At 44.3% G+C, this 144,179-nt stretch overlaps 1 pseudogene across 1 annotated transcript; it reads left to right on the forward strand.

The window, feature by feature from the left end:
- The first annotated feature begins 15,852 nt into the window (after positions 1-15,852).
- LOC144107635 (uncharacterized) lies at positions 15,853-95,702 on the forward strand (annotated as a pseudogene). The gene is made up of 6 exons (XR_013309335.1): positions 15,853-16,147; positions 51,210-51,263; positions 58,639-58,700; positions 69,454-69,567; positions 93,117-93,224; positions 94,607-95,702. The product of XR_013309335.1 is annotated as an uncharacterized LOC144107635 (transcript).
- Positions 95,703-144,179: the final 48,477 nt, after the last annotated feature.

The raw sequence follows: 144,179 nt of genomic DNA on the forward strand, positions 1-144,179 counted from the left end.
TGAACCGCGCCGTAAGGGAAGAGATAAAGGAGGGAGTGAAAGAAAGGAAGAATAGGTGCCGTAGTGGAGGGCTCCGGATTAATTTCGACCACCTGGGGATCTTTAACGTGCACTGACATCGCACAGCACACGGGCGCCTTAGCGTTTTTCCTCCATAAAAACGCAGCCCCCGCGGTCGGGTTCGAACCTGGGAACTCCGGATAAGTAGTCGAGCGCCCTAACCACTGAGCCACCGCGGTGGGGAGAAATACTGGGGAGCAAAAAAAGAGAAGTTGAAGGAAAAGGGGAAAATTAGGGTAAGTTTAGAGAAAGCGCAAAAGAAAGCGGAGGGGGGGGGAATGTGGAAGCCAAGAGTCCCTGAGAAATTGTAGCCAGAGGTGTTGGTAATAGGTAAAAGTAGAAAGATAAATTGAACAAAGAGGGAAGAAAAAAGTAGAGGAAAAGAAAAAGGTGATTGAGGGGGGAAGGACGGGTCGGGTTGGAAGGGTAGAACGAAAGAAATAATAAAGCAGTGTTATGAAGAACTGGGAACTGCTCTCACCATGTGCGCGACCTTCTTAAAGAATTACGCCAGTGCCAGAATGTGCTTGAGAGATATAAGTTTGCTCGGCATATGTTGATATCTGCTGGCTGCAAGGTTTTAAATTTGTGGATTAGCAATGCCTCTGTGTTTCTATTACTTGCATATTTGAAGCCTTACTAAGGAATGAGCAGCTTAAGTTCATCGAAGTTCTGACCACGCTCATTAAAATGATCCAGCACTGCGTTCTGTATCTTTCATGCTGTGTCAGCTCAATGACCATTTAGTCCGGCGCTCACTGGTTATATATATTGTGTCTGACAAGAGGAGCATTGAAGCATGTAGTTAGCGTTAGATGACATAATATTAGACGATGTAGCTGCAGGACATCTACCTGCTTCAGCGCTCCTGTTGTAACAATGTATCGGAGAAACAAGGCAATCAGTGACCACTAGACTAAATGGACATCGAGTTGACACAGCAAGGGTAAAGAAGGCAGTGTGGGAACATTTTAATAAACGTGCTCACTTCGGTGAACTTCAGCTTCTTATTCAAAATTAAGGCTTCAATTTTTCAAGGGGCGGAAAATAGAGAGTGGCATTCCTAATCCACAAATTAAATCCTTACAGCCAAGAGGTAACAACATATCCAGAGGAAACTTGGAACCTCTCAGGTACATTCCGGTACTATTGTAATTCTTTAAAAAGGTCTTGCACATAGTTAGAACATTTCCCAGTGCTTCACAACGCAACTTTATGATTTTTTTCAACCTACCCTCCACCCCAACCCGTCCTTTCCCTGCTCAAGAACCTTTGTTTTTCTTTTCCCCTACTTTTTTCTACTTTATTTGTTCAATTTATCCCTCTAGTTTTAGCTGCCCTTCGCTTCCGCATTCCTCCCCCTTCCTTTCTTGCTTTCTCAGAACTCATGCCCATTTTCTCTCTTTCCTTCAATTTCTTTTGTTTTGCCCCGGAGTATTTCGTTCCGCCATGCTGCTTAATTTCCTTATCTCAGTTTTTTAGGTCAATGCAGCCAGTCATACCAAGCCACCTGTTGTAGCTGAACACACAGCCTTTCAAACCCACGCTTGCTATATCTCCATGCTCCACACCCCCAAAATCATTTCTGCTGCTCTGCCCTATTTCTTTTCCCAGTTTTGCAGGTCATCCGGTTAATTCCCTTTAACAGCCATCATGCCTGGACAAGAATGACCTTCCCGATCCTAACACCGTTCCCATTTCAAGCCTTAGTTCACCTCTTAGTTCTTTAGGCCTCAATGTTCGAAGCAAAGGGAAAGGACGAAACTGTTTGAAGGCGAAGGAAACGAACGAAACCCCGCTGGTCTTTTCCGACCCTTGACTGTAAGGTTACAATCCCTCATGTGAGCGCAAAGCGCCGCACTCCTTTGATAGCAACGCGTTCGCTCGTATTTGAACATTTGGAAACAGAGTATGCCCGCCAGCTTAAAATTTTCAAGGATGGTTTCGTGGACAAGGTCAAACAAGCTATCGCAGCAGCTTGTTACATTCCTTCTTTGATCTGCAAGTGGTATATATGCTTTACTGCTGTCGTATCCTCCACAACGGCCGAAAGTGTTGCTATTGAGGCGGCTTTATGGAAGTTAGGGTCTTGTCCGGCTCAACCTGTTGTCATCCTAATTGATTCAAAATCTGCCCCTCAGAGGTTAGAGCGCGGTTTTCCTACTAATGCCTTGTCTATAAGCTCTCAACGCTTGGTGCAGAATCTGCACAGCAGAGGCTTTACTCTATATTTCCAGTGGGTGCCCTCTCACTTAGTAGTCAGAGGCAATGAGGTGGCAGACAGTCTCGCCCATAAAGCTCTGTCAAGAAGTTCATCAAAAAAGTACCTCGAGATGAAAAAAGACTCTTGAGAGGAACGTTGCTCGTGGAGTGCACCCCACAAGCCATGTGTGACCAAGGGACTGAGAAGATCCCAGGCCACTCTACTACATAGAATTCGCACGGGCTCTGCTCGTACTCCTGCCTGTATGCATGAGACGGGCATGACATCATCTCCGCTATGATCTTTATGTGGTGTGTGCGGGGGTATAGAACATTGCATTATGTACTGCCCAGAGTATAACATGGAAAGTTATGTGATATTCGCTTCCTTCAAGAAGACAGGAGCCCTTCGCAGTACAGTTCAGGACATTGTCTACCTTAGTGGAGACCAGACATGCAGAAGGGAGGCTGAACGCCTTTTTTAATATTTCTGCACGACACTAATCTTGTCTCTAAATAGTGACAGCAGGAACTGACTATGCTCTACTGTGATTGAATGTGTGCCTGGATGGTGACTTCTGGAGGTTACTATGTTCTGCTGTGAGTGAATGTGTGCATAGATGGTGACTGCGGGAGTGGAATATGTACTATTATAAGTTGCTCTGCGCATCGCGGGGCAGATCCGACAGGCTTTAGATCATTACTAACATATAAGTGACGCTATGATGGATCAATTGCGAGCAGAATAAGCAAGGCTAGTCCCTCCTGTAGCATACAACTCAACTCAACGGCTGCTGTTTCATATAACACAACTTATAACATCAGCTAAAGAAAATTCTTAGCCGAGCTGGCATAGATGTTATTTTCTTGGAACCTGCAGAAGGCACTAGGTTATACAATAAACCATCAGGATTGCTTCATGGAATGTACGGAGGGCATTGTTTACTCAGTTCCCCCGGCATGTGGCACTGTTTACATCGGCTAATCTGGGAAATGGTCCAAGGAGAGGTTTAAGCAGAGCTATTATGATGTGTACAGAGCTGTCAGAAGCAACTTGATGCTTCATTGTCGAAAATTCCGCTTCTGTTGCACTCACAATGAAAGATGTTTTGAGAAAATTGATAACATGGGCTCAAGGGTGCTGCGTGCATATCTTCAAGTCACGTGCTCTATTTTTGCACCAATTTTGAATCGACCAATGACAGTCTGAGCATAATGGATGATATTGTGAATTCATTTATGCTGTTTTGAATGGGACTTGTACTGAGAGTCATTATGCAGTGCTCTGGGCATGTACTTATTTTGATATGTCATTTGTGTTGGTCTAGTGTAGGTCTATCGTTACATACCGCTGGGGCTAGCGTGTGCATGAATAATCACTGTGAGATGAGCTTTGCTGTCTTTTTTATATCCTGTGTTAAGGTTCTGCAAAAATGGTGAAGCGCCTAAAATGGATGCTCGAGAGCATTGCCTGTCCAGAGCCCACATCTGTGTTGGCAGCAAAAAGAGTAAGGATTTTTGGCCTATTTTGCAATTCGAACTTCAGATTGACTGCTTTGTAATGCAGCAGTGCAAAACTAAAAATGAAAGTATGACGATGGTTAAATTCCTTCATGTAAATAAAGCATAAGAAAAGCACTTAAAATTACACGTGTGAACCAAATATGCCTGCTTCTCTCGAGTTGCGAGTTCTCTTGTGGAATGTTGTCCACATTTTTGGTACATTGCTTCATTTGTCACTAACACAATAAAGCACCACCACTAAAACAAATGGAGAAGTTTTGCTGGCTGTTAATGGATGTTTTGATTGTTTTCATTCTTGTTGGCCTTGCGCCTGAAACAGGTGCTGTATTAAACACGTGAAGTGTTGCATTAATGTCGATTTGAAGATTACCATGAGCGCTGGATGCTACTCACCTTGAGTGCAGTATGATTTTTCAGCAATTTACATGACATCGCTTTCTATGCTGGTCATACTGATGGGTGCTTTAACTTTCGCAATTTTTTTTGACAGGGAGAGAGTCATGCCCATCGACAGGTGGTGTCAGTGGACATCATAGCTCCTGTGCCAATTGTCTCTACCTTGTCCTGTGTTTGCATTGTTCCCCTTTTTGTCATATCACACCAACTAGGCCGCATCATTACCCTTGCAAATTTTGTACATCTAACTGCTTCCTTTTAGCTTGCTGCTTAAGCAGACCATATGCATATTTCCAGAGGTTTTCTTCATGATGTTCAGATATAAATTATTACGCGGTATGCAACCTGCTATAGAAGACTTCTCATTTTTGTTTCACTGAAGTTACTGAGTCATTTATTTCTATTTTGAGTAGACAGGGTAGGGTGGCTCACTTGACATTTTAAAAAAAAAACATCTAATGAGAACATCACATTTGTATATTTTTTTGCTCTTTTCTTTCATAGGTTGACATTTGTGAGGGTGTGGAAGTCGATGAAGGCACGTTGGCCAGGATTAAGGCTTACGCGAGGCGCACTGGATCAAAATTTGCCAGATGTTTATTGCGTGCACTGCTTACTCAAGTAGAATATACCGGGAAATCTCTGTTCGCAAGAAAGTCGAACGCCCACAAAAACATGGAGTTGAAAGAGGCACTTGACCCGGTGAGGGTCAGTGCCATCATAGGTATGCATTCAGGTTTCTCTTCGCTGTTCTCTATAGACGCGTATGTGGTGCCAGTATGAAAGGAACATATTCCCATATTCAAGAAATTGTTACTTCATAAATGTTGCTACAAAGACCACTTTTTCTTAGTTTTAAATAGTTTATTTTTTGTGGGGATAATGCTCATGCGAGATTATCACATTGAGTGCACAGGCAACAACCCTGACTTCGTTCTTGTGTTTAAACTGATCATCCTCTTTACCATTGCAGCTGCCTGTGCCTAGCATATAAAGGATGCTAGAAGTACACGAAGATATTACTTTGGGGCAAAAGCTTATAGTGCCGACTTTCAAGAAAAGTTTTTATTTATTGGACTGTGGAAATAAATAGGTATGGTTTCAAACAACAAAAAGAAAGCATCGTGGATCACATTTGAGCACACGTGCAAATAATCTGATGATGACAGCAGCAGTGTCTAAAAATCCCAGTTCCTTGGCTGACATTTCCAAAGTAGGGTTGCTAATGCATGCATCCTTTAGCCATGCGATTTATGTGGTTTCAGTGATTTCCGGCATTACTTTATTGCTGTTTGTTTCTTTTAATTTTTGTTTGTGTGAAGCATGCATTGGAAGATTAACTGTCCCACTCTGTGCAGTGCATACTGATGTGCCCTTTCACCATGTGCATATTGTGGTGTTCATTCAAATGTTTTTTTAAGCATCTTCTTCTGTGGCACACATATTGCTTGCTGCAAGATAGCACGGTGATGTGCACAGCATCTTGTTGAGATGTCGCAAAATGATTGTCATGGTTTATGGTACCCTCTTGTACAGTGTGCTGAGCATTTTTTTGCAGATCTTGTCTACCATTTTGGGGCAGAGAATAGTACTTTAATTTGTATTCAATTGCGTATTTATTTGTGTCTATGTACAAGGGGTTAATATAAGGAACTGCAATTAACTTTTCCTTTTTGTCTTCATCGAAATGGCCAATATCTTGTTGTTTTGGATTGTTCTCTGCAACTTTAATCTATAGAATGCTTGATTCTACAGACAAGCAGCTGCTTGGGCTATCCTACCTTCAAAAGGTGTTTGATTTGGTGGCTGCAACCATCTTGCATGGAGTGAATACAGGATTTTTTAGTGTGCTGTTGCAGCACGTCCAAGCAGCGGCAGGTTTAACCAGTATAGAATGCGATGACACAAACAGAAGCAATAGCTTAATGCTTCATGGCTCATAATCCCAACAAGTATGATTTAACATTAATCTGCGATTCAAGTCCACAAATCTGATCACGTCATTCTGAGGCATTTCACAAGCCAATTTAGCAGATTTAGATAATTATCAAAATGATCTTGGTTCTGTGGCATGATTTATTTTAAATTGAGAACATTGGCATGCTACAAATAGTCATCAATGAATTGAAAGCATTTTAGTGCATTTTAGCCTGCTAATTGACTATTAAAAATTAATGCTGTCCTTTTGTGATATCAGATCGCGAAGCATGGGTGCTATGCATGACAGAGTGCAGACCCTTTTTTTTGCAAGCAACTGCATAACACCAATAATTAATAACTTGTTAGCAGTGCAAAAGAATACAAGGCTCAGTAGTCAATTAAAATGGCCAAGGTACTACAATTATTTTAATCTGTTGATGATTTCCTTGTCCTTTTAGATACCAATATTCATAATTTCGATGCACCCACAGCAGATATAATTGCTTTCATTTGTTCATATTAACTAATGAAGTGCCTTAGAGGGACACAACGTATTCTAGATCTCAATCACAGAATAATGTCAAAGTGTGCAGTCAGCTGTTAAAAATAAGCATGCAGCTGGGATGCCTGTCAAAGGCAAAAATCGATGTCCAGCCACGTTAAGCTTATCACATCCGGTCTGTGCTTCTAAGCAGCTTTCACCTTCCTCTTCAAGTTTTCGCTTCAAACATGCGTTATAGCAGGACATTCACATCTTCCATTTCATCAATGGGTTATTTGGCCGCCTGGACTGTTCTAGACTCTTTGCCTTGTCAGGAAGTTAAAAAGAATCTGGTTTGATTGGCTTTTTATCCAACCGTACCACACAGTGTGTGCCAGTGCAGATAAAATGTTTCTTTTAAAGGTTTGGTATGTGGCTCATGGACACTTCGTACTACAAAAGAAAAGAGTTCTGGGTTGCACAGGAAAGGTGCATATTTATATACATCTATATAACATAAATTTTAAATTCATATGAAAAAGCCAAGTACATCTCCAATAATGCCAACTGGCAATGACGTTTCCTCCTAAAGCTGCATGAGGGCTTTGCATAAATCATATAAAATTTCTAAAAAGTTTCGGTGTGTAATTAAATATTATTTTCTTCTAGGGTACACCATCAGAAATTTCGAAGTAAGGGCCTTACACGTCAAAAACACACTGTCATCTCTGCTAGCAAGAGGGTATTGAGGAGCAGGGGCTCTGGCTTGCAGACTGTCAACTTCCACCATGCCCTGCGTGACCTCACTCCACTCGACGTGCTTGGTATAGCCGTCTCCTCGAACCCCTGGGAGTCGCACTACGCCGCAGCCAGAAGTGTTTCGTTTTTTTTTCTAGTTTCCTTTTGTGCTGTCCCGAAGGCAGTATTCATTTTAGGCACCATGCATATACAACGTCAAAAATTTTGATGCGAGTGTGAAGAACTATTCATTTTAAGGTACCAATTAAGAGCTTGCAATAAATATATGTACTGAATTACATCTTGCTTCCATCATTTTTTAAACTAGTATGTGGTACACGTTTCACAACATGATTTTGAAGCGTTAAAAAAAGTTGATAAAAATATACAATGTTGATTTATGGTAGGAATATATAAACACTGTCTTGAACATCAGTGTTTTGAATATTGGTGGCCAATTGTCGGAAGACTGTTAATAGGTTGTTGATAGATCATCATTACGTCGTCGGTTGGAAGTATATAGAAATGGTTGGTAAGGAGATAATAGTGGTTATAAAGACATTTTACTTACTTGAGTCTTGAATATCTGTGGCCAATTGTCGGAAGACTGTTGATAGACATTGTTGGTAAGTGGTCGATACGAAGTATGTAGGAACTGTCGATAAGTGGATGATAGGAAGTATATAGACTTTCTATGTACTTGAGTCTTGAATAACGGTGGCCAATTGTCGAAAGACTTTTGATAGATTGTTGATAGAGATTGTTGGTAAGTGGTCGATAGGAAGTATGTATAAATTGTCGATAAGGGGATGATAGGAAGTATAAAGACTTTTTACGTTCTTTAGTCTTTTGGATATCGGTGGTCACTAGTCGGAAGACGGTTTATAGCTTGTCGCTACAAAGTATAAAGACATTCGAAAGTCTTTCTATTCGATGTTGATAGGTTCTATTAACATTTGTCTTAAGACTTTCAAAAGGGCGTTACTAAAAATTTTTGAAAGGGACCAGAAACCGGCACTAGCACTAACTGCTTCCGCGTGCTTGTCGTCGTCGTCTGCCCAGCAACAGAATAACGTCCTCTTCGCTTGGCGACTGTGTACCATAACAATATTTTTCTCTGCTATTAAGTTAGCTCTGAAAGAATTAAAGACCAAAATTCCTAAATCCATGGTGATGTAGTTTTTACTCTAAGATTGAATAATTAACAGTGTAAAATGCTCTCTTTAAGTCTACCAACAGAACTACAGCTACTTCATCATTGTTCTAGGATGAACTTAACTCTTGAAAGAGCGTCATTACTGCAGTAGATGTAGACCTGTTGTTGCCCTAATCATGTTGATATGCAGATACGATTTTAGTTCTTTCCATGTGGTCACTTAGTTATTCTGCATGTTTTTCAAATACAGTATTTTTGATTCTGAAGACCGAAATTAGAGGATAACTATCTCGGTCATTACAATCAGTCATTGGATCACTGTAGAGGTTTTCAAAATATCTCGACCAATATCTTCATAAATACCGTCATTCATTATTGCTGTGAGGACTAGTGCAAGATGGCAAATGTTCTCAGTGCTCTTACAGTTATCCCGTCGTGCCCTGTTGCCTTTTTTGTGGCGAGAATATTCACGACTGCTGTGATTGTACAATCGGAAACCACCCGCAATAAGAAAGCCTTAGGAGCACGTGGGCCAGAAGTAGCGCACATTAGATTTAATATACTGGCCGCTAGTTCAGGGGCCTATGTTAATGTAGTAATTGTAAAATCTGTCAGCTTTATTGAAGTCAATGTGTGCTGGAACTATTGCTGTTTTGTTGGCTTTGCGATTGGATTATTTTCCACCTCCTATTTTACGCCTGTTTAATTGTGCTTTTTGTATTATCATAGTTTTGTATGCTTTCTTCTACGAATTAAAAGCACTACATAAAATTTAGATGATCTAAACTCTTAAATAATAAACGTTTTCTTTATACTTTTTGCACCTCAGGAGCCGTTTCTTTAGCTGTTGAATAGCCGCAAGTATATGACAGATATCAACGAACATACCCATACGTCAAAAGATACGCAACGATTACTTTGGTAGATGCACTATCGGACGTACGAGATGCCTCCGCCTTCTCCGGCCCATCTGCAGGATATTCACCTAACCAGGATAGCTAAGCCACATTCGACATCAACGAAGCCCAGCCCCGAAACAGACAAGTTCATACACGCGACTTTAGTCAAAGTTACTACGAGTGCTCCTTGTCGTCGCTAAAGTCCGACAAACGCCGAACGCCAAACATTGCATTGTAACTGACGAACATGTCCGACCTCTTTGCCAAAGCCTCCATCAAGTGTCGGTGGGAGAACGCCAAGCCATTCGAGACCAAGTTGAAGGAATGCTTCGCGACATCATGAAGGCACCGAAGAGTCCTCGGGCAGCACCAATTGGTCAGGCCGGAAAGAAGAGCGGCACATTACGGTTCTGCCTCCATTACCGCTGCTTCAACAAGATAACAAAGAATGACGTCAACCCACTCCCTCGTATCGATGACATACTCGACCGGGTCTGTAACAGCGCGTACTTCTCTTAGATGGACCTCAGGAGCGGCTACTGGCAAATAGAAGTTGACGAAAAAGACTGATAGAAGACCGCACTAATCACAGCGGATGGCCTCTTCGGGCTCAAGCTTATACCAATTGGACTCTGTTCCGCGCCAGCAACTTTGAACAGATATTGGATACACTACTGGTACTTTGAAGTGGAAGATTCGTCTAGTATAATAAAACTGCGTCGTCGTCTACAGGCCCCTCTGATCTCGCCCACTTAGATGAAAACGCTTAGATTAAAATAATACCCCAGGAAGCAGCTTGGGCATTGGCGCCGTCCTCGTTCAGAAAGCGATGGACTGGAGAAAGTATTTAAGTGCACTATCCGTTCTCTTTCGAAGGTGGAGGCTTACTTTTCGACCAAAAACAAAGAGTGCATCATTATTATCTTGGAAACGTCCTAAATTTCGTGGCTACCTGCACGGGCGATATTAAAGGTAGTCAGCGATCACTACGCTTGCCAGTTTGAAGGACCTGTCCGGCCGCTTCGCGTCTACAACTCCGGACGCAATTACACCAACGCCGACTGATTATAGTTAGATTAAGCCAGTGGTACGAAAATGGAGGAGGCAGGGGCTAATATTTTTCATTCTTTTAGGTTGTCCCACCCTACTGAATGTCTATCTCGAGCAGCCGGCTGTGCTAACTAGTGGGACGGGCAGAGAATTTTTTCTTCTTTCTGTTTCTCGCCCTTTATTTTATATTTCTCAAGCCCCAGCTGAAACGCCGCCGGAATAGGACTAGGAGGAGGCCTTTTTGGGACCGATAAGAACCAACGACTTCGCGCAAAACCAATTCTCAGATCCCTATCTACAGCGTCTCTTCCTGTTTCTGGGATGTAAGGCTTCCTCACCGCCAGCAGCGTTCAAGCGTGTGTTTTGTCCTCTGAAAAATGCGATCATCATGCCGAAGAAATTCGCACCTAAAATGGCCACGTACGTCCTCGTCGTTCGGAACAGTTTATAAAAAGAAATTCTGCAGTCTTAGCTCGACGAACCAACAGCTGGTCACTACGAGCTTACCCGCACCCTACGCCGCATTCAAGATAGATGCTACCAGCCACGACTCTGTGCTAACGCTGCACGTTGCTTCAAAAAATTCCGTGGATGTGAACGACAAATGTCACTGATGAGACCGGCTGGAGTACTGAAGCTGATAAGACCACCGAGAAAGCGCTTTCAACAGATTGGAATTTATGCCCGCGGCGCCTTCCCAACGTCAACATCGCCCAAGAAGTGGATCATCTCGGCGACCTAATTTTTCAGCAATTACGCCGAAGCAAAAGTGCTGCCGAGTAGTGCTTCTGTGGAAGTCGAAAAATGATTCGCCGAGTAGATCCTTCTGCGCCACGGCCCCTGAAGGTCTCATCACAGATAGAAGAAGAATATTAACGGCCGAGCTCACCTAAGCCATTTTGTACTACAGCTACGTAGACCACCGGCTAACAGCTGCACACCATCTGCACATCAATGGTATTACGGAGTGTATGAACAAAACTATATCTGATATGATCGTCAAGTATGTGGACGCCGAACATAAGACCTGAGATGCTATCCTTCTCTACATCGTCTTTGCTTATGACACCATTCTGCAGAAAAGCACCCATATCACACAGTTTGGGCTCGTCCTTGGCAGGGAGGAAACTACCATGCTCTACACCATGCTCCCCAACCTCACAAATGAACACCACAACAACGTCTCCGCCTGCCTTCAGTGCTCCGAATTAACCCAACGGCTTACCCGACTTCGGGTCAAAGACCAGTAGTGGACCGAAACCAGGTACTACAAACTACCAAGGCGCGACGCGAAATAAAAACCACGAAACCAAGTTGCTTTTGGACGCTAATTCACCGCCACAGGTCAGGTGAAAAGATTGTCGCCGCTATTTCATCCCATACAAGGTTCTTCGTCGCCAAAGTGAACTGGACTATGATGTCATCCATGAGGAAATTACAGCAACCTAGCAACACTGCGCACGGCCTTTTCTTTTCCATGTCGTCTTTATAAAGCCTTCTTTTTCGTGTGAAAGGACACTATTTTCATCTTCATTGTTTATTTTGTGCTCTTCGTTTTCGTTTTTCCTGCACACCTTGCTTGTTTGTTTTAAAGCATCGGTTACATGCTTCCTCAAAAGGGGAGTGATCCCAAGTATCTTTGTACTGCGTGTTTGTTCACGTTCAAAGCAGCCGGCATGTGGTTTTATCAATTTGCTTGTGGTGTAGGATGCAACAAAATTTACCTGGACTGGTAGCCACCACACGCAACTGTTTACCGTTTTCCCAAATATTTGTAATTGTTTTGGTCCCATTTCTGAAAGGTCCCTACTGGCTTTATATTTACTTCGGCCAATAATTGTAAGCATACTGTTCCACGACCGCGGACCAAGGTTGTAGATATTGCCACCGCCGCCTCGTTCACTTCTTTGAGGGCGCAAGTCAGCCCAATAAACTTCTTTTGGGAGCCCTTTACGCTGTCTTCCAAACCGATGGATGGCCGACACTGCTACATCAAGGTATGTTCGTCATATCCGTTACCTTATTTCTTATAAGCACTGCCCCTTGATGGGTTGGTCCCGGGTTCGATCTCAGCAGCAAGAATTTTTCTTAAACGTTTACGTGGAAGCTGTATTGCTTTCCTTTGTATGCATATTGCTGCGCTTCGGTCGATGCCAATGAGTAATACTCTCTTGTTAAAAATTTACTTGATCTTTGGGTTATCTCCCAAACACTGGACAGTGGAGCAAATTGCATGTGGGTTTTGGGGCGAGAGATAGGTGCTTGCCTCTAGCTTCCGATACTGGACAGCTTCTAATCTCAATAGTGTGTGGTGTGTGTGTGTGTGTTTGAAAACTTAAAGGGCAAACGCTGGAAGACCTCAAGAGAGATACCAACATCGTGTTCCTCCCAGCCGACAATGGAAACAACAGAGTCCTCCTGTCCAGGCGAGACTACGAAGAGAACGTATGCACTTTACTCGGCTGTCAAGAATATGAAAAATTGAAGAAGGACCCCACAAGAACTATCCGATCAAGATTAAACAAATTTTTAAAAGAAATCTTCAAAAAGCACCCAAACTTCTGAAACCTCTACCCGCAGTCATTAAGCATCATCGGAGCGGCTCCATATTTCTACGTTTTACCCAAACTCCATAAACTGGGGATTCTTCTGCGTGCGATTGAAGGCTTCCGGTGGTCCCCCCTTCACCTGTTGTCGGACTATCTCCAGAAGCTCATATCTCCAGTCACAGGAAAAACAGCAATCCATATGCGTCATTTCAGGCACTTCATCGGACTGGTATCCCAAGCCATCCTTGAGGCCGACGAATGCCTTGTCTCCTTTGATGTGGTGTCCCTCTTGAAAAAAATCTCCGTATAACTTGCAGTGACTGCTACCTGAGACGCCCTACAACGCGGCAACCTACTCAGCGAACGAACCTCGCTGAGTGTAGATGATGTGGGCCACCTCCTGGAACTATGCATATCAAAGATATTTTTTTCGCAAAAGCAGAATTTTAATGAAGAATGAAAGGAACGACAACGGCAGCCTCCACCTCTGTAGCCATGGCGAATCTAACCACAGAACACATCGATGAACGAGCCCTCACTTCATTGCACACATAACCAAAGATTCTCCTAAGGTACGTCTACGACTGCTTCGCAATAATCAAGACATCTGTGATCCAATTTTTTTTCTCTGATATAAACTTCATAGAACCAAATATTGAATTCACAATTGGGGTGAAACAACAACACTCTCCCGTTTTTGGACGTCCTCTACCTCGAAAACACGGCCCTTTCCAGTTCTCCATATACCGTAGACCAACTCACTCAGGCCGGTATTTCCACTTCGCTGTGACCACTCAACAGTGCACAAAGCATCAGTGGTAAAGACATTGTTCAGAAGAGTTGAGGCACACTGCAGGACAGAACTCAACAGAAGAAAAGAAAAGCGCACCATATACAAAGCACTATGAACGGCTACCCTAAAAACTTAATTCGAAAAAAAAACAGACGCCTCCAAAAAGAGAACAATATGTCCTGACATATCAACGAAAAACAACCAACGCCACCACAAAATTACGTTACTCTACTTTACGTTACTCCGATGTGACAGACAAACCATCGTGCGAATCCTGAAAAAGGGGTCTCAAGGTTCCGCACAATCCTACAAAGTCTGTCACGCTTTGCCCAACTATTTCCGAAGGCCGGCTATGGAAAGAAATTGCCCAAGGCATTATCTACAAAATACTTTGCGCCTACTGCGACGCAAACTATACCGGCAAAACTAAAAATCTTAAGGAAATTCTTCGGCGGCACAAAATCCTCGCCCGCAACTTCGCAAGCGAGCGAAATGGTTTAGCGGAACGTACTGAATAGTTAGCACACAAAATCAACTTCGACGAAACCAGCATCCTGAGAACAGACACAAATTACCAAAAAAGGTTTTTTGTCGAATCCTGGAACAATCCGACTACCGCGAGAACATTAACCGCACAAAAAGAAACCTTTAGGCAGTATATGCACAGCGACTTCGCTCCGCAGCTCAAAGAAGAAAAGTCGCCGTTCATTTGACCGCCTCCGTACAGTCTGACAACGTGACTCGCAGCCTTAAGCTCTCCACCCTTGACTCCCTCACTCTTCTAACACGCCTTCCGCGTCATCACCTTCCTTCTTTCAACTTCCTGCTCCCCTCCATGGGTAATTAAAGACGCTAGCTACTGCCCCCCGTCACCTCTGAAGAAGGAGCCGCGCCGGCTCCGTAACGTTGGGTTTAAAATTAAATTAAAATATTTGGTTGGCTATCCGTCGGAGCTTATTGTATGCTGTGAAACCCAAGAAGAGAGGCAATTATGTCAAAATGTTTAGTTTTCAGCCTCATTGTAAAGGGTACATGCCCCGGTCCTCAAGGTACTTCCGTAATAGTCGGCTTAAGAAATGTCCCACTGACATCAATTTCAGCGTTTTCAAGACCTCATTTACACGGGTTTACAGCATATTGTTTACAAGACTGAATTTTCAAACATGCATAAGCTGGTAGGTTTTCTATAGAGAAAATCAAGCAGATTTTCGTCTTATATCCCTCATCAGATGCATCCTAGGGTGTGCATAGCCGATTTGGCGTAATTTCTTTGTATACAATAAATAAAGTTGGGTGAAATGAAACCATCTCGTAAAAAACAAATTTTTAATTTTTATTTTCTTACGAACATAACAAAAAGAAGTATACATAGCGAGTTAAGGCTCATTAAAACACATCTACGTAATTGTCTTAGCGTCTCCGGAACATGTTGGAATCTGTTCGAAAAGGGAGGGAATCTCGCGATGGAGCCGAACCGGGAACTACCTGAAAGTCGTGAACCCGAAATGAAGAAGAAAAAATTCCGGTTGGAAGTCTTGGTTTTAACACTAAGAATGAGTTGCGTGCCGCAGAGGCTTTTAGACTACTTTAAGTACTTTACTGAGACGCTCGTGTTGCATTTGGCAAGCAAAAACGCCTACTATAAGGAATAGCATTTTGTTCCGCCCCTCTGGCTATAATCATAGCTTGCCTGACAGTATTGCGTGCCTTGTAGAAAATAGCCGAGGGCAACAAAAAGCCGCTTCATTCAACCTGACGAAGCTCCAGAGGGGACGTATTGCTAGCGGCACAGCTCCAGTTGCGCCCATTTGTATAGCCGCAATACTAAGCATCTGTGATCGGCATCGAATACATCCAGGTTTCAACCTGGCGTCGTCTCTCTTCCTGTCACGCAAGTGTGTCGTCCCACAAAACGCTGCTACAGTCGAAATCACAGCTGGATTGTCGTGACAATATTTACTCGGGGCTACGAGCGCACTTTTCTTACTGGAAACGACACAGCACTAGCGACGTGCGTAGCTCCTATGACAGAAGCGAGTCGTAGTTCATCTCAGCCTCTTACGACCAACATTTTGTACTTTCTCTCACTTTATTGCACGCATTTGAGCCGGAGTGCCATTCGCAAGTGCGTGTGGGACCCTAAAGAACGCCTGAGGCAGGAGGCGCCAATATCCAGCTGTGCGCGCTGGCGACAGCCTCCATTTGTTTGAATCAGTTGCGGCGGCCAACTGCACGTGCCCGCACATACGAATACAGCTGACGCGGCGGCAGCGATCAGCGCCTAGTGCTTGCAATGCGGTCGAGTGCTTTTGCAGTGCTCCAGGCTTCCTGCTCGCTCATTATACTGTCGTTCTCGCCCACTAGTATCTACGGCACCGGGTGAGTTCCTCCTTCTTCAAGCAGCGAGAATGCTGGGCGCGGGTGGTTCCATAAAGCTAGACGATAGTGGCTAGGCTCTAATCATGAGCAAAATTATGCCCCAACCAGAAACAGGAAACAGGTTAATTTTGGTTTTACCTAATTCAGCGCCCCTGGTGACAGGAGGTGACCTTAGAAATAAAATTAAAAGATTCTTTTCCACGCACACAGCGCCATAAGGTTGAGGCCGTGGCCGCCTTGTCTGAGTAACCGGAATACGAAACAGCTCTTTTTTCGTCGGTGGTGGTTCAAATCCCACTCGGGGATGAAGCTTTCTTCTGCAGGATACCGTTGTCATAACGACAATACGGCGGTCTAGTCGGCTTCCCTAAGGCCGCTGTTGGAGGAATAGGCTCTGATGCCTGTATTTGCTGGACAGGGGTGTGTATGGAAGTTTCCTATCCCCGGCTTGCCAAGAAGCGCATATATGGGTCGATAATGCGTGTTTAGAAGCGCCGGGGTTCTTCTCGCAGTTTGGGATTCCGCTCATTGATGCTTTGGCGCCATTGTATGCCACATCGCCCTAACTACACCCACTGCAGGGCAAAGCCTCTATGATATCTTATATTAAAACTGTCCTGTACCAGCTGCGGCCCCCTATCCCAGCAAACTTCCTAATGTTGTCCTCCCAGCTGACTCTCTTCTGTTCCTTGCTAAGCTTGCTTTTTCTTGGAATGCATTTTGTCCCCTTTAACCAGCATCAGTTACCTCAACCTCACATCACATGCGCTGGTGATGCCCACAGCATCTTACTGATTTCTATTAGGATCTCCATAACTCCCGCTGGGACCCTCACCGACCATGCCCTCTTCATGTGTCTTAACGTTCCACCTATCACATTCTTTTCCAGAGCGAGTTGTATGGAGAACCAGTGGTTTACTCGGCAGTTTATATAGGTCGAAAATAAGAAGATATTAAAACCGCGCACAGTATACTTGCCATTTGTTTTCGTCTATTGATGTATAGTATAAATAACGCATGCGCATTATTGCGCCGGCATTTGACTAAAAGATAAAGCTCAAAATTTACTTTATCAAACAGTGCGCATTAGGCGTTCAACACGATAGCAATACGGGCGAGTTAGTGATACATACTTAAGCAAATACATACATACTTAGCCCTGGTCCTATTGCTTTCTTTCCTTGTCCGCGTGTTTTGCGCTATTTTCGCTTACGCATCAGGCGTATTTTATATGATAGTTTACCCATTGTGTTGAACTCAGGTAGGTCAATAATGATAATGAATTTTGCCAGAAAATATTCGTCCTTTATCTCAGCACCAATAACTGGTTTCAGACATGAGTTCCACTGAATGGCTGACATTATTAGATCAGGCTGGCGTAACCTACCTTAAAGGTCACCAGTTAACATTTCTGCAGACACCTTATATATGTCCAGAGTGGCAAAAAAGTCACAGAAAAAGATCGACAACTATAAATGTAACGTCCTGATGTAGAGGGGTTTTATAGCACAAACACCAAGGACGAGGGATGCGAGAGACACATATAGACACATACACACACGCACACACGCGCGCACAATCAAGCGCGCTCTCTTGTGGACACAGACATGGGTGCACACGCGCTCTGGCTAAATTGTTGGAAGGCAACATATTATAAAGGCCGAAGGAGTGGAGAGACATGATGACCATCCAAACAAACAAAAACAAAAAACAAGTGTTGTAAAAGAACCAGCAAAGCAGAATCCTTCCGCTGATAGGCATGTCGCTTATCTCGCCACTGAATCCACAGGTAGCTGTTGATTCGCTAAATCAGAAAGACCGGTTTGAACTGCAGCTGTGCTTTACGGCTCCAACAGCCTTACCACTGAGGTATTAAGCGAGCATTCGTTAATAGCAGTAGCACAACCGATTATATAGGTTTACCTTACATTCATTGCTAATGTGTCATCTTCCCAGTTAAATTTCTTTGTGCAGCTTCGCTTTCTAAGTCACCTTTATCTCGATTAAAGGAGTAGAGCTCTCCGTCTGGCTTTAAGGCGCAGTGATTACTTCCTAAGTGGAATTTTTCTCTTTCGATGCAGGTCGATAGTTTGCCATTTTCTCACTGTATTCTTCCAGTTCTAATCCTGTGCCTTTTTACCTATCTTAAAGTTATTTGTTTCTGTTTCCTGGTTTTTGAATAATTAATAGTTATTTTCCATGCTTCTTTCCAAGGCTACGGGTCAGGAATCTTTATGACGAAGTATTTAAACACCTTATCTGCTAGCCTGTTATCGTCCAAATACAACAAAGGTTCATAATATAGAATATTCCTCTGAACTTCGCCTGCTTGACATGATGCCAGCCGATGTCTCCCTCTACTGCCTCAATTGATGTTTCGTTGTCGGCCACCAGTGCTAACACTCCAACAGATATCGGATCTATTTCTAGTCTCCTTTTAACTGCTACTATCAAGCAAGAAACCACAATCCCGACAGTAACGAATGCCCAAATTAACACACACAAACATATATATGTTTATTTCAACATCAGGGATCTTAGGGTGCACCCTAGAAGCCTATAGATGGCTTGACAGAGGGGCACACCCCCGTACATAAAAAGCGGCAGCAACAGAGCACGAACAGAACAATAAAAAAGAGTAGAGTGCATAGGTAAGCATCATATTCAATAAAACATTTAGTGAACATCCTCTTGGAATAATAAATAAGAGAAGTCGGCAGAATTAAAACGAAACGCTCAGGAACACTGAATGATGAAAAACAAAGATTAACAATAAGAAAAGAAAATGGAAGAAAGGAGGAGAAAACTCGCAGGAGGAAAAAAACCGCATCATAAGGTTCTCAGGGCTCATTGCCTCGATTAAGAAGAGTTGGCATTATATGTCGGAGCATTTGACGACCGTAATTAGTACGAAAAGAAGGCACGTACCAGACGTCGTTGTTACGTATTGAATAGTAATCAGCTTTGGGCCGTAAGTTAGCAGTGCCATCAAAGAATGCGTCATGATTTTCTGTTTTGTATCATATCTTTTACTTAGTAATAAATTATAAAGGTCATTAATTGGAGTTGTATTGATGCGTAAACAGGTTGAGTGTGAGCAGTAAACGGGGCATTTGCAATGATACGAATGACCTTTTTCTGTATTTTCTGTAACGTATTTTCTGTAACGTCTTTTTGTACCCCACATCAAATGACAATATGAAAGGTTAGATAGAAATAGTGCATTATAAACTAAAAGTCTGACACTCAGAGGTAGTGAACAGTGGAATTTGTATAGCATGCCTGTGCATTTTGCAAGTTCTGCAACAAGATTGTCGATGTATATGTCCCATGAAAGAACGCACTTCAGTGTCACACTTAGACAGTTACTGATGCCGCTATTTCAATGCTTTGAAAACCAAGCGTTATTAAAGGTAAATGTTGTAGTGGGTTTTTTTAGGTCTAAAAAGCACAGCTTTAGTTTTGGCAGCGTTAATTTTTAATAAATATTCAGTATTCTATTCGACCAACTTGCGCAGAGTTTCATTAGCGTTTAATGTCAAGTCACTAAGTGTTGTAGCCATAAAAATATGCTGACGTCACTTGCATACATTATACATTTAGCGCTGTTGTAAACGTTCACAATGTCGTTAATATAGTTCTTAAACACTGCAGGTTCAACAATACTGCATTGCGGCACGCCAGAATGAATGGATCTAAAGTGCAATGAAGTATTGTTTATTACAACCCGCTGCTGACGGTTCTCTAAATATTATTATGAAAAACCTAGCACTCCCAAGAAAAGGACGAACAGGAGATTAAAAACAAATGAGGTTTCTGGACCATCACGGGTCCGTTGTTTACATATAAAAATGAAAAACGGTACGGCCGTGTTTATAGGAGTAAAGGTCGCAGTAATGTGCTGCGTATGCTGAAGGCATACGCCCACGTGTTCGATTAAGTGTGTGCGGAGTTGATTCGATATGGATTGACTCTAGGAGTAGGCGGGAAGATAATTATTTCACAGTGTAAATGATACTGGCTGTGTCCCAGGCGATAATGTGACTGGTGCACTTCTGGTGATCTGCCAAGCCGTTTTCCTCAGCGCGCCCCTTAGCAACGTCATTTTATGCTCCCTGAGCCGTCTCCTGTAGTCCCCAGTTTCGCCGATGTAGGCTGCGTCACAATCCTGAGAAGGAATCTTGTAAACAACCCCGGGGTATCTAGTGCTTTCAAGCTTGTCTTTCACTCGCACAAGTTGCTGTGTAAGCTTGTTTTAGGCACGTGGCAGATTTGAACTTGACAGTCACTGAAGATTCTTGCCAGTGTTTCGCTCACACCAACCGCGTAAGTAATGGCGGCTCGCTTCCGCTCTGTTTTCTTGGCTGCTGTGGGTGGATTTGAAGATCAGCGTTGCTGCGAGGTAAGAATTTGCCTTGGGTAACCATTTGTAAAGGGCTCTTCTTTTATCCTTTTTTTCTTCTTTCCTACGCGCTTGTGTGGATGAACATAGGCATTGCGCGCGTGTGAAGAGCGCTGATGCCACGGAGCGCTTGTGCCCAACCGGATTCTCAGAGGCAAAATTCAGGTTGGTGAGAGCGAAACACTGGCAAGAATCTTCAGTGACTATGACGTTCAAATCTGCCACGTGCACACAAACAAGCTGAGACAGCAACTTGTGCGAGTGAAAGAGCAGCTTGAAAGCACTAGATACCACGGGGTTGTTTGCAAAAGATTCCTTGTCAGGACTGCGACACAGCCTACATCGGCAAAACTGGGGACTACAGGAGACGGCTCAGGGATCATAAAAACGACGTTGCCAAGGGGCGGACCGAGAAAAACGCCTTGGCAGATTACCAGAAGTGCACCAGTCACATTATTGCCTGGGACGCAGCCAGTATCATTTCCACCGCGAAATAATTATTTTCCCGACCACTCCTAGGGTTATTCCATATTCTATCAACTCCGCACACAATCAGACACGTGGGCCCATGCCTGCAGCATACGCATTCTCATTACTGCGACCTTCACTCGTATAAACACGGCCGTTACGTTTTTCGTTTTCATATGTGAACAAGGGACCCGTGTTGGTCCCGAAACGTCATTTGTTTTTAACCTCTTGCTCTTCCTTTTCTTGGCGAAAGTTAGGTTTTTCATAATGGCATCATTTCCTCGCCAGACGAGTTTTCGTCTAACTCTGGATTACGTGCTCTAAATATGTTAAAGCTAAAGGAATGTGCCGCGAAATCCATAGTGCTCAAGTTTAAGGAAGAATATTTTGTGATTTATGTATTCGAATGCTTTGGAAAAATCCATGAAAACCCCGAGAGTTGGTTCTTGTTCTTCAAATGACTCTAATGACTCTAACATAATTTTCTTTATGATAAATAACGCTATTTCTGTTCATTTTCCAGCGACAAAACCGAACAGAGAAGCTGATATGAATTTGTGTTCGTTAATCAACTTTGTAATGCGCAGTTTTAAATGTTTTTCAAAACATCAAAAAAACTGGCAAGATCGATATAGGTCAGTATTTGAAGAAATTATTTTCGTCTCCTCCTTTAAAAATATGATAATCTTGGCAATCTAGCTTTTTCGAGAAAGTTCCTGAGGAAAATGCCAAGTTTAATATGTATTTTAATACTGGTGCAAGTATGTGGGATGTGTACTTAGCTGGAAATATTTGGAGCTCGTCAATGTCCTTATTTTACTATTTTTCAGCGACTGCAGCACCGAACGAAGTTAGTTGTAACTTGGGTTGAAAATGCGGTTTCGCTAACCTTTTGACTCATGCTGTTGAGGTATTGGTTGAAGGATCATTTCCAATACCTCGCAAAAGTTGATCCTTGCTTGACTTCTACAATGTTCGATGCTTCTTTATCGCTGCATCTGTCTGTGTGCCATTTCGCCCTTGTGGACTTTTCGTTCTTCTGTATGTATGTTTCCTTCGTTCACCAACACCACGAGATATTTGTATTCTGTCTGTCTCGGTATTTCATGGCCTTGTACTGTAAGCACCTCATCAGTGGAATCGTTGAATATCATCAAGCATGAATTAATTGGGCTAAAACTAAAGCCCAGGACGCCTCTTTCGTCTCTATGCATATTAACCACGGACTGAAAGTCTGCTGGCTATGAGCTAATAGTACAATGTACAATGTTAAACCAGGCGCCTAAGCAGCACAGACAATCGGCCCAATATTGGGAATATACTGGCAATGACCGGTCCGACAATAGGCCAGCCTTTGAAAACACAATTCCAATATTGGGCCGATGTTCTGTGCTGCTAGGGCGCCCGCTGTTGTACGAACGTCTCATTTATACGAGATATTACAACTTAAATTACTTTTTGTAGCTTTCTTTCATCAATTATCATACATAACATCAACGCGAGTCGCGATAAAAGACAATCTCGCCTCGATGTTTCATGTGCCGGGACTCTTGTGCATCATATCCCTTATAATGCATTTTCGAAAGTGCTGTCTTAAATTATTTCCCTTGCCAATTTTATTACCTGACGACTGATACTACCAGCCTTGAATATGTTCAACTGGTGTTTACCATTTACGTTCTCATACTCACCACTTATATCCGTAAATGCTAAATGCTCTCTACTCTAGATACGCTGGACTGTTTTCTGATTTAGTTATTTCTATGCATTGTGTAAGGATGAACAGCATAACGTCGTTCAATGTTTATTTTACCAACAACGTGCAAATCAAAAAGGGTGGTGGAAAAAGTTGCTTCTTCAAAGCGTGACACCTCCGTACTTCCCAGGGAACAGTCAAATTTAAATGAAGAAAGGCGACATCGATACACAGAATTCGATAACGATTCCACTCCTATTCGTCGACAATAAAAGCACAAAATATAAGCAGAAACGACAGTAAAATAGCAAGTAATCGTCAAAAAAATGTAAACAATGAGTGGATGTAGCTTCATGTACTAAATAAAATACATTTATGGCACAAAAACAAGGTGGTCTTGATGAGTGAATAACTTGCGCTCTTTAGTTAAGTAAAACGCTCTGTATAATGATCACAAGAAAAGTTCACTCAGGCGTCGATCATATAGCAACAATACATTGACAGCTTGTTGATCTAAGTAGTTAATTAATGGATGTAGGCTGCAGCTTGCCTGTTCCCGACCGTACTCTTTGCGCGAAAAAGGTATTTTCCATAGAGGCTGGTGTCGATATGGGTACGTGGTTTGTGTCCTTCTAAAGTTAACAAGCAAAAAAATCCAGTTTTCTTTGAATTGCATTTTTATGATACATTAATAATTTGTGGCTATCTTCATCTTCAACTTCAAGTGTTTTAAATGCCTTAAAAATTATTCGGTACGTTCTTGAAAATGGGAGCTCTAGATTGCTTTCACGGCTTTTTTTTTAAACCTTCAATTTCTCCAGGTTTTTTGCTGCGGTGCTTGCCCACGCTGACGCGGTCTAATTAAGGTGAAAATGGAGAAGTGTGCATGAGTTTTTTTTTTATGGTGACAGGAAGTGTGTGCCATTGTCTGCTAAACATGCTCACTGCTTTTCTTATTTTTGCACACGTTTAATGAATGTATTCGTTTGATGACATGTTTTTCGAAAAAAAATGCTCCTGACGTTTTAACATGCATTTCGACTTTGATCGTGTAGAGAACTCATGTAATGTTTTCGGGATATTTTGCTAAAGTCTTGCTGCGCAGGAGAAAACACACTTGTTTCTGGTCCATTTAGTGCTAGGTGATTGTTTGCAGACCAATCGTGAAGGCTGCAAAATACAGAGCTCGCCCGTCCTAAAATACTTTCCGGATGTTTTTCTTCCCCGCTTATGGTGCAATTGTCTGCGTAATCAACATGCAACCATTACTAGTTGTCACATTATCATTTTTATAACATAGAAAAAGGAGCGAACCAGTAAGTCTGTCTTGTGGCCAAGCAGATTTCGTCGAACGGATGCGGGATATTTCTATCAATTTCAATAAACTGATTGCGTCTGCCTATACAGGACCTAGATAATTTTAATGATATTCAACGAAAACCATAGGATTCCAGTTTGCAAAGGAGCTTATGTTTAACAAAATGAAAAGGCTTACTAAAATAAAGATTATTGCCAGTGTTAGGAGCCTTTTTGAAATTTATCTAAGATCATATCTTTCTGCAACAAGAGAGCCGATTCAGTTCAACATTTTTTCTAAACTCATATGTACAATTTCTAATGAGGTTATATTTTACTAAAACATTATCACTTCGGATAATATTTTTCTAGACCTTTCGAAAATATGGGTAATATGGACACTGGATGAGAGCTCGTAAGATTATTTTTCTCGTTTCCTTTGTGTATAACGACAACCTTCGTTATCTCCATTTGTTCGAGAAAAACACCAGCGGAAAGGGATGCAATGAAATGGTGAGTTAACAGAGGCGCGATTAAATAAAATAGGTATTTCACTGGACTAATTTATATGTCATCCGCGTCTTCGGAATGGCTGTTTTTAGACTATTGAATATTGAGCCGACTTCATCGATGAAAGTGGGCGCAAAGGCCTGCGACTGTCACACAACTGGTATGAATGCAACTGCAGCCAAGTCGACACCCCTGTTTTCCATCTTAACAAAAAAGACATCAAATCTCTCTGCCAGTTTTATTAAATTGTTTCGCCACCAAAAATCAGACTGTCAGTTTGTCTACCGCAAGATTTTATAACTCAGCTTTTCGCTTTACTAAGAACTAAGCATCTAAGCGTCTACCGCTTCTGAACCCGTTCTCACGTCTCAGTCTCTAACTATTTTCAATCGATGAGTGCGATTCTAAGTTTACTGCCTGCATTTCCAGCCTGTATGCAGCGCAGTATATTATACTCGGTGTGAACAATTCCATGTTCGTCTTATCACCTATTTGTAGATATAATTCATTCTACTTTGTAGACCCCTGTCTACACTTTGCGTGTTCCATATGACTGCTTCCAATGCTTTTAGCGATGTTCACTTTCGGCGGGGATCAAGTCGATTAATTAACCTTGCTTGGAAACTGGATTATTCTTTGTTAAGGAAAAGTTTCCATCGTCTTTTTCCAGCGAACATTGGTTATTTCTAAACTCCTTTGCCTTGTGCTATCCCTTGCTTCTTCTGCATTCACGCACATGATTCTACCGTCGCTCCTAAAACAAAACTCATGCATAATGGCGGTAATGTGTTTCACAGCGTCGTCTCACTATAAACTGTTTCCCTCAGCGTCTTGAAACAGTTCCTGCTGCGTTTGATACTGTTATCCTGTACGGCTTATATATCGTTTAACTTTTTTTTTTGGCACACTTTCACTTTAGGTTCTATAGTGAAATTCAGCATTTCAGCTATGAGTGCACTGCTTTAATTTACTCTGGAAAAGACTATTTTCAGGTTGTTTCTGGAAAAGAATAACATTTTTTGCCTATTCCTTCTGGAAATAACTGCGCCTTCTTTGCCTCTCTGTGTTCCCTTGAAGCCAACAGTCGTTGTACGACGGCCTCCTAAATTTCCTTATACCAGCAGCTTTGTGGTGTCCCCATTCCTTTCCAGCCACTTGCCACTTTCTATTTGTTTCATTTTCGTAACGACGAATAGTTCCGATTATAATTCAACTTTTTATAATATGTTTCTCTATTGATCCCTGTACGCCTGCTGCTCTAAGAGCTAGTTGTTTGCCGCACAAATTAACTTCTCTTTATTATTTCTTGCATTTCTATACTCTTGAGGTGTTCCATCTACAGACCAATACGTTTAAGATAACTTCCCAAACTTTCTTTACAGTCCTGGCCTATTTGCTTTTTTTGTGAATTTGCTATAGATGCCCTGCGACATTGGGCTCTAAAGAATGGTCGACTCCCTGTTCCGGAATTCCCGTGTGAGTTATTCGCCTTCACATCCAGGCTTTCTATTTATAATAATTCGGTTGCGTTATTCACAGAGTTCTAGCATTAACTTCACGTTACAGTACTTGCAAATTTTTTACGCATCATGGGTTCAAAGGACGAATCCCACACAGAAATAGGAAAATGTCTGCGGAAACACATTATATAGTCTTCTAAAATGAGTAACCCGGATAACAGAATAAATTTAGTGGCGAGAAACAGTTGAAGCAGTCGCACCTCCAAAGATCGAGAGACCATGGGGGACAAAACTCAGAGCACAGCGCCGATTGTACATTGCGTTTATAGGCACTGAAGAGACGCCAAGGTACCTGGGCGGCGCACGTGTCTGTACCATACCCCGGCATACTCAGCAGGTTTCGGCGCCCCCATACTAAGCCAGAGACCACAACTCTTAGAACGGCTAATCCGAGCTACTGACACTGCACCTTAGTCTTCCGTTAAACGGATAGTCTCATCGATGCTTGGCTTACAGCATAAAAAACGAGGTCATCTGCACGAGCTAATGCCTTAAGCTCGTGTTCCATAATACGAGAATCACTGACGGCTCCACTGCTCATAACACTTGAGCAAAATAGCTCTAGGCATAGTGCAAACAGGAGCGGCGACAATGAACAATCCTATTTCACAGAGGACTGAATGTGGACTAGTTCAGAAAGAAAGTCGTTTGCAATCAAGCAGATCGAACACCTTTCATTTTTACTGAGCTAGGAGAAGAATAAATTGTTTTCCCGGCGTTTAATATGCAAAGGTTATAACATAGTATGAAATTATGAAAAAGTTCAGTAGTGTCGGTTCTGTCACTAGCCCAAAATCTGCAGAGTGTGTTAAATCTCCAACCACCAAGGACAACTATAGTAGGTGTTGTACAAAGTCGTATAATTCGTGAATGCTTACTCGACGATGCGGCTCTAGGTATACCCTGAACACTGCAATTGTTTTATCTGTAAGAACATTCACTGCGGCAGCTGCGATTTTATTTTTCAGTGCAAGCTCACGAGCTGAGACGTCATTTTTTGCAATGATGGAAACGTGAGCCGACAGACGTCTTGCCTGCTTTCTGTCCCGTCAAAAGGTTATATTTCATGAGTACATTTTTATGCTGGCGACCCAAGTACGTTTATTGTAAACACAAGGCAACAGGTAATAGTGTAGCTAGCATGTGTTTTATGTTACTTATATTATTTAGGAAGCCTCTGCAACTCCAGTGTCTTCCGTATGTCATCTTATCTTATATGTGTATATAGAAAAAAAAAGGTTGGTTTTGTACCCGTGACTTGGGTTCTTTTTTTTACCATGCAATAAGTTCGAAATTGCCGCACCTCCGATGTCGACACCAGAAACTACCTTGACTATCAGTGTCCATCGCCTCCTGAGTAGAGCTGGAAGATCGTACAGGACGCAGTGGTTACATGCGTGTTCGACTTTGCCTTGTCCGCCGGGGGCTACACAGCTTGCTTTGCGGGTGGCGCCGCAGCGCCACCTGCTACCACAGGGGTTCGCGAAAAGACCTGTCCCATCCTCGCTGTGTGCGGCCTGGGCAGCCACCGCAAACCGCTTTGATGCCGCGCTCTTCTGCACCACAAACTGCGTAACTCGAATTTCGTGCCAAAGAAAGGCGCTTCCGCAATTCTCTAAAAATCGTTTTCCTCGGATTTGTGTGTTCTAACGCCCTTTTCTTTTTAATGTACTAGGCATCCTCGTGAGTACGCAGGATTGCTGTCCTCATAATTTACAAACCGCTGAGGTTCAACTTCAAGTCTCTCACACTAATATTTGTGGGAAGTACATTTGGTGCATATCATTTGGCCCCGGTAGCTCTGAGAATTGTGGCCGTACCATTCACACCTAATAAAAATAATAATAATAATAACTTTATTTCACTCATGAAGTGAGAGACTGGGGGAAAAAAAGCTGGAAATTAAGCATGACTAGATCTCAGCTCCCGAGAGTATAGAAATTAAGCAGCAAGGAAAAAAAAAACCTCATCAGGACAAGGCCAGATAACAACAGCACAAAAGCAATATTGACATTACAGAAATACCTGGTTCATACAAAGTGACATCGGCCGATAAAAGCAGAACAACAAAATAACTCTAATTGAACATCTTGAGACACTGATGAAAAGTGCCTGTAGTACGCACCTGAGAAAGCTTGAAAATGAAAAAAAAATCATTACATATGTAAACGAAATGCCGAAGAAAAAGAAAGTAGCGGCAAAGTACTAACACAATGTTGCAAAGTGGTGGATTTGGGATGTATGTTCTAAGTTAGATCTTCGTGTAGCCTACCTTCGTAGAGACGTGCGGCATCCACGATGCGAAGGTCAGAAATATGTGTTTGGTTGGTGTTTAATTATAATCCCTCCTCAATTTTATCCTCTTGACATTTGTTATATTTTGTTGATTCAGTCCGTCTAGGAGTCTTCCCGTAGGTACTTCTGGCTACAGCTAGAGATTGCTCTCTGGACTGTATTCAATGAATTGTGTTGGCTGATTATCACTGAGATTTCTCCGAAACACATTACTCCTGACTTCTCATACTCATGACTAAAAGATTTCCAATAGGAGGTCGAATATTTTTTCTTGGTTTTGTATTCTTCTGCAGGGCTTTCGGTTATGGTTCTTGTTTCTGGGGAAGGAAACACCAGCAGTTCAATTGTGTCAGAGAGCCACTGTGGACCACGTGGCACCGAAGAAAGTTGTTCGCATTTTGGTTGAAGAAATTTGCAGTCACTTAGGTGCGTCCTCGTTTCGGATGACCATCGTTTGAGAAAACGGAAGTAGCCACACAAAGTTTTCTATGAATTTACGGCGGCCGCCGCCCATCGCGAAGCCTAATCAGGAGACGATATACTGGAACTTGCTAGCAAGTCCTGCCCACGCCACCTGTACACCACAGCTATAAACAAATATGGCGTACTTCAAGATGGTTCGCCACACAGCACCAACCCTAGCAGCCAGTAAAAAAGGAAAAGCCAAGAAGGGAGGAATATAGATCAGAGTTGAGAGAATCCTGTAAAAATCTATAAAGCGCTCCAAGGACAACGGACAAGGAAGACCAAACAACACAAGCGCTTCTCGCAACAGTGCGTTTATTCAAAAACACGCAAAAAGAGAGAAAAACTACAAAAAAACAAAAGCCTTCACTCAGGCGCATAAGAATAAGTGTACATGCAGGCGGGTCAAGATAAGAAAACTGTTTTTTATGCAGAACCACCATGGGGTCGGCAACACATGTCTGCTGAATCTTACGGATGTGAAAGTCCTCTGAATCCTCTCGGTTAGCTGATCAGGGTGTTGAAACAAGATTTTGGTTTGATCAAGCAAAGGCTTGCAACCGCTGCATTTCAAACAGTCCTTAGAGAGATTAGATAAAGGCGACTTTTTCAAGGACGAAAAATGCTCTTGAATGCCTACATTAAGGAAGCGGCCCATTTGACCAATATAGGTCCGGCCACAAGAGAAGAGAATATGATACACCACTCCTTTCGCACATCTGACATAGCGGTTCCATTGGTTGGTCTTCCTTCACCCGTTAGTCCTGATTGCGCTCTGTATATTTTTACAAGATGCAATCCGAACTAGCTCAAATTTCGATACTTTTGAGTTGTGAGAAAACAGATAGAAAATTGAGAAAGGGGGTGGGGGCAAGAAAGGGCGACTGCCAATTTCCACCGGTTGGGCCAGGCCGCAGGTGTCTTCTAAGGAAGCTTGCACCAAAGGGGCAGCTTTAAAGGAGCCTTAAAGGCCCAATTCCTCGACATCGGCTCAACTACCAGTATCCTTTGTCCCCCGATGCGGCGGTGCCATGCACGGCTAAGCGTGGGTGCTCGAGTTCGTGGTGGCGCACTGCTCACCAACATCTCCCTGCTGGGATGTCCCTGCGGATACTCAGGAACCAGTGATGTCGCAACTCACCACTAGCTTCACCTTCCAGATGGCCCTGAAGGGGCGCCGAAATGGAGGGGACCATAGCGAGTTTGGAAGACGCTGGGTTCGCTCATGTAGAGGCTGGCAGATTTAAGACCGACCTGACAGAAGTTAAGACTGACCTGTGGACGGGTGCATGTCTTTGACTTCAAACCCTAATTTGACAGAGGGGACGAGAGGCCTGTGGAGAGAGCTCCCCCCCCCCCCCCCCGCCAGCCAGCAGCCGCACCGAGAGGCAATGCTCGACAAACGACCACAGCGTTTCGTTACAACTTGCTTCCGTAGCAGAAGCAACTCTAGCCAAGAGCCGGGATAATCTCGCCTGCTAAATATGTATTGAACGCACCTCCGATATTTCGCACCATGCCGTCCAGAGCAAGCACGCGCTTTCTCTTCGGCAAACTCCGAGTGGGGATAAATTTGAAAAAAAAATGAAAAATTGGGGGTAACAGAAAGTGTAGTTAGAACCAAAACATCCAACTGATAGCTGCATGCCAGCTTTTGCAGCGAGACCGGAGGAGAGCCGGCGGACGCCCAGACGACCTTTGCTGCTACAAAATTCGGAAACTTGGTTGTTCGTGCATCGTCCGCATTGCAGAATCCAGAGCCCACTAGCGCTTTCTTTAGGGTAGGGTGGGGTAAAATGAGACATGGGGCTAAAATAAGACATGTCTCGTCTAGCGATATCTCGCGTAAAACCTTTTAGATGAAGTAGATTTCTTAAACCACCACTAGGTGCCGCCTAGTGTTCTATATGTTCGCGATGCAACTAAGGGGGGCGATGAAAATTCTGGAGCCATATAAGGTGCCTGGGCAAAGCGAATCACAGAAAGCAGGAACAGATTCACGATGCCGAGGGAAAGTGTTTAGAGGGAGATGACGCTGTGAACTGCATTTCAGCAGTTATAGCTCAGTCATTTCCCAGGCAGCACATGGCATCGGCCCGATATTGTGAACGCGTTGGCGATCGGTGGTCCTATGGTGGCCCGTTCTTGCCAATGCGTGACCAATAATGGCGATTCGATACGAAAACATGTCCATTAAGTGCCCGGAAATGATCTCTATTTCCCAACATTGGCATAACCTGGCGAACAACGATCTACGATAGCCATCTAGAAGCACTGGCCTGCCAACATCGCTTGCAACCTGTCATTGAATGGCGAATATTGTTCCGGCAGTTGCGGTGGCTAGCCAGAGCTGCATACATCATGGTATTCGTTGGTGGATGTTGTCATGCAAATTTTTATGGCTCGTGAGCATCAGACATATTTAGGTATAATCTGGTCAATATTGCCCTGTAAGTTGGGGTGGCCTCTCAACAATGTGAACAAACTGGGCTTGGTTGAAAAATATTGCCTTATCAGTTGCGATGGGTAGCCAGTGAAGCACACATCTTGGGATTCGACGGTCAATCTTGTCCCACCAGTTACGATCACTTATAAGAAGTATGCAAATCCTGGCATATGTTGTTCAACATCGTCTTGCGTGGTGCGATTGGCCGCCGAAATTGCATACATCCTCGCATTCCTTGTTCAATATTCTGCCAGCAATTTTAATGGCTCGTCGACATTGTTCACAACACTACTTGGCCTTTAAGTGTGATGTCGCCAGAGCCAAGTATTGTATTATTGTACTTCATAAACCAAGCAAACTAGATTCTGCTTAGGCCGCAGTGCCCCCCCCCCCTCAAAAAAAAAGAGGAAATAACAGCTGGGAATGCACCTTTTAGATTTGTCGAAATAGAGGTGAGAGTCATGCGGATGGGCGAGCACTCCAAGTAAACAGCGCCGAGCGCGGCCGAGCGCATTGACAGGTGTGTATGAGCAAGTCGCGTTATGCGTATGTGCTTGGGCCTTTGATCAGGAACTTTTTTTGAGCGTGCGCTCTTTGTTCCTGAATCCCTCACTGTTGCGTCATTGCCGTCTGCGGCGGCCGCACCGCCATCCACAGGACAGAATCTTCCATTCTGTCTCTCTCGATCGCCGTACGCTGGGTTAATTGAGTTTGGTTGAGCTACCCCCAAGCTCAGGCAATACGAGCGCTGTGTGCGCGCGGCGCGTGCGCTTGCACACTTTCCAATCACTCTACAGGACGCAGTGCGACCCCTGGTCCCCCACTGTCCTGAAACGCGGCCCGATGGATTGCGGAGTGAACTCGGCGCAAGACCCGCGAGTTTCCTGGACGTTGCGGGCCGTTGCCTCACCTGTGCGAAGTAGGCACCTGCGGGAGTGGCGAATTGTCTGGTGGGTGAGGGAATCCCCAGGAGAGAGTACCCAACAAGGAGACGCCCTTGACGCATGTATGCCGGAAGGCAGAGAACGAATCCACTGGCGCCCGTGTTCAGAAAGAGCACTTTCCGCTTGAAGATTCATTCGAATGCGCTGCCACTTAAATTCTGTGGTTTGGGCGGCCAGCATCTTGTGCCCTCAGAAGCGGCGTTCTGCTTGCGACGAGTTAGTGCAGCGTATTCTGTAATCTATACAGTCTCCTAGCCAACGAACTTAATTTTATCGCAAGAATTTCAACTCGAGTGTGTTTGTGATTCTTCGCCCGCTGAAGAATTATGAGCATGCGCTTGAGCTCAGAGTGCACGATCGATATATTTCGTCTTAGGCAGTCTGACACACACACACACACACACACGCACATACATACATACATACATACATACATACATACATACATACATACATACATACATACATACATACATACATACATACATACATACATACATACATACATATATACATACATACATATATACATACATACATACATACATATATACATACATACATACATACATACATACATACATGCATGCATGCATACATGCATACATACATGCATACATACATGCCGCCGGTGGGATCCGAACCCACGACATCCGAATATCGCGTCCGGTGCTCTTACCAACTGAGCTACGGCGACGGCTGTCCAATCTGCTGCTTTCGTGGGTATTTATGATTTTTCGTGTAAGCGAACATTGAGAGTCTTCACCAGCGCCACCCTCGTCCATAGCGGTGGACGTAGCACATCCTGTAATACCGCAAGTGTGACGTACAACGTCATCTAATTGAGAGGGCAGAAACTGTGTGAGAGCCCTCTTATGCTACCTATGGCATCAAGACTGCCAGAACCGAGACCCCTGTTAAGCTATTAGCAGAGAAACAAATGAAATGAGGGGCTCGTTTGACAAACATATTGAGGAAACCAACAATCACCGAAAACCCAGGTGCATAGGGGAATTTTTTCTATTTTTTTATTTCTAGTGCCAATCAATTGCCTTTAAAAAAATAATTTATAAACCAGCAGAAAAACAACCATGCCGCCGGTGGGATCCGAACCCACGACCTCCAATTATCGCGTCCGGTGCTCTTGCCAACTGAGCTACGGCGACGGCTGTCCAATCTGCTGCTTTCGTAGATATTTATGTTTTTGCGTGTAAGCCAACCTTGAGAGTGTTCACCAGCGCCACCCTCGTCCATAGCGGTGGACGTGGCACGTCCTGTAATACCGCAAGTGTGACGTAGAACGTCATCTTATGGACAGAGCCCTCTTATGCTACCTACGGCATCAAGACTGCCAGAACCGAGACCCCCGTTAAGCTATTAGCAGACAAACAAATCAAATGAGGGGCTCGTTTGACAAACATTAAGGAAACCAACAGGCACCGAAAAGCTAGGTGCATAGGGGAATTTTTTCCATTTTTTTCAATTTCATGTGCCAATCAGTTGCCTTTAATGAAAATTGTTTATAAACCAGCTGAAAAAACAACCATGCCGCCGGTGGGATCCGAACCCACGACCTCCGAAAAATTCCCCCATGCACCTGGGTTTTCGTTGACTGTTGGTTTCCTTAATATGTTTGTCAAACGAGCCCCTCATTTCATTTGTTTGTCTGCTACTAGCTTAACGGGGGTCTCGGCTCTGGCAGTCTTGATGCCATAGGTAGCATAAGAGGGCTTTCGCACAGTTTCTGCCCTCGCCATTAGATGACGTTCTACGTCACACTTGCGGTATTACAGGACGTGCTACGTCCACAGCTATGGACGACGGTGGCGCTGGTGAACACTCTCAAGGTTCGCTCACAGGCAAAAACATAAATACCCACGAAAGCAGCAGATTGGACAGCCGTCGCCGTGGCTCAGTTGGTAAGAGCACAGGACGCGATCGACGGAGGTCGTGAGTTCGGATCCCATCGGCGGCATGGTTGTTTTTTCTCCTGGTTTATATATAATTTTCGTTAAAGGCAATTGATTGGCACTAGAAATAAAAAGATTGAAAAAATTTCCCTATGCACCTGGGTTTTCGGTGACTGTTGGTTTCCTTAATATGTTTGTCAAACGAGCCCCTCATTTCATTTGTTTGTCTGCAAATATATATATATATATATATAAGATCCATTATATTTAGCACTCAACAACTCACTTAGCGATCACAAGGCCGTCATCGCTACATTAAAAAAAAGGAACTCTAAAAATAGATGAAGCCTGAAAAATTGTTTGCTCGCACTGCAGCTAATACAACTTTCGATAAGTTTGCACACGCGAAGCTGGGCTGAAAGCTTTTATTTACTCCATGCAAACTTTTCACGCTACTGTATGGTGCTGAAGTCATTTTGCTTCACCTCGTCAAACGCCATACAGACATGATTTCATTGGATACGGCCACTGGCGCAATTTTTGCTCCTCTTCTTCAGTGATCGCTTACATAAAAGCTCATCCGTTTAAGTACGCAAGCCATCTACGCGTGCACCCAGCATTGTTCATGATCGAGGCGCCTTTTAACCATCTTATTACAACATGACACTTACTGCGCCTTTAAGTGGATGAACAATATGTATTCCATTACTCCTCACCTACCAGAATTTTATTACGTATAGAAATTTTAAAAGCAGTGGCCAAATATTACGAAAGTGTCTCAGCTAAACCATTGTTGCACTGTTCGGAATCGTGGGGCATAGAGCCATAGTTTGATCGTTCTGGAAAATTACTTTGAATGATAAGCCTCAGTTGTTAGATACTGGCGCGGGGAGAAGAATGAAATTTTCAAGCAGACTTGAAATGTTTTCATTAAGATGGCATTTACGCAGCGTTTTTTTACCCTGCTATAGGAACTAGCCAACGGATGGGTTAGAAGATTGCTGGCCCATATTTTGCGGCCGCTGCAAGAGCAAAGCCGATCGAGTCGGGTCAAGACAGCTCTCTGGAAATGAGCGGATTTTTTTGTCAGAGAGCGTGCGTCTTGAGGCGCTGGCATCTGCAATCACGCGATTTTTTTTAGGCGAATATCTGAAATAATAGCCAATTACCCTAAACACTTAAAACCTTTTCAGGATGTAAAAATGCTGCAGACAGGGCCACACACCTCATATCAGCAACCAACTATTCGGTTTCACACACTTTGCTAGGGCCCTGCTTTCTGATATCTTGGTTATAGGCTCCAGGTTCCAATTAAATCTTACCTGGCACATCGTGAAGAAATAGAAAGGATGCTGCTCTCATTTATGCACAAGCGCAATAACTGAATTTGCTTCTATAAATGGAAAAATCCGGTAATATTCACTTCCATACACATCATTAAGTTTGGCTACTGAAGCGTGGTCCATTCTATTATGTCCGCAACTGTACGATTCACGTAAGCCCACGGTCTCTGTTCTGTCTCCAAGTGCTAAGATCCATTTCTTTTTTTCTGACTATCTCAATCAATCTGTCGCTTTACCTCTGGATCTGTGATCATGACCTTAATGTTATGACTTTTAAATTGCATTCACTTTTGCGCATATCCTTGTTCTTAACATATATATATATATATTACTGCAAACAGTCTTGCTTATTGTTTATTTATATATTGTCTTTATAGCTTATTTATTCATTAATGTGATTATGTTGACTGATTTCAAGTTATTCTTATTCATTCACTGTGTGTATGCATTTATGGCGTGTCCATTTGTTGTCTTGTGTGCTAATTGCTAGTCGCAGCTCCCGTTGCGAAAACAAGTAGCCCGTTACATTAGCGGGTACCAAAACCTCTTTTTCATGCGCATGTGAAGCTTTAAAATTCAGAAATATCCCACAAAACAAAGTTATTTTCTAGCCCTCATGGCGAAGCTGCGCGCTGCAGTGCACAGCGCTTAGAGAGAATCCTGTGGCAGTACCGCGGACACGTGTTGTTCTGCGAACATTTTCAATGGGCTATCCGTGGCTGCCGCCGCTTGCAGCCCTTTTTTCTTGACGACCTCCCTAACTTGCATTGCAACCTCCTTCTCCCGGCACCCGGCGAGGAAACGCACGCGTGTTCACCTCGTGCCCTTTTCCCCTCCTTCCTGGCACACGAGGTGCCCTTCACATTACTATCCTTTCAATCCTTCCCCCCTCCCCCCTCTCAACGCTGCGCCTCGTCACAGAGAGGTTAATGCCCGCGCCGCATACCACCTTTACCCCATCGTCCGAAAGAACGAAATTTTTTTCTCTTGATACTGCGAGCTTCTTGAGGCTTCTGTGTTCTGTCCACCCTCTGCCCGTTTCTCACGGCTTGCCGTGCCCCACTGCAACCTCTACTTCGGTTGAATGCTGGAGCACACAGCCCTTCGAACCCGCCTTTTCCCTTCTCCAGTTGATATTTTTTTAATATATATCGCCAACCATTTGGGGACACCTGGTTGATACGTGAGTACGTTTCTTGTATATTTATATTAATTTTTGTAGGTATTGCTTCGTACGTACATAAACTCGAGACCCGCAATCTGCAGAATACACACCGTTATAAGTTAGCTCACATAACACTTTCAGCAATTTTTAAAATTGGCTTCTTGAGCAACAGTAAAACTTTTTATGGCATAGCATTCTCAGTGCTGTAGCATATTAGAACAAAGCTAAGATGTGCTAACTGACAGGTTGGTTAAAAAATATAGCATAATTACCTTTTTCCCTATTACTTCTAGGCTCCTTAATTATTGAGAGGCGGTATACTCGCCTTCAGTAATATTCAAAATAGTTTTTAAAGTATCAAAATGTGCTTACCCTCGGCGCTTCGGCCAAAAACTTTTGGCTGTTTTTTTTGTTATTTTTTCTGGAGAAATTGCTTTGCCTATGAGCTTTTCGAATGCGCACGTAATTTGGCGCGATGTAGGCAAATATATCTTGGGACAGAGCGCCCAGGGTAAGCGCGTTTTCGAAATTCAATATCTGATATGGAAGCTACTTACGGTGGGCTACACGCCTCTCAGTAATTACGAACCTTAACAGTAGTGGTTAAAAGCTTAACTGATCAATAATAATTAAGCGGCCTACCAATTAGCTGCATTTAACATTGATTTAATGCATTAAACCACTGTCAAAATTTTGCCGAAAACGCGCTCTTCTAATTCGTAAAGCCTACTTTAAAAATTGCATAAATTCAGGTGAAGCACACCCTGTAGGTGAATTTTTATGCCTATATTCTATCGCTGACTGCTCATGATTTTATTCAATTGCAGAAACCGATTGGCCTTTGCGCACATGTGGACGTTACATATCATTCAAGAAATTCTTGCTCGGGTGTGGCATTTCTCTTTAGATGGGATGCAGCTGTCATGGGCCGCTTCACTTTTGCTCCTTTTCCTATTCACATCTTGAATGACAGCAAACCGATGGGTCATTGTGCACCGGCGGACGTTGCATATAATTTTTGAGCTGTACATCTTCGGCGAAGTTCTCTCGAAGCAGAGATTTTGTGCAATAGTCGTACGGTTGAAGTAGACTTTTGAAAGGAAACGGAAGTTTGAAAAATATTGACACAACAAATAATTTATTTTCAGCTGAACATTCAGAGACCAACTTGGCCCCCTCTTGAACGGTGACTGAAAAACGAGCCAGTAGCAGAAAGGAAATGACTTTGCTTTCATTCTGTTAATACATGGCGAAGTATATCATACCGGCGTATGTAATCCCTCTCTAAGTGACGGCGGCTACGTTCACGTCGCGCCTTCTAGCGTGCTCGCGGCGACGCAGCTTCCGGTTTTCGTCCGGCGGCCGCCGGCGACCGAGGAAGGCACCATTCCTTTGGCCGGTATGTTCAGTCCCTGCCTCCTCGAGAGATGGAATGCGTGGGCTACAGCCCGCTGCCATCTGTTTTTTTTTTACTGTTGCCCCTTTGTATTTTTTCTCTTATCTTCCTTTCTTTGGGGCATCTATTCTGTTTTCCCTTACGTCCTTTTTTTCGCGTCTAGTGTCCAGACACCAGCTTAATCTGGTAAGGGGTATTTTTTGGCCCCTTCCTTCTTTTCTGATGCTTCCCCTCTGCCTCTAAAGCCCGGCTGCTTCGCTGGTCCCTTAGGTGGTGGTAGAAAGCGGCTGCACGTTGAAACACGCTTGAGACACGCAGATATGTTTTCCCAAAAAATGAGAAGGATCGTAGTGAAAAACAGCGCACAAGCAAACACAGACAGAAAGAAGGGGACAAGCGCTGACTAGCAACTGAGGTTTTATTGAGAAGCATGGCGATATATATACAGCACAGCATACAGCATTAAAAAAACATATAAAAAGCACATAAAAGGCGGATAAGGAGCCAGCATCCAAACTCATCGCTTAACGTCGCATATCCAAGAATTCCATCTCTTTTGTTGAAAGAAGGATAGACGGGGTGCTGACACATGAGTCCTCCGCTTTTGCTATCGCCCTAGCCTCGATAATTTCCCTTGTTATTGTGCACTTGTTTCGTGCCAGGATTTTGCAGCCGTGAAGTTCGGGTATGCAGGCAAGTTTATGATTGCAACGGTGACAGTGCTTAGCCAGAAAACCTGATGAAGCAATGGTCTTACATTGTTGTTATGCTCCAGTAATCTTTCGTTAAGACACCGACCGGTCTGGCCGATGTATCTGCTTCCACACGGTAACTTAATTTCAAAAACAACACCCTGATCACATGCAACAAAAGGATTCTGGTGGTTGATTTTGCATCCAGGACGAGGCTTTTTCATTGGATTTGTCGTTTTACACAGTTTTATTAGTTTTTCTGGGGCAGAAAACACAACCTTACCATCGGCCTTCTTGGCTATTTTCTTAAGGTTGTGCGAGGTCTTATGCATATAAGGGATGACCACAACTTTTTGTTTATCATCTCTTTGTCCCTTTTGTTGATTGCATCCCGTCTGCCCTTCCGCTTTTTTTCTCTTTTAGAACACCTTCCGCCACTGACACTAGCAATTCACTGGGGTAGCCAGCCGCACCTAGACGGGCAGTTTGTTTCATTAGGCTTTCCTCAACTGTGTGAAAACACGACCTGTTTAATGCATTACGAAAGCAAAGGTTAGCTATACCCCTTTTCACCAATTTCGAGTGTGCCGAATCGTACGCAAGTATCGGTTTTTTTCCCCTAGGATCATAAATCCAACAAGCATGGTTGTTCGTAAACCGGAGGCTTAAGTCCAAGAAACGGATGCTTTCATCTAGAGGCAGTTCATCGGTCAATGTTAGGGGGTTTAAACACTCCTCGAATATTCTTAGAATGCTCCCGAATGTTTCGTCAAGAGGTCGGTCTGTCCTTTCTATTATAATCAGAAAGTCGTCAACATATCGTGCCACGTTTAAAACTTGGCAGCCGTCCAGACGTGTTAACAACACATTGTCACACTCAGCCAGAAATAAATCGCTCAACAAGGGCGCTATGCATGAGCCTATACACACACCTTGCTTTTGTAGATACGTGTTTTTTCCCCAGTCTACATATGTAGATGTCAGATAAAGATGCAATAGTTCCAAAAAGCCCCCTACATCTATACCCGACTCATTCTGGAATGCAACAGCTCCTGCCTTATCAATACACGTTTCTACACACGACATTAATCTATCATGCAGGAGTGAATAAAACAAATCCTAGATAGGTAGATAGTTAGCAACTTCATTGGAATTTCTGATTAGGAACGGGTCATCAAAGGTAAGCTTTCTCAGCTGGTCCTGCAAGAAAATTCCAATGCTCTTTTGCCACGTCCCACGCTCCGACACTATGACCCTGAAAGGGCACTCTGGCTTGTGCGTTTTGGCGGCAAACAACATTTGTAATGACAAATTCTCACTCTTGTCTATGTGGGTTACAAGTCCTGTTAGATTGAGCTTGTTAAACAGTTTCTTTGCCTTTGATTTCGCTCTCTTTAGTGAAACGTTTTTGCTGTCAAACGCAGCATTCACAGCCTGTGATGCTTTACGGGAGAAGGTCCCCACAGAAAACACTGCAAACCCACCTTCTTTATCGGCAGGCAGCACACACAGCGCCTCTTTTTGAAGGAAATATAGCGTCTTTCGAAATGGCATCCTGGAGTTTGATTGCTTGTGTTGGCCGAGCACATCTACGCCACTCCAAATACACCCATCGATGTTGCGGTCCGTTGCCCGTCGAGAGATCCGTCTCACTAACGCCAACTGTTCGGAGGCGGTCAGTTTTGGTTCTATGGCGAATTTCGTCCCTCTTTCCAGCACTCGACGAACTCCTTCCGGAAGGCGGACGCCGTCCTCTGTGTGGACCTGGTTTCGTGTTGTGGTGTTCCTTGGAGCCAATGAGTCCCGAAGCCCGCGAAGGACAGCTTGCCACAAGAATTCAGTAGTACAGTCCAGGCATTTCTTCCACTGTGACCACAATATCTTGCTCGTAGACGGCGACCCATGAGTGCTTAATATTGCGTATAGGCAATCCTTGTACATACGTGATTGTCGTTGCCATTCAGAACGAAGAAGCTTGCAGATTCTGGCAGCGTGCCCTCTGGAGGGATTTAGGCACCCGAAAAGTGCTCGTATGTCTGGTGGCAAAACCTTTTTTCTGATGCAGAAAGACAGAATTTTTGCTCTGCATGCTGCGTCGGCGGTGAGTGAAATAAGGAAGCTTGGGTCCAACTTGCTACACATAAAAGAGCCCGATGTACAAGAAAACATTGTAAGTAAAGCAGCTGAATGGGCTAGTTGGTTTTGCATCTTAGAGAAAAAAGCGGAAGGGCAGACGGGATGCAATCAACAAAAGGGACAAAGAGATGATAAACAAAAAGTTGTGGTCATCCCTTATATGCATAAGATCTCGCACAATCTTAAGAAAATAGCCAAGAAGGCCGATGTTAAGGTTGTGTTTTCTGCCCCAGAAAAACTAATAAAACTGTGTAAAGCGACAAATCCAATGAAAAAGCCTCGTCCTGGATGCAAAATCAACCACCAGAATCCTTTTGTTGCATGTGATCAGGGTGTTGTTTTTGAAATTAAGTTACCGTGTGGAAGCAGATACATCGGCCAGACCGGTCGGTGTCTTAACGAAAGATTACTGGAGCATAACAACAATGTAAGACCATTGCTTCATCAGGTTTTCTGGCTAAGCACTGTCACCGTTGCAATCATAAACCTGCCTGCATACCCGACCTTCACGGCTGCAAAATCCTGGCACGAAACAAGTGCACAATAACAAGGGAAATTATCGAGGCTAGGGCGATAGCAAAAGCGGAGGACTCATGTGTCAGCACCCCGTCTATCCTTCTTTCAACAAAAGAGATGGAATTCTTGGATATGCGACGTTAAGCGATGAGTTTGGATGCTGGCTTCTTATCCGCCTTTTATGTGCTGTTTATTTGCTTTTTGAATGCTGTATGCTGTGCTGTATATATTTCGCCATGCTTCTCAATAAAACCTCAGTTGCTAGTCAGCGCTTGTCCCCTTCTTTCTGTCTGTGTTTGCTTGTGCGCTGTTTTTCACTAAGATGCAAAACCAACTAGCCCATTCAGCTGCTTTACTGAGAAGGATCGCCCTGGTTCTTCAAGCTTGTTCCTTTTCCTTTTTGTACTGTAAGACAACATACATCACCAACTAGCCGAGCAGTTATATTCTATTTTTGTGATTAAAATTGTCATTCACAATGATTTGCTTCTTGTTTTCAGCGCCGACAGCTGCTCCAGCTAGGGGTCCACAAGCTGCCAGATGTTGCGGCTAGTGTAGGGAAGGCTTTTATGGGCATTCCCGACTAGCTCAAGTTCAGCAAGAAAGCCTTTATTTTGACAAGGCTCTTCAGAGGGGCTACAGGTGATATTTTTATTTCTAATCCTTACTGCATGCACTAGCTATCCTAGCTACTATTGTCCAAAATGCATTTTTTGAAATAACGTTTTCTTTTGCTGTTTGTATGTGCAGATGCCATCACCGAAAAGGAGAAGACCGCTTTGTAGCCGTACGCAGCTCTTCATTGGGGTAGGCGGCCGCAAAAAGCTCATGGCTGAGGTGCTAGCTGCCTAGGATTGCACCTGGGCCTGCCCTCATTGCAGCCGCTCCCTCGAACCCGGGCCCTGCCTCAGCAGCGGAGTCTTTGACGAGGCGGTCGAGCCCTGATGAGACCCTAAAAGGCTAATTAATCGCTTCCACGCAGCCTCCAGTGCCCGCCTAGGCCTGCGGATCTTTGTTATGTTTTTAATAAATGTTCAAACATTACACTTCATTGCCGGTTTGCTCATTTTCAGTGCATGTAACAATAGAATGTGGCATTTACAAACTCAGTGCATAGTCGATGGTTGCCAAAAATAAACATTCCTCATAGATGAATTTGCCAATGCGAAGCACAGAATGCTAGGTAAGCAGTGTCGGGAAACTAATAATGGGACTGCAAGTCAGTGTACCTGAATGCAATGCGGGGAACAACCAGTGGGTGTACTTGGGTTGGAAACATTCACTAGCCAGTAAGTGGCTGGATGCCTTCAGCAAAAACAAGTGCATTAGCTTGTGTGGGCAATAGTGGATAGCCAGCGAGCGTCACTGGACGCCTGCGATAAACAAACAGCGGTAAGCTTGGGCGGGAGATATTAGATAGCCGCTGGTTTGGGCCGGCTGCCTATGATATATACGTCAATGAGGAATCTTGGATGACTTATATCGAATAGCCAAGTAATGCCATTCAAGCCAATCAAGAACTTTGTATGCCATTACTGGCTTCTGATTGGAAAGCCAGTGGGGTGCACTGGCTCAAACACTGGGTCGGGTAGCGCCCAATTCAGATGCCATTATAGCTCTTTATTGGAGCCAATTTTCCCCGGTATTCGACCAGTTCAGGGCCATTATCGGCGCGCTGCTTGGATTAAGAAAGACGATAGAGTAATCACCTCAAATGAGGGAGCAACACAGGACAGCACAATAGAAAACAACGTGCAACTGACGAATCTTAACTGGAAAAAGGCGCAAGCAAATATTCCAAGATGTACGTCCGTAGGGATCGACGAAATTCCAATCAAGCTAATTAATGAACTTGGCCCAAGAGGCAAGGTAACGCTGATAAAAGTAGTGGAGGCAGTCTTAACAAATCAGCAAATTCCGTACAGCTGGAAACAGAGTAAAATGAATTTTATTTTGTAAAGAAAAAGGCAATAAGACGAACATAAAATCTTTTCGGCCGATTATGATAAAATCAGTTACATACAGGCGGACGATGCAGGCGGTGAAAATAACAATGAAGACATGGGTAGAAAGTAACAGAATACTCGGAGAACTTCAGAACGCGTTCAGAAGTGGCAGGCGCTTAGATGATTGCCTGTTCGTGCTTACCCAGTGTATAGAAATAGCTAAGGCGAAAAACAGACCTCTGTGCTTAGCCTTCCTGGACATAAGTGGTGCATACGACAACGTGAAGAGAGAACTCCTCTGGAACATATTAAAAGGTGAAGGTGTCGGTCATGAGGTAATTAATTTTCTACAGGAAATATATCGACAAAATGAAGTTGAAGTAGCATGAGAAGGAATTATGAGTACAACAACTGTCCAGATAAACAAAGGATTAAGGCAAGGTTGTCCTCTATCACCGCTCCTGTTCATGGTTTATATGATAAGTATGGAAAGAAGGCTACAAGGACGCAATCTAGGTTATGATCTGTCGTACACATTAGGCGGAAAGATTGTTGAGCAATAACTACCGGGTTTAATGTATGCGGACCATATTGTACTGTTAGCAGATAGCCAGGAAGATTTGCAAACTTTGGTGAATTGCTGTGGAGACGAAGGAGACAGTCTAGGTTTTAGGTTTAGCGAAACTAAGTCAAGTGTGATGGTTTTCAACGGCACAACTGATCAGGAGCTTACAATACAAGGCCATGAAATACGCCGAGTGGCCGATTACAAATATCTCAGGGCATGGGTAAACAAAGGGCATATGTACACGGAAAAGCACGAATAGTCTCTCATAGCAAAAGGGCGAAGAGATGCCGGGATAATAAAACATAGGGCATTGTGGGGGTACAACAGGTATGAAGTCCTCAGAGGTATTTGGAAAGGAATAATGGTGCCGGGGCTTACTTTCGGGAATGCGGTTTTATGCTTAAGGGCTGAAGTTCATTCACGATCGGAAGTAAATCAGAGAACTGTTGGAAGATTAGCACTAGGTGCCCACGGTAAATCCACAAACGAGGCAGTACAGGGAGATATGGGCTGGGGAACGTTCGAAGCACGGGGAACTCAGAGTAAAGTACTATACGAAGAACGCCTGAGGAATTTGGATGACAACAGGTGGGCAGCTAAGGTATTTAAATACCTGTACAGAAAGAGCATTGACAAACAGTGGCGGAAACGAACTAGAAAGCTGGCCAGTAAGTTTGCCAGAGACGAGGAAGGAGAAAGAAAGAACATTAAACGACAGGTTAAAACGTCGAAGGTAAAAATTCGATAGTTTCAATGCAAAAGAAGCATAGTGTTGAACTATATCCATGCTGGAAAAGGCACATCAGGAAGGAAACGTTTTATGATAACTCAAGAGGCAGTGCCCTCCTCTTTGAAGCTAGGTCAGGGTGTCCTAGAACGCGCAGCTACAAAAATAAATTTAACAAAGAAGATGACACAATGTGCTGTGTGTGATAAATCTGTAGAAACAATAGAACACATCCTAAAATATGATGGTATTCATCCCGATATCGATGCAGGCACAGTCACTCTTCCCGAGGCCTTAGGGTTTAGAGATAACACTAGTCATGTAAATAAATCTGCAGTGGAAATTAGCAAAAAGCGATTGGAGGATTGGTGGCTCAAAAGCAGAGAGGTTACATAAGTTTTAAAGCGTAGGAAAACGTTTTTTATTGAAAATGGCGAATTTTAATAACAACTTACAGCAGAGTTAAACAAAAATAAAGGGAAAAAAACTGAGCATAGTGGCAACAACCCCTGCCCCGTTTCAAAGGGGACGCTCCTTCCTTCCATCCATCCATCCATTCATCCATGTATGTTAAAAATTGTGGAAATCATGGGTTGTCCCGCCAAAAAGGTACAAAATTAGGACGTCCCGTTTCTTTGGACCTTTGCAGCAGCGTAGCCGTTAACAACTGCGACAAGGTACGTTTATGTGTTGCTACTGCGTCCCTTTGGCTAGCTGTGGAAACAATTACAGTTCCCTGTATGGTAATCTTCATAACTATAAAATTGATTGAGTAGGAGCCTATGGAAGAGGCAGAACGCGACAGTTCATCGCTCGGAGCAAGCAATTGCAGTCTCTGCTCTCTCAAAGCGCATTCTTTAGCTCAGATGTTTTTGTCGCTTTTTCTAGAATGGCCCGCACGTAAAAACGAAAGACAACGAGGGCTGCATGAAGAGAGGTTATTATGAAGAATGCTCTAGAAAGCGTGCGCCAGCGAAAACATTCGATTCGCGCTGCATCAAAAGCCTTCTCTGTGACTATGGATGCCCTTCAACGGTGAGCAAAACGACTGGAGACGCATGGTGCATACGTGCTTTGCAAGAAGCAGCTTGGATCAAACAAGCTACAGCCACATGACATAAGCTTCTTGAAAGCCTTTAAAGCGGCCTACAATCACGGTTGCCTGGAGTGCTTGCTGAGCAACATTGGGAGTCGCATCACGATGGAGAATGTAGGTGAGCTGGTAAGGAAATCTGTTGAGCGATCAGGAAATATCAGCAACATAGCCAATGGATTGAGTAAGTGTACTGTTTCGCCATTTTCTTGTGCGCCGCTGGATTATCCTGTGTTCGATGAAGCGCAACTGGCAAGCACAGCAGAACATCAGACTTGCGGTCAACGCCAAGAATCCCGCGCTAACCACTTCCCGCCTACTTCTACCGAAGACAATGAAGAGCCGCTCATAATGACACGACCTATCAATTCTTTCTCCGGTGCCTGCTATCGAAAAGGAAAAAAAAGAGGGAAGTAGGAGACAAGCTCTGCTTTGACGTCATCGCATTAAAAGGCGAAGCTGGTTGCAGCGAAACCTCCCAAAAAGTAAGATATGGCGTCAAGAAAACGAAGCGGGAAATCGAACGAAAGGGCTGCTGGTGGCAGTGTTCAATCGCAGGATATCGGACTGAAAGGAAAACGTTCTGTGAAGCGATTAACAAGCAACAAATGTGACTGGCAGTGCCCCGTGTGCAAATAATTATGGAGCAACACAGCGCCTGGTTCTGTGTGGATCCAATGCACGATGTGTCACGAGTGGGCTCACGAAGAGTGCGCAGGGCCCCATGAATTGTACCTCAAGTGCTCCGAGTGCAAGAAATGATCTTGTTTGGTTTTGATAAAATGTCTCGTTTTGCCGAGTGGGTCGGGGCAAAATGAGACAAATGGGACTTTTTTAATAATTGATCAATAGTCATAGTTGTGATGTTGCAAGCTTTCTTAGTTTTCCTGACTACTTAACTAAGATGCCAAGGAAGGCTCCTGTACTACGTTTTCGGGTTTTGAAATAAAAGGGTAAAAACAGTATTGAGTTTTACCCCACCCTACCCTATTGCTTTCTTTGCTATGCAAACTCCTCTTTGCCACTTGCGCTTAATGTTTTGTCCTAATATTGAATTAAACCCGTTGTGCCAACCGGCGGTGCTGGCTGGGCTCTTTTATTCTTCATTCTTTTCCTTGCCCATTCTTACATGTGTCCCTGTTAAGCAACCAAGTAGAAAAAACAGTTTGCGATCCGCCACGGGACTAGCGACCGACAATTAGGGGAAGCTGGCGCCCGACGCTGCCGCAAAAAAAACTACAGCAAAGAAGCCGCCTTGAGGTCCCTGGACCCCGCTGCTGTCACGTTACCAACGAGAGCTGCTCAGCGCCCGACTGCGCACGACCCCGCAGGCCCTCGAAGACATAGGAAAACGGGTCGACATGTTTTCTTCCTCTGCACCAAAAAACGGCCAAAGAGGGGGACCAGAGGCAAAAAAAGAGCGGGGTGCTCGAAGAGCTGAGGGTAGGCAAGCTGCACACTATGCAACAAGAGAACACAGTGCCTAATTTCCCCGAGCCTGCCTGCCACCCGGGCGTCCCCGGAAAGCTACCCATCCATCCACTGACCATTTGAAGCGGGATCTGTGGTCATCGACCCCCTTCAACCCTTTGCTTTAGGTCCTCCGCAGCGGTCGCCTGCCCGGCTTTCCGGTCCTGGTTTCTTTCCTTCTACAACGGCAGCGGTTACTCTGAGCTGGAAATTTTCTGTATTGATTTTAAATTTGAACCGCGTTTACCCGGCCCCACTCAGCACACTCCTCGTTGAGCGCGACTTCTTGGCCGTGGGGCGGTTTTAAAAAGTGGGGGGGTGGAAACACATGAATCCCCTGTTCTGAAGTAGCTGCTGCACCAGAGTATTACGCTATTTTATGTGTGCGGCGTTGGGGAAGCTTTCGAGGGAGTTCACCAAGGCGTCCCCCCCGTCCCCCTTCCTTCTGCGCCCGGTGGCGGCGCCATCGCGTAGCCTTCCCTCTTTCCCCTTTAAAACACAGAATACTCCTCTCCACAGCCTGAGAGGAGCCGCGTTTCTCAAACACGGAGGAGAAACAGGGGGGGGGGGGGGGGGGAGAGAAAATTTAACCAAGATTACACATGGGCACTGTGAGGGAAATCAGTACAAACAATTGAACTCGAGTATGACGCTATCCGTCCGGATGTCGATGCAGGCACAATCACTCTCCCCGAGAGTTTAGGGTTTAAAGGCAGTAATGGTTATGCAAATCAATCTGCGGTGGAAGTTAGCAAAAGGCGATTTGGAGATTGGTGGCTCAAAAGCAGACCGATAACATAAGTTTACAAATGAGAGTAAAAATGTGATTAGACGAAATGCGGACCTGATTTTTAATGCCGTTCAAGAAGTTTTAAGAGCCGAGCATGCCACCACCCCGTTTAAAATGGGATGCTCCTATCTTCCATCTATCCAGCGGGCGCCCTTGGCGGGAGCCCTGCTCGCGCACAGATTACACATCTGCAAAAGATAACACTGCCATCATTAAATCGCTCGGCTATCGCGCGCTACTTACCCGCCACTGGCCGCGAGCACGAAGCCACGTTAGGTGAGCTGAACACTCCTCTTCCTCTTTGAAGCGTGTGCTTCCATCTTTGGTGCCTTTTTCCCTGCGCGCACGCGGAAAGCTGCCTCCCTGCAGCGGTTGCTTCTTTTTTGCTGTTGGTATTACTCCAGGCCAATAAACGCTATTCCATATACACAACTCGCGTTTGTCGCCTATGACCCAAACTCAACGTGATGGCGACTTGTAGCTCCGCGGGCCTGGGGTCACAGCTGTGACTTTTAGGCCTAGCACACTGCTGCTAGGAAGGGGCGAATGCTGCCAGCCCTTTTAAGGGTGTTACAAGAATAACCGCCATAAGTACGTGAACGAAAGTAAAGCAAAGCTCATGGCAGCCTCTGTCTACGTATATGACGCTTTTCTCGTCCAACATTTGTTGTTTTAGTAGTCCTCTGCCCTGCGTTTGTTTTACAAGCGGATCGCATCGCAGTGGGAATGAAATGGGCCTTGAAAGCGCGTACCGTAGTCACTCACGCTTTCTGCGCCATCGTACCTTATTACACGCGCTTGTTTTGAATGGTCCCTCAGCGTTTGGTTTCCAGTCACGTAAGACGCACGTTATTTTTAAAACCTAGGTTGTTTATCGATGGAACAGCCTGCACGCGTAGACCGGTATTAATAGCGTATATTGCAATGCTTGCTGACGTATGACAAACCATGGTGAGAACGGCATAAAAAAAGGAGCTCACAAACGAATTCTATTGAAATTACCTTATGCAACTTTCAAACCTGCGGTACTATTCCAAATGACAACGGCGGCTGAAATGTATAGCAAAAATATCTTGAAGCGCGGTTTTGTGTTTTCAACCGTTGGGAACTGATGTCACCAAAGCTGAGTGAAAATAAGGAATTTTAAATTAATTGTTGAGAAAAGAAAAACTTTTGATGAGGGAAGCAATGAGAAAAAATAAGGAAAGAAATGAGCTGAAAGAAAAACCTTTGATGAAAGAAGAAATGACGACAAAACTACCTCATTGTTAGTTACCGTCCGATTTCACTAACTTCTAGAGTTTGCAAAATGCTCGAGCACATTATGCAGAAACAGATTTCCGATCACTTAGATAAGCATAGGAGTTGACGGGTTTAGAAGAGGCTATTCAACACCCACAGAGTTTCTGGAAAGAGTGAAAGATTTTCCTACATCAATAAATAACGTTAACTAAACAAACTCTTTTTTCATAGATTTATGCAAAGCATTCGACAAGGTTTCTTAGAAAAAACTGTTGTTCAAATTCGATAAATTGCTCAGAAGTTTTCAGCTCATATAATGGATATCTTCCCACATTCACGATCACTACGAATTCGTTGTATTCAATCACGAACACTCTAATCCGCTTGCGTTTAACTCAGGCGTTCCCTAGCGTGCGGTGCTTGGTCCGCTTTAAATTTTTATTTACTACCGATATCGCTGAAGGCATTCCTGTTAAAATGGAATTGTGTGCTGATGACTGTGTTCGTTATTCCGAAGTTAAAAGTGCTACTGAACAAATTGTTTTAATTAATGCATTCGTTAAAGCTATCTCTTGAAAAATGGAAAATGCCTATAACTTTTCAAAAAGCTGTGTATATGAAACTAACTCTGAAAACATACCATTGGTATTCGAGTACTCCTGCATCCAAAACATAATAAAGGAGGTGTCCCATTACATGTATTTAGGGCTTTGGATTACGAATAATCTTAACTGGACAAACATGTAGATTATGTAGTAGCTAATGCTAATACGAAATTGTTTTTTCTTTGAACGACCCTTAAACTTTTCACTCCTACCGTTTGTATGATAGCATACACGTATATCGTACTTCCAATACTAGATTTTGCTGCCACCAATTGGGACTCATACACACAAACCAATATGAGTAAAACTGAAAGTGTGCAAACAAAAGTAATTCGCTTTATATACACCCCCCGGAAAGCATCTGCAAGCGCATCACTAACAATAGTAGGTTTCGTTTCGTTATTTAACACAAATCGTGTGTCATGTTTTCCATTTTTGTTTCTTTTAATTAACCGACGTTAGAAGGCGTATTACGCAAATATTTCTTTTTCATTTTCGTCTGCGTATTCCACATGGCGGCATCATAATCGGACAATAACACCTTTTCGCACAAATAATAACAAGATTAAATACACATTTTTCCCAAGAACTGCCCCCAACTGGATTTTACTTGCCGACAATGAAGTTCTTCAGCCACCCTTGGAATTGTTTGAATGTCATCGGAAGATTACAATAAGTTTTGGTCATGACATGTTTAATGGTGCTCTTTTTTAAATATTGCACTGTTGAAACATGCCGTTGTTTCCCTTTATTTCCCTGCCTTGAAATCTATTTATTTTTTATCTTTTCTCAGCCTGCTAAAATTCCTCCACAGGATTACAGTAGGTATAAATGAAATAAATAAACCACTGTGGTATTGCTTAGGTTACGTCTTATGCCCCGAAACTGACCACGATTGAGGGGCCCCGGATTCATTTACACCGACTGGGGTTTATCAAAGCGCGCTTAAATTCAACAAAAAACAAGCGCCTTTGAGTTTTGCCTTCATCATATTGCGGCTCCTGCGCCAGAAAGAGATACCAGAGCCTTGGTTTAAGCAAATGGAAGCGATGGTCAGCAGCCACGGTGGCGGGTATGCATTGAAAAACTACGGCAAGCATCGTCAGTAAGGGGGGTAATAAGTCTGTCACCTCCGCGCTGACTAGGAAAGGGAATGGAAACTTGGATTTTAATCACTGAGGGGCATTCATGATCGAAAACAAGATTATTGTGACTGCTCAGCAAAGGCTCCCAATTGCAGTGGAATGTGCTGATGAATTCTAACGTTGCTTCCAGTTGGTCAGCAGCACGTAAGGCATAATACTTGTGCATCGCCTGTGAATGACTGAGTTGTTTTTTCGGCTGTGGGTGAATTTCCTTTACCCATGTCTTGTTTAGGCGTTTAGTAGTTCACTCCTCACTCTTACTGTTGTTTATTCCAGGCTGGAGGAGTACCATGGCGACATTAATAGTTTGGTTTCACTGATTATGGAAATGTGAGTTCTCATGGGTTTAAGCACAAGTGTTTTTTGAGTAGTGACCACCTAATTAACACGAATATTTTAGGATGTGCAGATATACCACGCGCATAACGCAGTGTGCCAAGCTCTCACTTATATGGCGTCACCACTTCGACACAATTAATGCCTGTTTACTTTTTGGTTTACAATAACTGGCATAGCAATAAGCCATGTATTACATTTAAATCACTACGGCACCTAAATGAGTAGTGTAAGAGTGGAACATTACTACCAGAGTGCAGAAAAAAATTCACCGGACAATCAAAACGCACTCAAAATACCAGGAGAAAATAAGACAGGACGCTGCTCCACTTTCAACTGATTTCATTTGCAAAATTCGACGTTTAATTATGTTCAGTTCCCGTGACGCAAAACCTAATCACATTCCCCCAAAAAACCATTTTATTTTCGAGCAGTGATAGAGAAGACGTGTGGGCGCAATTGTCGCCAGGCCGCCGCGGTGGCTGAGTGGTTACGGCGCTCGGCTGCCGGCCCGAAAGACGCGGGTTCGATCCCGGCCGCGGCGGTCGAATTTCGATGGAGGCGAAATTCTAGAGGCCCGTGTACTGTGCGATGTCAGTGCACGTTAAAGAACCCCAGGTGGTCGAAATTTCCGGAGCCCTTCACTACGGCGTCTCTCATAGCCTGAGTCGCTTTGGGACGTTAAACTCCCATAAACCAAACCAACTGTCGCCAGATTTCTTGTTAAAGAAAGCTTCGATGATTTCATGCTCAAGCTTTTCCTTGGTTAATACCAGGTTGACTATGCAAAGTAACTACACCGACCCGCAAGTACTATGTGGGTACATGATTAACCTTGGAAAACGGGTGTCTTGTGCTGTGGCTGCAGAAAACGAATTTCGTTAAACTAAAGGTTAGACAAAAGTTCAGCATTTTACTTTCACTACTAATATTTGCTTTTGTTGTTAAGTTAGCATATCTATTGAAAGGAAAGTGATCGAATAGGCGGTATGGACGCCTAACGGTGTGGAGAAGCTAACAAAGTATATCGCAAAATAGAGTGGCAGCAGAAACCTGTCTCTCAAAGGCATGATAGCAAGCTCTGATAAAATCAGGAGTGGTCAAGTGGTGATAAATAGTTGGGCAGAGAAAATATGGTATCGGTGATAATCTAGAAGGTCATGTGACCAGCAGGGTCAGTAGACCAGCGCCCCACCTACGCTCGCGACCATGCCGGAAGATATAAAAATAAAGAAGATACTGAACTCCAAGTGATGAGCTATGTTTTCGTTAGCATGAGAAGGTTTCTTCCAGTTCTGATATTGGTGTGTTACACATAGTCAGTATTTTCCTTACATTTGTGCAGCGAATGTACTTGCAACACATATTCGAACTCATGATAGTGTCAGGTTCAAGATACTAGTCGCGTGCGAAAATTTTGTAGTGCTGGTGAATGTACAGTCTTTTTAAATAATACGCTGATTATTGTGCTCCTTGAAGGTATTCTGCATGTACCGGTAAAATTATACTGAATAGTTACGAGCAGTGATAGTTTAGCCAGTAATCTCCGCATACGTTAGATGCAGGTGCCCGTTATTTGTCATAGAAATGACTTAACTGGACGATGCTGTCTTTTTGGTGCAAAATCAGACTACGAAGCCAGGACACACAACCTGTATTCATTGCTTCTCTCTGAATGTTAGGCTTTGAAATCAAATGCTCTGTGCAGAACTCTTCAGAGAGCATGCATGTTTCTTATGTATGATCCGTCGCTCCCAAAATTAGGAGATTATAATTGCTAGTCAAATTGCCGCGAATTTTTGTCCTGTTTGTTCGCTCACGCTCAAAGACGCCGGCACGCGGCTATATATTTGTGACACGAGATGCGAACAGGCTTATCGCGATTTTCTTAAGGGCACGCGTAGCTCCTTCTCCATATTTCGAGATTGTTCTGGTTGCTTTTCGTTCCTTTCCAGCTGTTATTTGAGCGCGGCTAAGAAATACAGGCATTGTGTTTGACGGCCCGCGCTCACCCTTGTTTCTACGCCGCCGCCGAGTCATTAATTTCGTTGTGGGCATGAGTGTATTCAATAAACACTTTCTTTTAGAAGCCGATTTCTCTCTTTATGCGCCTGCCGTCACTACTACTCCACATCTGGTGGGGTTGCTGGGTGAGGACGTCATTGTCGACCTCATCCCCTAGCAGCCACGGTAGCAGCCCGAGCGCCCCGGTGCAGACACTGGTAAAGCCAGCGAAGCCGTCGCAACCGAAGAGGAACTGCGAAGCATCCGACGTCTCTAAAGTCTGCCATCCGAACACGGACTACTACCGAGCCGCACGCCAGTGCGCCAGCCATCGCTACAACACCAGCGTCCATTTTTCCCCACCATCCCCGACTGCCGCCCACGTTCAACGGCTCCACAGGCTAAAATTCCGAAGAACGGTTAGAGTAATTGGAACGTGTGGCGGCGTTCGAAAAATGTAATGAAAAGGCAAATTTGAGGGACGCTTACTTCGCCCTGGAAGGCCCAGCCAGAACTTGTTTTGAAAACAACGAAGCTTCTCCGGCGACATGGCAAGCTTTCAGGTGAAAGTCCTTAAGGCATTCACAAGAATTATCAGAAAAGAGCGCAGCTGCCTCTGCAGTTATGCATCCAACACCGGAATACAATGATCGCGTATGTAGAATATATGAAACGCCGTTTTACACGACCGTATCCTGACATGACGGAAGAGAAGGTAGAGCTTTTGATGCATGGGGCGAAATAGGCACATTTTGCTGGTCTTATTCGCAATCCAGCGAAGACAGACCGTGGCTAAAGCCCTTCTCACGCGTGAAGGTCACCGTAGCTGTCAGGGAAGCTAAGAACAACGGAGCCCTCATCGAGAGGAACACGAAGTTGCTTCTTGACCGAGGAATTGGCATCGAAATATGCATCGCCCATTACCGAACTGGCCAAGCTGAAATGGTACTGGCGAACTCGAGCGAATAATATTGGTACGTCACAACGGGACGACGATTGCTTTCTTGAATTATTCGACGCTCCCGACGCCTACGCTCTGTCCGATCGAGTCCCAGAATTTTCACCCATGACATATGATACGCCTGATTTCGACATAAACGCAGCCCTCTCTTGGAAACAAAAGGCCAGATCTGCACTCTGCTTCGAAGCTACATCGAGTGCTTCTCGTTGTCGTATATGGTCCGGAAAACACAAATTCCAAAACTTCACATTGTAATTCATGAACACGTGGGACCTCTCCGCAAAAACCCCTACCGTATGTCTCCTAAAGAACGCCAAGATCTCCCGGACCAAGGGGAAGAAATAGTTAACGACGACGCCATCGGGAAACCGAAGAGCCCCTGGGCGACACCGGTATTTTCAGTGAGAAAGAACGATTGCACACTTCGGTTCTGTGGCGATTACCGCCGCTTGAACAACATAACGAAGAGGGGTGTCTGCTCCCTTGCCGAATCAACGACACACTGGGCCCGCTCGACCAGGCCAAGTAATTCTCTTCGATGGACATCAAGAGCAGCTGCTGGCCTGTCACCAGCGGCCTGCCACCAGCCATAGACATAGTTTTGGGACCATTATCACCCTCCCAAGGACACCGCCTACAAGTGTGTAGGATCTACAGCAGCGCATCTGTTGTACGTTACTCTCCTCGTCCTGTGTTTCGCTGTTTCCTTTTAATCGATGAAAGATAGCGAGAAAAGCTGCATTTCTCTTAACAGATGGCCTCTTCATGTTCAAGGTGATCCCACTTCGACTCTTTTCAGTGCGAATAACGTTCAAAAGGGTAATTGATACCGTATTGGCATGTCTGAAGTGGCAGATATATCTAGTATTCTTAGGTGATGTCGTCGTCTCCGCCTCGGACCTTGTTGACCACCTACAAATGCTTGAAACTGTGCTCTAAGAAACGAAGTCATTCGGGCTAAACTAGAAAGCAGAGGAGTGCGACTTTGCCCATAAAAAGCTACTTTTTCTAGGTCACATGGCAACCAAGGATTGAGTTGCCCAGACGTGCAAAAAACCGCTGCTATTTCAGTTTCCACTGCCGGCCGAAAAGATTGCTGTGCGCAGGTTTCTCGGATGCGGATATTACCGACAATTTGTCACGACTTTTTCGCGCATCGCGAAACCTCCGATCCAACTGGCGACCATAGACGTGCTATTTAATTAGGAAGCGCCGTTAGCACAGGAATTCAAGGAACCTCAGCGTCGTTTAGACTCCCCCTCCTGTACTCTGACAATTTCATGAAAACGCCGAAACAAGTTCACAACGACGCAAGTAGCGTAGGCCAATTCATCATCCTCGTTCTGAAAGACGACGGCCTTGGGAAAGTAGTCGCGTACGCTAACGCTCCCCTGTTCAAAGCCGAGCCTCACTATTCGAAGACTGAGAAGGAGCGCCTCGCCATCATCTGGGCTAACGCTGAAATTCCGCTTCCACCTATACTGACGACATTTCACTGTTCTCCGCGAATAGCGCGCACTTTGTTGACTTGCCAATTTGAAGGACTCCTTCGGCCGCCTCGCTCAACAGAGCCTGCACCACCAGGTGTTCGAAATCACCGTCGCCTACAAATGTGGACGCAAGCGCAACGATGCGGACTGCCTATCTTGGGCATCTCTCGACTACCCGCGGGAAGAGGACGATGAGGAAATCTTTATGGAACCCAGAAGCACCAGCGACTTCTAGCAGCCTCAGTGCTTGGACCCGGACCCACAGCACCGCGTACAATATCTGGAAGGCAAGGTTTCTTCACTCCCAGCAGCGTTAAAGATGGTTTGTCCTGTTCCTGTCTGCAAAACTGCATCGTCGAGAAGAGCTTCACTCCCAACAAGACCGCGTACCTCCTCGTCGTTTTGACAAGTTTACAAGAAATTTGGCTAGCATCACACGATGAGTCAACAGCTGGGCACCTTGGTTTTACCGGCACACTACATCGCATTTGAGACAAATACTACCAGCCGCGACAGTCTAGTGATGTCTCACGGTACGTGAAAACATGCATGAGCGTCAACGATGAAAGACACCATCGGTCAGGCCAGTTACATAATTGAAGCCCATAACACCACTAAGCAAGCCTTTTCAACAGATTGCAATGAATCTGCCGAACCCTTTCCAGCGTCAAGATCGTGCAACAAGTGGATTATCGTGGCGACCGACTAGATGGCGCACTACGCTGAAGCAAATGCCCTGTCGACTGAGTATGTTGCAGAAGCCGCATAATTTTTCGTCGAGCAGACTCCTTTGCGCCACTCTACCCTAGAGGTTCTTATCGCGTAGAGAGGAACATCATCTCCGCCCGAGCTTACCCAACCCATTACTGCTGCACTTACACAAGCAGCGGCGAACTCCATACCATGCGCACACCAACGGTCTAACGGAGCGCCTTAACAAAACCATCGCTGACATGATCGCCATGTATGTGGACGGCGAACACAAGGCCGGGGATACCATCCTCCGTTACGTTGTCTTTGCGTACAAAACTGCTTGTAGAAGAGCACACAGATGACACCTTTCGAGTTCCTTCACTGCAGAGAGGCAATCGTCACGCTCTACTCCATGCTCCCAAACGTGTCCTAGGAAGACAACATCGACGTCTCAGCTTTCCTTCAGCACGCAGAAGAAGCCCGAAGACTTGCCTGATTACGAATCAGTGACCACCAGTGGACTAAATCCAGACGCTACATGCTACGAAGATGCAGCGTGGAATACAAGCCCGGAGACCAATCCCTCGTTTGGGCGCCTGTTTCCCGCCGCTGGTTGCGTGAAAAATTATCCCAGCTTCACTGATTAACGTAGCGTACGCTGATGGTAACAGCGTAGCTCTTAGGCGTTTGGCTGCTCTCGCTCGAAGCTCGGGATCTTCCGCCCTGCGCTTCTTCTGCGTAGGCTTCTGAATTTGCTCGGCGACGCCTTGCCCGTTCGCATGCCAACTCGAAGTGGCGCTCTCGAAGGGCGGCCTCATCATCCGGAGAGCGCGACTTTACCAATTTTTCGAACTTTCATAAAAAGACGTAGGTTGGCGCTTGCTCTTGCACTTTGTTGGCTGTGGCCTCTCCACATCTCTGCGCCCGCGTAACCACGCCTTGTCTCATTAAAGTGTCTATCAAGAACTGCTTCGCTGTTAAAATTTTTAAACCGCCATTTCGGCCAGTACGTGGTTCTTCGTCGACCAGGCGATCTGTACTATGATGTCGTTCTTGAAGGGATGACAGCATCCCAGTGACGCCCCGTGCAACCAGAGGCTATTCATGTCGTCCGTCTAAAGCCGTATGATGCGCGCCGAAGGACCCTGTTTCCACTCTCAACGTTTATTTTATAAAGTCAGTTTTATTTTTTCTGATAACAGTACTGGTTTTAAAGGATAGGGTCAATGCTTCTTTTCGAGGGGAGTATTGCGGGAAGCTTTCTTCTGTTTTTTCGTTGATGCTCAGGGACGCCCGCACGTGAATTTATTTCAAGAGCGAAGCTTTTCTGGGTCGAGGCTTTCGAGCAGGCTTGGTGCTATGCCAGCGCCGAGTCATTAACTTTATTTTGTGGGCGCAAGTCTGCCTTCACCCCTACGTGACAATACCTTCACAATGTCTGGGTGTGGTTTTTAATTTACTCTCATTTTCTTTCCGTTTCGCTTGAGAAGTCTGAAGACGTTATTGAGTGGTATGCTTTAGTTGTAATACCCTCGTAATCGCTTTAGAATTTACTCAGCCAGTGCTGGTACAACCAGTCCCATGAGAATAGTTTCATGTCTTTATGGACTTTTATTAAAACAGCCTAGACATCGACTTACACTTGAGCCAAACCAGAATGCTTTTAGGGCGGGTAACAAATTGAGCGTACTTCAGAGGTTCAGTAATACAAAACAGTATAGTGTACAGCTTGTTACTTTGCAGCTAGAAATGAATAATATTAATCCATGCATGAAATAGAAAGCGCAGAATAATTGGTAACTTTTCGTAAAATTTAGCCATTTCTTTCCTAAGCTCAGTCCTTCAACGTTAGCACGTGTTATAATCTCTGGCAATACACATGTAGAGATTGCTACTGTTTCATTGTTTCATGAAATGCAGCTAAAAAAGGTCGAAAACTTCGTCCAGAAACCCTCCTTCGCCCTGTTCTTCATGGACTTCCACACCGAGTGGGCCCAGCCTTCTTCAATACACACTGCCTGTGAGCTAGAGCTCTGCGATCGCGCACTTGGTGTGCTTCAATCTTTTAACAAAGGTTGCAAACACTTGCGTTAAAGAACCTCCTCATCGAACGATAAGAAATTTGATCTAGCGCCGTCTTCATGTGTATAACACCGCAAGTGCCTTATCTATTTCGAAGTATTTTAAGTTATTGTTTTCTTATTCTTCATTGTTTAAACAGGCGACCTAGGCAACGGACTCACTATAACGATGGAACCCAATGGGAGTCTCATCCACTGAAATGTGAGGAGTGTTTCACAACTTCCTGCCATTTCACTTATTACGTTATGGAGCTTCCCTCTCATGGTGCACAGGGTGATTATTTTTAAATTTACACATATCTCAGTAATGTTTGCTAAGGAGAATCGTACAGCAGTGCAGACATTAAGCGCGTGATAAGGCTAAACAACAACATGATTAACTGAAGAAAACTAAATACCTTTTTATTTTAGGGGGGACGGTTATATTGCGAAATGGAAGACCGTTATTGACGAGGAATAATATAGTTTATAATATTTTTTCAACGGCGATGAGGTTCAAAATATCGAATGTCAAAAATACGCATTCGAAAGTTCTTTGAGTTGGCTTTGCCGGATTGCACATTTATAAAATGCCGTCGCTCTCCTTTTTAATGCAGCAAATACAGACGCCGTTATTGCGCTTACGACATAGACCAGTGAACGTCATCTCTGAGACTGTACTACGTGCCATGACGATAATTTATAAATGTGCAACGCGAGAAATCGCCTCAGCAAGCTTCGAATCCGTAGTTTTAAAATTCGATATCTTGAACGGCAGTGACAATTAGAAAAAAGTTATATACTAGGCCCACTTTCAAAGTTTACAGCCTTCAATTCGGTTAGATTATCGTCCTCTTTAATATCAAAAATAAAATGTTCATTAGCAAATTTTATTGAATTATTTGTATAAATGATGAACACTATCAAGTACATTATGCACAAATTTCTGTACAATCCACCGCACAGACTACATCGACGTATCTCTCCTAGCTCTTAAAATTAAAATCTGTAAACATTTCAAAAAATCACCCTGTGTACTCAAAGAAGAGTTATTGTGCGTTTGTTACTGTGTTGTTTCTTGACTTAGCTGTCCATGGTTTGGTAAAGTGCTCAAGTTGCACCAGGGAAAAAAAATGATAGAACCGGAAAGATCAGCGGCCGCACAAAATTACGACAAACAAATCTTCTGCTTGAGCGGGAAATAACGGAGGCTAGACTTAGAAAACTGTCATGTTACCTGCAGCAGTCAGTACGTTTTTACTTCCTCGAGAGCCACCATCTGTTCATTATAATTCATAAGATATAATTCTTTCGTGGAGAATTCTCACAATGACGTAACAACCAAGTGCGAATGTTGCCTAACTTGACGTCGAACTTGTGTGACATCTGGGCCTGGAAGACTTGCTTAGGATTATTTGTTGTATCGAGACATATTGGCAAAAATATGCACTGGCGCTATATATAAAACACTGCTTAAGCCGCAGTCGCCTTCGTTGTTCTTGTTTAAGAAGCTGAAGGTATACGTGAAGAAAACAACCTTGAGATAATTCAACGCGACAAGAAAGGTGGCTTTGTTGTTCGTTTCTAGAAGCATGTCCAGGAAAAACGGCCGAATCCTTGACGGGTCACTTCGTCGCTGTGAATTTAGACTCCGCAAAGGTGACCAAGATCACGGTCAAGTTGCTGAATGGCGTATTTAGAACCATTCAAGAAGCTTGCCAAAGATGCTAAGCGAGACTTTTCGGATGTTTTATTCAGCAGAAGGTCTCCTAAGCCTCAATTCTCCCAGATCACCCATGTTTCAGAGAAAGGTCTCTGGCAGCTTAGAGTCGGCCGTCTTATTCGGCAACGTGTCCCTTTTCTTATCCGAAACTTATCCGAGGTGGTTCAAGAGCTTAGAAATGAGCGTTCTAAAGCCCAGTCTGCTTTTCCTTTGATGTCTCTGTCTTGATGTATTCCATCCAGAATGATGAAATGCTTGTTGCCTTTGGAGAGAATATCACATTAAAAGGGCAATTGGTACTTCAGGAGGTAAGAAATATTAGCTGTGAAGATTTATGAGCACTTCTGTAATTTTACCTTTCATCGGCTGCCATTTATAATAGCATTATTTTTTTCTTTAGCGGCATGGCATGTGCACGTTGCGCTTATTTCTCCAATAATCAGTGACATCTTTTTGTTCCGCGTTAAAAACTCCATTAATGACCGGCTTCTCTTAACTTGTAGTGTTGTTACGGTATTTAGGTATGGGTACGACTGCAATTTAATTGCAATCACTAGTCACTTCGGCTGAAAACCCTGCACCGTTTTTCATGCTACCGTTTCCATGTTCGCGAGTACATCTAATGGGCGTCGTTTCCCTCAAGAAGGGCCGCACAGTAACAGTGTTCAGTTGCTTGATCTCAGAGTTTTTTTTTTCTAAACAGGACGGACATTTTTGCTCGCTTTGAAACCCAAGATTGCCGAACGTAATATCTTCTTTAACTAGTGCACATTCCAACCTAATCAAGCCAGGAATAGTGGAGAATTGACTAAATGCAGCGCTGGAAAAACTCGTGAGCATGAGGTGGGCAAAGCTTTTATCCACAGACCGAACGTGTTCGCCAAGCAGGACACTGACAACACTTCCTTACCGGTATCTGTGGGAACTTCCACAAAAACGCCAGCCAAGGTTAGGGGTTAATTAGGTTGCAAATCAGAGCGCAAAAATTTGGAAGCGCACTTAAGACCACTTATTTGCTGTTAACTTGTTAACTATGTTTGTTTACTATTTAGTAAAAAACACTGATGTCTCAAAAGACTGGGGGCAAGGAACTCTATTTCCAAAACCTTTTGAAGACCTTTAGGAAAGGCCACACACACTACGTGCGCGTAATTATAAAGCCTCGCTTTAACCAAGGCGCCTCTTCACTTCCGGCTTTCACTTCTGGTTTAGCTAGCGTGACGTGCGTTGTCATGACGTCACTTCCGGTTTGACTGACGTCGCTTGCGGTCTCTGTGACCTTGGTGACATCATATCGATTCTCCGCGACGTCTGCTGTCAACGCCGGTGTTTCGTTTCTGATGAGCCATATAATACTTTCGAATTAAAAGGAAAACCACCGATTGTGGTAAATCGATATATTCACAGTCTTCTACAGAATCTCAGGCAGCAAACAAATGGTATACGTATAAAATCAACGTAGCGTTATATGCTCACTGCAAGCTATCAGGCACACGCACCAACAACAAAGATCTATCATATTTTCATCAGATTCATCAGATTTTCTTCATTGAGTGCACAGGTGATATCGGGTACGTACAGCCTCTAAGCATGATATTGTTTAGCGATCGCTATATTGCATATTTCCCCAAATGTTTCAAAATGACGCGACGGTGTTCTCTCGAATGCTCGACTACATTGCACGGTAGTGCTTAACTGTGAATTTGATTCTTGGGAGCGACAAGAATAAAGTTTATTTAGGCTTTCAGTGCCATGCGTGTGTCAGAAAAGTTGCACTTGTGTACCGGCCGCATAGTTTGTTTCTGGCGTGAATATAAGTGCCCAAGCTGTGAGCATTGCGCAATTCCCCACTGGCTCTTTATTCTTTTTTATGTACGGACCTTCAGTGGTTTAACAATATTCGGGGATCGTCGACCATCCGGCGCAGCAGCGTTGGAACGAAAAAAGCGCAACAGAGGGAAAGGGTTTTGGCATTCGCCCATTCCACTGCTGTAGGGGCAAACGTCGTCTGCCAGGCTCTTATGCTTTGTGCGAAAAACCCTGCCTCTCATCGCCACCACGAAGCGGGACGCCAATATAGTGTGCCAACTTAATTTCGCCCGGCAGGCTCCTTCAGTGTCGGACTCTTACCTTAAATAAAAAAAACACGCACTTCAAAAAAAAACATCGAACACAATCCGAGAAAACAGTTGTAGATAAACAATAATCACCACGGAGGTGCCCTTGTACTGTGCGATGTCACTACTTAAAGAACCACCGTTTGTTCAAGTTCGTTCGCAGTCGTTTACTACGACACACCTCATAGCCCATGTTTCGTTTGGATATAACTCGCGAAAATTTTAGTCTAACAATTCACTACGCTCGCACTATGCTGCGTCACTCCCAAAGCTCAATGAGAGCAGGCGTAAGGCTGAATATCCGTTTAGCAGCGATATCCTGAATTCCTGTACTTTCCCTCTCACTGCTAAATCATTAATGAACTTCCTCTTCGCTAGCTTCTTCCGTTTTCTCTACATGAGTAAGCTTATTTGAGATCTTACCATTCTCTGGTCGCTACAACGCACCTTTCCGAAGACCTCCACATTCTGCACGATACCAGGGCGAGCACATAGTATGAATAATAATAATAATTGGTTTTTTTGGGGAAAGGAAATGGCGCAGTATCTGTCTCATATATCGTTGGACACCTGAACCCCGCCGTTAGGGAAGAGAAAAGGGAGGGAGTGAAAGAAGAAAGGAAGAAGGAGGAGCCGTAGTAGAGGGCTCCGGAGTAATTTCGACCACCTGGGGATCTTTAACGTGCACTGACATCGCACAGCACACGGGCGCCTTAGCGTTTTTCCTCCATAAAAACGCAGCCGCCGCGGTCGGGTTCATAGTATGAAGTCAATTTCATTTTTAGTCTCACCATTGGGGCTATTCCATGTCCACTTCCTGTTCTCTCGTTTGCGGAAGAAGGCATTCATGATCTGTAAATTAATTCTATCTTCGAATTCTACTTATAACTCTCCCCTGCTATTTCTCGAACCTCTCCTATGGGTTCGAGAAATTCCATAGTCGCCTCCCATTCCATAGCCGCCTACCGCATGGTCGAAAGCCTGCTTCTTGCCCACCTTCGCATTGAAGTCGCCCATCAGTACAGTGTAGCTTGATTTTGCTATAATAATTGCCGATTCCACGTCTTCGTAGAAACTTTCAACGGTCTGGTCATCATGGCTGGATGTAGGCGCATAGGCCTGCACAACCTTCAGTTTGTACCTCTTGTTAGCCTAATTGCGATAGCTGCCACCCATTCGTTATTACTATAGAGATCTTCTACGTTGCCAGCTATATCATGATTAACAAGGAATACCACACCTAATTCTCGCCTATCCGCTAATCCGCGATAGCACAGTATGTCTCCGTCCTTTAGTACTCTATACGCCTCACCTGTCCTCCTAAATTCACTAAGCCCTATGACATCGCATTTAATTCCCTCTAGTTCCTCGAACAGCACTGCTCGGCTAGCCTCACTTGACAAAGTTCTAACGTTAAACATTACCAGCTTCAGATTCCAATGGTGCCCTGTCCGGAGCCATTAATTCTTAGCACCCGCCGCTGCGTCACAGAGGTCTGACTGTCGCCGTGGTCAGTTGCTCCGCAGCCGCTGGGGACTGAGGGCCGAGAGTTAATTGGTTTGTTCATGGATGGTTATGGCCAAGTACTACATCAGGGTGGCCAAATCCTGTTCTGGTGAGTGAGTGTGTTGTCGGTTCAGGCCGCCCAGATAAGGCCGCACACCAGGCCTGGTTATGCAATTCCATCGACATGCGGAAATTTTTTTTTCCATCCTGTGGGGCATTTTGCGGCACCAAGATTCGAGCCACATCCGCTTGCACGAGAGGCGGATGCTCTACCTCTACGCCATCGCTGCTCTCCGCGAAGAAGCCCCGGACGTTATATGATGATCGTGGAAAAGAAAAGTCTGGTGGCTTTGATCAATTCGGGATCAGCGTTAACCCCCTTGAAGTCAACGTCATTGCCCAAAATGATAATCTGATTGCGCTCAAAACGACACTTTGAAGAGTTAAGCTGCAGGATGGCACGACGAAAGAGTGAAACAAACTGGGAAAGTTCAGCAAAGTGGGATGAAAATCTGAGCGAAAATACAACCACACCACTGAGATAACACAGGCATATGGTACAGTTAAAACCGTGAAAAAAGGAATCGATCATGTGCTCGAACGTGGCTGGCATGCTGCGTAAGCCAAAAGGCAGCACTTTGAAGTGATAAAGACCATCAGGGGTCACAAAGGCGGTCTTGTAATGGTTCTTCTCTTCTACGGCAATTTTCCTGTAGCCAGGTCACAGATCTGTTGAGAAGAATTTGGCACCGTGCAGACAGTGAAGAGCGTCGTCAATACGCTGCGGGGGTACACGCGTTCTTTTTTGTGGTTTCATAAAGGTGCCGATAGTCAATGGATAAGCGTCATAATCGAGCCGTCTTTTTTCTTCACAAGTACCATAGGAGAGACCCGGGGACTTTTGGAGGGTTCGATTACCTTCTTAGAGAGTCTTTTTGTAACCTCGGCGTGGATGACCTTGCGCTCGGCGTAGGATATATTGTAGCGGCGATGGCGGATGGAAGGGACATCATCGGTGTTAGTGCGGTGCGTGACGGTGAGAGGTTCGGCCAGTGTGGTGTTGTTCAAGTAAAAATGTTGAAAAATGATTGTAGTAGGTCACAAAGCTGGTAAGTTTGGTCGAGGCGGAAATCTTTGGGCATCATGGTCGTGAATGCGTCCGACGACAGAGAGGAGGACTGGAACGAGCCTGCTGGGTCACGAACAGTAGCGGCCTCGAATGCAGCCACACGGCACGAGGCGAAGAGGGACAGCGTAGCGACGCATGTGCCGGCCGAAAGCACGTGAGGGGTGATGCCGAATTTCAGGAAAGGCAGGTACAGGGCGTTAGCTTTGATTGTGGCAATGGTATGGGTCACCGCAAAGTTGCGGGTCAGTACAAGGTAAAGGTTGGGCTCAACGAGGTAGTCGCCACACGGAACCGGGCGGGATTGTGTCAGTGAAACGAAAGGTCAGGCTTGGGAGGGCAAGTTGGCATATCTGACGCAGGGCAATCAGAGCAATGAGTTTGTGGGTTCAGAATTCAGTTGGGGAAGCTCGGGGTGTAGGAAACCTTGCGAAGTGTCAGTGAGAATGGAATGACCCGACAAAAAGTCCAAACTGAGCATGAGATAAAGGGCGCATGTGGTCAAAACAGTGAACTGAACTGGAGTACTTTGGCCGTCAATAGTTACGCAAGCGGTACACTGTCCGTCGGCAGCGTGCGTGGCACCATCCGCGACGCGCACACGGGTATTACGGCCGTGAGGACTTTGCGAAAGCGACGGCTGAGGTCAAGACTCATTACGGATATATGGGCACCGGTGTCAGTGAGGGCGTGCAAAGGAACACCGTCGACTGTGACGTTCAGTAGGTTTTGCCTGGTGGTCAGCAGCGGGCTTGCGGCCCGAGCTGTTAATGCATCGCCACCTCCGGGAGCTGCATCATTTAATTTTCCCAATGGGAGGGGCGGTAGGAAACAGCACTCGAAAGACAAGAGGACTGTGGTGATTGAGAACGGCGGGCCAGCGAAGAACGTGAGCCGGGATGATCGTCGTGGAGGTTTATCGGCGGCCCAGACGTCTCGGACGGGCCTCGAGGCAAGAAGTGACGACAAGAATTTGTACGGCAGTGGGAGAGGAAGGCGTCCCGGGAGGAGGGGGGGTGAAGCCTACGGGCTGCGGCAGTGGAGATCAATGTGGGCGATGCGAGAGCATTGGAAGCGCATTAGGCGGTCGTCTTCCGTGCGCCCTTCATTTTGATTGCGGTAAAGCTGTGGTGAGTAATATGAGGGCGGAAAGGGGCCGGTCGTGGCTTCTGTGTCACCAAGCTTCAGATGGGGCGCTCCACTCAAGGGAGGCTCAAATGGCCGAGCTCGTTCCGCATAACAGCCTGTATAAACGATACGGCAGACAAGGTGGTATCTGGGGTGGTCGATAAAGTTACCACAGATCATAGGGCGTCGAGCTCACGTCAAACGATTCTTGTGACTGTGTCGGTGACAGGAAGAGAGTCCGAGGGCATTTTAGATCTATGTCCCCGCTCTTCACAAGACGATCTGGCGGCTTTGCTCGGATGTCGGGAAAACTGTTGAGGAATACAAAGGCTTTTGACGTGCACAAAGCGACGACACTCCTTTTGAGAGTGTCCATAGTAGTGCAATCTATACAAATGAGCAAATGAAAAGCATCGCCAGCGATGCCTTTCATCACGTAGCCCACCTTGCCGGACTCGCTCATGGTGGCGTCGAAATTGTGGCATAGATCCAATATGTCCTGTCTATAGGCACATAACATTCCGTCGGCGACTGGTCATGAGAAGCAAGCTGTTTTTTGGCAGTAAGCTGCCGATCGTCAGGTCTTCGAAAGAGCTTTCGCAATTTCTTTCTGCACATTTCCCAGCTTGTTTTTCCCTAGTCCCATGCCGCACCCTCGCCGTGGCATCCACTTAGAAAATCACATTCGCGAGCATAAACATACGATCCCAGCGCTTACTCTCTCGAAACTCATCAACGAGTCGTTGACATCGGTGCATTGGTACCAGAGAAGGTACCGAGGTCACGGGGGAAGCCATGACCCAGAAAGAAGCAGCACAAGTGGTCTGTGACTCGCCTTGTTGAGCCGTGCTGATGGTGGGAGAAGCCCTAGACTGACGACCGCTTCAGAGCTCTGTGGTGTGGATATCGTTATCCGGCACGCGCCACGAAAGATGTTAGGTTGCCCGAATGCTAGTGAGACGCAAGGTTGACCAGGGCACCGAACACAGATCACAGTGAGCAACAAGAAAGCGCGCGCCCCAACTAGGCACTTCCTCTACGTCGTCTTCCCAAGGAATAGCCATTGCAATATTATGCCTTGAGAGTAAAATGGGTGCTTTCGGCTGGGTCTGCCCCTGAAGAATATAAATAGGACCCCTGGAAACCATGCGGTCGGTCCTCAATTGGGCTTGCCCCTACAGAATGTCTCGTACCGATTTCCGAAGGGCTGAGATGAAAATTCTAACGTTCGCCCTCCGGGGCTACCCAAACAGTGCCGATGGAAGAACGCGGAGGGTACTAACATAAAAAATGTAGGCTGAATTTGAGCAGCCCCACATGGGCTATTTGTGTCGTTTCCAAGTGAAACGTATTGGTGCGTAATTAGACAGCCCAATGGGGGCCGTCTGTAGCCCGCGTTGCAAACCCCACATTGATCCCACTGGAGCACGCGTGAGCAGCCCGCACTGGACCTACAGCTAGCGTCATTTCAAAGAGCACATGGCACTCCTCGCCTACATGAAAGCGACTGGATTGAGTGACAAATTGTGACAGCGTTGTGCGTGTGTGTTTTATGCCTTTTTCATTTCTCTCTTCCTCCTTTTAGTCCCTTAATTCCTCTTTTCCAGTGCAGGGTAGCCAACCGGAACTCCTTTCTGGTTAACATCTCTGCCTTTCCCTCCTCCTCTTTATCTATCTATCTATCTATCTATCTATCTATCTATCTATCTATCTATCTATCTATCTATCTATCTATCTATCTATCTATCTATCTATCTATCTATCTATCTATCTATCTATCTATCTATCTATCTATCTATCTATCTATCTATCTATCTATCTATCTATCTATCTATCTATCTATCTATCTATCTATCTATCTATCTATCTATCTATCTATCTATCTATCTATCTATCTATCTATCTATCTATCTATCTATCTATCTATCTATCTATCTATCTATCTATCTATCTATCTATCTATCTATCTATCTATCTATCTATCTATCTATCTATCTATCTATCTATCTATCTATCTATCTATCTATCTATCTATCTATCTATCTATCTATCTATCTATCTATCTATCTATCTATCTATCTATCTATCTATCTATCTATCTATCTATCTATCTATCTATCTATCTATCTATCTATCTATCTATCTATCTATCTATCTATCTATCTATCTATCTATCTATCTATCTATCTATCTATCTATCTATCTATCTATCTATCTATCTATCTATCTATCTATCTATCTATCTATCTATCTATCTATCTATCTATCTATCTATCTATCTATCTATCTATCTATCTATCTATCTAGCTATCTATCTATCTATCTATCTATCTATCTATCTATCTATCTATCTATCTATCTATCTATCTATCTATCTATCTATCTATCTATCTATATATCTATCTATCTATCTATCTATCTATCTATCTATCTATCTATCTATCTATCTATCTATCTATCTATCTATCTATCTATCTATCTATCTATCTATCTATCTATCTATCTATCTATCTATCTATCTATCTATCTATCTATCTATCTATCTATCTATCTATCTATCTATCTATCTATCTATCTATCTATCTATCTATCTATCTATCTATCTATCTATCTATCTATCTATCTATCTATCTATCTATCTATCTATCTATCTATCTATCTATCTATCTATCTATCTATCTATCTATCTATCTATCTATCTATCTATCTATCTATCTATCTATCTATCTATCTATCTATCTTTTTCTACATTGCGCTGCAATTGGGGGTCATACCCCCGTTCAGGAATAATTATTCATTGATGTTTAACAGCATTACATGGATTAGTAATGCTCCTGTTCTATAGAAAAGTCTGCCCTGGCGGTGTTGTGAGCTAATCATTCTGAGTAGGTTTAGAAGGTGGGTACGTGACGCGTGAAGGGGAATATATTGAAACACATTAAAACATTACAAAACTTCAGATTAGAAAGTCGAAGCATGACCAAAGCTTTATTTTGACATATAAGTACATGAAGTAATTGAATGGCACACAGAAGAAAATTGGAGTAATAAATCGCGAACGAATCGCCTAATCCCTGTGTAGCGAATCTTACGCGCTACCGCCAGGCGGCGCAAACAAGTTCGAACATTTGGTTGAAATAGGGCTTCAATTGTATGTCGTATAGTCCTTCACAGAAGATTGTGATTTTGAAAAAGAAAACAGTGTTCATGTCTGCATAGGCACAAGGAACTGCAGACGGGACCAATTAGCGCTGTCTCGTCATATTCTTAAATGCGCCGCTTATCTGTCCCCTTAAGTTTTCGCTTTCTTCATGCTAGAATGATCAATTTTGGTGGAAAAACTCTTCACTGTTCACATTTTATTTCCCTTTTTTAGACTGCAACTCGGAGCGATGCAAAATCATCTGTGAAAAGCAAAAACAGCCTGATGAGGTTGGCGTAACATTTGCCGGCTGCGTCAATTCAAAGTGCAGATGCGCATACAAAAAAGGTAAGGTAATTAAGCTTCTGTTCTCTAACTAAACCTCTTCCCAACTGAGAGTACCATGTCAGCGCTTTTCATACATGGTCTTAAATGCATGGATAACATGAAAGATTCAAACCGTTCTCAAGGATAAGCCCTTTGCGGCTGGCAATTTCAGTCTGTAAGGGCCTCTAAGAGTGTGATTTCCATGGATCTTCCCCGAAGGGCAAAAGCCTTTACCGCTATTATTACGCGGTGCAACTGCTCTGCGTGTGAGCGTTCTTATACGAGAAATTAACTAACCCAGCACGGAACAAGCAAACAGTAAAACAGAAAGTAGCTAACTTGCAAGAACCAGCAATAAAAACAACGCCTCGTATTAAAGAGGCACGGCGTAAGCGTGATGCAGGGGCAGGTAACAGAGTAGCAGAGGAACTAGAAAAAAATTATCTAGCACAAGCTGTTAAACCATAGGTTTCCTCGATCATACTTTATGAGATGTTTCTATGGAGCAAACGTTTTATTAAAACAGGTGACTTAAGAAAACAGGAGGGTGGTAATAAATTCTTGGCTCACACATATGCCACGTGCTTAAACTAAATTTACCAAGTTTTGAAAACTTCAGGGACCATCAACTGGATTAATGAGGTGGAGATGCGATGCCATTCTTTCGGCCGCCGCGGTGGCTCAGTTATGGCGCTCAGCTGCTGGCCCGAAAGATGCTGGTTCGATCACGGCCGCGGTGGTCAATTTTCAATGGAGGCGAAATTCTAGAGGCCCGTTTGCTCTGCGATGTCAGTGCACGTTAAAGAACCCAAGCTGGTCGAAATCTCCGGAGTCCTTCAATACGGCGTCCCTCATAGCATGAGTCGCTTCGAGACGTTAAACCCACATAAACGAAACCAAACCATTATTCTTTCGCTCGCCAATATATTTATATTATGATTGATTCCAATCTGAGTCCATAGTTTTCCTTTGCCCAAACTACTGCAGTTTTGATTCTTTTGCAATTCCGACTGCAGCGATGCAAAATGCATGATATTGTTAGATCGCTGCGAGTCGTCATTCCTGTACCGGCGCAATGGCGTGGCAGTTAAGCGACGGGCCACTGCACTGGCACTTGCCTTTTCCAGACACAACTACCGCCGGGGCTTCTGCAACTCAGATTGTACTTCCCGAGCAATGGGAAAAGAACAGCTCCAGCAGGCATCATCTTTTTACGTATAATTTTTTGGGAGGCCGAATATTTTTTGCACGTAGGCCTGCTGTTTTATAAATAATTTTCGTTCTCATTTATGCTTTGAAGCCAATGCTTTGCGACACATCTTCCGCGAGTTTCGCCGACTCTGTCGCTTTGGTCTTCAGCGCCCTTGAATGTCTCTGGAGTTGGTGATGATGAAAATATTTATTGCCAAGCAATACAGAAGGGGGCAAACCACCTAGCATGACACGAGACACTTGTTAGAGGGCTGTGGTTACAGGGCAAACGACAGCCCTTGGAAGGCTATTCGCTTCAGGGCGTCGGTAATTATTCGGCACTGATCCTCGGCAATGCAGCTGGCCGGCAGACTCTCCCAGTATGACTCCGCCGTGGTTAGGGATGGAGTGTGTGTGAAGGTAGGACATGAGAGGAGGACGTGAAGAAAGTCTCCCTGTTTACCGCTGACCTTACAGGAAGAGAGGAATTGATCGCGGTAGAGGGCTTCAAGGAGACTAGGGTAGGGAGCAGTTTGTGTCTGAAGTCGGCGCCAGTGGGAGGCTTGGGTTAAGGTTTGAGAGGCAGCCGGCGGTGCTTAAACGCGCCGGGTATCTCTGTATTGGGTAACAATATCTTTGAACGTAAGCAGACGCTCCTACGATGGTGGAAGAGGTCCAACTACGGCCCGGAAAGTGAGACCTCAGGCGAGAGAGTGGACCTCCTCGTTACCCGGGAGGCCTGCGCGTGCGGGGGTTCAGTTAAATATTACAGGGTGGGTGGGGTGCGATACCCGTAGAAGCCGAGCCGCGAAACGGGATATCAGGCACTTGGCGAAATTGAATATAGCGGCACTTGAGACGGAGATAATTTTGGTGGCAGAGGTAGAGATGAGAGCGAGTGCTAAGGCCGCTTCCTCTGCAATTGCGTAAAAGTCTGTGGGGATGTAGCCTAATACGATCAACGGTGAGGAACATGCGGCGGCGCGACAATTACGCTCCCACGTCTAGATAGGATACCTCGGAACTGTCGCTGTAAAACTTGTGCAAGGCTTTGGTGCGGGCTGCCCTGCGTTCTCCGTCTGGATCCGGGTGCACGTCTTCAGCGATGGGAAGGATCATGAGAAGGGAGCGTAGGTCCGGAGGTACGGGCACACCCTCGGCAGGATAGGTGATCGGGGCACTGCGTAGCTTACGGAGTAGAGTGCGGCTTGCCGCAGTACCCGACAGGCGATTCAGCTCTGCTGTTAGGATGGCTTCTGCTAGCTCCTCAAACATGTTGTGAGTGCCGAGATTGAGGAGCCGGGCAGTAGAGGTGCTGGGGGGAAGGCGAAGGGAAACCTACGTGCAGCTCCTGAGGAGCGCGTTGTTGCGGTCCCGCTCCTTGTGCTGTAGGGGGAGGTAGGCGAATTAGCACGCCATGCGGCTCGCAAAGTAGGCTTGGGTGAGGCGTAGAGTGTTCTACTCTCGCAGACCCGCGCGCCGGTTCGCCACGGGCCGAATTAGACGGATGGCTGGCTGTCTTTGGGTCTGGAGAGCTTGGATGGCGTTGCCGTACGCGCAGTGGGAGCGAAGGACAAGGCCCAGGATGCGAATCTTGCAGATCAGGCTAAAGGGTTGGTTCCCTAGAGTGTGTAATATGGGAACGTTGACGGGGTCGTGCGTCCTGGGGCGGTAGAGGAGAGAGTTCTGATTTAGAAGAGGAGCAGGCTAGGCCACGCGTGCGAGCGTATGAGGTAGGCGTCGATGATTTTGAGGGCCTACTGTAGGCAGTGTTCATGTCGGCAACTGCCTCTATTAGCAAAGACAGTGAGGTCATCAGCATAGAGGTTGAAATGTATGTCGGGTACTTGGGATAGTTGGTGAGGGAGCTGGAGATGGGCTATATTAAAGAGGATCGGAGACACCACAGCACCCCAACGAGCTCCCCGTGCTACTAATGAGCGTCGGAATTGATTTAAAGCGGGAGCTTATATACAAATGAAATGCGCATAACTTGCCTCCTTGGAGAGTGTACACCTCAGTCCTTTTAGCTACGTGGCAGTAGTGACAGATGTGCGCTGCATGCGTTGGCATTCACAACACTGTGGCAGAAACGCGATACTAAAGATATAGGCTGTGGGCGTTCACTGCGTTCATTGGCGTTTGGCTTTGACACCGTTCTAGACTACCATGACTTTGAAGAAAGGAAGGGCACATAACGCCGCCCTAGCTCAGCGGACGCCTCAGACGCGCTTTGATGTACGTGGCTCTGGTGAGAGAGAGAGAGAGATGTGGGTACACAAAGCTATAGAAAGTTTGGACGAAGTTGTTTACGTAAACTGCTCCTGTGAGCTCGAGTTCTACGGCTTCGCATTGTGGACTTCCTGCCGTTCCTGAGCCCTTTCCGGGGAGTTAACTGAGGACTCTACCACCTGCTACGGCCAGTGGTGTCTCCAGCGTTGTTGCCACCCTTCCGGGTGGTGCCCCCAACGCCAACACCGGCATCCCCTCCACGGGCGCTTGGACTGGGAGCTTGTACGACGCAGCCAGCGACGCCGCCAGCGACGCCAGCCGCAGCACGTCGAACGCCACCTCGATGCCGGCTAGTAGGCCCATGCAGCGCCGCATTCGCACCAAACCAATAGTGAGCTTGAACGCCGACCGCTCACAGTAGAACGCAAGTAGGAGTGTTCCCTGGTTGTGTGTATTTATAATCTTTGTGTTTTGTGTTAGTTTCTTTGGTTGTTTTTTGTGCTAATGTTTGTTTCACATAGGGTGTATTAAATGTGCGTCTGTTTGGGTATACCTGTCGTCTAGTCCATTTTTTTGGTCCGAGTGTTCTCCAGGGAGATCCGTGACAAAGATATGTGGCGAGCCTGTGTCAGGATTCATTTTATTTTTATTTTTTTGCTTTTTATCGTATCTTTCCAATCTCTCGATGGCGGAAAGTATGGATTTGGCAAAGACCTTAGAACTGGCGCTCAAGCTAGGGTTAAGCAAGGAAGAGGCGATGCGTCTCTATGACGAGGAGGCAAAGAGGAAGAGAGAGGAGGCAGATAGGAAGAGAGAGGAAAGGGCACAAGCACGCGCACACGCTCGCAAGAAAGAAGAGCGAGAAGAGAACTCGCGAGACTGAAAAGCGAGAAGCAAGAAGAGATCGCGAGGCAGAACAGGAGAGAAGGAGGTAGAACGGGAGAGGGAGTTTATTTTGTGGAGACAGGCGCATGTCACGGGAGGATGTGAGGAGATCACGGACAATAATCAGCATTCCTTAGCGGGTGCAGAATCTTTTAGACCGGCTAGAGTTTGTCTAAGAAAGCTGATGGCCCCTTTTGATGACAAAAGAGATGATTTGGACGCATATCTGCAAAGATTCGAGCGGATAGAAATGCGGCAAGGTTGGGAGCGTTATGAATGGGCCACAGCATTCAGCATGTGTTTAGCTGGAGAGACGCTGAATGTCTTTGGGAGGATGCCTGCTGCTTATTTCATGGACTACGAGAAAGTCAAGAAGGCTCTCCTCCAAAGATTCAAGCTTATGGCAGAGGGTTTCCGTGAGAGATTTCGCACCGCTAAACCTGAGGATTCTGCAACTGCTAAACAGTTTACCGGTAGGCTGACCAACACTTTTGGTAGGTGGCTTGATATGTCAAAGATAGAAAAGAGTTTTGAAGAAGTGCGTGACAAGCTGGGGACAGAGCAAGTTTGAGCATGTTGCAGCTCAAAGCTAGCGCTATTCCTAAAAGAAAGTTGTATTCTTGGAAGAGTTCGTGACGCTGCAGACCAATTCCGAGAGGCTCAAGGGCAGAGAAATTTGAGTAAGGCAAAGAAGGAAACCCAAAAGGTCCTAGAGATAGATGCGACAAATCCAAGAGAATATCGCGGTGCATCTAAGGCGCCAGTAAGGTGCTTTTTCTTTGGAAAGGTGGGACACCGTGCAGCTGACTGTCGGACTAGTAGCGTTGCCCAAAAGACACAGGTTGTTTGTCAAGGTTGTAAGAAGAGGTGTTATACTCTGGATGAGTGCCGATACAGAACGCAGGACCAAGCTGCTCGCGGCGGACTCTAGGGTAGAACTTGTCACACCACCTGAAGTCCCACAGCTAAAATTAGAGCAAACGCCGCTGGAAAATGAGGCGGTGAGTGGAACATCGAAGACGAAAGCAGCAATGCCGGTGGTGGTTGGGCAAATAGGGGACCGTAATATATTGGCTCTTATAGACAGCGGAGCCAAAACAGTTTTGGTTCTGAGAAACCCGGTGAAGGATGAAGATCCAACTGGGGAAGCGTCGGTGTCACTCTTGTAGATAGCACAGTAAGGTACCTTCCTGAAAGCAGGATTATAGTGTCCACGCCATATTATACATGGACAGGTAGTGGCAAATGCGTAGACCAACCCTTTTACGATCTCATCTTGAGAAACATTACGGGTGCAAGAAGTGCCGAAGACCCCGATCCCCAGTGGAGGATGCTCGACGTTGAAGAACACCCAAAGGAGGCAAGGCCCGCGACAGCTCAGACGGGTGGTCGGGCAGTCAATATCTCGTCGGCGATGGAGACAAGGGCTCAAAAGAAAGCCCGAGCAACGTAGCGTCCGCTGTCTACTCTCGTTACGATGTGTCTGAGCGTAACACCGGGCGAAATTGCAATTAGGCAAAGAGGAGACCCGAGCTTGAAGGCCTGCTTCGAAAGCGTCGGGGTAAAAGTGAAAAGAAAGAAAAGTCATACGTCATTCGAATATCAATTGGTAAATGGTCTTCTGTACAGGGAATGCATATTTAGCTCAGGAAGAAGGGTACAACAGCTGCTGTTACCGAGAGATATGCGAGAGACAGTGCTACGTTTAGGACATGACGCCATTATGGCCGAACACCAGGGTGTTCAAAAAACGGCGTCTAGGATCACCGAGGAGTTCTTTTGGCCAGGTGTCCAGAGTGGCGTTAAATGCTTTGTTCGCTCATGTGACGTGTGCCAGCGCACAATTCCGAAGGAAAGAGTTGGTCCTGTAGCTCTGGGCAAGATGCCAGCCATCGACCTAACGTTTCAGCGACTGGCTATTGACATCGTGTGGCCTATCTCTCCAATTTCCGCCAGAGGCAATATATATGTGCTTACTCTGGTTGAAGTGGCCACTCGTTATGCGGACGCTATTCCATTGAAGGCTATTGAGAGTATCCAAGTGGCGGAGGGTCTTGTGGAGATGTTCTTGCGTTATGGGTTCCCGAGGGAAGTTTTGGGTGACCGGAGCTCGAACTTCACATCGGAACTTATGAAGAAGGTTAACCGCCTTTTGTCAGTAAGGCAGTTACTGACAACGATTTACCAAACTATGTGTAATGGGCTTGTCGAGCAGTTCAAGGGCACCCTCAAAAATATTATCAAGAAAATGTGCCAGGACAGGCCTACTGATTGCGATAGATATCTCCCAGCTCTTTTGTTTGCTTACCACGAAGTACCGCAAACGAGTCTTGGTTTTTCTCCCTTCGAGATGTATGGAAGAACGTTAGAGGTCCACTTGCAATACTCAAGGAGCTTGGGTTAATAAGAAGATTGCATCAGATCTCAAGACGAAATACACATACGTTCTTGAGGTGCTGGAAAAGTTGGAGGAAACATGCAGACTGGCACGTCAAGACTGGAAAGGGCGCTCGAAGCTGTAAGTGCTACTATTACAAGAAAGCCACTCACAGGAATCTGAATCTGGGTCACAAGGTTCTCGTCCTGCTGCCCACGGATCATAATAAATTACTGATGCAGTGGAAGGGCTCTTAACGTGTGACGCGGAAGAAAACTGACACGGAATATGAGATATAGTTAGAGGGCACAAAAAAACTTTCCATGTGAATATGTTGAAGAATTATAAAGAAAGAGGTCTCGTACGGCGGTACGCCCCCAAGGTAGTATGTGCGGTAGTGGCCGAGGAGACAGCTGATGTTGCCGAGGGGCCCACGTGCAGTGGGAAGAAAAGGGTAGGGTGGGGAAGGCAGAAATGAACCCCAATTTGAATGAAGAAAGACGATCACAACTCTACTCCAAATCAAGGGGAGGAGTTTTCAGATGTGCGGGGCAAAATGGAGGTAATACGTTGCAAATTAACCTCTCTACAGATAGAGCCAACTAAACGGTTCTAGCTATCTCTGGCAGGTATCCTTTTGTGTTGGTATTGATTTGTTGTTGTTGTTTATATTATGTGATTATACAAGTGAGTGTGTTGTGGGCATTAACAAGTTTATTAAGGACTCTGTACAGACAATGGCAATGGTGTGTTAGTGTTCCAAAAATGCGGTTTGGTGTGCTGTGTTAGTGGTGTGCGTTTGGTGTGTGCTGGACGTCTGCGGTGTGTTGTGTGCTGGGTCCAGAATCGCTGCAGAAGATGGTCGGTTTGCTGAATGGCTTGATGATGAGAACGACGTGAGCAGTTTTTCATAGAAAAACTCTTGAGAGAGGGGGCTCTTGTCACATATATAAGGGAGCCTAAAATAAAATTATAAGAGAAAGAGGTGTGAAGAACACGAAGCGGTTGGCGATAAGGATGCGTTGATTAACCGAAGACAAAACAAGATGAAGAAGCATTCGGTGAGTTTGAGTGAAATGATTGGTGGAGAAGAGAAGATAGAGAAAACAACTACAAGGCTTACGTGGACAAACGCCAAGGCTATAAAAGGGCGAGGGAGAGCGAGGCATGGGGAAGGATCAGAGAAGCGGAGGCTCCGGCAGGTCAGGGACGTTTCGGCTGGAAGAGAGCGACGCCGGCTACTGCTCCGGTGAGCTCGCGTTCTACAGCTTCGCATCGTTGACTTCCTGCCGTACCTGAGCCCATTCCGGGGAGATAACTGAGGACGCTACCAGCTGGTACAGCCACGGGTGTCTCCAGTGCTGTTGCCACCCATCCGGGTGGTGCCCCCAACGCCAACAACACCGGCATCACCTCCACAGGCGCTTTGACTGGGAGCTTGTACGACGCAGCCAGCGACACCACCAGCGATGCCAGCCGCAGCACGTCGAACGCAACCTCGACGCCGGCTACTAGACCCATGCAACACCGCATTCGCACCGAACCAATAGTGAGCATGAACGCCGACCGCTTACAGTAGAGCGCTAGTGCTAGACGCTAGTAGGAGTGTTCCCAGGTCATGTGTATTGATTATCTTCGTGTTTTTGTTAGTTTGTTAGTTAGTTTTGTGTGCTAGTGTTTGTGTCATCTAGGGTGTATTACATGTGCGCCAGTTTGGGTACACCTGTCGCCTAGTCTATTCTTTCTGTCCGAGTGTTCTCTAGGTAGATTCGTGACAGGGGCCGAGACGTTAGCCAGCATCTGGCCATGTGTAATAGCTATCTCTGAATGCCAATAAAGAAAGCTATGTAAATTTTGTTCTTGGAAGAAGCGGTGCTAATATTATTTTACGACAGTCGACAACTTCTGTACTGAAGCCTCGATCCTCAAGCCGCTGACTAAAATGTTAGCTAAATAGTCTTCACTAAACAATTCTCTTTGGGAAACCCCCAAAATTCTGAAGACTTGGCCAGGCGACTCTGAAAAACACTCAATAGGTTACATTGGGCTTGGGCACAACGGTCTTTGAAAAACTAGGTAAACCTTGCTCTGGGAAACCTTGCGCACTAAATAGCCGTTGCTGAAAAAATTGAATGGTAAGATGAAATAGCGCTGTCGAACTGGGCGGAAGAGGAGACACACACATGCGCTGGTCTAACAACCAAATGGTTTATTGGGAAAGAGGGGGAAAGATAAAGCAGCAGGGCATGCCAAAGCAAAGAACGGAAGCACATGCTGCGCGATCATGGCATGACATACTACATGACGTGACAGCTACCAAACCGTCAATGAGTAACAAAGGCCAGCTCCTGCGGGAATATAGCCACCGATGGTTGGCTTACACATGAGTAAACAAATTCCTGAATGTGAAAATCCTGTGATATCAGGCGCGAGCTATAATCTATATATTTGGCGACGATTATGGCCCGATTCAGAAACACCCCAAAGCCTTTCGAATCCCGGAAATGTGACAATGTTATTTCGGCTTCCCTAGTTTTCAATATCTTTCGCGTGTTCGCGTAGTCGTTCACTGACGCACCGTCTGGTCTTCCCGCTGAAAAAAAACGACCGCATGACAGTGGGATCTTGTAGACTGCACCACAGCAACAGTTGACAAATTTTTTTGGTGTTTCTCCTGACACGGTTTCATTCCACTTTCTTGGTTCACTCTCTTCCAGAGGCCTCACAACTTGTTCCTGGCAGAGAAAAGGAGCTTCACGCCAGCTTTGTTCACAATATTTTGCCGATTTTGTGATGCTTGGTGAACCTACCAAATACACGTGACGTGCTTGTTGTCTAGTTTGCGCTTGACCTTCTGAATTCTTCATTCGGCGAATCTCGACACTGCTACGCTGGATAAGATCTTCATCGGGTAGTCTGCAGAGATAAGCCTAGTCTGCGCTTGAACCTCGCTTGGGGTTTATGTACACATCATCTATACAGAGCAAATTTTTGCAGATTTTTGCTATTTTTCGCTAAACTATCTTGGATTTGGCTGACTGGAAGGGGAGAAGGTTCTTTCTGGAGCGCGGGGAGTGCCTTCAACAAACATGGTCGCATGATAGCACAAGTTCCAGATCTAAAAACCTTAGTTTGTTGCTAGTAGATAACTCTGAGGTCAATTGTAGATCGTTCAGGTCAATGTTAAACACGTTTAAAATCTAAACAACAGTTTGTTAGGTGTCATCTTTGTGATAAAAACTAAAAAGGTGTTGCCATACCACATAAATTTAACAACGGTGCCTCCAAGCTTGTCTTGAAGTCGTCTATTGTTGAAGCTATGAACAGGGCACCGAGAACGGCAGCAAAGCTGGATCCAATACAAGCATCTTATTTTTGGATGTCAAAAATATCGTCTCCTTTAGGGAACGTGGACTGCAAATAAATACGAATTATATATATAAACATGCTAACTTTCATACCACTAGACTTCTGGAACCTCGTGACTCTGTGACGATCAATGTGACTGCCTATTTCTGCGATCATCGCGCTTTGCGGCAGGGCGTAGTGCACTTCCTTGACATCTACCGAAAAAGCGCTAGCATAGGCAGGGCACTGATTTTGAAGGAACTCAGACAAAGGACACTAAGGTGTTACAAATGTTATCATGTTTCTAGAAATGCTGCAGTTTTATTTAAAGTCTAAGTGAGCTAGAGTAGACTATAGTTTTTTCATCCAGAATCAAGGCGTTTGTATTCGATCTAGCCTCGGTCCCGTCCATTGTGACCGTCTTTAGCTTTTTGACCGTCCTTAGCTCCGTGCGATAGACTTCAGGCAAAGTATGACGGCACCGTTTTAAAGTTATGCCTTATATGTTGACGACGTTTTAGTTTTTTATCGCAAAGATGGCGCCCAACAAACTGTTCCTGAGATTTTTGACGTGACAGTACTGAAATTAACAAAGCAAAAATTGTGTAGAGTGTTACCTAATAACAACAAACTTAGGTCTTTAAGTCAGGAACTTGTGTTATCGTGCGACCGCGTTTGTTGGATGTACTCCCCGCACTCCCGGAAGAAAGTTCCCTCTTTCCAGTCGGTTCACTCTAATATAGTTAAGGGCGGAATAGCAAAAACCTGCATGAAACCGCTCTGTATAGATGATGTGTACATAAACCACAAGCTAGCTTTGACGCGCGGGTTATTAGGCTTACCTCTGCAGGCAACCAAGCGAAGTTCTTATCAAGCGTAGCTGAGTCGATACTAGCCGAATGCAGAATTCAGAAGGTCACGCGCAAACCAGATAGCAAGCACATCTGTCTATTCTCAATGTTCACCAAGTATTGCGAAACCTAAATAAGATTGTGAACAAAGCCGGCGTCATAGTCCTTTTCTCTGCCAGGAACAGTTTGCTTGGCCTGTGGAAGAGGGCGAAACAAGAAAGTGGAAAGAAAGCGGTTTAGACGAAGCACCGAAATAAATTAGCCAGCGGCTGCTGTGGTGTAGTCTACACGATCCCACTCTCATGCGGCCGTTTATACATCGGGGAGACCGGACAGTGTGTCAGTGAACGACTGCATGAACGCGCGACAGATATTGAAAACCAGTCACGCTGAAATAAAATTGTCACTTATTCCGCCGATTGCAAAGACTGTGAGGAGTTTATGAACCGGACCACTATCACCGCCAAATATGGAGATCGTACCTCACACCTGATATCAGAGGCTTTTCACACTCAAGAATTTGGTTACTCATGAGTAAGTCAACCATCGGTTGCTCTATTCCCACAAAAGCTCGCCTTTTTAATCAGTGTCGACTTGATAGCTCTCGTGTGTGTGTCACGGCATGACCGTGCCGCATGTGCTTCCCTTCTTTGCTTTGGCTTGCCCTGCTGCTTTGTCTCCCCCCCCTCTTTCACGTTAACTATTTGGTTGTTAGTCCAGCGCATGTGTCTGTCTCCTCTTCCGTCCCGTGCGTCAGCGTTGTTTAGTCATAGTGTTTAACATGAACCATCCAGCCTGACTCAACCTTCTCGCCGAAAAAAATTGGCTTTTGGTAATTGCTCTATTAACAGGGTCACTGGTTCAGTAGCCAAGTGCGGTATTTCGATGAATGGCATGGCACTGGTAGCGAAAATGAAGAAATCTTGGGTTCTGTCTGAAGTGATGTAGTGAAGGCTTATGTGGTCACCAGGAGGCTAACAATACTGATTAGTACGAAACCAGCATCGTGAGAAAGTTTCTCTGCGATGAGAACAGTTTTAACAATGAAATACTATGTAACATACACTTGCTTTTACGGCGCTTTAAGTTTTATTTTTGCCTATCGGCTACTCTCACTAAACAATTCTTATGCAGTTGACGAAGGCCTAAACAGCCCAGAAGTCGCATTGAACACTGAGAGTAAAGTAATAAAATAGATGAAATTTTTTATACTAGACTGTCGTCAGGGCACTCTTGAATGATGATTGCGCCCGGAGCGAAAGTGCTTGCACTTGCAAGGACTGTTCGCTTGAGCGCTGCCCCACAGCGCCAGGCAGAGTCCGAGCACCTACATAGTTGCCTGCATAGCTGAAGTGCTGCTGAAGTTACATTCAGCCTAAGTCAACTGCAAATTTAATACGTAATGTTACAGGTGTGTTTTTTTTGTGAGCACATGACTTTCTGTAACCTCGCGCTGTCGTTCAAATAGCAAAGTGTACCACGGCACAAACTCAGCCTTTTATGTTAATTGCGTGTAAACGTTATTGGCAGGTGAGCATGGCGACAGAAAACCAAGAGCACACAGGGTGCTCAAGATTGTTTATTAAGAACCAAGAGTTCACGAGACAGTGTGAAGAGGAGGCCACAGAAAAGCACTGTCCGCTCGGGCTCCCTGAAAGAACGCTCTTTCAAGTGTGACGTCTCGCCAAGATCCACAGGAAAGCACCATGAATAATACACAGAGGTGGTTTTCGTACCACATTACAAAGTAGGCAGAAAAGGTAAAAGTAAACTGTCGTAGTATACCTTCTCAATAACTAAAATCTATTGTTAGCTCTTTGCACACTTGCTGGAAACGTAGAGCTGGTCGTATTGCCTGCACCACTCAGTGTTAGAGAATTTCCGACGTGCGTTCCTCTTGAAGATATTTCAGATAAGATATTTGTTATGTGCAAAAAGGCAGCCGGCGCTTAATCAGGCACCAAATCTCCTTTGATGTCCAAGTTCATTAAAAAAGGACATCTTTTGACTTCATAATTAAATAGTTTTTAGGCGCAAGAAAGGACAAGACACATAGGGTAGGTGACAGGACGAAGCGCCAACTTCCAACCGATTTTATTGCATGCGTGAAACGTACTTAAATAGCTTGTCGTCACATGTGCAGATGGGTCACCTAAAGCTCAAGTACAACTTTATAAGGCGCGCTCCAGGAATTTCTTTTCACAGTCGTACAATACTATCGATGTGTCACTTACGCACAGGTCGCCTTTTTTTTGATAAAAAACGCTTCTATCAACTCCCTAGCATTAGTATTCCAGCTTTTGCCCAGAATGCGCACATCAGTGAAGCAAGGCTCACAATTGCGGGACGGAAATTGCGGGAAGAAATTCCTGGAGCGCGCCTTATCAAGTTGTACTTGAGCTTTAGGTGACCCATCTGCACATGTGACGACAAGCTATTTAAGTACGTTTCGCGCATGCAATAAAATCAGTTGGAAGTTGGTGCTTCGTCCTGTCACCTACCCTATGTATCTTTTCCTTTTTTGCGCCTAAAATTATTTAATTATGAACCAAAACCAACAAGCCCAGCAGCAAGTGCTCTTTTGACTTCTCTTTTTTCCTTTGAAAGGGAAAGAACAAGAGCAACAAAATAAGCAATAAAAAGTCAAACGCATCGAACATATGAAATGAAAAAGAGAGCGTGACATGAAGCTATGAAAAACTGTTGTGGATGAATGAACTCAAAATAAACTGCGCTTAAGAATTTTCCTAAACATACAAAAGTGACAGAGCCAACAATTAACATGACAACGCTTAAAGAAATGCGATTAAAGATGGACGGCAACCAATATGAAGTCTGAAACTAGTAAGAAAGAAAGGAAAATCGGGGGCTCGAAGTCTAAAAAGGCTAAAATCGAAAGAAACAAATGCGTGTAAAAATAAAGGGAAGAACACGGCCAGAAATCCGGTACACCTCTATGGAGGTATCGCGGATGTGCTCAAAGATGTTTAACGGTTTCTCAGCCAGGGACCAAAGTTGGCTCTTCTAGGCTTGCACCTCAGGGGGAAGGCGACCTATGTATTGTAGACAGCGTGGACTTGGTTGCACAATCATGGTGACACGAGGGGAGCAGTTTCCGTTAAAAAAACAAGTTCACAACTCAAAACGAAAAATTTGGCATCGCTGACCACCGATATCGAAGGAGGGTTTGCGATCATATCAAAATTTTTATGCCTTTCTAAGGCAGGCTGGTGAAGAGGTCCCGTCAGCCTACGTTAAATGAACTGATGCTTCTTTAACCAAGCTAAGGTATACTGCAAAAGACTCTGCAAACGGTTGAACCTGAAAAAGCTTTCTCGAACAATCGAAGGAAAGAAGAACTCCTGTTTTGAATTGATTTTCGCTGTGAAAACACGCAAGATTAAATGCGCTCAGCGCACGATAGTTTTGGAAAAGAAGACCCGGAAAAAGATGTTGCAATGTTCCCGCAATATAACGTCAACTTGCTTTGTGTAATGGCCGATTTTAGATCAAGAATTCAAAGGGAGTAGTTGGGTTCTTGAACGACAATTGTAGCAAGTGTGTTCGCGGATTCTCCTTTGATGTTGAAGATATACTCTATCCCATACCTCAGGATGAACTTATTAGATGCGTACGTGATGTAACTGGCAGCTACCACGATCTGCGTTTTTAAAACGAACGTGTTTTCTCTGTTTGTAGTTTTATGGAATTGCTTTACGTGTACCACAAACCAATTTTCGCAGGCTGGAGTGTTACTCATTTCATTCCAAGAAAGGGATCTATTTGAGATAATGTGTTTTCCCCGCCCCAAGTGACATTACCTTCGCATGTATGACGGAACTCTGAAAGTCCACCTTCAGTAGTCACGCTTTTTAATAACTGAACTTTCTTTATGTGGATGATTTCTTGAATCTCCTAGGTTGTATGAACTAAGCATTCTTATTAGAAAGCCGCAAGTTTTGACTTGCTTTACGACGACAATGGCGCCACTCAAGCTAATCCACGAAATGCCGGACAATAATTGCAGGCGGTTTCTGGAGCTAAGATTCAATTTCACATTGAGTTCGTGAGCTTGGCTCTCGAGCCAAGGGGCAAAAAAACATTTTGGCATACGACTCCCCACAATATTAGATAGTGAAAAGAAAGATTGTGCAGTCTACTTTAACGCGCTCACATACTCATATCAGCGTGAACTTCAGCAAAGCTTTTGAGTCCAACTGCGCAGGCTTACGCAATCCAGATACCAGAGAGGCCTTCTTTTGACTATCAAAGAAAAAGTATTTAAAAAATTCCAAGCTGAGAGAAAGCGGCGGCTCAACTAAATGCGCAGGAGAAAAAAAGATAGCAGTTGTTCCTTACATGCACGAAGTTTATCATAGCCCTAAAAAAATTTAAAATCAAGCAGGTGTTAATCTTGTCTTTCCAGCCCCTTACCCGATATCTAGACTTTGTTGTAAGGTAAATGACATGACGAAAAAAATTTCGGTTGTACCACGCGGCACAGAAGCCGCTTCGTTGTGTGCACAAAAGACATTAGTCTGCTCTATTCCACTATTTTGCGGCAGGGCTTACATCGGTCAAGCAAGCCGATGTATCTATGAAAGGCTAATGGAACATCGAGATGATATATCGGGTTCATCGTTCATAAAAATCCCAGCTCACTGTTGAGATTGTGATAGTAAAGAACTCTATCTCTACGACTACTTGCTTACAAATGTATTTTTCTGCCGACATTAGACTATGCTGCTATCATATGGGACCCGTTCACGCAAACTAACATAAAAAATTAGAGAAGGTTGAAAAGAGGGCGGCACGATGCATATAAAACAATTACCGACGTTAATCAATAACACATCTTTTAATCCAAGCTGGCCTTCCGACAATAACTGAGCAAAATCATTGCGCTGACAAATTTATGTATCAAGTAATTAAAACACTACAGAACGAAATTCACCGATTTGTTTGTTTTTTCGTCCAGATATTCGACACGACAACGACACCAGATAACTTTAACTCCATTTCGCGTTTAAAATAAATGCTTTAAATACTCATTACTTCTATGAACTATTTCTGATTGGAATAACCTCACTAACAATGAAGTTCTGCAGCTGTCGCGGACGTTGTTTTCGCAACGTATCACCTAGTTTCTATTGCATTCTTTATTTCACTTTTCTGTTCTCTAAGTTTAATTGTTGTGATTCTAGTGGGCAGAATACCTTCATCTTGCGCTGTTATTTTTGTGTACTTTTACGTGGTTTGTTGAATTCCTTAGTTTGCATCCACACCGTGCTAAAATTCAAACACTGGTGTTGAAGTATCAATAATTAAGTAAATATATCTCCCCTATATTCGAAGAAACAATTACAAAAAGCGACAATGAGCTGACACGCGAAATAATGAAAGCCGTAAAAATGGCAAATTTCAAATTCGAATGCGTCAGAATGCCCTCTGTTTCTCTCTCGGACAAAGACATTGCATTCCTCTTTGGTTCTCTCTACTTTGATCCCTTGCTTTTTTGGCACGTTTTATAAGCCCTCTTTTTTGTTTCGTTTTTAGACGTGTTAGACTTCACATCCCCTATGTTCCTTTCATTTTTAGAATTTTGGACATCATATCTCTTGCAATCCGTCCTTCATCATTCTGTTTTAGTCATGTTGCAAGATTAAGTGTTTGCTGTCACTTCTGTGTGTTTCGGGAAAGGCTTAATCACAGCGCATTTTTTTTTTGTTTTTTCATCCACAACACTTCTTCATACCTTCATGTCAAGCTCGTGTTAACCGCCTTTGAATTTTTGTTGTTTCTCTTGCTGCTGTTATTTGAGGAAGTGAAATTATGTTAAAAATTGTAGCTATGTGAGCGACGGGCCATCATACTGCCACATAATTTTCAAGCTTTTTGTGCCCTTTTTCTTTAGATATCGTCGCTTGGTTGTTAACCATATCAACATAGAAATTAGGCCATATTATCTGTTAGAACTGACGAAGTGTAGTCATTTGCGCTTGTTGGTTCATCACAGAAGAGGTCGTCGTCCGTGCGTTTTTTTGCGCAGCATATTTCTTTTTCTATGTGTTCTACTTAATATTCTTTCGCTTTTGTCCGTTAAATCTTCCATTATTAACGCGTTCATAGTTTTTTGACCCTGGTGGGTGTTTTGTTTTCACCGGGTATATATGCAGCGGTTGGCAATTATTCGAATTAAAGTGGAAGTTAATCGCCTGTTTTTCTCCCTGTCTTGTTCTGCTCGCTAGTGAAAACGAACCAACACAACACCCTATTTTGATTGCATACCCAACTTCCAGGAACAGTCACATGGGCTCTCAGTATTATGGAGCGATACAGATATCAGCTCGCGTCCGGAGGCTTCCCGCTGGGGAATGACACAGCCTCAGCAAGGATGCATTTACCGGTCATGCCATTTCAGGCGGCTTTTGCCTATTTACTCAAGCACCGATATTTAGCGCTAGCACTTTGTTCAAATAAACTACGCCATTGCGCCTACTAATACTGTGTCGTATTAGTGACATATTGTTAACTATTTATGGCGATATAGCAACTACACCCGACGCAAAAGCATCATGATTGTCTAGGGAAGGGTTTAGCTACACTTGGGCCAGAGAGCTGCCTCAAGCCAACATCGACATATGCCTGCCAGTTCTAAATTCCAAGGAGGTAACCTCTTACTGCATCTTATCTTGGGTCGATGTAATGTCGACTTGAGGCAGATGTCTCTCAAAATCCATGCAATCTAAGTCGACACTGCTGATGTGGAAAACACCTACAGCGATCCACAATGTAATTTTTTTTGGCCTGTAACTTATCAGTAATGGAAAGAAGGAGAGAAGCTGGCCAGCATCAGGTAACAGCAGACTCGCAACAAACTGCACGCGATGCAATTCTCATCTTTGTGCTAATAAAAATGTTTATGATGAGCGGCTGATTCAGTAAGCTGATGTTAAATTCTGAATGAAATACAAGCTGCTTTAAGGTTTCAGCACAACTCTCCTTAAAAGCTGAAATATTGCCTTATAATAAATGCTGAAACATGTCCTCAATATTAGATACACTTTGTAGGTTTTTTTATAGATCTGACTGTACCTTCTTACAAAACTTGAATCTCGTGTTTTTACTTAGTCCGCTCTAGTATTCCAACCTTCGTGAATTGTGTTGTACAGCGTTTCTGTTCATTTCTTTTTATTTCAATAATTTTGTTATTGGGTAGGCCTTTCTTTGTTCTTTTTGTCGCAATATGAACTAATCTATCTACTTTTACTCTTTTGGGCCCATAACTTTTCACTGTCTATGCGTCTAAGCTTCTTACTGGAAATTTTTGCGATCATGAATGCAAGTAAATATTGATTGATTAACTCATGGATTGATTACAATGTATTCATTGATTGAATATCAAACAGTCAGAGGCATTAGTTCCAAATACCAAAAATATGATCAAAGACCAAAACTAACCCCTTGGCTGAGAGAGCCCTCATGGCGGAGAGGAGCAAAGGCAGCAGGCCACCTCAACTCATCTCATTCTCGCTGAAAGGGTGTGGGGTTGAATTGGGGAGATAAGTACGTTCTCCCCACTCAATCGCGGCTGACACGGTTCAGAGCCGCCCGGACCCCACCCCGTGATCGCGTACGCTACCGAGCGCTCGCCGACCACGGCGGGCCTTGCTCTGAGGGAACAAAGGAACGACACACTGGCTGACACGAACAGGCATTTATTGCTACAGAAACAATAACGCCAGCTAGCAACAAGGTACGCTAATGAATCAAGGTCGTCCGACTCACCAGCAAGGTTCCGAGCGAATGTTCGCCCGCGCTAGGGCAAGGGATATAAACTCTGCAGGCCTGACGGGACGAGTACGGGAGCCTGTCTCCCCGTCGCTTCTTCGCCCCGCCGGCGATGAGCGGAGCCGCGAGCGACGCGTCCGCTCGCGGCGATTATCCCAGCCCAAGACCCCTCTCCCGCGCGCGGGCTTTGGCAGTCTCCGCGCAGCGATGCTGGCGCCCTCTCTTGCCAGTTAATGTAACTCACAAGGGATTGCGCTCAGCCTCGAGGTGAGACCGCCGCTGCACGGTGCCTCGCGGGAAAGCAAACTCAGGGGGCTGCAGGGCAGGCCCCCACATCCCCCCAACCTTAAATAGACCCACGCGCCTGAAGGTACATGCTATGGAGCAGTCTCCTGGTCTTCATGTCCTTGAGGCACGTCTTGCAGCGGAGGTCACGCCGACAGCGTCCACGCAGACTTCCGCGGTATTCCGAAGGCGGCGTGAAGGTCTCCGCTGGGACGACTCGTATGGCCCGCGGACTATCGTGTCCGCAGGCCCGCGAATCGAAGGCCGGTGGGAAAACTGCAGGCCAGGATCCTGCAGTAGTCGCCAGGGCAGCAGCAGCCGGAGGTGACTGCTGACTGGTCTCGCCACAGCTGCCCCGGATGGATGCGGCGAACAGGATACTGGCCGCTCCGTCGCAGCAGGGGGCAGAGAGACGATGTGCACCGGTCAGCAAGCCTGGGTGGCTCCACCGGATCTGCAAAATTGCCGAAACGCTCTCGGCGTGCCTTTAACGTAGGTCACGGGAGGGGAAACGGCATCCGCAAGGGCCTCGTGGCACAATGCCTAACTCGCTCGCAAAACGTGTCGGCGGCTGTGCAAACGCAAAGTTCGAGTGAACAAAGCCCTTTCTTGAGTTGAACGAGACTGCTCAGTTCGTGCGAGGTTATAAACAGAAAAAACTGGCGGGCAGCAAAGTGCGCCCCCTCTCAACGACACGGTCCGGTGGTCACGTCTCTTTTAACGTGGTGCAGGCAGCTCCGAAAAGCCTCAGGCCTAACGACCTTTCCGACAACGACCGTGACCACAACAAAGACCCGAAACGGGTTTTGTGCGCGCAGCCGCGAGGAGACATCAGCTTTGTGGGGTGGTCCTACCCCGCTCACAGCACAAAGCAGCTTCAGAGCGGTCGGCGCCCACCGTATTGGACGGTGTCGGAGCGCCCGGTGCCGACCTGCAATACCAGCGAGCTCGTAGCGGCACCCGTGGCCCCAGGCCACCCGGCTCCCGGAGCCGCGACTCCCAGAGTCGAAAAAGAGACAGTAGAGAAAATATATACAGAAACTCGGACCACCCACGCGGCTTCCGTACTCACTCGCTTAGAGCTCGGCGACTCCGCGGGCGCTAGGCCTCGCGCTCCCTCGATGCGGACCAAGTGATTCTCACGAAGAAACTCCAGGGAAAAAAATGTGCTGAGCATGTCGAAAAGTTCAAACATGCTGCAGCGCAATACACCTCGCACTCAAGAAAGCATGCCGCAGGTCCTAGCGATCAAAATTCACTCTAGGCCTAGCACTTGTCTAGTCCGGACAAAGAGCGTTCCTCGAACCGAACCGACAGTCGTCCAATGTTCCAAGAGCAGGCCCCACGTTGGGCTGCCAGATGTGGGCTTGAATTGGGGAGATAAGTACGTTCTCCCCACTCAATCGCGGCTGACACGGTTCAAAGCCGCCCGGACCCCACCCCGTGATCGCGTACGCTACCGAGCGCTCGCCGACCACGGCGGGCCTTGCTCTGAGGGAACAAAGGAACGACACTCTGGCTGACACAAACAGACATTTATTGCTACAGAAACAATAACGCCAGCTAGCAACAAGGTACGCTAATGAATCAAGGTCGTCCGACTCACCAGCAAGGTTCCGAGCGAATGTTCGCCCGCGCTAGGGCAAGAGATATAAACTCCGCAGGCCGGACGGAACGAGTACGGGAGCCTGTCTCCCCGTCGCTTCTTCGCCCCGCTGGCGAAGAGCGGAGCCGCGAGCGACGCGTCCGCTCGCGGCGATTATCCCAACCCAAGACCCCTCTCCCGCGCGCGGGCTTTGGCAGTCTCCGCGCAGCGATGCTGGCGCCCTCTCTTGCCAGTTAATGTAACTCACAAGGGATTGCGCTCAGCCTCGAGGTGAGACCGCCGCTGCACGGTGCCTCGCGGGAAAGCAAACTCAGGGGGCTGCAGAGCAGGCCCCCACAAGGGACATGTTTTTGCTGCATCGCATGCGGCCGGGTCTTCTTACAAATCCCGCGTGCGGCAGAAATAAGTGCCATGAATGCTACAGATAAATTGTGAAAGTTTGAGGGCCTGCCGTATATTGCATAAACTGCTGATCACGCTGACGCACGTATACACCACCGACGTCTACGCGAACGTGTGGCTTTATGCGTGCTGCGTGCTGATGTGTTGTGTGCACTTATCTTCGAGGGATCGTGGAAAGCATACGAGGAGAAGTAAGCCTCTAATGTATCGCATTGAACACATCTCCGTGCAGCATTTCACGCGCATTGCTCATCAAAGCGCGCCGCGCTTTTGTTTATCGCGTATTTGATGACTGAATACGCATTAAGTATATCGCCAACGACATCGCATACTGACTCTGCTGTGCTCGCTGCGAATTCTGCATTCGTGAATTGCTTCTTGAGTGGTGTAACTGCTACAAATAGTCCGGTTTCATTCCGTCCAACGGTCTTCTGCAGCCTGCCGCTCTTATCTATCGTCTCGGAATGCACGCATAATGTTGACGGACACGCAACAACAGGCTGAAAGTCTTTCTCACAGAAGAGTGTGTACCGTCAATACTAGTTTATTTGCGTATCGTAATTGTGCGGTACAGCTTCGCCGTAGACAACGAGCACTCCATTGAAAGGCGTTATAACCAGGCTCTCTGTTCCGGTGTCACTTGCTCGGCATGCATGGTGACCAGCGCCGAGAAACGTTCTTCTTGAATGAGCCGATCAGAGGTGACGACTTTTAAGATATGTTGCAGCATTCCTCAATTCATAGCCGCTATTCCATAAGCACTGAAAACACGGCATACTTCGCCTCTCGCTTCACACGCTGATGCACAGCGTGCCCCCGCGTGTCTGCGTTAGCGTTTATAGAAAACGAAACGATGCAGACGTGTGGCAATTACAGAATACACAGAGCATGCACAAAGTTAGAGCAAAACCGTCTTACCTGCCGCCCAGCGAGCATAACAGAGCATGAATGCCGTTAATAGCTTGCGGTTCTAAACTTGCTGCGTCCTCAGTGCACAAAATTCGTGGCTAAAGATTCAGCGCTCGTGCTTGCGTTTAGCCTTTCCCTCCTTAGCTTGTTTTGCGCTATTTTAAATCGTGACTACGCTATACTCGCTAAATTTCGCGTGTTTCGGTGTAATTACTCAATGACGGTGAAATGCATTCCCCGGTGAAGCGCATAAAGGCGTCACCTGTCCTGTTTCGCGAACCCACGCATGGCGGCGCCACGAGGACCTTACTTTTTTGACAAAACTTGTGGCTCAAAAATACTTTGTTCCCGTTAAAAATGAAATACTTGGAATCACGTGAAGCTAACTTAAGAGTCTGCCTTCGCTTAATATTCCATTTCGTGCTCCATTCAGCAGTATTCATGGGTATTTTTCACCCGCCGTGTACGCTCGCTAGTGTTTTGCGGTTGATTCAAAAAGGTCGCGAATTCGGTCACGTTCCCTACGACCGAATTTCGAGGGAACAAAATTACAAAAACGCCCTTGTGCCGTGCGATATCAACGCACGTCAAAGAACCTCAGGCAATTTAAAGTTGTTCGAAACACTCCACTAAGGCGTGCTGCATATCCCATATAACTACAGGGCCACTACTTTAAAATGGTTTATAGGGACACTCCTAAATTAAAAAGTCTCCATCTTTATTGTTCTAAATTTCTTATACTCTCACCACACTCATTATTTAATTTTTTTCATGCAATGCCCTGTCTTGAAGAGCTTCAATGCACCGAGTACTCACAAATTCTAAAAGGGACTTTGACATGAAACTTTCTGTTCAATATTTATTTTGGAACGGTCACCAATACTTAGCGTAGATTCGCATTTTCTCACATTTACTAAGTGGTCATCAGTATGTCTCCCGCTTAACTTCCGGAACGCGCCAAAGAGATGCTCAGTTTCTTGCAGTGCGCTCGCTGGCATCTCCGATTCGTCTTTAAAGCTTCCAAATCAAATCCTAATAAACTGAACAGATTTTCATCGAAATAAAAATCCGTAAGATTCTGACACTGCAATTGAAGCCAAGCGATTACTTCATCGGCCTGAGAGCGCCTCATTCTCGAAAAGACGAGTTCTGCAGCGGGAGCAATGTGATGCGCTCTCAAAATGAAGGAGCGGTGAAAGTAGTAAACTTTCTTTCAAGATCTAAGCTGAGGTCGGGCATGTATTTATAGAATCTATATTTGATTTTACAGCGCTTCATTTGTTATACGACGCTACGAAGCGTCTGAACTTCGTTTTTTTAATTGTTCGTTGTTTTCTCACGCTAAACTTTCTTCTGCAAAATAGAACACGACCAAAGTGTTCCTATCGGCGAAGTTGTTATAACGGTCACATCTGACGAAAGTTGCAATGTGCGTATTTCCTCACTGCGCTCCATCTCGCATATTTGCAAATCAGCAAATCAGAATATTCCTTCAAGCCACTAGAACTACCCGCACTCCGTGGCGTTCATTGGCGGATGATAAAATCGGCATTGTACCAAACTGTATACTGTACACAAGCGGTGAAATGACACTCTCTGCTGCCTAAAAAGCAACCACAGCTAAATTTGACACGTCTCTTCATTTCTTCATGGTGGAGTGCAACCAGAATATGTCTTTTTTTTGCTGTTGCAGCATGCAACGCGTCGGACTGCCATCAGAGATGTGCTCGTGAAAATTTCGCAAAACTGAGCAACAGAAACAACTGCTTTACACGAGAATGTTTTTGCCTCTTCGAAGACAGTGAGTATTGTCTTTCTGCAAGTTACATGAGTACATGTGACGTCATATTATTGAGAACTCATCCACTTGTAGCATTTCTTAAAAATCCATTTGGAGGTTTGTGGAAATAGCGCCGTCTTTTCTGAAAGAAGGGCCACGACTTGGAAATCCTCTGGTCGATACAAGAAGGGTTAGCATTTCAACAATAAAAGAAGGTAGCACAAGAGATACTAAGCTTAGAATGGCTAATTAGAACAACCACTTTCTAAAACCGTAAAATAGCTGATGCTCATTGCGTCCTAAAGAAAAAATGGACGTAACTTTTTCTCAGCTTCGAATGACTAGTCACGTCGGACAACGTCTTAAGATGAAGTAAATAGCTCTCAACAGGGCGCACGCCAGACTATGAAGCGGAAGACAGGTGTTTACTGCATTTGCGAAAAATAAGTGCACCAGAATATGTATAGGCGTGGTGCGTCGAATTGATGATAAACTGCTGTCCGCAAATTAGACTGGCATTGTAAATCTGCGTATCCTAGAGTGTGAAGTACCGGAGCTGTATTGGGTACAAAGGCATTGGGTAGCACCTGTGAAATTCTCAATTGTTTTCTAGAACCACGAAGAATAATGAAGCGTACAACATTATGGGCTATCAAGCATGCAACCAGGAAAATATCTTCATCATGAGCTTAAAGTCGTTTTTGAAGTGGTTTATGCACCGCGTAAATGCAACGTAAAAGTGTGCTCAGGAGAGTGACATCAGTGAAGGAGTTGAAAGAATACGAGAAATTTAAGCATCTTAGAACCATTTTTCTCGAGCACTAAAGGAAGCAAGAATTCAGCCATGCAGGTGGCTGGAGGTTTGAGCAGTCACTATCATGCGGGACTCTATGTTGTGCTCCGTGAATAATGAGCGCATATAAATTTCCTCTCACACCTGGACGGTTATAAAAGCGCGAACCAAGTCTGAGGAGCGCGCTTGGTCTGCCTATCTCCTAAATCTTAGGCATAGTGAATGTACGGCGGAGCCTTTCGCGTCGCGTCAGCTTCATTTTGAAAAGCACATTATAGTCAGTACCTCCAATGGTGGCTTCGCTTCTGGGTCTACATATTTTGTCGCCGTTATTCTCTTTCTTCTCGTTGATTGAGAGTTCGTTCTTTGTCCCGGTTGAATGTGTAACACCGGCACGCATGCGTTCTTTGTATAAGAGCAACTAACGTTCATTCATGCCCGGAAGTAAGTCGTATTTATGTCACATAAGGACGCACCCTGCATTTACATCAGCAGCAATGTCACTTGGGTCTCAATGGAAATAGCCTCTAGGTAGAGGACCGTAGCAATAATGTGACCGCGATAGACCTGCGAATGCCAAGTATATGGTGTTTGCATTTCTCATGAATAGGATGCGAGAAGCGCAGCTGTGTCGAGGGCTGCCGAGGAAGAGGCCGGGAAAGCGATGGTGTCAAGGGCGTCTGCACCGGCAACGCTGCAGCTGCAGATGGGAGCTGGTGACGTCTGGCTGCCTTGCTGAATTCGGCTCGGCTGGGGCGCGACATGCACAGGCCTGCCGTCTCGTGCTTGCAACATCCTTTTTCTTTTAGTACTACATATAAAAAGTGCTTGAAAGTGTCTAATTCTAATGCTAGGTGAAAACAAACATTTGAGAGCAAATAATAATTCAATATATTCGTCCTCCCGAGCAGAACTGTAAAACAGATTCAGCTGCTGTCTTAGATATTGAGTACTTCAAGGTAGGGGTCTCTCCTTCAATACTGGGAGTACTCATGCTAATATTTGACCACAATAAATGCGTATACTAAGCAAAAAATGAACAGAAAAAACAGCGATATAGAGAAGATGTTAAAATTCCCCTTCAAGTCCACCATTGTCCGGATACTGACACACGCCACTTGCTTTTTGTTGATGAAAAGCTAAGAATATATTTCTTGAAGATCGTCGTAGAGGAATAAGAGTGTTGACAAACCGGCTAGTTTCGTACCAGGTATTCTTTAAACAGGCAAAAATGACCCGCTTTCTGCCCACACATTGCATTGTGTAATCGGCCAATGCGCACACATGCTGTAGTCAGGAAGGCCTCCTTTTAGTGATGACCTTTGAGAATGCTTCTCCCGCACCGATCAGCAAGCCAACTTACCGCAGCAATTCAAAAGCGCACCGATTTGCCGTGACTGTATAATCTTTACCTCTACAAGATGCACACACGCATGCCTATTTTTCGAATGGCCACATAAGCCTGAAGCCCATTTACTCTGGCGATATTGCGATGTTTTTTTTTAATACTGCAGCAATGAGCGATCATTACAAAAAGAATGCGTACTAGAAACAAAAGCTTATATTGCCACAAAATAAAGAGAAAATAAATGTCTGTTCCTCTGAACAGTGTACGACAAACGAGATTCGAGAGTTCATGGCAGAAAGGAAGTGAAGCTTTCGTACTCTTATCTCAAGCAGAATAAAAAATGTGTTGCTAGACCTTTCTTTTTCTTTAGTTTTACTCGCGGTGAGCCCCGGTGGCGTAAAGGTGCAGCATCGCCTCGTGTGCAAGAGGGCCATGATTGGAATCCCGGTCCCGCAGAATTCTCCACCTGGTTTCACAAGAACCAGAACTCTTTGTATAGATGTAATTGCACAACCAGGCCTAGTGTGCTGCCTCATCTCGGTGGCCAGAACAGACAATGCACTCCCTCACCAGAACAGGATTTGGCCACCCTAGTGTAGTACTTGGCCACAATCTTCTAGGAACAAACGAACTAACCCTCGGCCTTCAGTCACCAGCGGCTGCGGAGCAACTGACAAAGGCGGTGGTCAGGCCTGTGACACAGTTCAGGGTGCAAGAATCCCTGACTTCGGACAGGCAGCAATTGGAATGTGAATCTGGCAACGTATAACGCTAGACCTTTGTCCACTGACGCTAGCCTAGCAGTGCTGTTCGAAGAACTAGGAGGAATTAAATGGGATGTCATAGGGCTTAGTATAAAGTACTGATGGAAGGGCACATACTCTGCTATCGAAGATTAGTAGTTAGAAAAAACTAAGTGTGGATTTCCTCATCAATCAGGATATAGCTGGCAACGTAGAGGAGTTCCATAGAATTAATGGTGGGCAGCAATCGTAATTAGGCACAGTAAGACGTACAAGCTGAGGGTGGTGCAGGTCAATTCAGAAATACCTTCTTCCGGAAACGAAACAACAGGAAGTGGAATTGAAAGAGCCGTAATGGAGAGACTAAAGAAGAAATAGACTTCATACTATGCACTCACCCTGGCATTGCGCAGGATGTGGAGGTCTTCGGAAAGGTGCGTTGTAGCAACCACAGAGTCGTAAGGTCTCGAATTAGCTTAGAGTTGAAGAGGGAATGGAAGAAGATAGTGAAGCGGAAGTCCACTAAAGAGTTAGTATAAGAGGGGAATGTTAGTGTAATCCAGGATTTCGCAGCAGAACAGATATTCTGCTTTAACTGACAAAACAATCTCATTGTTCAAACAATAAATGATAGTCTCACGGAAATCTTTACGGAGTTCGCCGTAGAAGCACGCGGTAGGATGGTTCGACAGAATAACGCAAGCTATTTCAGGGGACGAAATATGTGGTTAAATAACGCCGAAGCGTGAGGACACCTAAGGCTACAGACAGAATGGATCTAACATAGCTATCGAACTTGATAAATAAGCACAAGATAGCTGACATAAAGAAGTTTAAGATGAAGAGATTCGAGCAGGCACTAAATAACTAAGGTAGCTTAAAAACATTGAAGAGGAAACCACGCGTAAGCAAATACCAGACGTGCGCGTTAAAAGACAGGGATGGCAATGCCATTGCATATGTGGATAAGCTAGTTAAAGTGGCCGAAGAGTCCTACCCAAATCTATACAGTTTTCATGTATTCAGAACGTTAATAAGAGATACAGTAGCGCACAGGAATACGTCATGTCATCAGTCACTTAGGAAGAAGTGAAAAAATCTTTAGGAGCAATGCAAAGAGGAAAAGGGGCTGGTGTAGATCAGGTAACAGCAGATGTGTTGAAGTACGGAGGGCAGATTGCACTATAAGAACTATCCACTCTGTATGCCTTATTTCGTCGAGCGTACCAGAAGCTTGGAAGAACGCTTATATTATCCTAATTCTCAAGAGAGAAGAAGCCAAAAAATTGAATAATTACAGACCGATTAACTTATTCTCTGTTGCCTGCAAGGCTTTTACTAAGGTTCTCACTGGAATAGTCAGGGAAACCTTAGACTTCAATCAACAAAATGATGAGGAAGGCATTCATAAAAGATATTTCCACAATAAATTATATTCACACTATAACTAAGGTGCTAGGGAAATGCGTAGAATATAGCCAACCTCTATCTTAGCCTTCACTGATTACGAGATACGAGAAAGCTTTGACTCAGGTGGAAACCTCAGAAGTCATGAAGCATGACTTCATGAGGAATCAGGGTGTAGAAAAGTCTTATGAGAAAATGCTGGAATATATCTATAGCGATTGCAAAGCTAACATAGTCCCTCATAAATTCAGCAATAAAATTTCAATGTTGAAGGTCGTCAGGAATGCTCTCGAGGCAAGATCTCGCAATTGCTATTCGGTGCCTGTTTACAGGAGGCATTCCACGGCCTGGATTGGGAGCAGTTGGGGATAAGAGTTAATGAAGAAAATCTAAATAATCTTTCGACTCGCTGATGACATTGTCTTGCTGAGTCGCCCAGGAAGTGAACTGCAAATCATGAGTCAATGAGTTAGACAGGCAGAGGAGTACGGTGCGTCTAAAAATTAACATTCAGAAAACCAAAGCAAGGTTCAACAGTCTAGCAATCCAACAGGAGTTCACAGTTGGTAGCGAGGTGCTGAAAATAGTAAATGAATACGTCTACTTAGGGATGGTCAGTGACCGTAGATCCGGATCATGCGTATCATGCGGATCATACTAGAAGAATAAGAATGGGGTGGAGCGGATATGGCAGGTTCTATCAGGTCATGAATGACAACTTATCAGTATTCCTCAAAAGAAAAGTATACAACACTTGTACCTTAGTGCTACTCACTTATGGGACAGACACCTGTTGGCTAACGAAAAGGGCTCAGCTTAAGTTAAGGACAACACAGCGAGCTATGGAAAGAAAAATTATAGGTGTAACGTTAAGAGTCCGCAAGCGGGCGGAGTGGGTGCGGGAACAAATGCGTGATAATGACATCGGATCCGAAATCAAGAGAGAGAAATTGGCTCGGGCAGGGCATGTAAAACGAAGGCAAGATAACCGCTGGTCCATATGGGTAATGGAGCGGATTCCAGGAGTAGATAAGCATAGCATGGGGCGGCAGAAATGTAGGTAAGTGGATGAGATTAGTAAGGTTGTGGGCATACGATGAGCGCAGCAGGCAAAGGACAGTGTTAATTGGAGCGACATGGGAGTGGCCTTTGCCTTGCTGTGGGTGTCTTCAGGCTGATCATTATGATCATGAGTTTTCCTCATTACATACTTTAGTATTCAGATACGCAAAGCTGACTGTTTGCTTTGAGTACTACACGGTCATGCTGGTGTCGTTGTCGTTCGAGAATATAGAGACAATTTTTGTACTAGGTGTAAAGCTTAACGCTGGAACTACACGTTTTCTTCTCGCTTACTGTCATCACATTGTAGATGCTTTGAAATTTGGTGCGGAACTGTTAGTATTAGGAGCGGTCAAATTATAAGGTATGCATAATTATGGGATGACTAGCCCTAGATTTTTCCCTTTGTTGATATGCGCGTATGTTTTCCAATAGTATTCTGCTGATGTGAAAATTTTTCTTAAATTTTAGAACGCAAGGTTATCGCTGTCCGTTCCATATGACTATTCTTTTTCTAAAAGAAACAATGTGTTATTATTCATCTGAGTATTTCAAACAGCGCCCTTTGGCACTGTTTTTGCAACGTCGACAATGTTGATGGCCGCAAACGAAAATTACAGGACGTTTCAGCTTCGCCTTTGAGTGGAACGCGACTGTGTGTTGTGTGTTGCAGCACTGTCAGGGAGTCCATGGAACGCCATCGCCTGTTCGACGCGACGCTTTGTCCGTTGGACAAACCGCTCTCCTATGTACGGTGAAGCGGACGTGCGGAGCGGCGTACCACGTAGAAGCGCTCCCAGGCGCCTTGCCGAAACGCGCGGGACTCAAGTTGCAGTCGTTGCTTGTCGGCACATCGTTCTCGACAAACCCGATGTCACAAACGCCAGCAAAGCTTCCGTGCCGAACGAACAGGCAGCAAGCCGCAAGCTTCATGGTTAACGCGCTTTGGATGTGCGCTGCATTGTTCGCCGCTCACCGCGTGATTCCTGCGTGCCCGCACGGCCCCACTGCACCCGAAAGAGACGAGCCGGAGGCGCTGCCGTCGCGCGCTATCTGTTGAGGCAGTGGCGTACATCGCGAGGAGGGAGAGAAGGGATTTTTCGCTCACGGCCAACGCCGCCGACGCCGACGACACCGGCTTTTCTGCGGTTGGGGCCCTTAACGCTGTCGCGTTAGAAAGCCTCACGATGGGCTTGACCAGTACCGCGGCCAGGTGTAGACGGCGACATACCGTAAACATAGGGACATGATACTGTTACATAACCACAGTTTCCTACTGCTGACAAATTTTTAAAAAATCAGGTAATTGAGCAAATACGAAAGAAGATACATCAACATTTTTTCCATAATTAGTGTGCAGGCGCGGAATTTCTCGTTGTTGAAGTTGCGAGTATTCCTTCTGCATACTTACGAGATATCTTTGCAATACTGCTAACAGCATCGTTGTTTGGTCGCATACCTGGTTAGTAACGCTTGATTTACATTCTTCTGTAAACTTTAGGCATGCATGTTAGATTCAGCTCTATAAAGATAGGTACTCTGTGATTTTCCTATGAAACATTCATGATTATTCCAACTGCCATTTTCTGTAATCTGTAAAGTTTGATACTGTTCGCGTTAATGGTAGCGTCCAGGACTGAGCGACAGTGACAGTAGTGTATGTCAGAAGTAAATATCTTTATAGCAAGATCTTGGTGGTTTTTGGTAAACAAGATCGTAGTTTAGAGAGGATGCCAGTAATATGTGAGATTTTAGAGATGACAAAATCAGTATGCTCGTTTTATATTAAATTGCACATCTTCAACCAAAAATTTTTAAATTTAACCCAACGTTTCGAAGCCGACTCGGCTCCTTCATCAGGGGTGACTGAGGGCTGTAGCTATAGTCTTTAAGTATGGAGGGGAGGAGGGAGTCCAATGATCGAAAGCTGCGATGCGAAAGGCGTGGTAGAAGGGGAGGAAGGGGGGTTAAGAATGTTAGTCGCGTTGTCGCACTGTGCGGAGGCTGTTGTCGCACTGTGGGGAGTGCGATAATGTGACTAACAGTCTTAACCTCTCTTCCTCCCCCTCTCCCACGCCTTTCGCATTGCAGCTTTCGTTCCTTTGACCCCTCCTCCCCTCCATACTTAAGGACGGTAGCTACAACCCTCAGTTACCCCTGATGAAGGAGCCGATTCGGCTTCGAAACGTTGGGCTAAAATAAAAAAAAAATTTTGGTTGTTGATGTGCAATTGGTTATAAGTCTTCTAACCCAACCATGCAGGCAAATCTGTCAAAAAGCTTAGTTTTCAGCATGCTCGTTCCAAGATATATGCTATTCAAACAATACGCAGTTTTGACGATAGCTAGAATGGGAACATTATATTTATTACCAGTGATTCCCGTATGTGTACTTTCGTTTTTTTTTGCGTGAACAGGGCAGCCTTACTATTATTAGTACTGATAACAAAATAATTCTGTTTACTCTGTTATGTTACTGACATAAGGGTACGATTCGCTTTGGAAAATAAGTCACATTGAATTGTTTCACGAAGAATAGTTGTATCGTTAGAGTAAATCGCAAAATTCACTGTATTATCAGTGGTTACCGAACCTTTACATAAATAGAAAAATACAGGGGCACCAGGATACTGCCCAAAGGCACGCCTGCGTTAACCTGTTTCAGGTAAGATACGGAATCATGTACAACAACCTTTTGCTGGCGGTGCTGAGGAATGGACAGCTGAATCCGTAGTAATTTTGTTTTTCTAGGAGCGTCAAGTGGGTTGTACAATCTAAGACCTTTGAATAATTGATACGACACATTTTGCGCTCAAAGGATTTCGTGTTAGTAAAGTCGTTTCTGTTGAAATGCTTTTGATAAGGCCCTATTTTGCGGGTGTATTCAGGCTTCGTTTTAAAATAAATGAGTAAATACGACTATGTATATCCTTCTCTAAACCTTTATCGAAAATCGGGAAGATATAAATGGGTCTGCAGTTTGAAAGTTCGTTTTTATCTCTACCTTTGATCAAACCTTACTCTGGCAAGTTGTAGTTTTTCAAGGAAAGTTCCACAGCAAAAAAAAATTGAAAATATGTTCCAAGACAGAGATATCAGACCGAGCACATGCATACAAGTCGAATGACTAGTCTAAATATATCAGTACTCAAGTTCTCCCCCCCCCCCCTTTTGATTGCGGCTAAAGTCCTTTCGGCGTCCCCCAAATCCCTTTTCGTCACGCCTTGAAATTCTCCCCGTGGTCACGAGAGGGGGAACGAGCCAGCACCAGGAGAATGAAGGTGCATGCCCCTTTTCGACGCCCGTCGTGGCGCGGCGCTGGGCGCGGAGGCACTCCGCACATACGTGAGGAATTGTTCATGGAATGGCCACTTTAGAAATAAACTTCTCCGATTCAACGAAGAATCTTGTACGGGCCGAAGTGGAGGCGTAAAAGTTTTTCCACTGAGTCCGCGGTAGTGAATAAGCGCCCACACCCACACACGCTCATCGGACTTGTATTCCGTGAAGCGGCGGCGTACATGCGGAGCGCCTGCACGCCGCGACGGACGTCGAAAAGGGGCATGCATTTCCACGCTCCGGTAATGCCCCTTTGCTACTAGTGCTGGATCCATTCCTCTTTAGAAGGTTCCGGCGCTAGAAGAAGAACTCAAACTACGAAGAAAGGTTTCGGGAACCTGAAAGAGCTTAAAGCTAACAAGAAAAGAGTCACCGAAAGCACTGCGGTCCTCTGATTGTTAGAAACCGAACCCCGCTTCCAACACGCGCGCGTGAGCGCCCGTGCGCAGGCGCCGATATCTGACATGCACAGATATTTGCGCCCCGCTCGCGCCTGCTCGCGCGTAGCGCCTCGCGCATTGGCAGACAAGCTCCAGCGTACGCCTGTGCGCTTAGGCGCGATGGCCGTATGACTAGGTTACCTCCATCGAGTTGCGGCTTTAATGTCGGTCGTTGGTGCGCTCATTACCGTTCATCCGCAGCAGGGAAATCGTCGGGCTTCTTTTGCATGCTCAAGGTAGGCAGCGACGTGAAGGTTGTCTTTATCGATGATGTTTGGGAGCATGGAATTGAGCTTGGTGATTGCCTCCGAACTGTGGAAGAGCCAGAAAGGCGTAAGCAATGTGGTCTCAAGTGATGTGCTGTAGGCGAAGACGATATAGGGGAGGACCACATCCGAGGCCTTGCGTTCCGCGGCGGCATGCATGGAGATAGCATGGCTGTGAGGGCAAGGTTCAAGCGCTCCGCCTGAGCTTGCGAACGGTGGTGAACGTAACAACTACATCATTCTGGGCACACTTCAAGGTAAATTGGCCAGGAATGTTTAATGATGGGTTTAAACACGAGTCCTAAGGTCATGTTTACTGTTCTGCACATGAGACTGCGAGCAATGTTGTAAAACGTTTTGAAAGGCGCATCTTGCAGCAATGCGTAACCTGAAAATTTACAATTTCGTGCTGTGAAAGCTCTTTTAGAAGGAAATGTCACGCGAATGTGTGAAGATGAAAAATATATGAAGTATAAGTGCCCGCAATTAGACCAAACGGGATATCCGGTGAAGAAACTGTCGCTAAATTTATAACACGGGCGTCCCTAAGTCATCCCTCGGAAGTCCCAGCAGTGATGAGGATACATGGCTATTTTTGGATTGTGCCCGGCGCCAGTGTTTTCACTAAGGAGTAGCCTGCATGACTATGCAGCCTAAATAAAATCACGGCTTTCTCTAAAATGAGCGTGAAATGGTAATGCAACAATGGTCGGGTACTGGAATGCTATGGTGTGTCAAGATATTCTGGGATTCGGGTCCAATCCCACACGGGCCAGAAGTTGTCCTGAGCAAGATCCGCAGTGACTTTCCAGCAGGAGTAAGGACGTATAGAAAGGGAGGTTCAGAAAGAAATTAACATGACATTTCTATCTAACTTCTATACATCATGGGGCAAATAATACTCTAAAGGGTATGGCGATATGTTAAGGGAAGTAGGAGGGGAATGATTAGCAGGACGATACGGTTCAGCACTCTTATATAGCGTTTTCGCCTCCAGTTTCTGCCCTTTTGCGCTAATGACAAGGGCTACTCGTGGATGCTGTCCTTGGGCAGTGACATTTAAAATTATCCCAAAGGTGTTGCTGGAGATCTTCCTTTCTTTTCCTTGACCTTCGTGAACACCGATGTTAATCAGAAGCTAAAGGCCGTTGTATGAGTGTTTTGGAGGCACATGCGGACGCATCATTGTGGGTCCGCGCACAGGTGCGTGAGGGTGCACGGTGGAAGAGTATCTTTAGGATAAAATTTGATGCATGTGTCCGAGCGGACGACTCCAGCGTTCTGATTGCCGTGCCCGCCACTGCTATCCGTGCGGAGTCACAGGCATGTCTCCTATAAAAACATGAAGATATCTTGAGGTAGAAATACCCACATTGATTGGGGCTTGCTCGAGACATCGAGACATGTTCAGCTGTGAAAATTGTTGTAGAAGGCAATGGCGCGATCGCCTATGACAGCCTTGGATTTCCACGCGACCGACCCTGATGTGCGGGAAGAAACTCAGAACAACCGTTGGAAATCCGCTGGCGAGCTTTATTTGAAGGAGCGTATCCGGAAACGAATAACATTTTTGCTATTCTTATTACTGAAATTAGAAAAAGCATCACGCCGGGATCGTGTAACACCCCTACGATGGCTAGGCCGCTAGTCTCCGCTAAATACCGCCTATATATGCAACCGCTATCCCTACGATCTAAGATTTTGCCTTTTATATTTGCACAGAGCTTCTACTGAAATTTACGCTACCCCTAAAGAAGCAATTATGATATCAGAATGACGACGCGATTCTTACCACGAATTCTCGGAGCCAAGGACCCTCGAATATAGAGCAAGCTAAGTTAGCAGTGCATATTAAATTCCTTGTAATTACAACCAGAAAGCTAAGATCAGGTATACGTGAAATCATTAATTATTCAAACTAGCACAGTGCTGTCTTGTAGCTTTTTCATTAAGCCGTCCACAGTAGTTGTCATCTAAATACGTCAGTTGTCGCTTAAGTAAACAGGCTCCCTTGCTGTCCCCTACTTAACGGTTATGGCAAAAGACGCTTATTTATTGACATAAAAAGTGTGCGTCTGAAATGTTCCTATTCAAAATACACACTATAGCACACTGCTGTCAAATACGGTGCAAAATACACGAGATTACTAAGCCATTTTCAATAATTTAGAATATGTTAGTGCAGGTGTAACTGTTCATATAAGAAAAAAACGGCGCGTAAAATAAAGAGGACCAGGAGAAAGAGGGACAGAGGACGAGCACTGACTCACAACTAAGGCTTTAATGATAATATTTGGGGTATATAAAGGATGTACGAATGACATGACACGACAATTATGAAAAAATGTGAACAAAGCGTACGTGCGGGCTCCACTCAAATCTTGCCATGAAATAGAAGCTCATTTTTACTTAAAACAACACTAGGATTAGTAAACCTAGTGTTGTTTTATGAAAAATGAGCTCTTATTTCTTGGCAATATTTGAGCGGCGCGCGCACGTTTGTTTTGTTTTCGTATTTAGCCTTGTTCTCGTGCCATGCTTTTCCTTTACTCTTTCCAAACCCCAGGTTTTATAAATAACGTATTTATTGTGAGTCAGCACTCAATTTCTTTGTTTTTTATTGTCATCTGTCTTTTTGGTGCTGTTTTTTTCTTTATGAAATTTTACTATCTCGCCCAACTGAATGGATACTAAGTCAGTTGCAGCCGCAGCGGTTCTGCATTTCACAAAAGTGATGGTGCAAATGGCTGATTTTTTTCCTCTCATGTTTTCATTCCTTTAAAACGCCAAAACAGGAATAGCGCAGTGTGGTGACAATAAAGGGGGCCAAGTCTTTTATACCTGCGTTGAAATGAACGGCTTTGTTTTTCCAGAGTGAGAGCGGACCACGAGTTTTATTTTAGCAGTCATTCCTTAGCTCATATTACAATGCAAGCAATGAAAACAAGCCTGGAGAGTTCTGCTGAAAGCCAAATAATGCTGATGCATAGAGAAACAATCTTGCATGTTTTAAAGATTTATAAAAGTGCGCATGTGAACAGAAAACTAAGTGGTTGCTTATAAGTAAGTAGAAAACCACCGTGGTGGCGCAGTGGTTATGTTGCTCGGCTGTTGACCCGAAAGACGCGTGCTCGCTCCCGGCCACGGGGGTGAATATTGGATGGAGATGAAATTCTAGAGGCCCGTGTACTGTGCGATGTCTGCGCACGTTAAAGAGCCCCAGGTGGTCGAAATTTCCGGAGCCCTTTACTACGGCGTCCTTCATAGCCTGTGTCGCTTTGGAACGTTAAGCCCCCATAAACCAAACAGAGCTAATACTATGTAAAATGCCATAAATGCCATGATTCACAAGAGCGCAGCAAAAGGCACAAAACGGAGACGAGCCGAACAAGCGCTGACTTCAACTTGAAGGCCTTCAAATTGCAGGACTTTGCCTTTCGCAATTATAAGAGTTAAACGAATTTTTTGCGAACAATTTTAAATGATTACAAAATATTGTCGGCTGGATTTTAAAGTTGAGACAAGTCCGATAAATGAAAATAACATTAGCAAGTAGAGTATGTAGCGGTAAAACTTTACTACGCTCGAGTGAGCTGTGTCGAGTTCCTGCGATAACAGACAGTCAAAACGAGCTAAAAGTATCTCGCATAAATCTTTGCTGAAGTAAAAAATCAATGCAGATACCTTTCCTTTGCACATACATTTTTTACCCAAAGCACATCGTAGAAGTGAGGTAAGCAGCGAGTAGCTCAAAGAAGTGCTCCTCAGTGACACCGCAGGCGCTTGATATGCGCCACTTCCGTGCAAGTTGATCTCGTTACGCACGGCACTCAGCAGTTCCCAGTGTGTCATTGAACAGAAGAGTTCCAAGATGGCGATGCCTATCGCGCTGTTGGCACCCTGCCAGCTTTCCTGAAGGCCGTTTACAAAGGTCACTGAGTTGTAGAGCATTAGAGGGTCTACCGGGCAAAGTTTCGAAAGGTGTCGCTGAAGGTATTGGCTCACGAGTGACTGCCGCGTGCCTCGCCCTGTGACAAAAGCTCGAAACAGGCACATGTCCGTGTGAGTTTGGGTCGCAGAAAAATACCTTCAATGCTTCGGCCTACCATGTCTGGAATTCCTGCTCTAGTTTCTCCAGTTCCATCTTTTGCAAAACCGCCAGAGCTGCTTTATTTCTTTGGCTGGTTCACAGCAGTAAGCTTGAAGTTCTTGTTCATAGCTTCATTACGTTCTCATTGAAGAGGCCCTACGCGAGGGCGGCGAAGCCCTCATCCTTGTCGCCTTGAAGGATCTTGAGAATCAGCTCCTGGAACCAGTTCGTGACATTGAGAAGAACGGGCCAAACGCTCTTATTCTTTGAGTCGTTTCTCTGCAGGGAATCCACTGCATCGAAAATGCGCCTTTATTAGGCGCCTTCTTCGCTATTCTGTGGACGGTGGCAAGTAGTTTCTGTTTTTACAAAGATGGTTAAAAGCAAAATTTCGGACCTTAATGCAGCACATCGTAAACGTGGGCAGGCAGGTGGGCACCGCCAAGGTCGAACACTGGCAGCTTTCTAACTTTAAGCACTGGATCTTTTCTTGACAGTGTATGAAAGACAGTGTTAGCAAGCAATGTCGCCCAGGAATCTGGGGAGCAGCGGTGGCTCTTCAAGCTTGGGCCTCTGTGCCGCTGTCTTGCAGGCACATCTTCAGCCAGACATGTACCAGTTTAACCTGGCACCATGATTCCGATTTCAGGATTTTTACAACAATCATCCATTTCCCTGCTCAGGCCAAAAACACGCTATGTTGATAGGCCAGTCCCAATAGAGACAGGTCGTTCGTAAGGAAATAAGCAAATGGTCTGGCTCGCCCTATCAGCACAGCGGCCACGTCGCCATGCTGATCTTTAAAAGAAGTACCAGCAAGTGTATACAGCTTGCCGCACAGGGGCTTCAACCAGACGCCACTCAGTTGTGGTAGAGTATACATCTGCCAGTCCGGTCGGTGTGCTAAAGAATGCCCCAGGGGAGCACGCACGTTACTTGGGAACAGACAGTGTTTAAAACCTGGTACTCCATTGTAAGCCGTGCATAGGCTGCTCCTCTGCACTGCAGAAATCTACCATCAAAGGACGCGGCAAAAAGGAAAGAAAACCCGAAAGCGAGATATTGAAAGCCCACTCACCACGGCTTGGGTGAAAAGTGTGTCAGCGATACTTAAGTGACATTGCTGCAGAAAGATTTGCTGTTTATATTGAAGCAACGTTTGTGGTCCGGTCAAGCTTTTTAGTGTCATATCTAGTGGTTTGAATTATTTAATCTGTAAAACTGCATTAAAGCAACCACAAACGACTCCTACCATTTCACCTTCTCGTTATATTTGACCCTCTGTCCTCCACAACAGGCCTGAACCACAGTGCAAAAAAGTGCTATCTGCTATTTACTCTAAAACTGCCCTAAGACTACAAAAGATTCAGGCAATTTCTCCTTCTCTTTTTTGACCCTCTGGAGGCCTCGACTGGCCATGAACCACAGTGCATAAATATGGTTTGTGCTATTTGCTGTGTAAAACTGCATTAAAACTACGACAAACGACTCCACCTACCATTTCACCTACTCTACATATTTGACCTTCTGGCCTTTTCAACAGGCCATGAGCCACAGTGAATAAAAGTGGATCGTGCTATTTACCCTGCAAAACTGCATTAAAACAACAACAAAAGACTAAAATTACCATTCAACCTTCTCTTTATATTTAACCTTCTGGCTTCCTCGACAGGCCGTGAGCCTCAGTGAATAAAAGTGTTTTGTGCTATTTACTCTGCAAAACTGCAAAAAGCACCACAAAGAACTCCTCCTACCACTTCATCTTCTCCTCATATTTTACCTTCTGGTCTCCCCGACCGGCCATGAGTCACTGTGCATAAAATTGGTCTGTGATATTTCCTCTGCAAAACCGCATTAAAACAACCACAAACGACTCCACTTACCAATTCACCTTCTGTTTATATCTGACCCTCTGGCCAAATCGACAGGCCTTCAAACACAGTACAAAAAGTGGTTTGTGCTATTTACTCTGTAAAACTTCATTAAAACAACTACAAACAGCTCCTCCGACCATTTCACCTTCGCTGCATATTTGACCATCTGGCCTTCTCAACAGGCCGTGAGCCTCAGTGAATAAAAGTGTTTTGTGCTATTTACTCTGCAAAACTGCAATAGAACAACATCAAACAACTCCTCCTACCGTTTCACCTTCTCTTCATATTTGACCTGGCCTCCTCGACAGGCCATGAACCACAGTGAGCAAAAGTGCTTTGTGCTATTTATTCTGTAAAACTGCATTAAATCAACCACAAACGACCCCTACTGCAATTTCACCTTCTCTTCATATTTGACCTTCTCGCCTCCTCGACAGGCCATGAACCACAGCGAATAAAAATGTTTGTGCTATTAACTCTGTAAAACTGCATTAAAACAACCACAACCGCTGATCCTGCTATTTCACCTTCTCTTCATAATTGACCCCCTGTCATCCTCGACAGGCCGTGAGCCTCGTTGATTAAAAGTGTTTTGTGCAATTTAATCTACAAATCTGCAATAATGCAAACACAAACGACTCCAATGATTTCACCTCCTCTTCATTTTTGACCTTCTGGCCTCCTCGACAGGCCAAGAACCATAGTCAGTAAAAGTAGATAGAGCTATTTACTCTGTAAAACTGCATTAAAGCAACCACAAACGACTGCTCCTACATTTTAAACTTCTCTTCATATTTGACCCTCTGCCCTCATCGACAGGCCATGAAAGGAGTGAATAAAAGTGTTTTGTGCTATCTAATCTGCAAAACAGCAATAAACCAACCAAAAACGACTCCTCCTATAATTTTACCTTCTCTTCATATTTGACCCTCTGGCCTGCTCGAAAGGATATGAACCTCAGCAAATAAAAGTGTTGTGGGCTACTTAGTCTGTAAAACTGCTTTAAAACAACCTCAAACGACTGTTCGCACCATTTCACCTTCTCATCATATTTGACCCTGTGGTCTCCTCGGCTGGCCATGAACCTCAGTGAATAAAAGTGATGTTGGCTACTTACTCTGCAGAACTGCTTTAAAACAACCACAAACGACTCCTATCGTTTTACTTCCTTTTCATATTTGACCCTGTGGCCCCCCCGTAGCCCATGAACCACAGACCAATTAAAGTGGTATGTGCTATTTACTCGGTAAAATGTGTTAAATCAACCGCAAACGACTCCTCAAGCCATTTTTCCTCTTTCTATTTGACCTTCTGGCCTCTTCAACCGGCCATGAACTATTGTGCATAAAAGTGGTTTGCGCTATTTAAGCTGTAAAACTGCATTAAAAGAACCACAAACGACTCCTCGTACCATTCAACCTTTTCTTCATCTTTGAATTTCTGGCCTCGTCGACAGGGCATGAACCACTGTTACTAAAAGTGGTTAGTGTTTTTTACTCTGTTCAACTGCATTAGAACAATCATAAAAGAATCCTCCTGCCATTTCACCTTCTCTTCCCATTTAACCTGACCTCCACGGTAGGCCATGATTCACAGTCAATAAGAGTGGTTAGAGCTATTTTCTTTCAAAACTGCATTAAAACAACGCCAAACGACTCCTCCTACAATTTCTCCTTCTCTTCATATTTGACCCTCTGCCCTCCTCCTCAGGCCACAAACCACAGTGCATAATAGAGCTCTGTTGTTTTTAATGGGTCAAAGAGCATTATCGCTACCATTGCTGAATTCACCTATCTTTTCACCTTCCCTTCATTCATATTTCAAACTCCTGCTGCTCATGCCTCATAAACTGCCATGCCAGGCTATAAACCACAGTGCATAAATTTTTTTTCTTTCTAGACTGTAAAACTGTATTAACACAACCATTCACAAATTGTCCGATCTTCTCCTCTTCTCTTCAGTTATTATCGATCCTATGTCCTACTTCTCAGGCAATGAACCACAGTGCATAACAGTTGTTTGAGCTATTTTATGTAAAACTGCATTCACACAACCATTCACGAATTTTCCAATCTTCTCACCTTCTCTTTATTCATATTCTACCTTCAGCATTCCTCCAAAGGCCATGGTCCACAGTGTTTCAAAGTGGTCTGTGCTTCTTACTCAGTAAAAGTGCAATAACGCAACCACAAACAACTCCTCCTACCATTTCACCTTCTCTATTATTTGACCCTAGGGCCTTGTCGACAGTCCATGAACAACAGCGAATGAAAGTGGTTAGCGCTATTTGCTCTGTAAAACTGCATTATTACAACCAAAAAATCTCGGAACATTTCACCTTTTCTTCACATTTTACCCTGTGGCCGCTTCGACAGGTCTTGAGCCAGCGTCAGAAAAGTGAATAGAGCTATTTAGTCTGTCAAACTGCGTTAAAAACCACAAACGACTTCTCCTACCACTTCACCTTCCCTTCATCTTTGACCCTCTGTCCTCCTCGACGGGCCAAAAAACCAGAGTGCATAAAAGTGGTTTGTGTTCTTTTCTCTGTAAAATTGCATTAACGCAACCATTCACAAATTGTTCTATATTCTCATCTTCTCTTCAGTAATATCTGACCTTGTACAGTCCTCCGTAGGCTATGAAACACGGCGCTTAAAAGTGGCTTTTGATATTTACTCTGTAAAACAGCATAGACGCAAACACAATCGTCTCCTCATATCATTTCACCTTCACTTGATATTTGACCATGTGACCTCTTTGACAGGCCAGGAATCCGAGTACATAAAAGCGGTTTGGGCTATTTATTCTCTAAAACCGCATCAACGCTACCACAAACGACTCCTCCTATCATTTCACCTTCTGTTCTCAACAGACCTTCAGGCCTACTTGACAGTCCATGAACCACAGTGCATAAGGGGTGTTGTGGTATTTAGTCTTTAAAACTGCATTAAGGCCTCCATTCACGAATTGTCCTACCTTCTCACCTTCTCTTCAGTCATATTTGAACTTCTGCAATACTCCCCGGGCCAAGAACCACAGTGCACAAAAGTGGTTTGTGCTATCTACTCTTGCAATGTACTTTGCTGCAAGCACAAACGACTTCCCCTACCATTTCACGTTCTCTTTCATTTGACAATTTGGCCTCCTTTACAGGCCATATACACAGTGCATAAAAGTGGTCTGTGCTATTTACTCTGCAAAATTGCATTACCGCAACCAATCACAAATTGTCCTATCTCCTCACCTTCTCTTGAGTGAGATTTGACCTTCTGCAGTCTTCCCCAGGGTATGAACCACACTGCTTAATATTGGATTGTGCTATTTACTCTGTTAAACTGCATTAACATGACCAAAAGTTTCTCCTGCTGTCATTTCATCATCACTTCATATTTTAACCAGTGCCGTCCTCCACAATGCATAAACCACAGTGCATAAATGTGGTTTATGCTATTTACTCTGTCAAATGTATTAACGCAAGCACAAAGGACTGCTCCTACCATTTAACCTTCTCTTTATTATTGACCCTGTGACCTCGTCCTCAGGCCACAAACCACAGTGCATAATAGTGCCCTTTGCTGTTTACTGTGTCGAGGTGCATTAATGTTACCATTGGCGACTTCACCTATCTTCTCACCGTCCCGTCATTCATATTTCTAACTCCTGCTGCTCAGGACATGAACCTCAGTGCATAAAAGTTTGTGCTATTTAGTCTATAAAATTGTATTAAAACAACCATTAAAAAATTGTCCAATCTCCCCTCTTCTCTTTAGTCATTGTTGACCCTATGTCCGACTGCTCAGGCCATGAACCACAGTTCATAACAGGAGTTTGTGCTCTTTAGTCTCTAAAACTGCAATAATACAACCATTCACAAATTGTCCTATCTTCTCACCTTCTCTTCAGCCATATTCTATCTTCAGCAATCCTCCCCCTTCAATGAACCACAGTGCTTAAAGGAGGGTTGTGCTATTTATTCCGTAAAACTGCATTAACCCAAGCACCAACGACTCCTCTTAGCATTTCACCTTCTCTCATATTTGGCACTAAGGCCTCCTCGACAAGCCATGAACCACAGTGCTTAAAAGTGATTTGTGCTACTTCCTCTTTAAAACTCCATTAGCCCAACCATGAACGACTGATCCTACCATTTCACCTTCTCTTCAGATTTGACCCTGTGTCTTCCTCCACAGGCCATAAACGACAGTGCATGAAAGTGGTTTGTCCTTTTTACTCTGTAAAACTGTTTAATGCAACCACAAACGACTTCTCCTAACATTTCACCTTCTCTTCATAATGACCTGGCCTGCTCGAGAAACCATGAACCAAAGTGAATAAATGTTGTTTCTGCTATTTACTTCATAAAACTGCAATAAAAAAACACAAAAAAAATCCCTACCCACAGTGGTGGTTGAGTGGTTAGAGCGCTCGACTACTGATCCGGAGTTCCTGGGTTCGAACCCGACCGCGGCGGCTGCGTTTTTAAGGAGGAAAAACGCTAAGGCACCCGTGTGCTGTGCGATGTCAGTGCACGTTAAAGATAGCCAGGAGGTCGAAAGTATTCCGGAGCCCTCCATTACGCCACCTCTTCCTTTCTTCTTTCACTCTCTCCTTTATCTCTTCTCTTACGCGCGGGTCAGGTCTCCAAAGATACATGAGGAATATACTACGCCATTTTCTTCCGCCCAAAAAACAACAAAAAAACCAACTCGCCCAGCATTTCTCCTCTTCACATTTGACTGTCTGGACTGCTCGACCGGCCATGAACTACTGTGCATAAAAGCGGTTTGCGCTATTCACTCTGTAAAACTGCATAAAATAACTATCAACGGCTTCGCCTGTCATTTTTCCTTCACATTTTATTTTACCCTACTGTCTCCTCGACCGGCTATGAACCACAGTGCATAAAAGGGGTTTTTGCTATATACACTGAAAAACTGCATTACAACAACCACAAACGACTCTCCTTACAATTTCACCTTTTCTTCATATTTGACCCTCTGGCCTCCTCGATAGGTCCTGAACCAGTGTGCAAAAGTAGTGTTTGGTATTTACTCTTTGAAGCTGCATTAAAACCACTACAAACAACTCCTGCTAACATTTCCCCTTTTCTTCATATTTGGCCCTCTGACCTCCTCGAGAGGTCATGAACCTCAGTGAATAAAACTGGTGTGGGCTAGTTACTCTTGTTAGATGCGGGCCCCTGGTTTGCGTGTGCCGTCTCTCACCAAGGTCGGTGTCCCCGGGTTCTGGATCGGGAGACTGCTGTTGTGGGGTGACGAAGAGATGAGAGGGTTTTCGAGGTGAAGAAGAGACTGAAAGGGTTACATTTTCACATAGTTCGAAAGAGTGAATCGGGAGCTGGCAATCACATGCCAGATCGCTGCTTAAATAGTGTCCCCTGTCCCCAGGTCCTTAGTGGGAGAATTTAGTTCATTAAAAATGCGTCCACTCACTTTGGCGTCGATCACGTGTCCAGTCTTTAGGGTCCGCCTTCCAGGACGGCCCCAACAACAAACTCTTGTCACTTCTGGCAAGTTATGGTCCGCGCTCTCCAGGCAGCAGTGAAGAATAGCCCGAAGGGGGTCCCAACGCAGCGTCGAAGGTCAGTCACCTACACTTCCACGTGGAGCGTGGGACCTAAAGGTTGCCACTACAGTTTGCAGAAGGTTACACGTATAAGGAAAAGCACAGTCTAAGACGAAGTTGTTTTCGAAGCACGAGGATTCCGGCGACGTTGGCTTAGTCAAACACGGCCGCATTTGCCACGGCTCATTTGCAACCCCGCCGCTCGCAGGCCCCCCAGCCGTCCCCTCCGGGATAAAAATGTCCCGGATGGGTCCGGCGTTTAGAACAAACGACAAGTTCACCAAGGTCGTTCTCAGGCGGCGGAGGGCCGTTTCACCCGTAAACAGCAAGGGGGGGGGGGGGCAAGGTCCACTGTAGACGCCACCACCTGCACTCGTGGCGCTCCAACCACGTCGACGGTTCTTTGAAGCCTCTGTCGATTGATGCTTCTCAGTGGCTTGAATATTCTTGGCATGTTGGCGTCTCCAAACGTAACACCCTGCAATTCTGCTTTAAAACACCACAAACGACTCCTCCTATCATTTCACCTTCTTTTCATATTTGACCCTCTGGCCTCCTCGAGAGCCCAATAGCCACAGTGCATACAACAGGCTCGGACAATTTACTCTGTAAAACTGCATTAAAAAACCACAAACGACTCCTCCTAGCATTTCACCTTCTCTTCATATTTGACCCTCTGGCCTCCTCAACCGGCCATGAAGCAGAAGGCATTAAAGTGGTTTGTGCTATTTACTCTGTAAAACTGCATTAAACAACCACAAACGGCACCTCGTACCATTTCCCTTTCTCATCATATTTGACCCTCTGGCCTCCCCCACAGGCATAGAACCTCCGTCAATAAAAGTATTTTGCGCTGTTTACTCTTTAAAACTGCAAAAAACAACCACAAACGTCTCCTTCCATTCCACCTTCTCTATATCTTTGAACTTCTGACCTCGACGACAGGCCATGAACCACAGTGAATAAAAATGGTTATTGCCATTTAGTCTGTAAAACTGCATTAAAACAACAACAAACGACTCCTCGTACCATTTCACCTTCTCTTCATATTTGACATTCTGCCTCCTCGACAGGCCATGAACCATGGTGAATAAAAGCGGTTAGTGCTTATGCAAAACTGCCATTTCACATTCTCTGTAAAACAGGATCAGCACAACCACGAACGACTCCTCCGACAATTTCTCCTCTTCATATTTACCCTCAGGCCTCCTTCTCTGGCCACAAACGATAGTGTATATTAGTGATCTGTGTATTTATTAGCTCCAAGTGCAAACACGCTACCATTGTTGAATTCACATATCTTCTCACCATGCCTTCATTCATATTTCTAACTCCTGCTGCTCCTACCATAAACCACAGTGTATAAAATTTTGTGCTATTTAGTCTGTAAAACTGTATTAACACAACCATACACAAATTAACCGATCTTCTCCCCTTCTCTTCAGTTATTATCGACCCTATGTCCTATTCAGGCCATGAACAACAGTGCATAACAGTTTGTTTTTTTTATGTAAAACTGCATTACCACAAACATTCACGAATTCTCATGTCTTCTCACCTTCCCTTCATTCATATACTACCTTCAGCAGTCCTCCCCAGGCCCTGAAATACAGTGCCTAAATGTGGTCTGTGCTATCTACTATGTATAACAGCAATAGCGCAACCGCAAACAACTCCTCCTACCCTTTCACCTACTCTCATATTTTACCCTAGGGCCTCCTCGACAGGCCACAAACCACAGCAAATAAAACTGATTAGTGCCATTTACTCTGCAAAACTGCATTAATACATCAACAAATTACATCACGTACCATTTCACCTTCTCTTCATATTTGACCCACTGGCCTCCTTGACAGGCCATGAACCACCATGAATAAAAGTGGTTAGAGCTACTTACTTTGTAAAACTGTATTAAAACAACAACAAACGACTCCTCCTACCACTTCACCTTCTCTTCATATTTTACCCTTTGGCCTCCTCGACGGGCCATAAACCAGAGTGCATAAATGTGGTTTGTGCTCTTTACTTTATCCTAATTATCCTAATTTTTCACCTTCTCTAAGTCATATTTGACCTTCTACAATCCTCCCCAGGCAATTGAATCAAGGTGCTTAAAAGTAGTTTGTGCTATTTACTCTCTAAAACTGCATTGACGCAACCACAATCGTCTCCTCCTACTATTTCGCCTTCACCTCATATTTGACCATCTGGCCTCTTTGACAGGCCAGGAACCACAGCGCACAAAAATTCTTTGTGCTATTTACTCTGTATAACCACATTAACGCAACCACAAACGATTCCTACCATTTCACCTTCTCTTCTCAACTAACGTTCTGGCCTCTTCGACAGGCTATCAACCTTTCTGAATAAAAGTATTTCGTGCTATCTACTCTGCAAAACAGCAATAAAACAACAACGAACAAATCCTCCTACCATTTCACATTCTGTTCTTATTGACCTTCTGGTCAATAAGACAGGCAACACACCAGGCAGGCAACACACCACAGTCAATGAAAGTGGTTAGTGCTATCTACTCTCTGAAACTGCATTAAAGCAACCACAAACGACTCCTCGCACCATTTTACATTTTCTTAATATTCAACCTTCGCCATCGTCGGCAGGCCATGAACCACAGTCAATAAGATTGGTTAGAGCTATTTACTCTGTAAAACTGCATTTAAACAAGCAAAATCGACTCCTACCATTTCACCTTCTCTTCATATTTGACCTTTTGGCCTCCTCGACAGCGAATCATCCACAGTGAATAAAGTGTTTTGTGCTATTTACACTGAAAACTGCAATAAAACAACCACAAATGACACCTCCTGCCTTTTCACCTTCTCTTCATATTTGACCTTCTGGCCACCTCGACAGGCCATGAACCACAGACAATAAAAGTGGTTAGAGCTATTTACTCTTTTAAACTGTATTAAAACAACCACAAACGACTCCTCGTACCATTTCAACTTCTCTTGATATTTTACCTTCTGGCTCCTCGATACGCCATGAATCGGCGTGCATAAAAGAGGTTTCTGCTATTTACTCTGTAAAACTGCATTAAAACAACCACAAACGACTCCACTTACCATTTCACCTTCTCTACATATTTGACCCTCTGGTCTTCTCAATATCTAGTGAGCCTCATTGAATAAAAGAGTTTTGTGCTATTTACTCTGCAAAACTGCAATAAAACAACCACAAAGGACTCATCCTACCACTTCACCTTCTCTTCGTATTAGACCTGGCCTCCTCGACAGGCCATGAACCACTGTGAGCAAAAGTGGTTTCTGCTCTTTGGTCCTTGGCGCGAACACACACAGAACACAAGGAAGCGAACGGAACAAAGCGCCACTTACAACTGCTTTATTCAGAGGCACATCACACACACTTTCTTAAACGCAAGAAACACAATAAAATGAGGATCGATAAGCACATGCACTGATTAAAAATTTCTCTTACGCCTTATATAAAGATACGGATGGATCACTGACGCACATGTTTCCTTTCTCTCCGATAAAAAAGCTGCAATTAATTCCGGAGCTTTGCTATCTTTACTGGAAGCTAGAATCCTCGCCCCTGAAAGATATGCCTCACAGGAGCGTGACGGGCAGGACCTAGTATGCTTGGGTATGTTTTGGCCCTTCTTTATTTTGCTCTAGATTTCTCTCATGTTCCCTAAAGCGGTCATTGACGCAGCGCCCGGTTTGCTCTAGTATGAGTGGCCGCATGAGAGGGAAATTTCATACACCACCCCTACGGCGCACTTCAAAAACGGTCGCCCATGCTTAGTTCCGCAGCCTTTTTCCTCTTCACGTACTCTTTCGATACGCGGGCACAGGCTTCCGAGCTTTTGGGGGTCTAAAAACACAGGCGGCACCCCATGCCTGCTTGCGACCTTCTTTAAATTGTGGGCCATCTTCTGTACATAGGGCACCATTACCGGTCTCACCATCTCTTCTCGAGGGGGACCTTCCCCTGCTCTGACCGCCACACTCTTCATTTTGTTCAGTAGGCTTTCGGCGACTGCCATCACAACCGAATTAGGGAATCCGGCTGAAGTCAGCCTGGCCAATTGGTTCTGAAAGCTAACGTGCATCCTGTGAGGACACGATTTCCTGAAGGCAGATTTAAGGCAAAGTGAAGCAATTCGTCTTTTTATTAACTTCGAATGGGTAGTCATACGGCAGAGCCCTTTTCTTGCACGAGGAGCATATCTCCAACAAAGCTGATGTTCACAAAACTGAATATTTATATCTAGAAACTGCAGGCAGTTACCCTCAGGCACTTCACAAGTGAATTGCAAGCAATTTCCATGTTGTCAGAATAAGGTTCAAATATAATGCACACTCTCTTCGAAGTTCAAACTTCCATCCTTAGTAAAAAATATCAAATATCGTCCACGTATCTGAACACTTTAAAATCATGCCTAGCCGGTAAAACCTGATGTAAACTTTATCCATTTTTGAAAGAAATATATTACACATAACCGGCGACACAGGATCCTATACATAATGCCACACATATAATGCCACACAATCCACACTACATATCCAGACCGCCTCGAACACGTCTCGTCGTTTAAATAACCACTTAAGTTTTGCGCGCATCATACGGTACGACACATGCTTTTAACTTTCCCGCACTCCCTACCGCCATTCGCTTGTGGAATAATCTGCCTGATCACATTGCTTCCGAGTCAGATCAAGAAAAATTTCGTCATCTCCTACACGAGCATTGTTCATAATAGCACTTACAAATAACTTTATCTTGTTTCTTACACTTGGCAATCTGCTTCGAACTTCTTGTGATATTTGTGATGCATTGCTATCTCGCTCCTGTGAATTGCTATTTTATGCTGCTTCGTGTGTTCACTTGTATGACCTGTATATATTATTGCTTTCTTGCGTCTTTTTCCCTGAATATCACTTCAAGAATTGTACTCCCTGATATGTTCATTCTTTGTGTGTTTTACTTTCTAGTATTAATGCCTTACGTTAAGTTTTACTCATGTTATTTCCTTAAGTGTACCTTTGTGGCCTTTCATTACTACAGTTGTTCCTGTTTCATGTTTTTATCTTGGTAGTAATGTTGATGAGTCCTGTATTGAGGTGTATCTTTTGTATACCACTTTAGAAGGCGGCTTACTCTGTAACCCCTCTTACACAATGCCCCCACGGGGCCAGTAAGGTATTTTAAATAAATAAATAAATAACTATGCCGGCTTTCTGCAGAAAGCACTGCTGGTCAAATGTTATGAAGTCGATTGCAAGTAAAACTCTAAAAGGGTTAAAAAATTGTAAATATAAACTCCCACAGTATTCTGAAAGGAAATGGGGTCATTTTTTTCCATACACTCTCGGACTGCAGCAAAGAGGGCCTTGTGAGGAACAGAGTAAAATAAATCTACCACATCTACGGAAAAGGCGCGCCCCACATCACATTGCGATTTCAGGATGTCACAAACTTCGTCAGAATTCTTTATAAGAAATGGGTCGCCTATTTCAAGTTTAGTTAAATGCTTCAACAAGAACTGGCTTAGCTCCTTCTGCCACGGCCATATTTCTGTGACTATTGTTCCAAAGCATACCTTGCTTTTGTGTTTTTACTGAAAAAAAAGCCTTCACAGCATTATTCTTACATTTTGCTATCTGTTAGCCAAGACGGTCCAAACCAAACTGCTCATATAGTGCGACAGCTCTGTTCTTAACTTTAGTTGCTGTTACTTTAACAGGCGCAAAATTCTTTTCTAGTGCCTGCGCGGTTCTTTCCGAGAAACTCTCTGCAGATAACACAACAAAACTGCCCTTCTTATCGGCTTGTAAGAGTTTAAGGTTGTTACTTCTGAAGTATGTCACAATGTGTCCGGTTGAAGTTTTCTTGTGACGTGGACGCACCCGGTCGCCGGCCTTGAGAAGGCAGTTGACGCCTTAAATTAGGCACATCTCTTGCTCCTCTGATTCCGCCTTGCTGGCAATTCGTCGATTGATGGCAAGCAGTTCATGCGGCCCCACTCGCGGTTCAAGTCCATACTTGGGTCCCTTTTCCAACAAAGATGATATCTTGTCGGGCAGATGAATGTCTCCTTCAGCCACCACCCCACCCTCGTTCATGAGGTTCTTCTTACTTATTTCCTTCAGCAATTTGTCTAGCATGCAGACCCACAGTTGTTCATTCATTTGGGAAACAGACCCCTTCACGGACCGAAAATTCTTTTCAGCTAGCCAGTTAGGAAATTGTTTTTGACAGACGATGCGTAGGAGATCGTTTAGCAGGCGAATATAATGCCACAGTTTAGGCCTGAGGATCCTACTTATGCGCTTCACATGGCCCCAGGAGAGTAGAACTGGCCAGAAAAGAGCACCTAATTCGGCCGGCACCAATCCATTCCTGATACAAAAGGCGATGTTCCTTTCGCGACAGGTGTATGCGACAGCAGATGAAAACCACTGTTCCATGAACCACGGAGATGACACACACATAGAGAGGCCCACTGTACGAGAAATATAGCTTAAAAGAACGTCTTCTTGGCGAGTTGGTCACAATTCATCATTGGTACTAGGCGCGAACACACACAAAACACAAGGAAGGGAACGGGACAAAGCACCACATACAACTGCTTTATTCGGAGGCACATCACACACACTTTCTTAAACGCAAGGAATGCAATCAAATCGGGATCAATAAGCACGTGCACTGGTTAAAAATTTCTTTTCCGCCTTATATAGAGTTACAGGTGGAGCACTGACGCACGCATATTTCCGTTCTCTCCGATAAAAAAAGCTTCAATTAATTCCCGAGCTTTGGTTTCTTTACTGGAAGCTAGAATCCTCGCCCCTGAAAAATATGCCTCACAGGAGCGTGACGGGCAGGACCTAATATGCCTGGGTATGTTTGAAACTTCTTTATTTTGGTCTAGATTTCTCTCATGTTACCTAATGCGGTCATTGACGCAGCGCCCGGTTTGCCCTACGTATGAGTGACCGCTTGAGAGGGGAATTTCATACACCACCCCTACGGCTACGGCGCGCTTCAAAAACGGTCGCACATGCTTATTTCCGCAGCCTTTTTCCTCTTCACATACTCTTTCAATACGCGAGAACAGGCTTCCGAGCTTTTGGGGGGGCTGAAAACACAAGCGGCACCCCATGCCTGCTTGCGACCTTCTTTAAATTGTGGGCCATCTTATGTACATAATGCACCACTACCGGTCTCACCACCTCTTCTCGAGGGGGACCTTCCCCAGCTCTAATCGCCACAGTCTTCATTTTATGCAGTACGCTTTCGGCGACTACCATCACAACCGAATCAGGGAATCCGGCTGAAGACAGCCTGGCCAATTGGTTCTGGAAGCTTACCTGCGTCCTATGAGGACACGATTTCCTGAGGGCGGATTTAAGGCAAAGTGAAGCAATTCCACTTTTTATCAACTTCGAATGGGTAGAGTCATACGGCAGGAGCCCTTCTCTTTCACGAGGACCATATCCCCAACAAAGCTGATCCTAAGAAAACTGAATATTTATACCCAGAAACTGCAGGCAGTTACCCTCAGGCACTTCAATAGTGAATTCCAAGCCATTTCCATGTTGTTGGAATCAGGTTAAAATATCATGCACACTCTCTTCGAAGTTCAAACTTCCTTCCTTAGTAAAAAATATCAAAAATCGTCCACTTATCTGAACACTTTAAAAACATGCCTAGATGGTAAAACCTGATGTAAAATTTGATTCATTTTTGAAAGAAAAATATTACACAATACCGGCGCCACACAGAATCCTATACATAAGCCGGCTTTCTGCACTTTTCAGGAGCGAGGATTCTAGCTTCCACTAAAGATATGAAAGCTCGGGAATAATTGAAGCTTTTTTTATCGGAGGGAAAGGAAACATGTGCGTCAGTGATCCATCCGTATCTTTATATAAGGCGGAAAAGAAATTTTTAACCAGTGCACGTGCTTATCGATCCTGATTTGATTGTGTTACTTGCGTTTAAGAATGTGTGTGGTGTGCCTCCGAATAAAGCAGTTGTAAGTGGCGCTTTGTCCCGTTCCCTTCCTTGCGTTCTGTGTGTGTTCGCGCCTAGTACCAAAGATGAATTGTGACCAACTCGCCCAAGAAGATGTTTTTTAAGATTTTATGGTTTCTTCTATTTACTCTACAAAACTGCATTAAACCAACCACAAACGACTCCACTTACGATCTCACCTTCTCTCTATTTTTGACCTGGCCTCCCCGACAATCCTTGAAGCACAGTAAAAAAAAGTGTTTAGTGCTATTTAGTCTCTAAAAGTGCAAGAAAACAACCTCAAACTACTCCTCCTGCCATTTCACCTCTTCATATTAGACCCTCTGGCTACCTCAACAGGCCGTGAGCCTCATTGAATAAAACTGTTTTGTGCTATTTAATCTGCAGAACTGCAAAATTCCAAACACAAACGACTCCTAATATCATTTCACCTTCTCCTCGTATTTGATCTTCACGCCTTTTTGACAGGCCATGAACCACAGTCAATAAAAGTGGCTGTGGGCTACTTACTCTGTAAAACTGCTTTAAAACAACCACAAGCGACTCCTCGTACCATTTCACTTACTCTTCATGTATGACCGTCTGGCCTCCTCGACAGCCCATGAACCATAGTCAATAAAACTGGTGTGTACTATTTACTCTGCAAAATTGCATTAAAACAACCAACACCGGCCCCTCCTGCCATTTCACCTTCTCTTCACATTTGACCTTGTGGCCTCCTCGACATTCCATGAAGCACAGTAAATAAGAGTGGTTAGAGCTATTTACTCTCAAAAACGGCATTAGAGCAACAACAAACGGCTCCTCCATCCATTTCACCTTCTCTTCATATTTGACCTTCTGGCCTCCTCGACAGGCTATGAACCACAGTCAATAAAAGTGGATAGAGCTATTTACTCTTTAAAACTGCATGAAAACAACCATAAACGACTGCTCGCGCCATTTCACATTCTCTTCATATTTTACCTCCTTGCCTGCTCGACAGGCCATGAACCACAGTAAGCAAAAGTGGTTTGTGCTACTTTGTAAAACTGCATAAAACAACTATAAGTGTGTCCTCCTGTCATTTCTCTTTTTCTTTTTGTTTCCCAACTGTCTCCTTGACCGGACATGAACCACAGTGCACAAAAGTGGTTTCTGTTATTTACTCTGCAAAACTGCATTAAAACAACCATAAACGACTCCTCGTACCATTTCACCTTCTCTTTATAGCTAACTTTCTTGCCTGCTCGACCGGCCATGAACTACAGTGAGCAAAAGGGGTTTGTGCTATTTACTCTGTAAAACTGAATAAAAAACTATAAACGTGTCCTCCTTTCAATTCTCCTTTTCTTTTTCTTTTACCCAACTGTCTCCTTGACCGGCCATGAACCACAGTGCATAAATGTTGTTAGTGCTATTTACTCTCTAAAACAGCAATAAAGTAACCTCAAATGACTCCTCGTACCATTTCACCTACTCTAAATATTTGCCTTCTGGCCTCCTCGACAGGCCATGAACCACTGTGAATAAAATTGTTTCGTGCTATTAACTCTGTAAAACTGCGTTAAAACAACAACGACTCCTCCTGCATTTAACCTTTTTCTCATAATTGACCCTCTAGCCTCCTCGACAGGCCGTGAGCCTCATTGAATAAAAGTGTTTTGTGCTATTTAATCTGCAAAAGTGCCATAATGCAACCACAAAGCACTCCTACCATATCACTTTCTCTTCATATTTGACCTTCAGGCCTCCTCGACAGGCCATGAACCACAGTCAATAAAAGTGGTTTTGCTATCTGCTCTCTGAAACTTATTAAAGCAACCACAAATGACTTCTCGTAACATTTCACCTTCTCTTGATATCTGACCCTCCGGCCTCCCCGGCAGGCCATGAACCTCAGTGAATAAAAGTGATGTTGGCTACTTACTCTGCAAAACTGCATCAAAAAACAACCACAAACGAGTCCTGCTATCATTTTACCTTATTTTCATATTTGACCCTCTAGCCTCCTCGACAGCCTATGAGCTAGAGTCAATAAAACTGGTTTGTGCTATTTACTTTGTAAAACTGCATTAAAACAACCACAAACGACTCCTCCAACCATTTCACCTTCTCTTCATATTTTACCTTCTGGCCTCCTAGACAGGCCATGACGCACAGTCCATAAAAATAGCATGTGCCATTTACTCTGTAAAATGCGTTAAAACAATCACAGTCGACTCCTCATGCCATTTCTCCTCTCTATATTTGACCTTCTGGCCTCTTCAACTGGCCATAAACCACAGTGCATAAAAGTGGTTTGACTATTTACTCTCTAAAACTGCATTAGAAGATCCACAAACAAATCCTCGTACCATTTAACCTTCTCTTCATGTTTGAAATTCTGGCCTCGTAGAGAGGGAATGAACCACATTGAATAAAAATGGTTAGTGTTCTTTCTCTAAAACTGCATTAAAACAACCAGAAATGACTCCTCGTACCATTTCACCTTCTCTTCATATATGACATTATGGCCTTCTCGAAATTCAATGAACCGCGGTGACTGAATGTGGTTAGTACTTTTTACACTGTTAAACTGCATTAGAACAATCACAAACGACTCCTGCTTCCATTTCACCTTGTCTTCATCTTTGAACTTCTGACCTCGACGACAGGCCATGAACCACAGTGAATACAATGGGATAGTGCTATTAATTCTTAAAACTGTATTAAAACAACAACAAACCACTCCTCGTACCATTTCACCTTCTCTTCATATTTGACATTCAGACCTGCTCGACAGGCCATGAACAATGGTGAGCAAAAGAGATTATTGCTATTTACTCTGTAAAACTGCATTAGAACAACCACGAACGAATCCTCCTACAATTTCTCTTCTTCATATTTGACCATCTGGACCCCTCCTCTGGCCACAAGCCTTAGTGTATTATAGTGTTTTGTCTATTTATTGGGTCAAAGTTCAATAACGCTACCACTGCTGAAATCACATATCTTCTCGCCATCCCTTCATTTATATTTCTAACTCCTGCTGTCAGGCCATAAACCACCGTGCATAAAGTTTGTGCTATTTAGTCTGCAAAACTGTTTTAACACAACCATCCTAAAATTGTCCTCTCTTCTCCCCTTCTCTTCAGTCATTATCGACCCTATGTCCTACTCAGACCACGAACCACAGTGCATAACAGTTGATTGTGCTATTTGTATGTAAAACTGCAATGAAACAACCATTCACGAATTCTCTTTTCTCACCTTCTCTTCATTCATATAATACCTTCAGCAGTTCTCTCCAAGCCATATTCTACAGTGCATAAATGTGGTTTGTGCTATTTTCTTTGTAAAACAGATATAACGCAACCACAATCAAAACCTCCTACCCTTTAACTTTATATTTTACCCTAGGGCCTCCTCGACAGGCCACGAACCACAGCGAATATAACTTTTTAGTGCTATTTACTCTGTTAAACTGCATTAATACAACCACAAATGACATCTCGTACCATTTCACTTTCTTTTCATTTTTGACCCACTGGCCTCTTCGACAGGCCATGAACCACCGTGAATAAAAGTGGTTAGAGCCATTTACTCTATAGAACTGCATTAAAACAAGAACAAACGACCCCTCCTACCACTTCACCTTCTCTTCATATTTGACCCTCTGGCATCCTCGACGGTGAACAACATTGGCGAGATCGTGTCTCCTTGCCTGACGCCCTTCCTTATTGAAATTTTATTGCTGACTTTATGGAGGACTAGAGTAGCTGTGCAGTTGCTATATATATCTTCCAGTACTTTGACATAAGGCTCTTCTACCCCCTGATTACGCAATGCCTGTATGACTGCTGAGCTTTCCACTGAGCCGAATGCTTTCTCGTAATCAATGAAAGCTATATATAGAGGTTGGTTATATTCTGCGCATTTCTCTATTACCTGATTGATAGTGTGAATATGATATATTGTTTTTTATCCTTTACGAAAGCCTGCCTGATCATTTGGCTGGTTAAAGTCTAACGTTGCCCTGACTCTATTAGCGATTACCTTAGTAAATACTTTGTAGGCAACAGATAGTAAGCTGATCAGCCTGTAATTTTTCATGTCCTTGACGTCTTCCTTCTTAAGAACTAAGATAATGTTTGCATTCTTTCAAACTTCTGGTACAGTCGAGGTCATAAGGCATTGCGTATACAGGGTGGCTAGTTTTTCTAGCACGATGTCCTCTCCATCCTTCAACATATCTGCTGTTACCTGCTCCTCTACAGCTGCTTTTCCCCGTTTCTTTGCTTCTAAGGCTTTCTTTTCTTCATCTTTTGTTACTGGCGGGATGACGCATTGCTGTGCACTGCTGTCTTTCTCATTAACGCTCTGATTACATTGGCTACTGTACAGGTCTGTGTAGAATTCTTCGGCTACGTTAACTATCTTATACATATTGGTAATGACATTGCTCTGCTTGTCTCTTAATGCGTGCATCTGGTTTTTACCTATGCCTAGTTTCCTTTTCACTGCTTTTAGGCTACCTCCGTTCTTTAGAGCATGGTCGATTCTCTCCATATTAAACTTCCTTATATCAGCTACCTTGCGCACTTTGAAAGCTCTGTTAGTTCTATTCTGTCGGTAGGGTTAGACGCCCTCATGCTTTGGCGCTTCTTAATCAGATCTTTCGTCACCTGAGATAGCTTCCTGGTATCCTGTAGAACTGTCCTACCACCTACTTCTACTGCGCACTCCGTAATTATTGATGTCAGATTATCGTGCATTGTATGAACATCAAGATCGTCTTCCTCAGTTAATGCCGAATATCTCTTTTGCAGCGCCATCCTAAACTCCTGTGCTTTACCTCTTACGGCTAACTCGTTAATAGTTTTCTTCTTCACTAGCTTCTTCCGTTCCGTCTTCACGACTAAGCTAATTCTAGACCTTACCATTCTGTGGTCGCTACAGCGCACCTTTCTGAGGACGGACACATGCTGAATGATTCCAGGTTTAGCGCATAGTATGAAGTCGATTTCATTTTTAGTTTCACCATTGGGGCTCTTCCAGGTCCACTTCCTGTTTTCTCGTTTGCGGAAGATGGTATTCATGATCCGTAAATTATTTCTATCCGCGAATTCGACTAATAACTCTCCCCTGCTATTTCTAGAGCCTATCCCACAGTCACCTACCGCGTGGTCGTCAGCCTGCTTCTTGGCCACCTTCGCATTGAAGTCGCCCATCAGCACAGTGTACTGCGATTTTTCTTTATTCATTCCCGATTCTACGTACTCACAGAAACTTTCAACAGTCTGGTCATCATGGCTGGATGTGGATGCGTAGGCCTGCACCACTTCCAGCATGTTCTTCCTATTCAGCCTAATTGCTATAGCTGCTACTCTCTCGTTAATACTATAGAGCTCCTCTATGTTGCCAGCTATATCCTTATTAATGCAGAATCCCACACCTAGTTCTCGTCTATCCTCTAATCCACGATAGCACAGTATGTGCCCGTCGTTTAGTACTGTATATGCCTCACCTGTCCTTCTAACTTCGCTAAGCCCTATCACATCCCATTAAGTCCCGCTAGTTCCTCGAACAGCACTGCTAGGCTAGCCTCAGTAGATAAAGTTCTAGCATTAAACGTTGCGAAGTTCAGATTCCAATGGCGGCCTCTCCTGATCCAGCGATTCTTAGCACCCTCCGCTGCGTCACAGGGCTGACCGCCGCCGTGGTCAGTTGCTCCGCATCAGCTGGGGACTGAGGGCCGATGGCTAATTGGATTGATCATAAAAGGTTTTGGCCAAGTACTACACCAGGGTGGCCAAATCCTGCTCTGGTGAGAGAGTGCGTTGTCGGTTGTGGTCACCGAGATCAGGCCGCACTCCAGGCCTGGTTATGCAATTCCATCGAAACGCGGATTTTTTTTTTAAACCGGTGGAGGATAGCGCGGCATCAGGTTTCGAACCCCGGTACTTCTACGCCTCGATGCCGCATTTTTACAGGACGTATTTCGAAGCCTGAATTGGGAACAGTTGGGAATAAGAATAACTGGATCATACCTACATATTCTGCGATTCACTGATGACATTGCCTTGCTTAGTCACTCATGAGGTGAACTGCAAATGATGATCAATGAGTTAGACAGGCAGAGCAGATCGATGGGCCTAAAAATTAACATGCAGAAAACCAAGTTAATGTTCAAAAGCTTAGCAAGAGAACAACAGTGTACAATTAACAGCGAGAGCCTAGAAGAAGTGATGAAATACGATGAAATACGTCTACTTAGGGCAGGTAGTGACAGCTGATCCGGATCATGAGAGGGAGATAACTAGAAGGATAAGAATGGGGTGGAGCGTATATGGCAAATTCTCGCAGATCATGAGTGGCAGTTTACCAATTTCCCTCAAGAGGAAAGTGTACAACAGCTTTTTCTTACCGATACTCACCTACGGGGCAGAGACGTGGAGGCTAACGAAAAGAGTTCAGATTAAGTTAAGGACCACGCAGCGAGCTATGTAAAGAAAAATGGTAGGTGTAACGTTAAGAGACCGGAAGCGGGCAGAGTGGGTGAGAGAAAAAACACGGATTAATGACACCTTAGTCGAAATCAAGAGAAAGAAATGGGCTTGGCCAGGGCATGTTATACGAAGGCAAGATAACCACTGGTCCTGAAGGGTAACGGAGTGGATTCCAAGAGAAAGTAAGCGCAGCAGGGGGCGGCAGAAAGTTAGTTGGGCGGATGAGATTAAGAATTTTGCAGGAAAAAGGTGGATGCAGCTGGCAAAGGACAGGGTTAATTGGAGGGAAATGGGAGAGGCCTTCGCCCTGCACTGGGTGTAGTAAGGCTGGTGATGATGATGATAATGATGATCTTCGACGGGCCATGAACCACAGTCAATAAAAGTGGTTAGAGGTATTTATTCTTTAAAACTGTATTAAAACATTCACAAACGACTCCTCGTACCATTTCATCTTCTCTTTTTATTTGACCCTCTGGCCTCCTCGACCGCTTACCATTTCACCTTCCCTATATATTTGACCTTCAGGCCTCCTCGGCAGGCCATGAGCCACTGTGAGCAAGAGTGGTTTCTGCTGTTTACTCTGGAAAACTGCATTAAAGCAAACACAAACGACTGTTCCTACACTTTCAACTTCTCATCATATTTAACCATCTGGCCTCCTAGACAGGCCATGAAAACAACGAATAAAAGTGTTTTGTGCTATCTAATCTTTAAAACAGCAATAAAACAACCACACACGACCCCTCCTACCATTTCACTTTCTCTTCATATTTGATCTTCAGGCCTTCTCTACAGGCCATAAACCACAGTCAATGAAAGTGGTTGTGGGCTACTTACTCTGTAAAACTGCTTTAAAATATTTAAAACGACTCCTCGTAACGTTTCGCATTCTCTTCTTATATGACCCTCTGGCCTCCTCGACAGCCCATGAACCACAGTCAATAAAACTGGTTTGTGCTATTTATTCTGCAAAACTGCATTAAACCAACCACAAACGGCTTCTCCTGCCATTTCACCTTCTCTTCATATATGACCTTCTGGACTCCTCGACCGACCATGAACCACAGTGAATAAAAGTGGTTAGAGCTATTTACTCTTTAAAACTGCATGAAAACAACCATAAACGACTCCTCGTACCATTTCCCCTCTTCATTTCTTACCTCCTTGCCTGCTTGACAGGCCATGAACCACAGTCAGCAAAAATGGTTTTTGCTACTTACTTTGGAAAACTGCATAAAAAAACTATAAACGTGACCTCCTGTCATTTCTCCTTATCTTTTTTATTTTGCCCAACTGCCTCCTTGACCGGCCATGAACCACAGTGCATAAAAGTGGTTAGTGCTATTTACTTTCTAAAACTCCATTAAAGCAACCTCAAACGACTCCTCGTACCATTTCACCTACTATTCATATTTGACCTTCTGGCCTCCTCGACAGGCCATGAATCACAGTGAAAAAAAGTAATTTCTTCTATTTACTCTGTAAAACTGCAATGCAGCAACCGCAAACGACTCCTCGTACCATTCTACTTTCTCTTCATAATTGACCTTCTGGCCTTCATTGCAGGCCATGAGCCACAGCCAATAGAAGTGTTTCTTGCTATTACCTCGGTAAAACTGCATTAAAACAACAACAACGACTCCTCCTGCCATTTCACCTTCTCTTCATAATTGACCCTCTGGCCTCCTCGACAGGCCATTACGCACAGTCCATAAAAGTGGTATGCGCTATATACTCTGTAAAATGCGTTAAAACAACCACAAACGACTCCTCATGCCATTTCTCCTCTCTATAATTGTCCCTTTAGCCTCTTCAACCGGCCATGAACCACAGTGCATAAAAGTTTTTTGACAATATACTCTCTAAAACTGCATTATAAACCACAAACGACTCCTCGTACCATTTAACCTCACCTTCATCTTTGAAATTCTGGCCTCGTAGAGAGGGCATGAACCCCATTCGATAAAAATGGTTACTGTTTTATTCTGTAAAACTGCATTAAAACAACCACAAATGACTCCTCGTACCATTTAACCTTCTCTTCATATTTGACATTCTGGCCTGCTCGAAATTCCATGAAACGCAGTGACTAAATGTGGTTAGTGCTTTTTACTCTGTTAAATTGCATTAAAACAAACACAAACGACTGCTTCTTCCATTTCACCTTATCTTGATTTTTGAACTTCTGACCTCGACGACAGGCCGTGAACCACAGTGAATAAAAATGGTTAGAGGTATTGATTGTGTAAAACTGCATTAAAACAACAACAAACAACTCCTCGTACCATTTCAACCTCTCTTCATGTTTTACAATCTGGCCTCTTCGACAGGCCATGCACCACGGTGAAGAAAAAGGGTTAGTGGTATTTTCTCTGGAAAACTGCATTAGAACAACCACGAACGACTCCTCCTACAATTTCTAATCTTCATATTTGACCCTCTGGCCTCGTCCTCTGGGCACAAACCATAGTGTATAACAGTGTTCTGTTTATTTAATGTGTCAAAGTGCAATAACGCTACCACTGCTGAATTCACATATCTTCTCCCATTCCTTCTTTCATATTTCTTACTCCTGCTGCTCAGGTAATAAAACACAGTGCATAAAAGTTTGTGCTATTTAGTCTGTAAAACTGTTTTAACACAACGATCCAAAAATTGGCCTCTCTTCTCCCCTTCTCTTCAGTCGTTATCGACCCTAAGTCCTACTCAGACCATGAACCACAGCGCATAACAGTTGTTTGTGCTATTTGTATGTAAAACTGCATTAACACAACCATTCACGAATTCTCTTATCTTCTCACCTTCTCTTCATTCATATTATAACTTCAGCAGTCCTGCCCAGGCCATGATCCACAGCGCTTAAATGTGGTTTGTGCTATATACTCTCTCAAACAGCAATAACTCAACCACAAGCAACTCCTCCTACCCTTTCACTTTCTATCATATTTTACCCTAGGCCTCCTCGACTGGCCACGAACGAAATCGAATAAAACTTTTTATTGCTATTTACTCTCTTAAACTACATTAATACAACCACAAATGACATCTCGTACCATTTCACCTCTACACATTTGACCCACTGGCCTCCTCGAAAGCGATGAACCACCATGAATAAAAGTGGTTACAGCCATTTACTCTATAAAACTGCATTTAAAACAAAAACAAACGACTCCTCCTACCACTTCAGCTTCTCTTCATATTTGACCCTCTGGCATACTCGACGGGCCATGAAACAGTCAGCGAAAGTGGTTAGAGCTATTTACTCTTTAAAACTGTATTAAAAGAACCACAAACGACTTCTCGTACCATTTGATCTTCTCTATTTATTTGACCCTCTGGCATCCTCGACCGGCCATGAATCTCCGTGCATAAAAGTGGTTTGTGCTATTTACTCTGTAAAACTTCATTAAAAGACCCACAAGGAATTGCACTTACCATTTCACCTTCTCTTCATATTTGACCTTCTGGCCTACCCGGCAGGCCTTCAACCATAATCAATAAAAGTGGATAGAGCTATTTACGCTGTAAAAGTGCATTAAAGCAACCACAAACGACTGCTCCTAAAATTTAAACTTATCTACATATTTTACAATCTGGCCTCATTGACAGGCAATGAAAACAGTGAATAAAAGTGTTTTGTGCTATCTAATCTCCAAAACAGGAATAAAACAACCACAAAAGACTCCTCGTACCATTTCATTTTCTCTTCATATTTGACCTTCAGGCCTGCTCGACAGGCCATGAACCACAGTCAATAAAAGCGATTTTGCTTTCTGCTCTCTAAAACTGTATTAAGCATCCACAAATGACTCCTCGTAACATTTCACCTTCTCTTCATGTTTGACCCTCCGGCCTCCTCGAAGGTAATGAACCTCAGTAAATAAAAGTGTTGTAGGCTACTTACTCTGTAAAACTGCTTAAAAACAAGAACAAACGACTACTCGTACCATTTCATCACCTGATAGTATTTGACCCTCTGGATTTCTCAGCAGGCCATGAACCTCAGTGAATAAAAGTGGTGTTGGCTACTTACTCTGCAAAACTGCATCAAAAAACAACCACAAACGTCTCCTCCTACCATTTCACCTTCTCTTCATACTTAACCTTCTGGCCTCCGAGACAGGCCATGACGCAGAGTCTATAAAAGTGGTATGTGCTCTTTAATCTGTAAAAAGCGTTAAAACAACCACAAACGACTCCTCATGCCATTTCTCCTCTCTATATTTGTCCTTCTGGCCTCTTCAACCGGCCATGAAACACAGTGCATAAAATATGTTTGACAATTTACTCTCTAAAACTGCATTAAAAAGCCACAATCGACTCCTCGTCCCATTTAGCCGTCTCTTCATCTTTGAAATTCTGGCCTCGTAGAGAGGGCATGAACCCCATTCGATAAAAATGGTTACTGTTTTATTCTGTAAAACTGCATTAAAACAACCACAAATGACTCCTCGTACCATTTCACCTTCTCTTCATATTTGACATTCTGGCCTGCTCGAAATTCCATGAACCGCAGTGACTAAATGTAATTAGTGCTTTTTACTCTGTGAAATTGCATTAAAAAACACAAACGACTGCTTCTTCCATTTCACCATATCTTCATTTTTGAACTTCTGACCTCGACGACAGGCCGTGAACCACAGTGAATAAAAATGGTTAGAGCTGTTGATTGTGTAAACCTGCATTAAAACAACAACAAACGACTCCTCGTATCATTTCACTCTCTTCATGTTTTACAATCTGGCCTCTTCGACAGGCCATGAATCACGGTGAACAAAAAGGGTTAGTGGTATTTTCTCTGGAAATCTGCATTAGAACAACCACGAACGACTCCTCCTACAATTTTTAATTTTCATATTTGACCCTCTGGCCTCGTCCTCTTTGCACAAACCATAGTGTATAACAGTGTTCTGTCTATTTAATGTGTCAATGTGCAATAACGCTACCACTGCTGAATTCACATATCTTCTCGCATTCCTTCTTTCATATTTCTTACTCCTGCTGCTCAGGTCCTAAAACACAGTGCATAAAAGTTTGTGCTATTTAGTCTGTAAAACTGTTTTAGCACAACCATCCACAAATTGTCCTGTCTTCTCCCCTTCTCTTCAGTCAATATCGACCCTATGTCCTACCCAGACCATGAACCACAGTTCATAACAGTTGTTTGTGCAATTTGTATGTAAAACTGCATTAAAACAACTATTCACGAATTTTCTTCTTACATTCTCTTCATTCACATTCTACCTTCACCAGTCCTCCCCTGGCCATGATGTGGTTTGTGCTATTTACTTTGTAAGACAGCAATAACCCAACCACAAGCAACTCCTCCTACACATTCACTATCTCTCATATTTTACCCTACGGCCTGCTCGACAGGCCAAGAACCACAGCGAATAAAACATTTTTGTGCTATTTACTCTGTTAAACTGCACTATTACAACCACAAATGCATCTCGTACCATTTCACCTTCTCTTCATATTTGACCCACTGGACTCCTCGACAGGCCTTGAGCCACCGTGAATAAGAGTGGTTAGAGCCATTTACTCTACAAAACTGCATTAAAACGAGAACAAACTCCTCCTACCACTTCACCATCTCTTCATATTTGACCCTCTGGCATCCTCGACGGGCCATGAAGCACTGTCAACAAAAGTGGTTAGAGCTATTTACTGTTTAAAACTGTATTACAAAAACCACAAACGACCCAACTGTCTCCTTGACCGGCCATGAACAAAAAAAAAAAGGTTTCTGCTATTAACTCTGCAAAACTGTATTAAAACAACCACAAACGACTCCACTTACCATTACACCTTCTCTTTATTTTTAACCTTCTGGACTCCTCGACATTCCATGAACCACAGTCAAAAAAAGTGGATAGTGTTATTTACTCTCTAAAACTGCCCTAAAGTAACCGCAAACGACTGCTCGTACCATTTCACCTTCTCTTCATATTTGACCTTCTGGCCTCCTCGACAGGCCATGAACCACAACGAATAAACGTGTTTGTGCTATTAACTGTAAAACTGCATTAAATCAACCACAAAAGACTGCTCCTGCACTTTAAACTTCACTTCATATTTGACCCTCTGGCCTACTCGACAGGTCATGAAAACAGTGAATAAAAGTGTTTTGTGCGATCTAATCTGGAAAGCTGCAATAAAACAACCACAAATGACTCCTCCTACTGTTTCTCTTTCTCTTCATATTTGATCTTCACCTCTCCTCGACATTCCATGAACCACAGTCAATAAAAGTGGTTTTGCTATCTACTCTGTAAAACAGCATTAAAGCAACCACAAACTACTCATCCTATAATTTCACCTTCTCTAATATTTTACCCTAGAGCCTTCTCGACAGGCCATGAACTACAGCGAATGAAAGTGGTTTGCACTATTTACACTGTAAAACTGCATTATTACAACCAAAAACGACATCTCGTACCAATTCATCTTCTATTTATAATTTACCCTCTGGCCTCCTCGACAGATCATGAACAACCGTGAATAAATGTGATTAGAACTTTTTACTCTGTAAAACGTCATTAAAGAACCACGAACGACTCCTAGCCACCACTTCACCATCTCTTCATCTCTGACTCTGTTCTTCTCTACGGGCTCTGTTCTTCTCTACGGGCTCTTTTAAGCACTCTGGCTCTCTAAGAGCCAGACTGCTTAAAAGTGGTTTGTGCTCTTTACTCTGTAAAATTGCATTAATGGAACCACAAACGACTAATCCTATCATTTCATCTTCTGTTCTCAACTGACCTTCTGGCCTACTCGACAGGCCATGAACCGCAGAGCATAAAATTGGTTTGTGCTATTTACTCTGCAAAGCTGCTTTAAAACTACCACAAAACGACTCCGCTTACCATTTCACCTTCTCTTTATATTTGACCCTCTGGCCTCCTCGAAAGGCCCTCAAACACAGTGCAAAAAGCGGTTTGTGCTATTTACTCTGTGAAACTTTATTAAAACAACTACAAACGACTCCTCCTACCATTTCACCTTCTCTTCATGTTGGACCCTCTGGCCTCCTTTACAGGCCGTGAGCCTCAGTGAAGAAAAGCGTTTTGTGCTATTTACTCTGCAAAACTGCAATAAAACCACAAACGACTCCTACCATTTCACCTTCTATTCGTATTTTACCTTCTGGACTCCTTTACAGGCCATGAACTACAGTCACTAAAAGTGGTTTCTGCTATTTACTCTCCAGATCGGCTTTAAAACAACCACAAACGACTCCACTTATCATTTTAGGTTCTCTTTATTTTTGTCCTTTTGGCCTCGTGGACTTTCGTCAACCACAGTCAATAAAAGTGGTTCGAGCTATTTACTCTGTAAACTGCATTAGAACAACCATAAACGAGTCCTCCTACCATTTCTCCTTTCTCCTTCTTATTTGACCCTCTCGCCTACTCCTCAGGACACAAACCACAGTGCATAACAGTGTTCTGTGCTTTTTAATGGGTCAATATGCATTAACGCTACCATTGCAGAATTCACCTATCTTCTCACCTTGCCTTCATTTGTGTTTATAACTCCTGCTGCTCAGGCCATAAAGTAGAGTGCACAAATGTTTTTGCTATTTAGTCTGTAAAACTGTATTAAAACAACCATTCACATGTTGTTCAATCTTCTCCCCTTCTTCAGTTATTGTCGACCACATGTCCTACTCCTCAAGTCATGAACCGCAGTGCATAACAGTTGTTTGTGCTGCATTTATGTAAAACTGCATTAACAAAACCGTTCAAGAATTCTACTAACTTCCCACCTTCTCTGTTTATATTCTGCGTTCAGCAGTCGTCCCCAGGCCATGGTCGACAGTGCTTAAATGTGGTCTGTGCTATTTCCTCTGTAAAACTGCAATAACGCAACCACAAACAACTCTTCCTACAATTTCACCTTCTCTCTTTTTTGACCTCAAGGCCTTCTCGACAGGCCATGAACCACAGCGAATGGAAGTGGTTAGCGCTATTTACTCTGTAAAACTGCATTATTACAACCAAGTACGACATATAGCAGCATTTCATCATCTCTTCATATTTTACCCTCTCGGCTCCTCGGCAGGTCATGACCCACCATGAATAATTGAAGTTAGAGCTCTTTACTCATTAAAACTGCATAAGAAAACCACAAATGACTCCTCCTACCACTTCGCCTTCTCTTCATTTTTGACTCTCTGTCCTCCTCGTCGGGTCAACGAACCAGAGTGCATAAAAGTGGTTTGCGCTCTTTACTCTGTAAAAATGCAGTAACGCAACCATTTACAAATTTTCCTATATTCTCAACTTCTCTTCAGTCATATTTTACCTTCTACAGTCATCCGGTGGCCATGAAACACGGTGATTAAATGTGGTTTTGATATTTAGTCACTTAAACTGCATTGATGCAAACAATCGTCTCCTCGTTCTATTTCACCTTCACTTCACATTTGGCCATGTGGTCTCTTAGACAGGCCAGGAACCAGAGTCTATAAAAGTGGTTTGTGCTATTTATTCCATAAAACTGCATCAACGCTACCACAAATGATTCCTCCTAAATTTCACCTTCTCTTCATATTTGAAGCTGTGGCCTCCTCGACAGTGCGTGCGACTCAGTGAATAAAAGGGTTTAGTGCTATTTAGTCTCCAAAACTGCAAAAAACAACCACAAACCACTCCTACCATTTCACTTTCTCTTCATATTTGACCTTATGGCCTTCTCGAAAGGCCATGAACCACAGTCAACAAATGTAGATTTTCCTATTTACACTGCAAAACGACTTTAAGAACACCACCAACGACTCCACTTACCATTTCACGTTCTCTTTATTTCTGACCTTCTGTCGGCCTGGACATTTCATGAAGAACAGTCAATAAAAGTGGTTAGTGTTATTTGCTCTCTTAAACTGCAATAAAGCAACCTCGAACGTCTCCTACTGCCATTTCACTTTCTCTTCATATCTGACCTTCTGGCCTGCTTGAATGACCCTGAACCGAAGTGCAAAAAGTGGTGTGTGCTATTTACTCTGTAAAATTTCATTAAAACAACTACAAACGACTCCCCCTATTATTTCACCTTTTCTTCATATTTCACCTTCTGGCCTGCTCGACAGGTCATATGCCTCTGCGGATAAAAGTGTTTTGTGCTATTTACTCAGCAAAACTTCAATAAAACAATCACAAGATGCTCCTACTACGATTTCTCCTCTTCATATTTGACGTTCTGGCCTTCTCAGCAGGCCATGAAACACAGTCAATGAAAGTGGCTACTGCGATTTACTCTCTAAAACTGCATTAAAGCATGCACAAACCACTCCTCGTACCATTTAACCTTCTCTTCATATTTGACCTTCTGGCCTTCTCGACAGGCCATGAACCACAGTAAATAAAAGCGTTTGTGCTATTTACTTGGTAAAATTGCATTAAAAGAACCACAAACGAATCCTACTGCCATTTCATTTTCTCTTCATATCTGACCTTCTGGCTTCCACGGCAGGCTATGAACGACCGTCACTAAAAGTGGTTAGAGCTATTTCCTCTTTAAAACTGCATTAAAGCAAACACAAACGACTACTCCTACATTTTCAACTTCTCTTCATATTTGACCCTCTGGCCTCCTTGGCAGGCGATGAACCACAGTCATTAAAAGTAGTTAGAGCTATTTACTCTGTTAAACTGCAATCAACCAAAAACGACCCCTCTTGCTGTTTCTTCTTTTTTTATTTGACCTTCTGGTCTCCTCTGTGACGTCAGCCTGTAGATAAAACACGAGCACACTTCTTTGGCTGTCATCCCGCACTTACCACAAAAGTCATGTGACTAGCGCTTCTATATATATTGCACTTCATCGGAATAAACGGGGAGTTCCCTTTATCACTGCCCTACGATGCGTGTCTGACATGGTGTCAGAAGTGGGATGGCCGCTCCCGGAATAGACCGTCAGGGGCGTATGCAGTCCGACAGAGCGGACTTGCAAGTGGTGCAAGTCTTCACGGAAGGCACGGCAGCAACGAGCATCCAGCAACGAGCAACAATGGCTGGGATAAAGCCTCCGCAGCCATTTGATTTCCACAACGCAGCAGACTGGCCATCTTGGATTGAGGAATTCGAAGACTACAGCTTCGCATCCGGTCTCAGCGAGAAAACGGTAGAAATTAAGGTAAGAACCCTTCTTTACACAATGGGCCGGAAGGCAAGAGAGATTCTTCGCTCGTTAGCGGTAAAAGACGAAGACCTGAAGACTTCAAGGTCATAAAGGCAAAGTTTGAAGCCTATTTTGTTCACACGAAGAACACAGTGTATGGGAGCGCCCGTTTTAACAGACGTCGTCAACAGCCAGGGGAAACTGTAGACGAATTTGCAACCGACCTCCACAAGTTAGCAGAGCGATGCGACTTCGATAACATGAAGGACCGTTTAATAAGGGATCGCTTTGTTGTTGGCCTTCTAGACGAAGCGCTGTCGAAAGAGCTTCAAATGGACCCTAAGCTAACATTGGCAACCGCACTAGCAAGGGCCCCAACAAGCGAAACGATAAAGCAGCACCAGGCAGACTTGAAACAGCGGGAAGGTACGAGCGCCGAAACATATGTTGCAGCGGTAAAGAACAAGAAAACAGAACAGAAGAGAGAATGGAATGCTACACTTGCGCGTCGCAAGAAGTCCTGGAACTATCCTGCGGCCGTCCCAAACGCCACGGTCCTACTGGGTGGGGACCGACAAAGGCGCCGTTCGCCGGAACAGACGCCATCTCCTCCTACTGCCAGAGACGGGAGACGATGACAGTGTTCCATCGGCGGTTCAACGGGATCACCATCAGGAAGAGATCGACGTAACACCGAAGCCACAAGTTCCCGAACAGCCCGCCAAATTACCGGCTACAACGCCAGTGAAGTATGCCGGTCACGCCAGCGAAACCACCGGACATCGGAGAACCACCCGCTGCGGTCGCATAATCAAGACGCCGAAACGACTTGGAGTTAATGATTAACTATGAACTGTGTTCTTGAGTTATTGTGAATGTACTTAGCTTGCAAAAAGGGAAGATGTGACGTCAGCCTGCAGATAAAACACCAGCACACTTCTTTGGCTGTCATCCCGCACTTATCACAAAGGTCATGTGACCAGCGCTTCTGTATATATTGCACTTCATCGGAATAAACGGGGAGTTCCCTTTATCACCGCCCTACGATGCGTATCTGACATCCTCGACCGGCCATGAACCAGAGTACATAAAATTTATTTGTGCATTTTACTCTGCAAAACTGCTTTAAAACAACCATAAACCAATCCTCCTGCAATTTCTCCTCTTTTTATTTGACTCTCGCAACCTCGACCGGCCATAAGTCGCAGTGCATAAAAGTGGCTTGTGCTATTTAGTCTGTAAAACCGAATTAACACAACCACAAATGACAACTCGTACCAATTCTTCTCTTCATATTTGACTTTCTGGCCTCCTTGACAGGCCATGAAACAACGTTAACAAAAGTGGTTAGTGTTGTTTCCTCTGTAAAACTGCATTGAAACAACTCAAAGGACTCCTCGTACTTTTTCATATTCTCTTCATATTTGACCCTCTGGCCTCCTTAAAAGGACATGAACCATAGTGCATAAAAGTGGTTTGTGCTATTTACTCTGCAAGACCGCATTAAAACAACTACAAACGACTCCACTTACCATTTCACCTTCTCTTCATATTTCACCCTCTGGCCTCCTCGACAAGCCAAGAGCCTCAGAGAATAAAAGTGCTTTGTACTATTTACTCTGCAAAACTTCAAGAAAACAACCACAAACACTCCTCCTACCATTTCACCTCTTCATATTTGACGTTCTGGGCTCCTCGACAGGCCATGAACCACAGTCATTAAAAGTGGCTAATCCGATTTACACTCTAAGACTGCATTAAATCATGCACAAACGACTCCTCGTACAATTTCACCTTCTCTTCATATTTGACCTTCTGGCCTTCTCGTCAGGCCATAAACCCCAGTGAAGAAAAGTGGTAAGGGCTACTTTGTAAAACTGCATAAAACAATAAAAACGACCTCTCCTGCAATTTCTCCTCTTTATATCACCTTCTGGTCTCCTCGACCGGCCATGAACCACAGTCTGTGAAAGTGGTGAGAGCTAGGTACTCTTTAAAACTGCACTAAAACAACTACAAGACTCCTCGTACCATTTCACCTCTTCATATTTGACCCTCTAGTCTCCTCGACTAGCCATGAACCAATGTGCATAAAAGTGGTTTGGGCTGTTTGTCCTGAAATTTGCATTAATACAGCCACAAACGACAACTCGTACTATTTCTCCTTCTCTTCATAATTGACCTTCTGGCCCCCTTAACAGGCCATGAACCACCGTGAATAAAAGTTGTTCGTGCTATTTACTCTGTAAAACTGCATTAAATCAATCACAAACGATTCCTATCATTTCACCTTCACTACATATTTGACCCTCTGGCCTCCTCGACTGGCCTTGAACCACAGTGAAGAAAAGAGGTTTGTGCGGTTTATTCTGTAAAACTGCAATAATACAACCACAAATCTCTGCTCCTACCATTTCACATTCTCTTCTCATTTGACCTTCTGGCCTCCTCGACTGCCATGAACCACAGTACATAAAATTGGTTTGAACTTTTTACTCTGCAAAACTCCTTTAAAACTACCACATACAAATCCTCCTGTAATTTCTCCTCTTTTTATCTGACCCTCTGGTCACCTCGACCGGCCATTAATTGCAGTGCATAAAAGCGTTTTGTGCTACTTACACTGTAAAACTGCATAAAACCACCACAAACGACCCCTCCTGCTATTACTCCCCTTTTTATGTGACCTTCTGGCCTTCTCGACAGGCCATGAACCACAGTCAATTTGGTAGTTAGAGCTATTTACTCTGAAACACGGCATAAAACCACCGCAAACAACCCCTCTAGCTATTTCTCCTCTTTTTGTGACCTTCTGGTCTCCTCGACCGGTCATGAACCACAGTGCATAAAATTGGTTTGCACTTTTTATTCTGCAAAGATGCTTTAAAACAACCACAAACAAATCCTCATGCATTTTCTCCTCTTTTTTTATTGACTCTCTGGTCTCCTCGACCGGCCATGAATCGCAGTGCATAAAAAGGTTCTCTGCTATTTGCTCTGGAAAACTGCAATAAAGCAACCTTAAACGATTTCTATCTTTTCAGCTTCTCTTAATTTTTGACCCTCTGGCCACCTAGACAGTCCATGAACCAGTCAATAAATGTGGGTAGAGCTACTTACTCTGTAAACTGCACAAAAACAACCAAAAACTGCTCCTCCTCTTATTTCACCTTTTCTTCATATGTGACCTAGCCTTCTCGACAGGCCATGAACCAAAGTCAATAAAAGTGGTTAGGGCTATTTACTCTGTAAAACTGCACTAAAACGACCACATCCGACTCCTCCTACTATTTCACCTTCTCTTCATATTTGACACTGGCCTTCTCGACAGGCCACGAACCACAGCCAATAAAAGTGGTTATTTAGTCTGTAAGACTGCATAAAACTGCCACAAACGACCCCTATTTGTATTTTTCCTCTTTTTGTGACATTCTGGTCTTCTCGACCGGCCATGAGCCACAATACATAAATATGGTTTGTGCTTTCTACTCTGTAAAACTGCTTAAATACAACCACAAACGAACCATCCTTCAATTTCTCCTTCTCTTTTTTTTTGACCTTCTGGTATACTCGACCAGCCATGAACCGCAGTGCTTAAAATTAGTTTGTGCTTTCTCTCTGCAAAACTGCCTCAAAAAACCACAAACGAATCCTCCTGCAATTTCTCCTCCCATTTTTATTTGACACTCTCGCCTCCTCGACCGGCCATGTATTGCAGTGCATAAAAGTGTTTGTGCAATTTACTGTGTAAAACTGTATAAACACAACCACAAACGACAACTCGTACAATTTCTTCTCTTCATATTTGACCTTCTGGCCTAAAATTAGTGCATAAAATTATTTTTGTGCTATTTACTCTGGAAAACTGCAATAAAGCAACCACAAATGAATCCTATCGTTTCATCTTATCTTCATATTTGACTGTCTGTCCACCTCGACAGGCCATGAAACACAGTCAATAAAGTGTTTAGATCGATTTACTCTGAAAACTGCATAAGAACAAGCAAAAACGACTCATCGTACCATTTCACCTTCTCTTCATATTTACCCTTCTGGCCTAGACGACAGGCCATGAACCACAGTCAATGAAAGTAGTTAGTGCTATTTACTCTCTAAAGCTGCATTAAAGCATGCACAAACGACTCCTCATACCCTTTCACCTTCTCTTCATATTTGACCTTCTGGTGCCGACAGGCCATGAACCACAGTGAGAAAAGTGGTTTGTGCTACTTACTCTGTAACTCTGCATAAAGACAAACACAAATCTCTGCTGCTACCATTTCACCTTCTCTTCTCATTTGACCTTCTGGCCTCGACAGGCCATGAACCACAGTGCGTAATTGTGGTTTTTGCAATTTACTCTGTAAAACTGCATTAAAACAAGCAGCAACAACTCCTCCTACCACTTCGCCTTCTCTTCATATTGCACCTTGTGGCCTTCTCGACAGGCCATGAGCCACAGTGCAGAAACGTGGTTTGTGCAATCTACTCTGTAAGACAGCCTTTATACAACCACAAATCTCTTCTGCTACCATATAACCTTCTCTTCTCATTTGACCTTCTGGCCTCCTCGACAGGCCACGAACCACAGTCTATGTAAGTTGTTAGAGCTATTTACTCTGTAAAACTGCACTAAAACAATTACAAAAGACTCCTCATACCATTTCACCTTCTCTTCATATTTGACCTTCTGCCCCTCAACAGGCCATGAACTACCGTGAATAAAAGCAGTTCGCGCTATTTACTCTGTAGAACTGCATTAAAACAATCACAGACGACTAATCGTACCATTTCACCTTCTCTTCATATCTGACCTTCTGGTCACCTCGACAGGCCATGAACCACAGTCAATAAAGGTAGTTAGAGGTAGTAACTCTGTAACACTGCATAAAACCACCACAAACAACCCCTCCTGCCAATTGTCATCTTTTTGTGATCTTCTGGTCTCCTCGACCGGTCATGATCCACCGTGCATAAAATTGGTTTGTACTTTTTACTCTGCAAAACTGCTTTAATACAACCACAAACATATCCTCCTGCAATTTCTCCTCTTTTTATATCACCCTCTGTTCTCCTCGACCGGCCATGCATAAAAGTGGTTTGGGCTATTTACTCTGTAAAAGTGCAGAAAACAACCACAAACGATTCCTTCTGCTATTTCTCCACTTTTTATGTGACCTTCTGGTCTTCTCGGCCAACCATGAACCAGTGTGCATAAATTTGGTTCGTGCTTTTTACTCTGAAAAACAACTTTAAAACCACCACAAACGAATGCTCCTGCAATTTCTCCTCTTTTTATTTGACCCTCTGGCCTCGTCGACCAGCCATGAATCGCAGTGCATAAAAACGTTCTGTGCTATTTACTCTGGAAAACTGCAATAAAGCAACCACGAACGACTTCTATCATTT

The sequence above is a fragment of the Amblyomma americanum genome, chromosome 1 (assembly GCF_052857255.1).
Source record: "Amblyomma americanum isolate KBUSLIRL-KWMA chromosome 1, ASM5285725v1, whole genome shotgun sequence".
Classification (NCBI taxonomy): domain Eukaryota; kingdom Metazoa; phylum Arthropoda; class Arachnida; order Ixodida; family Ixodidae; genus Amblyomma; species Amblyomma americanum.